Source organism: Vulpes vulpes, chromosome 2 (assembly GCF_048418805.1).
Source record: "Vulpes vulpes isolate BD-2025 chromosome 2, VulVul3, whole genome shotgun sequence".
NCBI classification, from domain to species: domain Eukaryota; kingdom Metazoa; phylum Chordata; class Mammalia; order Carnivora; family Canidae; genus Vulpes; species Vulpes vulpes.
In genome coordinates this window covers 19,545,393-19,687,723 of record NC_132781.1, presented here as the reverse complement: position 1 = coordinate 19,687,723, position 142,331 = coordinate 19,545,393, and the positions used below count along the sequence as shown (strand labels likewise).

Genomic DNA, 142,331 nt, shown 5'->3' with positions numbered 1-142,331 from the left:
GTGGATGCTGCCGAGGCTGAGCGCCTGGAGGAGGCCAAGGTGGAGCTACACCGAATCAGTCGGGCTTCGGACAACCAGGGTGTGCCTGTGCTGGTGCTGGCCAACAAGCAGGATCAGCCTGGGGCACTGAGCGCAGCAGAGGTTGAGAAGAGGCTTGCAGTCCGGGAGCTTGCAGCAGCCACCCTCACCCACGTGCAGGGCTGCAGCGCTGTGGATGGGCTGGGCTTGCAGCCGGGCCTGGAGCGCCTGTATGAGATGATCCTCAAGAGGAAGAAGGCAGCCCGGGTGGGCAAGAAGAGACGGTGACCCGAGGCTGTCCCCTCCTCACCAGTAGGGGTCTGCACACTTGGACAGCCAGGCGGAGCCTGTGGCCCCTCATTCAGCTCTGGGGTGCAGGACCTGCCCACCTCAATGAAGGACCAAGGAGCACTCTGGGAGTCCTGTTCTGGTGCAGCATTGGGGAGGGGTGGGGGAGATGGGGTGTCTTCTCTCTCATCCTCACCTCTGGAGAAATGGGGGCTGCAGGACTGGGGAGGCTTAAATGTAAGCTGTGACTCTACCTCGACCCTGTTTCTTCTTTTTCTTCTCTGGTTTATTGATTAAATGTGTTTGGGGGCAAAAGAAGGTTGTTTGGAGAATGCATTTGGGATGAATGAGGACTATCCCCCACCCTGCGTCCACTCCCCCAACTGGGGTGTCTCCCCAGGCTGCTTTTCTAGGGACGCTAGTCACAATAGTCTTTATTTTTGTGTCTCTGTGAAAGTGCCAAGAACCCCTCCCCACATTTGTAGATCCACAACCGTTTTTATAAACCGTGTGTGTCCTCTGTATTATTAACTATTTTTTAGCATTTGCCTATAAGTTATTAAAGACTGATGATACTGTAGCTCTGACCTTGGTCTGGCATCTTCTTACCTAACCACAGGAGTAGTCCCAGATTTCTATATAGGTGGCAGGAATGGGGAGGGGGGTGCTTATCTTGAAGCCAAGTTTGCAAAGGAAACATTCTTTATGGGATGACTGGTGGAGATTATAGATGGTGTTGAAACTGCCCTCCGCCCCTGCTGTTACCTGATTTCTGCAGGTTTTTTTTTTTTTTTGTGTGTGTGTGTGTGTGTCACTCATTTCTCCTGCTTTCCTCCCTTCCTCTCATCTCCTGGCTCTTGCTTGCCCCTCATACCAGCTGGTCCTTGGGGACACTTCCTAGGTTTGTAGAGGTAAGTCCTCAAGGAACCATTCTGTTCTCATCCTCCCCCACTTCTCAGCACTCGGGCTGATCTGTTTTTTTTTCCACCTTGGGGGATCCTGTGAGAATGGAAAGTAATTTCTTCCTGGCTTTCAGCCATCTCTGTGTGCTCAATCCTGCTGACTGTAGCTCAGTGGCTGCAGCCGCTGGTGCTAGGGAGGCCTGGCTGGATTGAGCCAGCCCGGCCCTGTGACTAAGCTGTGAGTTGCCCAGCTCTGGGAATGGTGGCTGTTCCCATGAGAGAGGCTGTAGTAGAAGTTGAGGTTTGTGCCTGGTGGGAGTGTGGACTGCTAGACATCCACTCCCCCTATCCAGGGGAACAGGGGGAAGGTGTAGACCACCAATAATGTTGAAAAGAATCAAATGCTAGCGGTGCCTGGGTGGCTCAGTCGGTCAGGTTAAGTGGGTTAAGCGTTTGCCTTTGGCTCAGGTCATGACCCCAGGATCCTGGGATGGAGGCCCACAATGCCCCGAATCAGGCTCCCTGCTCATCAGGGAGTCAGCTTCTCCTTCTCCATTTGCCCCTCGGCCTGTTCATGCACCTGCTGTCTCTCTGAGATAAATAAATAAAATCTTAAAAAAAAAAAAAAAAGAATAAAATCTAATGTTGTGAGGTCCAGAGGGCCTCTGCCAGGACTTTCAAGTCTGCCCCCTCCACCAACACCCGGGGCCAGCTGAGTCTGAGATAATAAACAATCAGACCCTCCTAATCTGGGTGGGAGTAGTGGGTAAAAACCAAGCACAATTCTTTCCAGCCCTCTGCCCCCAGTCCCACCCTTACCCTTTGTGCAAACATGGACTCCAGAGCAGGTTTAGAGTCTTTGCTTCAGAATCAAATAAGGGATCTGGGGAGGGAGAGAAGGTGCTTGGCAACCCTATTCTGGAGGATTGCTAAGGAACTTACTTTTTTTGGCCAGGGCCAGCAGAAGCAGAGTTTTGCTGTGGAATCTGGGCCAGTTCAGATTTGTCTCCCTTCATGGCTGGCAGGATGCGGGTGGGTATGCACGGATCCGGAAGGGTGCCCAAGTGTGCGTCAGTGCAGGGCCTGCTCGATAGAGCTGCTGGGCTGGTTCTGCTTGGGACACGTGCTACCTGGCCCCCCTCTACACACGCCTGTGACTCATCTCACTCAGTCTTCAGGGCAGAGTCCTCTTCTGCTAAGGAATAGGCTGGGGAGGACTTGGCTAGAAGGGCCTCTGTCCTGCTGGGAGATGTTTCCTACTCAATCCACCCCAATAATGTTCTTTTGTCTCAGAGTCTCCAAAGACATGTTTTCTCCATTTCCTGTCACCTGGGGGACTGAGATCCATCTCTAGATTTGGAAGAAGAGCCCCCACTCTCCCCCAGTAGAGAGACCTCCATGGGGCCAACTCCTGGTTCTGGCTCTGCAACCACCTAGCCTCCCTCTTTGGTTAAAATTGTCTTCTGCTCCCCCAGACTCCAACCCTGGGCAGGGGCCATGGTCCACAGGAGACTGCCAATGTCCCAGCTCTTACGCCTCTCAGGCCTGACCAGCTGGTGGGGAGTAGGGAAAGAGGTGTTGGTAGCAAGAGAGTGAGATGGAGAAGCCAGCTGCTTTGAAGGGGTTGTGGGAACACGGGAGCACTGGAAGATTCTGATAAGAAAGCTACCTTCTGGCTGGGTGGGGGTCAGGAGCTTTGGAATAATCTTATTGCCTCAGTCCATCCTGCCACAGGGATTTTTTTTTTTTTTTTAAGATTTATTTATTTAGGGACACCTGGGTGGCTCAGCAGTTAAAGCCTCTGCCTTCGGCTCAGGGCGTGATTCTGGAGTCCCGGAATCTAGTTCCACGTTGGGGTCCCCACATGGAGCCTACTTCTCCCTCTACCTATGTCTCTGCCTCTGTGTGTGTGTCTCTCATGAATAAATAAATAAAATCTTAAAAAAAAAAAAAAAAGGGCAGAGGGAAAGAATCTTTTAAGTCAATTTCCTGCTGAGCACGGAGCCCCAGGTGAGGCTTGATCCCACAACCCTGAAATCATGAGCTGAGCCAAAACCTGGACACTTAACCAACTGAGCCACCTGGGCACCCCTGCCCCAGGGATTCTGCATGCTGAGCTCTGGACCACAGGCTTGGAATGGGAGTGGGATCAGGGTTGGAGGTAGGCTGTAGTTTCCTTTGTCCCAGCTTCTTTATCAAGTAGAATTTCTTTGAGGTCCTGAGATGGATGTTGAGATGCTGAGGCAGGGGGTCTCAGGGGGCCCGGAGTGGTGGTTAGGCGCTGGGGTGGCAGTGGGGAGGCTGTGGGTGGAGTAGAAGGAAATCGATGGGCCCAGAGTTTGGGCTCCCTCTGAGCTGCCCTTCCCCCACCAGTCACCTCCTCTCCTTGCACACACTGGTTGGTAAAATCCAGATGGATAGCACTTGCCCTGGGTGCCTTGCCCATCCCCAAGCAAAGATGACAGTGGTCTCTCAACTTCTCTGCCCTCTCCAGGCCTCCTATGCTGCATGTGCTCCAGGAAGAGATAAAACAAAAAGAAAGGAAAGAAGTCTCTAAGGCCCAGAGGAGGCAGCAACTTGCCCAGAAACATATAGCTACTTAGTGGCACATCCAGATCCTTCCTCCCAGGCTGGCTCTTTGTACTCCCAGGGCCAGACAGATAGGAGATGGGGCAGCAAGTCTAGCAATTCAGAGCTCTGACCTCCCCTTCCCTCCCTGTGTTCCCTCCCTGATTAGTTCAAAGGCCAGCTTTCCGCTCCCCTGATCCCCCTTCCTGAGGAGTTGGAGCTTTATCTCTGAAGTCCAGCAGAACTCTGGCTTCATTCTGACCAGAAATCCCCACCCTCCTTTCACACTGACCATGTGTCACCCCAAGTCTTGCTTGAGATGGGGCCCTGGGAAGCACACACTTCCACTGAGGCACCAGAGGTGAATGGGACAGTGTGTTCTCCAAAACAGGCCTTTTTTAAAATGGAGGCCAGTTGCAGTGGATGGAGTGAAGGCAGTAAGGGAGGCCCAGGCCAGCACTGGGCTATAAAGTGTGGGCAGTCTGTAGCCACACATCACTTCCAAGGCCATCAACTGGGGAGTTTGTGGGTGGATGTCATGGGACCTCCTCCCTTGCCTAAACCAGAGGATGGGATTTGTTTTTCCTTCCTTTACAAAAAAAAACTTTTTAAAAAAACTATTCCTCCTCTCCCCTGCCTTGACTACAAAAGTAACAGATATTTCTGTATAGAAGCTTAGAAAATGGAGAACCCCCTAACCTAAATTTCAGAATTAGCTAAACACTGGGGACAGTTTTTTTTAATATTTTTATTTATTCATGAGAGAGAGAGAGAGAGAGAGAGAGAGAGAGGGGCAGAGACACAGGCAGAGGGAGAAGCAGGCTCCATGCAGGGAGCCCGACCTGGGACTCGAACCCGGGTCTCCAGGATCACACCCCGGGGCCGAAGGCGGCGCTAAACCGCTGGGCCACCCGGGCTGCCCGGGGACAGGTTTTATATATAATCTCTCAGATATTTTTTTCTCCACATATACAAAAGAGGCATGTATTAGTATCCAACACACGGAATTATATATGAGGCATATTGTGGTACGGTTTTGCTTTTCTCATTTATATCTTGGGCATTATTCAATGTTGGGACATATGGGTTTTTCTTGTTCTTTTTGATGACCACATGAGATTTCACTGTCTGAATATGCTATCGTTTCTTAATTAAATCCCCTGTTAAATTCACAATGTGTCCACAGCAACAGACCTCCTTGCACATATTTCTTATAAGATATATTCCTAGACATGTAATCATTGTGTCAAAGGGTATATGTATTTCAAGTTTTCCTAGATGTGGCCAAAAATGTGCATCGAAAGGGTTTGGGGAGGGAAGGAACTTTAATTCAGCCTCCTCATCCTCCATCCCCGGATTTCAAGGCCTTTTCAGGCCAAAGGGTGTATATGTGAGGGGTAGATGTTATAGTGCCCTCACTTCTGGGGAGATAAGAAAATCTCCAGCCACTTGCCAGAGGATTCGCAGGCGTGGGAGTGAGCTTGGGCTGACTTCCCTGGTCTGGGAATTCAACCCCCTGGGGGCTGCCTGGCTGATGGTGGAGGTGGGCAGATGGTGAGGACTCCCTAAGCACCCAGCTTCTCACAGACGTCAGGCAGAGTGGGCGAAACATCTCCTGAAATAAATCCCAGCAACTCAGGGAGGGAGCCAGGCTGAGACACGGAGTGCATGCTCTGAAGAACATAGCTCTTCAGACTGAAGAAGGGCAGCTGAGACCCTGGACGCCCCCAGGGTGACCCCCGCCCTCCTAGCGAGAACCCCCTACCAGCTGCTATAGAGCATGGACTCCTGGAACAGGAAGCAGAAGCCTGAAGGATTAGATACCTCTGCCATTCTGGGCTGTGTGGGGTACCCCTTCCCTATTCATCGAGGCCCCATGGCTAATCTTGGGTCTGTGCTCCTGCAGAATGGGGTGGGGAAGGCAGGAGGGCTTATCTCTTGAGCACCTCTCACCTCCTCCTATGAAATCTGGTGAACAGTTTGGTGGGGCTGTGCAGGGATGACAGCTGGGTTTTAAAGATTGCTGAGAGTGAGGTTTTGGGCTTTTGATTGTGTTTGTTTTTGCAAGATTATCCGTTGCCTTCCATTCCAGATGCTGACTCTTATCCTTAGGGACTGAGAAGACAGAACTGCTTACTCACTCTCTGGAACTCTCCCAGGCTGATGGGGGAGGGACAGAGCCACCCATCTGACCAGGCATCACCTCAGAAAGTACCCCTCAATTGGCCTCACTTTACCTATCTGTAAAGTGAGGGAGTTGAATAGACAGTATTGGATCTTTTCCGGTTTGCTTTCTCCGGTTCTCAGTACAAGGTGGGCATGGGGAACTCCTTCGGGATCTTTCTGCCTTCGTTTTATCACCCTCTGAAATTACCTTGTTTGTTTCATTTTTAAGTTTGTTTGCTGTCTGCCTTTGTCTCCAGGCTATCCATTCTAGGAAGATAGCCTTCGTTCATTTTGTTCACCACTGTATCCCTAGGACAGTGGTGGTCACATAGTAGGAGTCATCTCATATCTTTGGAATGTGGGATGTCCATTCAAGGGTTGGAGGGTTGAGGTATCACCTCAGTGAAGAAATGGTTTTAGTCTATAAATACTTACAGCAACCAGGAAAGAATCTATCAATCAAGGTTGGAGAGTTTAGGGCAGCCCAGGTGGCTCAGTGGTTTAGCGCCTGCCTTCGGCCCAGGGCGTGATCCTGGAGAGCCGGGATTGAGTCCCACGTCGGGCTCCCTGCATGGAGCCTGCTTCTCCCTCTGCCTGTGTCTCTGCCTCTCTCTCTCTCTCTCTCTCTCTTTCTCTGTCTCATGAATAAATAAATCTTAAAAAGAAAGAAAAAAAAAGGTTGGAGAGTTTATCTAGGAAGGCCTCCTGGAGGAGGTGAAGCAGATTTAGAACCCACGTTAAACATTCTGGTTAACCAGGGACTTGGAGGACCATGGCCTTCAGAGCACTTTCTTGGCTCTACTTACTACTCAGGAGAAAAGACTTAAGTCTGAGGTTTAGTAGACATAGTTTCGTTCCTCCCTTCCCAGTAATTAATTATCTGACCTAGGACGCTCCCTAGTCTGTTTGCCACTCCTCTATCCCAGCTCCTCCCAAGGTCACCCCAGGATAGTTAAGTTAGATTGCTATTCTTCCCCCCAGAGGAACCAAATGTGGGGCTGGTGCCAAGGAAGGGACCCCTAGGAAACCTTAGACCTGTGCTGTCCAAAATGGCAGCCACCAGCCACACGTGGCAACTGAACATAGGAAATGTGGCTGAACTGAACTCAGATACGCCCTAAGTATGAAATACAACAGACTTTGCAGACTTAGTAAGAGAAAAGAATGTAAAATATCTCATTAATACTTTTATTTTTTTAAGTTTTTAAATTTATTTTAGAGAGATGGTGAGCATGAGGTGGGGGGAGGGGCAGAGGGAGAGGGAGAGAGGCAGACTCCCCACTGGGCACAGATCCCAAGGATGGGGCTCTATCCCAGGACCCTGAGATCATGACCTGAGCTAAAGGCAGATGCTTAACAGACTGGGCCACCTAGGCGCTCCAAGTTTTTGTTTATTTTTTATTTTTAAGTAGGCTCCATGACCAGTGAAGAGCCCAAGGTGAGGCTTGAACTCATGACCCCAAGATCAAGATGGGAGCTGAGATCAAGAGTTGGATGCTCAACCAACTGAGCCACCCAGCCACCCCTCATTAATATTTTTTATGTAGTGTGTGTGTTGAAATGACAATTTTTGGTATATTGAGTTAAATAAAATACTTTATTAAAAATACTTCATTAAGATTAGTTTCACCTAATTTTTTTTACCTTTAAAAAATAGGTCTACCAGAAATTCTATAATTATAAATGTGGTTTACATGCTACTTCTATAGACAAGGCAGGTCCAGATATTTGGGGGAAGGAGCATCATGGCAAAAAGAATGGGAGATCCACAGTTCTTCCTTTCTTCTGAAATCCGAAAAGAAACAGACCAAACTGCCAGTCTGGCAGGAGGGTAGACTATAAGATCTTCTTGACAGGGAGAACTTAAAAGCCTGAAAAATCTGCATACTCTTCTTCCTGAAAAACTTTCAGGATAGGTGAAGACTTTGCATACCTTGAATTATCTTAAAACATCTTATCAAACTGTGATATCCCAACGTGGTTGTTTAGCAGGCAATTTTCCTAGCTTCATTCAGGGTGTTTTCACTTTATAAAACAGCTCTTTAAATGTCTATTTCATGTGGAGCCCAGATACCTGGAATCCACACAAACATCCTAACATGATTTTATCTAGCAGTTTCTGATCTTTCATCGGATGGCTGTGATAGTAGCAGCAGAGTTGACTGAGTTTTCATCATCAGCTTGCCCTCCCCTGCTGCCTTCCTCTGCCCAACACTACCAGCTCCCTCCACCTCCCCTCCCCCCAGAGCAGAGGCCCTGGAACGGAGAGCTCAGGCGGTGATGGGAAGATGCTAGCCAGCTGGGGGTCTGGATAATCCACAAACTGGATTATCTGCCACTGAGTTTGCACAAACATAAGCAGTGGCCTAGATGCAGACAGGATGTACTGGGATGAGCCAAGGGGATCAGATTAACACCTTGTGTGTGACTTTGTGTGTGTGTGTTTATGTGTGTGTGAGTGAGGGATGGGCAGTCCTACAATAAAAACCCCACACACTCATCTCCCATCCTGAGTATTAATCCAATCAATCACTCCTTTCAATCACCCACATATAGTCTGATATTTAGCATTATTGTGGGTGGCCATAGCGTCCCAGACATTGGAGCGAAGGTGTGATTTGTACACAAAGAAGGTGTCCTGGATCTGGTTTCCTGAATGCAGAGCCTGAGACAGCGATTCGGGGGCACATGGTTTATTGAGGGCAGATTTTCAGAAGGGAGGGAGGGAGGGAAGCAGGATGAGGAAGGGGAGGGACTAGATAAGAGGTGCTCTCACAGTTGGAGTCTAATGTTGTCTTGATCCTGTGGGAGACCCTGGTTGGAGAATTGTACCTCAGGAAAGATCTCCCAGAGGTAGAGAGCCTGGTCTTTTGCACCCCTTTGGTCAGCTAATTGGCTGATGTTTGCTCAAGTCTCCAGAGAAGGAGCAGCCAGGAACCCTTAGAGCCAACACTCACAGCCAGTGGAGGGGATCTGGGTGGGGTGTCAGGGGCATCCACTCAGGGTGGAGCCTGAGAGGAGAAGAACAAGCTGCCCTGGGCAAGCCCCAAGTCCTGACTGCTGTCCTTGTTTGGCAATCCAGTCCTCTTTCTACTCTCACTCTCAGCCTCAGCCTCAGTCTTTATCTGTCCTTTTCATGCCTAGTGTCTCCTTCCATCTTTCTCCATCCACCCCCCAACACCTGCCCTTGGTTCCTGCCTGAGGTTGCCCTCTCTTTTCTGGAGAGCTTTTTTTTTTTTTTTTTTTAAGATTTTATTTATTTATTCATGTGAGGCACATAGAGAGGCAGAGACACAGGCGGAGAGGGAAGCAGGCTCCCTGTGGGGAGCCTGATGTGGAACTCTACCCTAGGGCCTTGGGATCATGACCTGAGCCAAAGGCAGATGCTCAACCACTGAGCCAACCAGGCGCCCCTCTTTTCTGGAGATTTATCTGAAACTCAAGATGAAATGCTGAGTTTCTTCGAGGGCCTACAGGAAGCTGGGGCTACTGAGTCATCTCTGTTGGCCTCTTCCCTTACCACTGGGTCAGTTGAACCCCACTGCTCCCCTAGGCAGAAAGCTTTGGTGTGCCAGGGAATATTTGAAACACACCCCTTCTCTTGGGCCCTCCCTTTCCTGGGTGTGTCCATCCTCACCACTCCTGCAGAAAGGACAGTTCAGGAGAATTCATTCTTCAGGCTTGACTCCTACGTATACATCACAGGATACATTCTCTGGAAGGGAAGGGTGGGATCTGGGTTGGCTTCCTCAGAAACTTCAGAGCAGAAAAGAAGCCTTCTTTCTCTCCCCCCTCCCAAAGTCAAACAGGGGCTGACAGAGGAAGAGATGATTGTTTCTGCCCAAATGCTGGGAGGTGGATGGTCTGATCTCTGAAACTTCTTTTTCTTCGGCACAACCTGGTTTGTAGAGGTGCCAGAAATCTGAGGCAAAGAGCAAGAAGGGAAAAAAGAGCATTTTTTGAGGATATTTGGTGGCACTCTTACACCCAAAATGACAAAGAGAGTGTCAGGTCCTCCGCATCTCCGCATCTCCGTGTGGTATGTCACACCACACACACACACACACACACACACACACACACACACACACACCCTCACTGAAACCAGAGCTGGTGGCTCCAGGGAGGGGAGTGAGGAAGCAGCTGTGGACAGGTGTGGGTGGCCACATACTTCTCCTTTTGGGAGGTGACACTTCCACTACACCTCCACAGGTTTCATCTGAACCTCACCCTAGCCTTGGCTCTGTGTGGTCAGGGTGGGCACAAGGGATGGAGGAACAGAGCTGGCCTAAATGCCAAAGAGGAGAGCATCTTTAACAGGCCCTTGAAATGCCAGCAGATCAGTAGTCCCAAGAACCAAATCTGGAGGAAACCCAGCTTAAGGAACAGCAATAGGAACCAGGCCTAGATTGCTGGGTGAACTTGGGTGATGGTTGGGAGAAGCTCCAGGGAACACCCATCCTTTGGTATATTGTGTGAAGGCAGGGTGCGGAGCCAGGATAAAGTTGGGGGTCTGGACTGGAGGAAATGACCCTGGCAGCCCAAAGCATTTAGCATCTCAGAATCAGGCCAAGGGACTGCCTGGCTGGAAGTGTCACCCCCATTAGGCTGGGGCTAGGGCTGTAATTGCTGTAATTCGTTGATGAATGCAATTTGCAGCTGGCTTCTCTCCCTGTGACAGGCCTCAATTAGAGCTGCCAGAAGGATCTGGGGTGGGAGGGGGAATTGGGCTATTTCCAACGGCTTCTCCTGGTCCCCTCTCAGCCCTCTGCTCCACCCTAAAACAAGAGGGGATTCTTTAGGGTGGTGTGTTATCACCCTCCCCTCACTCCTAAATTTGCCCCCAGAGATATAACTCCAGAATGAGTGGCATGGGAGTTGGGAGGGAGAAAGGCATAAATGAAGGACATCTTCCTGCAGGTTGGTCTGGGATGCTACGTGTCTTAAAACTATTTATTTATTTATTTATTTATTTATTTATTTATTTATTTATAAAGATTTTATTTATTTATTCATGAGAGACACACACAGAGAGAGGCAGAGACACAGGCAGAGGGAGAAGCAGGCTCCTCACAGGGAGCCCGATGTGGGACTTGATTCCAGCATCCCAGGATCATGCCTTGGGCCAAAGGCAGGCGCCTAACCTCTGAGCCACCCAGGCGTCCCCAAAACCCTTTTTTAAAAAATTTTATTTATTTGTTCATGAGAGATACAGTGAGAGAGGCAGAGACTCAGGCAGAGGGAGAAGCAGGCTCCATGCAGGGAGCCCAATGAGTCTCAGGACTGTGGGATCACACCCTGAGTCGAAGGCAGGCATTCAACCGCTGAGCCACCTAGGCATCCCGCGTCTTAAGACTTGACCATGTTTAATTAAGTTTAATATTTTCTCATTTATTTAATTATTTATTTTTAAAAAGATTTTATTTATTCATTCATGAGAGACACACAGAGAGAGGCAGAGACATAGGCAGAGAGAGAAGCAGACTCCATGCAAGGAGCCTGATGTAGGACTCGGTCTCAAGACTCCAGGATCACACCCTGGGCCAAAGGCAGGTGCTCAACTGCTGAGCCACCCCGGGGGTCCCTATATTTTGTCATTTATTTTAGAGCTTCTAAAAGTCTTAAAGGAAGAGTTTTGAGCCATAATACTTATTTCTATCTGGTAGTCCTCACTCCATTTCACCAAAGGTAAAAAATCCAAATCAGAATGATAGAAAGAAGAGAGAATTAAAAAAAATCAGATCCACACAAATATATAATTTTAATTTAATTTTTAAAAAAGACTTTATGTATTTATTCAGAGAGACACACAGAAAGAAGCAATGACATAGGCAGAAAGAGGAGCAGGCTCCCTGTGGGGATCCTGATGTAAGACTCAATCCCAGGACCCCAGGATCACAACCTGAGCCAAAGGCAGATGCTCAACCACTGAGCCACCCAGGTGCTCCTATAATTTTAATTTTATTTTTTATTTATTATTATTATTTTTTAAATATTTTATTTATTCATGAGAGACACAGAGAGAGGCAGACATAGAGGGAGAAGCAGGTTTCCTGCGGGGAGCCCAACGCGAGACTCGATCCCGGGACACCCAGGTCATGATCTGAGCCGAAGGCAGATGCTCAACCACTGAGACACCCAGGCGTCCCTATAATTTTAATTTTAAAGGACTGCAGAGACTCTAGTGATCATTTAGTCCAGTTGCTTTCAGACTTAAAAAAAAAAAACCCACAAACAATGAGCAAACAAAATCTAACATAGAAGCTCAGTAGTAGGACAAGTCATGGCTGATCCAGTTAAAGTGTAAATAGGGGCTCTGAGCTCCCTGGACTGAGCCTCCTTCTCCCCAAAACCTGCCCCCCAACTTCCTGCCATCTTGTGATATCTGACTTTTGAAAGTCCTGCATCCCAAGAAATCCCTCAAACATGGGTAAATTGCAGCAGTCGGTTGCCCATATTTGGGAAATGGAGTAGAGTAAAAAAACCACTGATACAATCCTTTTGGTCTACTGAAGACACTGAGGCCAAGAGAGGTGATGTGGCTTGAAGTCTGGGTCATGGGTAGATTTCCCCATACCTTGTGGAATAAATCCTGACCCTCTGCCCTGTGCCCCTGTGAGAGGTAAGATTGACTACCTTCAAATCTCTCTTCTCTTTCAATACCCTTTCTTATGCAGTCTTCCTTGATTCCTCTAAAGAGTTATGTCCTCTCTTCTAAGTCTTCTTTTAGAGCCCCTTCGGGTAGTCTCTTTTACTTTGGGTCCTTCTCTTCATTTAGACTTGAAGATCTTGATTCCATGTTGTATTTATTTCATGTTCCTCAGTGACTAGTACAGTATAGTACAGCAGCAGGCATTCAAAAGATGTTGATAGATAGATAGATAGATAGATAGATAGATAGATAGATACATGTCTTGAGGGATAGATGAATGAATGGGTAGATGAATGGATGAATTGGAAGATGATGGAACAAATGAGTGGATAGAAAGATGGATGGATAGAAGGCTGGGTGTTGTGCTGAAGTCCTAGGGATGGAACAATTGGGCAGCTTCTAGGCAAGTTCCTCTGGCATCAATTCCCCTTAAATGGCCATTTTGCTTGAATTAGATTTTTGGAGTATCTAACGCACCTATATTCAGATGCAAGGACCAAAGTAGCTTCCCCATCAGAAGTCATTTAAATCGATCATTTTTGGATTATTTGTGCCATTGCTTTCCTTTAGAGAGTTATGGTTTAAGTACACAAACACAATATTTGATGAAAATACCTCAAATAGGCAGCTGATGGCAGTGACGAATACTGTCTGAAAATAAAACTGTTTAAAAATATCAGACAAGGGAGAATGTAGGAGGCAAGGAGAGAGGGTGAGCAGTTGGTGAATGCAGCGAGCAAGGCAATCAGGACTCAGGACTACAAAGGCTGGAAGACTAATAGGAGGGATTCGAGGTGGGCGTTCAAAGGACTTCCCAATTATCAGGATCAAGAGACAATAGGATAGAAAGTCTTGAAAGGAAAAGGGGAATGTTGTTGATCATGTTTGGAAGTGAAACATCAGGCTAAATAATTATCCAGGACTTTTTCTAGACCTACTATTCATTCAACTACAATTTTTTGAGCATCCATTCTGACCCATGTGTCAGACTTATGTTATCTCAGCCCACTGTGCCTGTGGGCAGAAAAAGGATGTCTACACATTCTCAGACATGCGTATTCTCCTTGGGCCATTTCATCCATATCCATGGTTTTAACCACAGCAGCTACACTGACTCCCGAGTGTTCATCTCTAGTCCAGACTCCTTGAGTCCCATACCTTACTTCCACTGCATTGCCAAATCTCTCTCCTTGGACGTCTGCAGGTGCCTTAAACTTGAGAGACATCATGCTGAACTCATCTGCTTCCTGTCCAAACCTCCTTCTTTGCCCAGATTCCCCATCCCCATTATTTTGACCCACTCAATACCCAAGTCAGAATCTGGGCATCACCTTCTTCTCCCTGTCCCCTACTCTGTCCCTTCATGCAGGTCACCTCGTCCAGTCATTCTAGTTCCCACATACCTCACAGATCTGTGTCTTCCTCTTCCTCTCATGGGAATGTCCCTAAGTTCAGATCACCATTTGTCACTGGGCTATCACCTTATCTATCCTCCTCAGTGGTCTCCTACTCTCCCAACTTGTGCCCTGGGGATCCATCCCCACTTAGTTGACAGTGGGGAATTTTTTCCCCCCAAAATTCAAATCTGATCAACCACCTCTTCCTAAAGTCTAATGATAAAAGCCCAATTGTCTCTAATTTTTTTTAATTTTATTTAAGTAATCTCTACCCCCCAACATGGGGCTGGGACTCACAACCCTGAGATGAAGAGTTGCGTGCTCTTCCGAACTGAGCTATCGGGCGCAGATGTTCAACCACTGAGCCACCCAGATGCCCCAAGTCCCGCTGTCTTTATTTATTTATTTATTTATTTATTTATTTATTTATTTATTTATTTATTTTTCCTGCTGTCTTTAAAATAACATCCCAACCCCTTCGCAATTGTGACCAAAGCCCCCATACTCTGACCACTCCTCTCCTTCGCCCTTCCCTAGGCTACACCAAATCACGGGTCCTGCTGGCAGTTCTGTTAGCTTCATTCCTTTGCACTGGCTATTCCTGCTGCTTCAGGGTGCCTCTCCTGTCTCCACTGATTTAATTCCTCCTCTTCTTCACGACTCAGTGTGTTGAATGCCACCTTCTAAGGGCAGACTCTCTGCCCGCCCTTTGCTCCTGAGTCTGGGTGAGGTGCTCCTCCTCCGATCTCTTACTATGTCTAAGGCTCCTCTCTCTCTTGCCACTGATTGTGCTACAGTCGCCTTATTGATGGGCCTGTCTCTCCCACTCCAGAGTGAGATTTCCCAGGAGCAGGTATGCTGTCTTTCACATCTGCCTTCCCTGGGCTGAGTGTGTTGCTTGGCACGTAGTGTGCCCAGTAAATGTTTGTGGGCTGAACGTGTGACCTCCTGTAGTTCTCTATCATGGGTAGACTTTTGATCTCGTCCTCTCTCTTGGGGAGGCCCACTGGGTACAGTTTAAGATAAGACTGTGAGATAGGGCTCAGGATGTGCTGTAGCAATCAGTACATTCTCTTTTTCTCCCTCCCATCTCTCTCGGATTTTGCTGGTGGCCACACCCTTGGCACGGACACAGACAGCTCAGTCTGCAGAACGTCAGCTGGCAGCAAACAGCCCTTCCCTTCCTCCCTGGCTCTGTCTTTGCTCAGCACAATCATTTTTTCCTTTTTGGGTGTTCAGAGCTCTGATAGCAGAGGGCTGGGTGGGAGGGTGGCAGCATCGGCTGTCTGCAGGGAGGCAGAAAAGGGGGTGCAGGAGAGCCAAGACGTGGGTGGAAGCATGCTATTGGGCCCTTTCGAGGGAGAAAGAAAATTGAGTTCTTTGGGACTGACCTGGTTGAGCAGCTGGGATGCTCTTGTCCCCTTTTGCTCCCTGGGAGCTGAAATTGCCCTGTTGATATTTAGACTTCTATTGGTGGGCTTTCTAAGGAGGGAGGGAGGGAGGGAGGGAGAAAGAGAGACAGAGAGACAGAGAGGGAGACAGAGAGATTTTCAGAACTGGTCCCATACATTCCCTTGCCACCAAACCACAAGACAGAATCCTGAATCCTTGGTTTCTTTTTTTTTTTTTTTTTTTTTTAAGATTTTATTTATTTATGAGAGAGAGAGAGAGAGAGAGAGAGGCAGAGAGACACAGGCAGAGGGAGAAGCAGGCTCCATGCAGGAAACCCAATGTGGGACTCGATCCTGGGACCCCGGGATCACGCCTTGAGCCAAAGGCAGATGCTCAACCACTGAGCCACCCAGGCATTCCTGTTTCCTTGTTTTGAAGAACACAGGAAAAGAAAATTTGCCACCTACCCCATTCATTTTTTCACTTGTTTCCTGGTTGATGCCAGATGCTGGGGCACAGGGATAAGGTTCAGGGCTCCTGGGGGGTCACAGGTGAAGGGGATGGGCCTATAAGTAAATATGTCATAACCTAGCATCCTAGTATAGCCTGGGATGGCTGTGAGAGCAAGGTCTTGGTGAGACCGGAGAACAGGTCACTGTCCACAGAAAGGCAATGGCCAAGAAGGTGACATCATCAGTCCACCAGGAGACATTTCTTGTTCTCACAACATCTCCAACTTCAACTCCTCAGAGGAGACTGTTGAACTCTGGCTGAGGACAGCAGTATTACATATGATAGAAACAGTGTCGGATTCAGAGAAACAAAAGACATATTTCAGGTTCTGGTTCACCAACTCATCCATCCATCCATCTGTCCAATATCCAAGGGTATTCAGTAAATACCCTTGATCAGCTGTGAGACCTTGAAAAATTGACATTAATTCTCTGAGCTTCAGCTTTCTCATTAATATAATTGGGATACTGCGACACCCAACTCATCATTCTTTCTGGAGGATTATACACACTGCTGTAAGTGACAAAGCTTTGTTAACTGGAATGTGCTTTGCAATTGTGATCTGCTATTTATCCTTCCACTGATGTACTCATTCGGTGAGCCAGGGACTATGGAATGGCCTCTAGTAGGGTCTAACAAGCCCCTCCTTGAGGCAGGAGCCTGTTCTGCACATGTGGGTGTGTATGCGCGTGTGTGAGGGTCTGTAGTGTGCCTTCATCAGCAACAGCCATCTGTTCTGTCTGCAGGGAAGTCCTAGCTTTGCCAGCCCCCAGCCCTCACCCCCGGGGGTGCAGGCGGGAAGGGACAAGTTCTCCTGCCTCTCCCTCTGCCACGGATGCTGGTGAGTGGAGGAGGCCAGCAGGGGCGCCTGACTCACCAGCCTTAGTCACGTTGCCGATGGGGCTTCCCTTCCTACAGGTTGAGGACCCAAAATAAAAGTGTGGCTGGAGAGCAAGGTAATGTTCCAGGCTATGTCTCTGCAGGGCATCTGAGCCACCAGGAGGGGAGTCGAATTCATCATTTTGCTCCTCCCTCAGCCTCTCCACCACTCACATCAGAGGCATCTGGAGGAACCCCAGGGTTGAAGGGTGGTGGAGGAAGAGGCCCTCTGGCTTCGTGGTGGGTGGGAGACTGGAAATTGCTTTCCCACCGCCTGTCATGGTCTCAGCAGATCTAGGTCAGCCACATCATCAGCTCCCATGTTTATAAAGCGATTTCACATACTTTCTCTCTTTGGATTCCCACAAGAGGTTGTTACCGGAGAGACCAGAATAGCATAGAGGTGCAGCGTGTGGCCTCCTGGAGTCAAGCTGCAGCATCTGAGTCTGGTTCTGCTGCTTTCCAGCTGTGAGACTGAGCAACCCCCTTGACCTCTCTATGCCTCAGATTCTTCATTTAAAAAAAATTTTTATTTACTTATTTATTTGAGAGAGAGAGCACAAGAGAGGGAGCATGAGCAAGCAGCATCCTCAAGCAGACTCCTCACTGAGTGCAGAGCCCAATGCAGGGCTCGATTTGAGGACCCTGAGACTGTGATCTCAGCTGAAATCGAGAATCAGATGCTCAACTGTCTGAGTGCCACCCAGATACTCCTCAGGTTCCATTAATTAATTATTTATTAATTAATTAATATTTTAAATTTGTAAAAAAAAGATTTTTAAAAAGATTTAAAATTTTTAAAATAGATTTTATTCATTTATTTGAGAGACAGAGAGAGAGAGAGCATGAGCAGGGTGAGGGGCAGAGGGAGAAGCAGACTCCCTGCTGATCAAGAAGCTGGACACAATGCTCATGGTCTGGGATCATGACCTTAGCTGAAGGCAGATGCTTAACTGACTGAGCCACCCAGGGGATCCCTGGGTGGCGCAGCGATTTGGGGCCTGCCTTTGGCCCAGGGCGCGATCCTGGAGACCCGGGATCGAATCCCACGTCAGGCTCCCGGCGCATGGAGCCTGCTTCTCCCTCTGCCTGTGTCTCTGCCTCTCTCTTTCTCTCTGTATGACTATCATAAATAAATAAAATTAAAAAATAAATAAATAAAAATGGGGATCATTGGGGCACTTGGCTAGCCCTGTCAGTAGAGCATGGGACTCTTGATCTTAAGGTTGTAAATTTGAGGCCAATGTTTGGTATAAAGATTACTTAAAAATAAAATCTTAAAAAAAAAAATTAAAAAAATAAAGAAACATATATTGGGGATCAAAAGGGGCACCTAGCTGGCTTAGTGGGTACACCATGAGACTCTTGCTCTTCGGGTTGTGAGTTTGAGCTGTGAGTTGGGTGTAGAGATTACTTTTACAAAAATTAAAAGTGGGGATCATGACAGTACTTACTCTATACAGTTTTTTGTTTTTGTTTTTTACTCTATACAGTTTTTGTCAAGACTAACAGTTTACTTGTTTATTGTCCCTGTCTCTCCAAATTAGAGCACACATTTTAGAAAGAAGGGATCTTTGTCTTGTTTGCTGAGTGTCTGGAGTGTTTAGGATAGTGCCGGACACAGAGAGGTTCGCAAAAGATACTTATAGAATGAATGAACGAGCCCAGTGCATGGTATGTCCTACATGTCAGCTATTGCAATCAGTTTAGGCTGCCATGACAAAAATGACATAGACTGGGTGGCTTCAATACGAAAATTTATCCTTCACAGTTCCGAAGGTAGGTGAGTCTAAGACCAAGTTGCCCACTGATTTAGTTCCTGGTGAGATCCTTCTTCCAGATAGCAGAGGGGTGCCTTCTTGCTGTCTGCTCAGGAGGCAAAGAAAGAGCTCTTGTGTTTTCCTTTTTAAAGGGGCCTTAATCTCATCGTGGGGGCTCCACCCTCATGACCTCATCCAACCCTAATTAATTCTTGTAGGCCTTCAGATACCCTTACACTGGGGACTGAGTTTGGACATTTGAATTTGGCCTGGAGGACATGAACATTCAGTCCACAGCAGCTACTCTAATAGGATTTTCCCTGTTTGGAGGCTGTCGAAACAGACTTTTTTTTTTTTTTTTTTTTTTTAAGATTCTAATTATTCATGAAAGGCACAAAGAGCAAAGCAGAGACATAGGCAGAGGGAGAAGCAGGCTTCCTGAGGGGAGCCTGATGTGGGACTCAATCCCAGGACTCTGGGATCACAACTTGAGCTGAAGGCAGATGCTCAACCACTGAGCCACCCAGGTGCTCCAAAATGGACCTTTAGAGCATTGAAGTGAGTTGCCCAAAGTCACAAAGCTAAGACACAGGGGAGCTGGAGCTCAAAGTGGGGCTGGCTACTCCAAACTTAGGGTCTTTTCTTTTCCATGGTCACTGCTTCAACTTCTCCTCCTCCTCCTGCAAGAGGTCTCTTACCTCTCCTCTTGCCCTCCCCAGGCAAAAGCTCATCAAAGTTGGGTTGCTTGAGTTAACCCAGTTCCTTTTTTATTTCTGTATTTCTAAGCAATCTCTATGTTCTCACCCTATTTCTTTTCTGCAGAGAGCTGTAGAACTTGCAGCCAGTCACTTAACTTCTGTGAGAACAGTTTATTTCTTCAAAGGACAGCATAATAGGACCTACCGATCGCTTCTCTGTCTTTTGGCTAAGATCAAGCGCATCATAGAACCCACCTAGTCAGTTCCAGTTTTGTGAGGATTAAATGACAATGTACAGACAGTGACAGGCACATAGTAATAGCTTGTACATATCAACTGTTTATAATCGTTTTCATTATCTTTTGGGGGCCACTAGGCAGGATTTAAAATATATCTGAGATTTAGACTCATAGAATGTTGGAGCTGCAAGGGATCTTAAGGAGAATAGTCCAATCTTTTTATTTCATATGTGAGAAAATAAAAACCTAGAATCATTTGACTTGCCCAAGGATATAATACTTCTTTAAAAAAAATCTCCCCAAGGGGCACCTGGGTGGCTTTGTCAGTTGAGCATCCAACTCTTGAATTTGGCTCAGGTCATGATCTCTGGGTCATGAGATCAAGCCCTTAGTTGGGCTCTGTGGTCAGCAGTCTGCTTGTCACTCTCCCTCTGCTCACCTCCTCCCCCTGCGTACTTTCTCTTTCTCTCTCAGATAGATAAATAAACAAAATCTTAAAAAAAGAAATCTCCCCTAGAGGAAACAGGGTAGAGGGACTCTTTTTATTGTTATAATTTTACAATTTTTTTTGTAAATCTAAAAATATTTAAAATAAAAACAACAGCAACAAAAAAACCATTGCAACAACTTCTGAAACATAATCATGGAAATGATAAGGTTGGGAGAGGACGGAGGGTGGGTAGGGGTTGAGAGAGAAGAGATGGGGAGGCATTTAAGAATATTGTTCTCCAATTGCCTTATTTCTCCCCAAAGAGACTGTGATTGTATTTTAGTGCACTTATCCCATCTCTGCTGTAGCCCATCTGTTAAACTCATCCACTGCTTTCTTATTTTCAGGGTCAATTTGAATTTTTCTTATAAAATAACTGTTTGATTTTTTGTTCTTATTCTGTTGAAGTTCTCCATTTTCATCCATTTTGTAATCTTTTCCTCTATTCCCAGAACAGATATATATGTATATGTTCAGAATATATAATATATATATATATATTTTTTGAAAGGAAAGTGGGGAGGGGCGCATGCGGAAGTGGGGGGCGGGGAGAGAGAGAGATTGAGAGAGAAAATCTTAAGCAGTCTTCATTTCCAGTGAGAAGCCGAACTCGGGCTCGGTCTCACCACCCTGAGATCATGACCTGAGCCAAATTCAAGAGTTGGATGCTTAACCGACTGAGCCACCTAGGCGCCCCTATTTTCTGAACATATTAGTAATAATTATTTAAAAGTCTGTTTTAGGAGCACCGTCTGGCTTAGTCAGAAGAGTGTGAGACTCTAGATCTCGGGGTCATGAGTTTGAGCCCCGTGATGGGTAGAGATTACTTAAATAAATAAAACTTAAAACAAAACAAACAAAAAAACCAAAGGAAGACCTTCAGGAAGATCATTCACAAGGAAATGCCAACCAAAATCATTTATGGGGATGACCGGTGTCTTGCTTCCCATGACATTTCCCCTGAAGCTCCAAGACATTTTCTGGTGATACCCAAGAAACATATATCCCAGATTTCTGTAGCAGAAGATGAAGTGAAAGTCTTCTTGGACATTTAATGATTGTTGGCAGAAACATGGTGCTGATCTGGGCCTGAAAAAGGGTTATCAAATGGGGGTAAATGAAGGTTCAGATGGAGGACAGTCTGTCTATCATGTTTGGTTTTTTTTAAAGACTGTTTTTTCATTTATTCATGAGAGATACACACAGAGAGAGAGGCAGAGACACAGGCAGAGGGAGAAGCAGGCTCCATGCAGGGAGCCTGATGTGGGACTCAATTCCGAGTCTCCAGGATCATGCCCTGGGCCGAAGGCAGGCACTAAACTGCTGAGCCACCCAGGGATCCCCTATCATGTTCATTTCCATGTTCTTAGAGGACAACAGATGAATTGACCTCCTGGCTAAGCATATTTTAGGGATAATTTTTCTCTTCTCTAGGCAATGAGCAACATTTGAAGTTCCAATATGTTAAACAATATGCTTATTTTTGCCTGTGTATGGAGAAATTGAGAAAATACTTAAAAAAACCCATGCATAATAAGGGAATGTTGCATGATTAAAAAGTAAGTAAGTAAATAAATAAATAAAATAAAAGTTCTTATTTTATAACTCCAGTGTCTATATCACCTATGGACCTATTTACAGTACATATTTTTATCACTGGATTATTGCTCATACATTCCTGTCTCTCCACATTCTTTTTTTTTTTTTTTTTTTGTCTCTCCACATTCTTAATAATTTTTTTTTTTTAAACTAAGCTTTATGCCCAACATGGGGCTTGAACTCACAACCCTGAGATCAAGAGTCACATGCTCCACTGACAGAGCCATCCAGGGTCCTCATACTTAGTAATTTTTGATTGAATGTTAGAAATTATATATGAAAACATTGTAGAGTCTCCATGAGATGGTTATTTCCCACCAGAAGCAGTTCATGCTGCCTTCCGAAAGATGTGTGGCTGATCCTCTTAATCCAATCAAGATCTCAGCTGGGTCCAGGCTGTATCACAGGTTGGGTGAGCCTTAATATGTAAGAAATTTCTCAGATAGAGTGCTGGAAAGGCTCATGGACTGAATCACATTAAATAGGATTACAGTTTTTCTTGTCTCTTCTTTCTTTTTTTAAATTTTTTTGTTTAAGATTTTATTTTTTAAGTAACCTCTTCCTGCAGTTTGAGGCTCAAACCTACAACCCTGAAACCAAGAGTTGCGTGCTCTACCAACTGAGCCAGTCAGGAGTCCTAGGATGACAGTTTTCAAGGTTTATTTGTTTACAGTTTTATTTTAATTTTTAATTTTTAAAAAATATTTTATTTATTTATTCATGAGACACAGAGAGAGGGAGGCAGAGATATAGACAGAGGGAGAAGCGGGCTCCTCACAGGGAGCCCGATGTGGGACTCGATCCCCAGACCCGGGATCACGCCCTGAGCCAAAGGCAGATGCTCAACCTCTGAGCCACCCAGGTGTTCCTGTTTACAGTTTTAAATGCTAGTTAACCAAACAATTCTACAAAGACTAGATTGATGATAAAATAACTATTCTTTTGCCTTATATTATCATTTAAAGGTTCGTAAATGTTTCATGGCTCAGAAAGGCTATCCTGTTTTCTGTCAACTTTTCTAGCTCAACATTACTCAGTGTGGGTCCCTCAGACCGACAGGATCATTATCAACTTGGAGCTTGTTAGAAAGGCCAATTCTTGGGCCAGTCCAGAGACCTAGCAAATAAGAATGTTCGAAGATAAGCCTCCTGGAATCTGTATTTTAATTAGCTCTCTAGGTAATTCTGATTGTCTCTAAGTTTAAGAAACACTGATCTAGGGGTGCCTGGCTGATTCAGTTGGTAGAGCATGTGACTCTAGATCTTGGGGTTGTGAGTTTGAGCCTCATGTTGGGTGTAGAGATTACTCAAAAATAACATCTTAAAAAAAAAAAAAAGCACTGGGGCGGCCAGGATGGTTTAGTGCTTTAGTGCCGCCTTCCACCCAGGGTGTCATACTGGAGGCCCGGGATCGAGTCCCACCTCAGGCTCCCTGCATGGAGTCTGCTTCTCCCTCTGCCTGTGTCTCTGCCTCTCTCTCTCTCTGTTTCTAATAAATAAATAAAATCTTAAAAAAAAAAAAAAAGCACTGACCTAGCTAATACACTGTCCTTATATTTACATAGTTGTCTATTTCTTTAGACCACCATTTTGAAGTTCTACAGTTTTTGTATATAAAACTGCCAGTTTTCATGTTGTTAAAGAATTGTTAAAGTATTTTTACCTTGAGACAGTAATTTCAACACATAGGGGTACCTGGCTGGCTCCGTTGGAAGAGTGTGCAACTCTTGATCTTAGGGTCTTGAGTTTGAGCTCCAACTGGGGTAGAAATTACTTAAAATCTGGGGGTGGTGGTGCTTGGGTGGCTCAGTTGGTTAAGCCTCTGACTTTGGCTTGGGTCGCGGTTGGGGTTCCTGGGATTGAGGCCCCCCCTACTCAGCAGGGATCGAGTCCCACCTCAGGCTCCCTGCATGGAGCCTGCTTCTCCCTCTGCCTGTGTCTCTGCCTCTTTCTCTCTGTGTCTCTCATGAATAAATAAATAAAATCTTAAAAAAAATCTTTGGGGGAACCTAGGTGGTTTAGTCAAGTGACCGACTCTTTTTTTTTTAATGTTATATTTATTTATTTATTCATAAGAGACACACAGAGAGAGGCAGAGACACAGGCAGAGGGAGAAGCAGGCTCCCTGTGGGGAACCCGACGCGGGACTTGATCCCAGGACCCCAGGATCACAATCTGAGCCAAAGGCAGACGCTCAACCATTGAGCCACTCAGGCGTCCCAAGTGACCGACTCTTGATCTCAGCTCAGGTCTTGATCTCAGGATTGTGAGTTCAACTCCTGTATTGGACTCCACATTGGGTGTGGAGCCTACTGTAAAACAAAACAAAACTTAAAAAAAATAATTCCAATACATAGAACACAGAAAGAGATTTTCACTCCCAGTTACACTGGGAATACTTGACTGCATAGAAATGGAATTTTCACACGTATCAATAAATTGGAATGACATGCCCTGCTTGTACTACTGATGGTGTTGTACTGGGAAGATATGATGGCAAAATATGTGGCCACATGATGTCCAATCACATACAAGTTCAAAAATGCCATTGACGGAGACATTTCACAGTTCAGTCTTCCAAAGGCCAAGAATGTAGCTGAAGCAGAATAGCAATTTTGGTCCTATATTGATATCAAAGCAGAACTTTGAGGCATCCTAGTAGCTATTATTAACTAACAAGGTGACATCATGCTATTCAGGGGACTGGAGGGGGTTCAGTATTTTCAGCACACCCACCCCTGCCCCGCCAACTCCAGCTTCCAGGGAAGTTGGAGCTCTTCATCTCTAAGTGGCACTTCCATCTATTTAGGTGCCCGAGCCAGAAACTTCTAATTTGACACTGAATTCTGTGAACTTCATGTCTTAACTTTCTTTTTGCTGCATCCATTTCTCTCCCTGAGCCCAACCCCGGTTATTTCTTACAGCTTTCACTCTTCCCATCCTATAATCTACTTTTCACACAGCAGCCAAAGCCAAAGTCTATATATAAACCAGATCCTGTTATTGCCCTGCTTAAAACTCTCCATTGGCTTCCCATACTTTGAATATGAACTTCAATCTATGTACTCTAGCTTATCAGGCTCTCCTAGCTCCTGCCTACCTTGTCCATCTCCCTTGGGACCACTCTCCCTCTGAATCAGAGGCTGAACAGGACTCTTTTGTTCTATGAACACTTCCGAGTGCTCTCCTGCTCTGATACTGTGCTCCCCTCTACTTGAAGGCTCCTCTCTGCTACTCTTCTCTTTGCTGAGTCTTCTTGCTGACTCCTTGCTGACAGGATGGGCCAACATAACATCCTTTTCATCCTTCAACTCTTTGTTAAATGTCACTCCCAGGGTGCCTGGGTGGCTCAGTCGGTTAAGGGTCTGCCTTCATCTCAGGCCATCATCCTGAAGTCCCAGGATCGAGGCCCATGTCCTGCTCTATGCTCAGCGGGGAGACTGCTTCTCCCTCTCCCTAGGCCCCTCCCCACTCATGCCCTGTCTCAGATAAATAAATAAAATCTTAAAAAACAGTCATTCCCTTCGGGAGGTCTTTTCCTCTTCTGATAATCCACTGTCTCCCCACTTAGTCAATAAGTGCCACGAGGAAAGAAACCACTTCTCTTTCGAGCTTTACTGTGCCTCCAGTACCCAGCCCATAGCAGATGTTCAATAGATACTTGCTGAATGTTGGAGGAGCCCCTGTCTCCAGCCTGGAGCATTGTGGGTGGTATCAGGCTCTCTGTGGAGACAGTGCCTCCGCCTCTGAGCAGGTCTTCTTTGGGTCTTGGAGCAACATCCCACACTGTTTCAGGTCAAATGCCCTTCCTCTGAGAGGCCTTCTTCATTATTCTCTGTGATAGTACCTGTTTTTTTGAAATCCTTTACCATAATCTGAAATGATCTTGTTCATTGATTTGTTTATCTACTTGCTGTCTTTCTTCCCTGACTGGAAGGAAAAGTTTGGCTCAACTTTGTACGCTAAGCATCTAAAATGTAGTACGTGCACATAGTATCTGATTGTTTCTACATCATCTGACCTTCCTAGATTTTTCTAGGTATATGTAGGTTTAGGGAGAACTACTTTTATTATACTAAAAGTCAACAAAGCCATTCCACTCAGCAAAAGAGGAAGGATACAAAATTGTACATGATAACATACTGTTAACCATGTAACAAACACATAAAAAAAGACTGGAAGGAAATATGCTAAAATGTTAATAGGGATTTTCTCTGGGAGGTAGGTTATGGGTGATTGCTGCCTTTTATTGTTGTTAATTATTTTCTCTGCTTATTCAAATGGTTGAGGTTTATAAGAAAAAAAATCTGAAAAAAATTGAAGTGGATAAATAAAATTAAAAAGAAAGTGGACCCAGCAACAAGTGCGGAGACCTACAGCTATTTCTGCCCTGAGAGGCTTGGGTCTTAAGAATCTATTGCTCCACCATCTCAGTGGTGCTTAGGTTGACTCCACTGCCGCAAGCGGGAGTGTCTCCAGGGAGGATGTGCCAACATGACATCAGGAATCTTGAGGCCAGATATAGGCTCTATTCTGAATGTCTGGTCAATTGGGGCTGGGAATAAAGAAACCTAGGCAAAGCATTTAGTTGGCCCGAGGATAGGTTCAAACTCTATACCCAGCAGCTTTGCTTCTCCTTGGGATGTGTAGTGTTTTTAGAGGTGAAGATGGCTTTGCTAAATGGAAGTAGTGTGTTAAGGGAAGCAGAGGATATTCAGAGAGGCAAGGGAGTAAAGTAGAGGGAGGATTGGGCTTGACTCAGGGTCCAGTCATGGATTTTTATTTACTTGTTGTGCAAACATAAGTAGGCATTTTGTTCCTTTGAGCTAGTTTGTTTGAGTTTTTGTTTTTTAAATCTGTGAAATGGGAAATGCAATCCCTGTTGCAGGATTAATTCATCACAAATGGGAAGGGGATTCTCTGTCTTGATTACATCCCTGACAAAGGGAGGAAGTTCCTTACTGAATCTGTTTAGGATTTCATTTGGTTTATTTCCTCTTGTTTCCTGACCTATCAAGGTGATTCGGAATATTGCATGTGATACCAGGTGTGAAGCGACTTTGTAATCCAAAGGGGATCGGGAGGGGGGCCCAACCAGTTACCTTTCTATCAGAAGGCATGATCCCAGTGGCACACCATCCACACCTCCCCTTGACCCAAGGACACATGGTGGTTCCTGAAGAAATGCCCTTGGTGGAGTGTTTTGTGGTCAGAATATATTCTCTACACCTTCTCATTCTTTTTTTTTTTTTTTTTTTTTTTACACCTTCTCATTCTTTCATTCATTTGTTTGTTTGTTCACATGGCCAACACACCTTGAGTATAACTCTATGTTAGTCCCTATCCTGCGCACTGGGCAGAGTAGTGTGAAAAAAGGCAAATGTGCTCCTTACCCTCAGGCAGCAAACAGTCTATGAGACAGAGAATCTCAGAGGATTCCAATGCTGTGTGATTGGTGCCAGGGTAGAAGGACACATTGGGGCTCTAAGATCACAGAATCTTCATATCAGTCCTTCTCAAATTACGGGTGGGGGTCTGGTCAGCACCGCCTGCCCTAGACAACCCAAGATATCCTTTTGCTCTAGATCATGGGTCCAGAGTGAACAGCAGATGAGGAAGCTCTAGGAAGGCCCCACAGTAGGAACCCAAGCTGGGCACATTCCTGCTATAACCCTCCTGCTCAAGACACCTGTATTTCCCCCAAGATGTCAGAGAGCAGAGCCAGTCACACCTTTGCCTTCTGCAATTAAGCATTGCGGAGGCAGGGAGATTTGGAGTGCAGCCTGGCCAGTGGATTATTTATTCCATCACTTGAATCACAATACATCTCCAAATTTCCCTTGATTTGGCTAATTCAAGAGATTAAGGCCCAGATGTGATGGGGGCAGGGTTGCCACTAAGTGTCACAAACCCTTCATTTTGTACCAGCTGATGGGAGACCATAATTGCCCAGATGGTAGGAGAGCATGATTTAGTCTTTCTTTTATGCCAAGTCCCAAGGGAAATGGAAATTAATCATGGAGCCAGGGTGGAAGGAGCTCTACTATCTCACTCTCTCTCTCAAGCTGGCAAGAAGGTCCCTAATGAATATGCAGGAGAGGAAGCTGGTCAAGTCTTCCTGCTTAGCTCCAGTCAGGTCTGGCTATATCGCTCAGGATTTTAGCGACTCTGTGCTCAATATAGCTTTTCCCTCCAAGGTTTTTCCCTCTGGCTGCATATTCTGTTTCTTCCATTTGCTTGCACACTTCACTTCTTTACCTCCCACTCACCCCTTTCAATATGTTTTTATGTTCTTGGCAACACTCTTACCAAGGTCAAGAGTGACCTCCTACTCACCAAGACTAATGGCCTCCAGGATTGTCCTCAACTATTTGACCTCTCTATAATGTTTGAAGCTGTTGGCCACTTCCTCCTGGGAACTCTCTTTTCTTGGCCCCTGGAACTCCTGCCTCCTGCTTCTCTGATCTTTTCTCTTCCATCTCTACCTTTCCACCCCCATCCTGAAAATGTTGACAAGTTCCCAGTTCTCTGTCTTTGGCCTTTGTCTATTCTCTTGGCTCCTTCAGGGAGAGGCAGATAGTGTTGGAGGCCCATTCCACATTATCTTTTCTTCTTGTTCAGGGAGGAAGACCCCTCCTCTCTGCCAGAGGATGAATCATGATTCATCATGATTGGCCCCCCCAAAAAAATCACAATGAAAAATTTATCTTTGCACGTGATGTGTTTAAGGGTGACACATGACATAGCCTTGGACAATGGCTCATGAGTAGGAGTTTGGATGGGAGGGATTTCAGGAGACCAACGTGCAAGGAGAAGTAGTCCTTCCTGCTTTTAATCAAGAGATGAAGAAAGGGGCACCTGGTTGGCTCATTCGGTAGAGCATGCAGCTCTTGATCTCAAGACTGAGTTTGAGCCCCATGCTGGGTATACTATTACTTTAAAAAAAATCTAAAAAAAGAAAGATATGAGGGTATAGTGCCTGAAGCTGCAGCATCTATCTTTTGAACTGTGGAGAAGACCCACAGGATCAATCACAGCCATGCTGCCCTAGAGCTGTGATCTAGTTAAGGCAATGAATGCCCCAGTCCTGGCCTGGCCCTGCTAGTCTCATTTTTAAGCTGCCAAATTATCCTTGACTTATATACTGAGAAATGCTAACATCTCCCATGATGTCAACTACTGGCTTTCCACTGATACCCTCCAAGTTTGTATGTTTAACTCAGACCTCTTGCCACAGCATCACAGACATCCTCACCTGGATATTCCTTGAAGCTAATGTCTAAAACAAAATGCCATCTATATATCCTTTTATTCTCAGACCAAGACTTTGCCTTCTGTCATCCTGCAGTACTTTATTCTTACTTCTGCTAGAGCACTTCTTCTGTGGGTCTATTTTTTTTTCTGTTTGTTCTGCCTGTCTGTCTTTCCATCTAAAATTTATGCTCCCAGAGGGCTGATAACTCATTCATCTTTAAATCCATGGTATCGGGGATCCCCGGGTGGCTCAGCAGTTTGGTGCCTGCATTTGGTCCAGGGCGTGATCCTGGAGACCCGGGATCAAGTCCCACATCGGGATCCCTGCATGGAGCCTGCTTCTCCCTCTGCCTGTGTCTCTGCCTCTCTCTCTCTCTCTCTCTCTCTCTCTCTTGCTCTGTGTCTCTCATGAATAAATGAATAAAATTAAAAAAAAATCCCTGGTATCAAGTAGGAGCTCATTAAGTTTTTGTTGAACAAATTAATTTGCAAATGTTTAGAATGTTCAGCTATAAGTGATACATTACCTAAAGAACAGTCACTCAAATTGTTTTTTTTAAAGAATTGTATTTATTTATTTATAAGAAAGAAAGAGAGAGCATGTGAGCAGGGTGAGAGGAACAAAGGGAGACAGAGAAGCAGGCTCCCAGCTAAGCAAGGAGCCTGACATGGGGCTTGATCCCAGGATCATGACCTGAGCTGAAGGCACATGCTTAACCAGCTGAGCCACCCAGGTGCCCTCAGTAACTCAAATTTTAAAGGCATTTATTTATTTCACAAAACATGAGGTCTGGAGGTAAGCGGTTCCAGGATTAGTTAAGCCTCTCAGCAAGGTCAGGGCACTGAGTCAGAATCTCTGAGATTCTCTTGGCTCAAGATCTCTGAGGATCTGAAATTCTTCATGGTTTTAAGGTAGCTGTTGCAGCTCATCCTCACACAACAGCCTCCAAACAGGATACAACGATGAGGATGGTCAGGTCTTGGTGGCAGGAAAATGGCTTCTGCCTCACATACTTCTCTCTTATGGGCAAGGCAAATCCATTTATTGTTGATAGCTATGACCATGTATATGCTCTCTTGGACCGATTGCTGGCAAGGGGACAGAAAGTAGCAGGAATGACTGAGACCAGTTCCAAATCATCCTTGGTGCTGGACACACTGCTATGTGGGAAAAGCAGGGTTCTGAATCAAGGCAGAAGAGGGAGTATCTGCTGGAAAAGTGATCAATGATGCTCACCACTGATGTGTTGTGTCCTGGTCCCAGGTCTTCCGGGACCTTCCCTGCTTTCTTGGGTGCTTCCAAAATATACATAGCTCTGCGATGAAACTGTTCCGATGCTGGAACAGTTCCTACATGCTCCATGCTTAGTGACCCATAGCTGAGGTTGATTATGGGTGTTCCTACAACTTTGTGGACTTGCCATATAGTAGGGTGCTGCAGATACTTGTTAAGATTGGTTGTTGGTGTCAGGGAGAGCAAGACAGGGTTGAAAATCCAGCTTCAACTCTGCTTGCCAAGCTATCCTCTCTGGCATGGGGGTCGGTCTACTTGGAGATAGGGCATCTTGCTCCAATTCTCATAAAGGCACCCTAAGGGCTAGGGTTGCTTTGCCTTCTGGAAAGGCTGTGTTTATTTATACACCCACCAGCAGTCTGAGAATGTGTGTCTCTCTGCACCCTCTCCATACTTTAGAAAATGTTTAATAATCTCTTATTTGGTCCCCTGGCTCCTCTATAAGCTTGCCGTCTACTCTCAGATTTATCTTCCTCCAAATCTTAAATCAGTCACCTCCTTGCTCAAGATCTTCTATGACTATCTCTGAGGTTTATGTTAAACCCCTCGTTTGGCATTCTGGGCCCCTCGAGATCTGGCCCCACCCAATGCTCCCAGCCTTATTTCTCATGACGAATCTTTTGCCTAAGCCAAATGTGTCCTTATGGCATTCTCCACCCTCAAATTCCTTTCCTCTTCTCTGCTCATTCTTGAAGCCATGGCTTAGATCCCATCTCCTGCAGAAACATTCTTGGGCCACTCCGGCTTATCCTCTTATCACCTTTGAATTCCATCAGTTCAGTGATTCTCAGCCTTGGCTGCACGTTGGGGTCACCCAGGGAGCTATAGAACCTTCAATGTGGGGCACCTGGGTGGCTCAGTTGGTTAAGCATCTGCCTTCGGCTTGGGTCATGATCCCATAGTCCAGGGATTGAGCCCTGCATCAGGCTCCCTGCTCAGCAGAGAGTCTGTTTCTCCTCTCCCTCTGCCTGCCGCTCCCCCTGCTTGTGCTCTCTCTCTCTAACAAATAAAATCTTTAAAGAAAAAAAAATCAATGCTTGGGTCCACCCACAGACATTCTGATTTAATTCTTCTGGGTGCCAGACTGGAGACTGAGATCTTTACACTCTCCAGGTGATTCTAACATGCAGCCAAGTTCCAGAACCACCTCTTGAAATCACATGGACTATTGCCTTGCATAACGGAGAGCTCTCTGGGGTAACTTTATTTTATTTATTTATTTAAAGATTTTATTTATTTATTCATGACACACACACACACACACACAGAGTCAGCGACACAGGCAGAGGGAGAATCAGGCTACATGCTGGGAGACCGACGTGGGACTCAATCTCGGGTCTCCAGGATCAGGCCCTGGGCTGAAGGCGGCACTAAACCACTGAGCCACCCAGGATGCCCCTGGGGGAACTTTAAAAATCAAATTCCTGGGGTGCCTTGGTGGTTCAATTGGTTACGAGGTTAAGCATCTGCCTTTAGCTTAGGTCATGATCTCAGGGTTCTGGGATCGAATCCTGCATTGGGCTGCCTGCTCTGCGGGAAGCCTGTTTCTCTCTCTCCCTCTGTTGCTGCCCTTGCTTGAGCTCGCTCTCTTTCTGTCAAATAAATAAAATCTTTTTTAAAAGCCACACATTTGTTTGTCAGTAAATATTCTTCTAGAACAGAAGTAAGCAAACATTTTTAAAGATTTTATTTTTTTATTTATTTAGAGAATGTGTGCTTGTGCCTCAGTGTAAGTGAAGGGGCAGAGGGAGAGAGAGAATCTCAAGCAGACTCCCCACTGAATGCAGAGCCTTCTCAGATTCTGTATCCCTGAACCCATGAGATTATGACCTGAGCCAAAATCAAGAGCCAGATGCTTTACTGACTAAACCACTCAGGAGCCGCTGAACTTTTTTTTTTTTTTTTTTAGGATTTTATTTATTTATTCATGAGAGACACAGAGACAGAGACACAGGCAGAGAGAGAAGCAGGCTCCATGCAGGGAGCCTGACGTGGGACTCAAGCCCAGGTCTCCAGGATCAGGCCCCCCGGCCGAAGGCGTCGCTAAACCGCTGAGCCACCCGGGCTGCCCCTCGCTGAATTTTTTTGATAAAGGTCCAGATAGTAAATATTTTAGACTTTGCAGGACATAAAGTCTATTGCAGCTACTACTTACATGCAACGTAGCACTCATAGACAAAACAGTCATAGACACACAAATGAATGAGCATGGCTGTGTTCCTATAAAACTTTATTTACAAAAGCAGGGGCAGGTCCATTTGGCCTGTGGGTGTGGTATGCCAACTCCTGTTCTATGACACTATATTTTAAGAGCTTACTAAGATCTCTTTACATGTCTACTCCACAATTTTTATTCTCTTGTCCTTGGACATTTTAAAATACTACAAATAGGGATGCCTGGGTGGCTCAGCGGTTAAGCATCTGCCTTGGGCTCAGGGTGTGTTCCTAGGGTCCTGGGGTCAAGTCCCACGTCCGGCTCCCTACATGGAGCCTGCTTCTCCCTCTGCCTGTGTCTCTGCCTCTCTCTCTCTCTCTCTTTCTCTTTCTCTCTCTGTATCTCTCATGAAAAAATAAATAAAATCTTTAAAAAATAAAATAAAATTCTGCAAATAGGGATGCCTGGGTGGCTCAGTGGTTGTGCATTTGCTTTCTGTTCATGATCAAGATCCTGGGGTTCTGGGGTCCTGGGAGTCTCACATCGGGCTCCCTGCATGGAGCCTGCTTCTCCCTCTGCCTATGTCTCTGCCTCTCTCTGTGTGTCTCATGAATAAATAAATATAATCTTAAATAAAATAAAATATTACAAATATCACTGCAAGTAGTATCTGTGCGCCTTTGATTCCCCACCCCTGCCTCGGGATAAATTCCTAGATGTGCGATTGCTGTGGCATTGGGATTTGCCTAATTTTTAGGGCTTGTGACACAACCTGTCCAGTTGCCCTCCAGGAAGTACAGCAGAAGAGTGGGCTGCCTACTTCTTGCATTCTTGCCAACGCTGGGTGTTAGAATTCCTTTTAATTTTGGTCAGTTTGATAGATTTTTTTTTAAAGACTTTTTTTTTTTAACTGCAACTGTAATTCCATCGTGTCTCCACTTAATGGTTTGTTTCCACCTCAAAACCAATGTTTGCAGGTCATGGTGTAGAGATACACTGTGGTTTATCAGTCCTTTGTCTCCAAGGCTGTTGCTTCTGACACACTGTAAACCTGCAGTGTGGACAGTTAGATAAACAAATGACTTGATCTGGGTTGAGAGTCCTCAGATTCCTGCTCACAAATTGAGAGTGAGGTATTTGGTGGAGAGTAAGGTAGGAAGATTGCTAGAAGTCTGAAGTTAAATATCCTCTCACTCCTCCTCCAATAAAGGGAGGAAATATTTTGGAACCTACATAAAAACATCTTTGTGATTTTGCCTAAGCAAACAAACCCGATTCCCAATTTTAAGTCCAGGACCTGGTGATCCACCCCCAGGGTAGATGTCCTGTCCTTTCACACAGGAAATGGTGCCTTTGTGTGGCTTCCAGGCTTGGCTGGCGATTTGGGAGTTTGATTTGGCAAAGACGGGAACAAAAGATGACTTAAATTGCTGCCCTCTATCCCCAGGATGAATGGCTACGTGATGATGCTGATGAACAATTTGCATCTAAGAGGCGGTTTGGGAGTTTGATGAATAGCCTATGATTGCAGATAAACACCACCTGCCATGCTGGCCCCCACAGCCCCCCTTCTCCTTGGGAGGGAGAGTTTTCTTCTGGGCAGAAAAGCTCTGCTCCTTTTCCTCCACTTTCCAGTCTTATATGCTAATGATTTGGAGCTCTTGGAGAAAACTAGATTTACAGGAAGTCTAGCCGGTTTGTCTGGGGAGAAGGAAGAGCCGTTTCCAATGGAGGCTTGTCTACATTTTGATTCAGTTGCAAAAGTGGTGGTTGTGAGGCCTTTTCCAGTCCCCAAAGGTCACCTTTGTGTGCTCTGTGGACTGCTTGCCTGTAGCGATGCACATCCCGTGGTCCTACAACAAGCCCCAGGTAGGCAGGGGGAGGGGCAGAGGGAGAAGCACACTCCACTGAGCAGGGAACCTCATGCGGGGCCCAATCCCAGGACTCTGGGATCATGACCTGAGCCAAAGACCGATGCTTAACCGACTGAGCATCCAGGCGCCCTAAAGCAATGGGTTCTAAATTTAGGTGATCCTCATAATTACCTGGAGGGGTTAAAAACCCTAGCTCCTCAGGCCCTAAGCCTTGAAGATTCTGATTTCATAGACCAGGAATCTGTGTATGGAAAGTGGGAAGTTTTCTCCCAAGGGATTTTGGGAAGCAGCCAGTTCTGGGAATCACAATCCTAAGGAATATATCAGAAGTGAAATACTGGAGCAGCTCCATCATTCTATAGTATTTGGAGCCAAAAGGCAGGGCAGGAGCCTGAGGTGCTGGGATCCCCTGTGGTGGCTCTTTGCCTACCCTACTTCTTTGACCTGAGCTGATTACTCGGAGTGAGATAGTTGATAACTCCAGAGCCTCAGAGGCCCTCTGCACCAGGGCCTTATGTATTCTTAGGTGGGAACTACGTTCTACAAGCTGGTTTTAGCACTGAGCATATCTGAGCAGAGGGAGGCTACGGGGTGGGCTGAAAAGAGCACTGAACTAAACAGGTGGAAAACTTTCCTTCTAAGTTTGACCAACGCCATGAACTTGGGCAACTTTAGCTCACCTCTCTAGTGGAGTTTTCACGTTTAAAATGAAGATAATAATTACCATTCTATTTTTAAAAAGATTTTATTTATTGATTCATGAGAGACACATAGAGAGAGGCAGAGACATAGGCAGAGACAGAAGCAGGCTCCCTGTGGGGATCCCAATGGGGGACTTGATCCCAGGACCCTGAGATCACGACCTGAGCCTAAGGCAGACTCACACCACTGGAGGCCACCCAGGCGTCCAATATTTACCATTCTACACACTGTGCACAATTATTAATATAAGGAGGAATGCAATAATAAGCAGCAGCCAGAAAATGCATGAAATTAAAGAAATTTAAGCCAACTTAAGATACCACCACTTCACATATGTGGACAATTTTTTTTTTAAGATTTTACTTATTTGACAGAGAGAGGGCACAGCAGGGCGAGTGGTAGGAGTGGTAAGCAGAAGGAGAGGGAGAAGTAGGCACCCCACTGACCTGGGAGCCTGATGTGGGGCTCCATCCCAGGACCCTGGGATCATGACCTGAGCCAAAAGCAGATGCTTAACCAACTGAGCCACCCATGTGCCCCGACAATTATTTTTTTAAATGAAGAGTCCTTGGGGCATCCCAGGGGCTCAGTTGGTTAAGTGGCTGACTCTTAATATTAGCTCAGGTCATGATCTCAGGGTTGTGGGATCGAGCCCCACAGGGACTCCGCTCTCAGCATGGAGTCTGCTTGAGATTCTCTCTCTCCCCCCTGCTCATAGTCTCTCTCTGTCTCTCAAATAAATAAGTAAATCTTGGGGGACAAAAAGAAGAGTCCTTAATACTGGTGAAGTTGTGAAATTAGTGCACTCATAGACAGTCAGGAAACAATGTAAATTGGTGCTTATTTTTTGGAAAGTGATAGGGAATTTTGTTGCAAAAGCCATAAAGATGTCCACACACACTGCCTCAATAATCCCATTTCTGGAAATTATCTGAGTAATTAAAGCAGAAGCAGAGTTATGCGCATAAAAATGTGTATTGCACATTGCTGATAAAGCAAAACACCAAAACCCAGTAAACCTGGAAAGTAGCTAAACATTTAGCACTTGGAAGTTTGCTTAAAATTAAAGTAGATCCTTTAAAAATGCTGAAAAAAGATGTTGCTAAGGACCAAAATCATCATGATCAAAGTAGATCAGTGTGATGGAACACTATGCAGAAGACCATGTAGCAACATGGAAACCATTTATAAATTTCAGCTGAAAACAACAGAAGCCCAGATGGTTGCTCTTTGACTATAACCTGTACACTGTGAGAGGGAGTGTGGATAGCAAATGGATGTAACATGCAAAACAGAGTATTTTTTTTTAAGATTTTATCTATTTATTCATGAGAGAGAGAGGGAGAGAGAGAGAGGCAGAGATAGGAGAAACAGGCTCCATGCAGGGAGCCTGATGCGGAAGTTGATCCTGGGACCCCGGGATCACGCCCTGAATTGAAGGCAGACACTCAACCTCTGAGCCACCCAGGCGTCCCCAAACTGAGTAGTTATTCAGGGAGTAGGATTACGAATATTTTTCACTTTCCCAAAATTTAAAAAGAAATTTTTTTACTGGTGCATTCTTTTTTCATAATAGAAATGACTAATTTATGAATTGTGAAAGCTGTTGTATGTTTGTGAAGGGCTGTTGGAGGTGAATCTACCATGTATGACTTATATTTTCATCCCTATTACTTTAGGTTGATAAGACTGGACACCTTCATTCATTCAATCCTCAGCCATAACCTGGAGGTGAGGACGGTAGGCACCTTCAGGCTCTAGGCACAATGCATGCTCTACACTGTGGAGTTAGTACATACACAGATCCTTGGGCCAGTTGCTAGGGGAGGAGGAAAGGAAGACACATGGATATTAGGTCTCAAGGGGCTCACAATATAGAGAGGTAGACACTTTTTGGGGTTGTCTATTCCAGTGGTTCTCTACTGAGGCTGGTACTCTCTCCTGGGAGCATTTTGATTGTCACAATGATTGGAATGATTAATACTGGCATTTAGCAAATAGAGTTGAGGAAGTCCAGTACAGTAAATTATCTGACCCTCAATCCCCATAGTGCCCCTGTTGAGAAACATTGGTTTAGTCCTATTCCACAGGCAGGGCTACTATATATGGATATACAGGTTGCCCACTGCACAATTCTTTAAAAGCTTCATTCATGGGCAGCTCTCAGGGCTTAGCGGTTTAGCACCGCCTTCAGCCCAGGGCCTGATCCTGGAGACCCGGGATGGAGTCCCACGTCTGGCTCCCTGCATGGAGCCTGCTTCTCCCTCTGCCTGTGCCTTTGGCTCTCTTTCTCTGTGTGTCTCATGAATAAATAAATAATCTTTAAAGGGGGGGGGAGCATCATTCACATGGTGGTTAAATATGTGGATTCTGAAACCAAACTGCCTGAATTCATTATTTATTATTTTTTATTTTTTTACTGCCTGAGTTTAAATGCAGGAAGTTTCAAAGGTTGGAAGACTTTGGACATCTTCTGTGTATCTTAGTTTTTTCATTTGTGAAATGGCAACAGTAATAGTAATGTACCTCATATTAATAATGATGGTGATGATGAAATAACCTCATTGGATTAACATGCAGGATTTAGAACAGTGGCTGGCACACGGCAAATGTCCAATTAGCATTAGGTGATTATTATTCTCTGAGTTCTAACTTCCCCATCCACTAGGGTGGGGCCCCAGTTTCTACTCCCTGATCTTATATTCCCGAATTCTGCTCTCCTCAAGGTTTACCTTTTCCTAGTCCCATCTGTAATCTTATTGTAAACTCCCTCATTGCTTAATCTTGAGTTGGTTTTTGCAATCTGCAACCAAAAGTCTTAATAACTAAAACAGGGAGAGGAGACTCACCTGCATCAAACAACAGTGGATAATACAAAAGTGCCTTCAATTAAGTGTGGGATTACTTCCCCAATAAAGTCCATAAATACCACAAGCAATAGCTAATCATAACTGAAATTTCAGTTCAAACCAGTCATTAAGCGATTGGAAGGCTGCTAGCTACGATCTCATTCTCTGTTCTGATCCTGGAAAACAGGATCCAAATGATCAGGACCTGTACAGACACATGCCTGAAAAGTCAAGGGAAAGAGACCCTCTTCTCCCAAACCACCCTTACTAGCATCTGAAATTCTATCCTTAGCCATTCATGTTTTTGTTTGACATCTGGTCTTCTTTGAAAATGTGACTGTCCCTTGGAAGGATGATGAACAAAGCTTGCTACATCCTACTGAGAATGGGTTTATTAAGTGGTTCCTCCCCTCCTCCTCCACATTCTCATCTCCAACTACCATTGGGGGCAGTGAGAGAGCCTGAGCAGGATGGAGGAGGCATGGCACTGCAGAACATACTCTCCTTGAATTGTTGATGGTCTTATCAACCACATGTTTGTGGAGAGAGCAGTGGCCCTTAAGGAACTGGAAGGAATGTTCTAATTTGTTTCTGTCCAGCTTGTGAACAGCAGGAATGATTGCATTTGTTCTTTTGGCCAAGGACAAATCCGATCTGACTTCTCTGAAGTGAATTGGGGGAGAGGACTGACTTTTGGCTCCCTGGAATGATTGTTCATCAAGTATTTGCTAAGCCAGTGGTTCTCAAAAATTTTTAAAAGATTTTATTTATTTATTCATGAGAGACACGGAGAGAGAGAGGCAGAGACACAGGCAGAAGGAGAAGCAGGCTCCATGCAGGGAGCCCGAAGCGGGACTCGATACCCAGTCTCCAGGATCACGCCCTGGGCTGAAGGCGGCGCTAAACCGCTGAGCCTTCCTGGTTCTCAAATTTTGCTACATGTTAGATCACCCTGGAATCTTTCAAAACTCTCAGTACCCACCTTGCACCCCAGATCAATTAAATCACAATGTCTGGAGGTGGCTGCCAGACATCAGAAGTTTATAAAGACCTCCAAGTGGTTCCAATGTGTAGCTACTTGGGCAACACTCTCTTAAGCATTTAGTGTGTGAGACACAAAACAGGCGAGAGCTTGGTTCCCTCCCTGCAAACACAAATGCTACTTTTATTAAATTTAATTAAAAATGTTTTCTGTTGGGCACTTGGGTGGCTCAGTGGTTGAGCATTTGCCTTTGGCTCAGGTCGTGATCCTGGGGTCCTGGGATCGGGTCCTGCATCGGGCTCCCCACAAGGAGCCTGCTTCTCCCTCTGCCTGTCTCTGCTTTTCTCTGTGTCTCTCTTTTTAAAATTTTTTTTTAAATTAAAAAAAATTTTTTTTTCTGTGTGTCTCTCTTGAATAAATAAAATCTTAAAACAGTGTTTTCTGTTGGTGTACATACAGTTCTATGAATATTTTTGTCCATATAATTCACATACTATGAAATTTACTCTTTTATGGGGAAGAGGCAGAGAGAGAGAAAGAGAGATAATCTCAAACAGTCTCCATACCCAGCATGTGAGCCTGATGTGGGTCTCGATCTCACAACCCTGAGATCACAACCTGAGCTGAAATCAAGAGTCAGATGCTTAGCTGACTGGGTCACCCAGGTGCCCCTTACCCTTAAAAAAAAGATTATTATTTTTAAGAAATATCTCCACTCAAAGTAGGGCTCAAATTCACAACCTCAAGATTGAGAGTCACGTATGCCACTGACTGAGCCAGCCAGGAAGTCCAATTCACCCTTTTAAAGTACATAATTCAATAACTTTTAATATGTTTGCAAAGTTGTGTAATCATTGCCGCTAATTCCAGAACATTTTCATCATTCCCAAAAGAAACTTTGTACCCTTTAGTATTTACTCCCCATTTATCCCTCCCCACAATCCCTGGCAAATATGAGTCTATTCTCTGTCTCTATGGATTTGCCTGTTCTGGACATTTCATATAAATGGAATTGCACCACATGTGATCTTCTGTGTTGGGTTTATTTCACTTAGCATGTTTTCAAGACTCATCCATGTTATAGCATGTATCAGCACTTCATTCCTTTTTATTGTCAAACAATATTTCATTGTATGGGCATACCACATTTTGTTTATCCATTCGTCGGTTAATGGACACTTGGGTTGTTTCCACTTTTTGACTGTTATAAATAATGCTGCTATGAACATTTGTAAGCAAGTTTTTGTGTGAACATATTTTTATTCTCTTGGGCATATATCGAAGAGTGGAATGATGGGGTCATATGTTAACTCCATATTTAACTTTTTGGGGAACTGCCACATTATTTTCCAAAGTGGCTGCATCATTTTACATTCCCTCCCTCCATGTATCAGGGTTCCAATTTCTGTACATCCTTGTCAACACTTGTAATTCTCTTTCTTTTTGCTTATAGCCATCCTAATGGGTAGTTCTTTCTTTTTTTTATTTGAAGGATTTTATTTATTCATTTGATAGAGTGTGCAAGTAGGGGGAGCGACAGAGAGAGAGGGAGAAGCAGGCTCTCCACTGAGCAGGAAATCAGAGGTGGGGCTGGATCTCAGGACCCTGGGATCATGCCCTGAGAGGAAGGCAGATGCCTAACTAACTGAGCCACCCAGGTGCTCCAGGAAGTTTCTTTCTTTCTTTTCTTCTTCTTCTTCGTCTTTTTTTTTTTAAGTTTTATTTCTTTAAGTAAGCTCCCCAACATGGGGTTCGAACTTACAACCCCAAGATCAAGAGTTGAATGCTCTTCCAACTGAGCCAGCCAGGCACCCCCCTAGTGGGTAGTTCTATAAATTTTGACACATATATAGATTTATATAACCACTACCAAAATCAGGATACAGGATTGTTTCATTGTCCCCCAAAACTCCCTTGTGTTATCCCTTTATTGCTGCCCCTCCCCTACCCCTATCCCTTGGCAGCTCCTGATCTTTTCTCCAGCCCTCTAGTTTCACTATTTGAGAATGACATGCAAATGGCATCATACAGCATGTAACCTTTTGAGGCTTGCCTCTTTTCCTCAGCATAAATGCCTTTGAGATTCATCCAAGTTGTGTGTACCAAAAGTTTGTTCCTTTCTATTGCTGAGTAGGATTCTATCGTTTGGATGTTCTACAGGTATTTAAAATCCATTCAACCACTAAAAGACATTTGAGCTATTGTCAGTTTTTGGCAATTATACATAAAGATGCTATAAATATATGTTTACAGGTTTTTGTGTGGACATAAATATTCATTTCTTCAGTGTAAATGCCCAAGATTGGGAATATTGGGTTGCAGGGTAAATGTACGTATGCTTAACTTTATAAGGAACTGCGAAACTATATTCCATTTTGCATTCTCACCAGCAATGGAGGAGAGAGTTCCATATCATTGCCAGACTTGGTTTTATCTGTAGTTTTTATTTTAGTCATTCTAATAGTTGTCATGGTTTTAATTTGCATTTCCCTAGTGACTAATGATATTGAAAATATTTTCATGTGCTTGTTTCCCGTCTTTATAATATCCTCTTTGGTAAAGGATTCATGTCTTTTGCTCGTTAAAAAACAGATTTATTTATATGTATATATTTTTAAGATTTTATTTATTTATTCATGAGAGACAGAGTGGCAGAGACAGAGGCAGAGGGAGAAGCAGCCTCCACATAGGGATGGGACTCGATCCCGGGTCTCCAGGATCAGACCCTGGACTGAAGGCGGCGCTAAACCGCGGAGCCACCGAGGCTGCCCAATTTATTTATATTTTAGAGAGAGAGAGAGAGAGAGAGAGAGAGCGTGTGAGTGGGGGAGAGGGGCAGAGGGAGAGGGAGAGAGAGAAAGAATCCTCAAGCTGACTCCTTGCTAAGCATGGAGCCCAATGAGGGGCTTGATCCTACCACCCTGAGATCATGACCTGAGTGGAAATCAAGAGTCTGCCACTTAACCAATGGAGCCTTATCTTTTGCTAAATTTTATTTTATTTTATTTTATTTATTTTTTTCTTTTGCTAAATTAAAAAAAAAGATTTTATTTATTTATTTTGAGAAAGAGCATAAGCAGAGAGAGGGAGAAGCAGGTTCCCCACTGAGCAGGGAGCCTGATGAGAGACTCAATCCCAGGACCCTGAGATCATGACCTGAGCCAAAGGCAGACACTTAACCAGGTGAGCCACCCAGGCACTCCTCTTTTACTAATTTTTAAATTGAGTTGCCCTGTTTGTTCAGTTATGAGAATTCTTTATATATTCTGGATACAAATCCTGTGTTGGGTATGTGACTTGTAAATAATTTTCCCCGATCTGTAGCTGAGACACAATCTTCTTTGTACATATGTCTGAGTGAAGAAAGGAATGGCGTTAATATTTATTGAGCACCTACCACCTACTAGACTTTGTACTGGGTTGCTGGAGAAATGGAGGTATGAGTAAGTCCTGGGCTCAAGGGAGCTTTCTCAGGTGTGGGGGTGGAGAGGTGATGCTGGGACACTACCAGCCATACCACAAGTACAAATGTCTGAGCCACCTGAGAGCACAAAGTGAAACAGAAGAAAGAAATGGGAGTGCCTAATGGCTCAAAGCGAGGGCTCCAGATTCAGGCTGGTCCCAACTGCACACTTGTCCCCTGTGTGACCTTGGGCAGGTTACTAAACTTTCTGTACCTCGGTTTCCTCCTTTGCAAAACTAGGGCAAGTAATAACGCCCACCTGGAAGGGCTGGAGGCACTAAACGAGATGATGCAGGTGGCATGTGGGAAATTCTCCACCAATGTTAGCTATTCTTTCTTTTCTTCTTTTTTTTTTTTTTTTTTAGAGAGGGAAAGAAAGAGAGAGGGAAAGAGAGGGAGAGAGAATCCTAAGCAGGCTCCATACCCAGCACAGAGTCCGACTCAGGGCTTGATCTCACCACCCTGAGGTCATGACCTGATCCAAAATTAAGAGATGCTTAACCACTGAGCCACCCAGGCACCCTGCTGTTATTTCTTCTTGTAGCAACACGGTTCTGTGGCAATCAGTGAAGTCTTCCTGGAGGAAATCCTTCTCTCAGCAGCCTCAAGGACAGGAAGGACTTCCAGAAACTGGGATGGGATTGGTGAAATGTGAAAGCTGCATCTTGAAACCACATATTTTGTCCCAAAGCTTCTATTTCTTCTCTTGGTCGATCCTCTCCCCTCCCTCCTTTGCCTACCTCTCCCCTCTTCCCCTTCTTCCCCACTGATAGCCTCTGTGGGCCACTCTGGTGTCCTTGGCCTCATGAGGTCGTGGATCGCTGGACTGCTGCTCTGAGGCTGCAGGGCCGCCTTTGACCCCTTGATGGGGACTCTGCACCCCCACTGCAAAAGGAGGCTGGACACTTTTGCCCCTGTAGCCAGGGGCTGGCACTCAAGGAGACATGGATTTAGCCCTGGGTCCGGTCCAGTACAAATCATTGAGCAGTTTTCCATGTGGACGTCAGGCCGATGTTGGAACAACAGCTGTACCAGCTCAAGCTTGTTCTGTTAATAATTTACTGCTGGGGAAATGGGAGTTAAATGAGCCAGGAGACATATTTTGTGTGAACTTTGAAATACCTCTGACAGCAATTTGTGTAATTTTTCCAGGAAGATACTAAAGCTGTCTGAATCCTAATGTTCGGTCTGCCACACTGACCCTCTGGATCCACTTTATTAACATGGTTGGTTTTGATTTATGTTTATTTTATTGCTTTGGTTTCTCTTCTGAGCTCATGACCATGGCAGCAGTGAGCATGGAAAATGACTCTGTGAGGATGTATATTCCCAGGTGTCCTTGTTTGAGGAAGCCTACTAACAGCCATGGGTTTTGTCTGCTTTGCAGGGCTGGCTGGCTGTCTTGTGGCGAAACCACCCCTTCTTTCATGCTTGATTTAATGTTCCACAGCTACTCCTTTGAAATTCTTAATATTTTATGAATAAGGAGTCAACATTTTATACTGGGTCCTGAGAATCATGTATCTGGTCCTACTTTGTACCATGTTTTTTTTTTTAATATTTTATTTACTTATTCATGGGAGACACAGAAAGAGAGGCAGAGACATAGGCAGAGGGAGAAGTAGGCACCATGCGGGAGTCCAATGCAGGACTCAATCCAAGGACCCCGGGATCATCGCCTGAACTGAAGGCAGCTGCTCAACCTCTGAGCCACTCAGGCTTCCCTGTTTGTTTGTTTGTTTATTTAAAAGATTTTATTTATTTGTTCATGAGAGACAGAGAGAGAGAGAGAGAGAGAGGCAGAGACATAGGCAGAGGGAGAAGCAGGCTCCATGCAGGAAGCCTGATGTGGGACTCCATCCTAGAACTCCAGAATCATGCCCTGAGCCAAAGGCAGACGCTCAGCTGCTGAGCCACCCAGGAGTTCCTGTTTATTTTTTTATTTTTTTATTTTTAAGATTTTAAAATGTATTCATTTGAGAGAAAGAGAAAGACAGTACGAATTGAGGGGGGTGGTGCAGAGGGAGAGGCCCTGCTCCCCGCTGAGCAGGGTGATCATTGCAGGGCTCCATCCCAGGACTCCACCATCATGACCTGACCCGAAGGCAGATGCTTAATTAAGTCACCCAGGTGCCCCTATGCCATGGTTCTTGATGTTGAACTCAAGTGACCCCCATCTCCTGCCTCTGGGAACATCCTGAAATCGTGATTGTGGAAGACGCTCAGGGAGGCTATGGAGACTCTGTCCAAGAATCTTACAGTCCCACGAGACAAGGTTTTTTAAACACACACACACACACACACACACACACACACACACACACACACACACACAAATAATTTGTTTAAAAGGGATCCCTGGGTGGCGCAGCGGTTTGGCGCCTGCCTTTGGCCCAGGGCGCGATCCTGGAGACCCGGGATCGAATCCCATATCAGGCTCCCAGTGCATGGAGCCTGCTTCTCCCTCTGCCTATGTCTCTGCCTCTCTCTCTCTCTGTATGACTATCATAAATAAAAATAAAAAAAAATTAAAAAAAAATAATTTGTTTAAAAATAAGTAATGTATGGGGGCACCTGGGTCATGCAGTGGTTGAGCATTTGCCTTTGGCTCAGGGTGTAATTCCAGGGTCCTGGAATTGAATCCCGCACTGGGCTCCCCGCGGGGAGCCTGCTTCTCCTTCTGCCTATGTCTCTGCCTCTTTCTCTGTGTCTCTCATGAATAAATAAATAAAATCTTAAGAAAAGAGTAAGTAACGTATGGGTAGATTTCAAAATGCAGAAGGTGCAGAAGGGTATACATTGTGGCACCCTTGTAATCCCCCAGTTTTCTTGTACCCCTTCTGTAGAAACAAGCACCTTCCATGGACATATATGTACATATCTCTATATCTCTTTCTTTACCAGAAGGTGGGATCATTTGTACACCATTTCAAGCCTTCCTCTTTTCACCTAACTACGCATCTTGGAAGTAATTCCAAATCATAATATAGACCTACCTTATTATTTTTTTGGTAATAATTTCCTATGGCTTGGGTTTACCATAATTTATTTAAGTCCCCTGTTGATGGGCACTTAGGTTGTTTCTGAACTTTTTCTCTTACAATGTTCTTTGAATTTTGTCAGAGAGCAAATTAAAATACAGCCTTCCCAGTTAAATTTGAACTTTAGATAAACAATGAATATATATTATTAAAAATTTATTTGTTTTATTTTAGAGAGAGAGCGAGAGAGCGAGAGAGAGAGCACGTGCATAAGAGCAGGCATGGGCCAAGGGAGGGCACAAACGAAGAGGGAGAGAAGCAGACTCCCAGATAAGTGAGGAGCCCAACCGGCCTTGATCCCATGACCCTGAGATCATGACCTGAGGCAAAATCAAAAGTTTTAACACTCAACTGACTGAGCCACCCAGACACCCAACAATGATTTTTTAAAAAATGTAAGTATCTCCTATATTTATGCCCTAAGAAGATAGGACACTGGGACATAGTTATACTAAAAAAATATTGTGTTTATCTGACGTTCAAATTTAACTGGGCAGGGGCACCTGATTGGCTCAGGAGGACAAGCATACAATTCTACATCTTGGGGTCATGAGTTTGAGCCCCTCCTTAGGTGTAGAGATTGCTTAAATGAATAAACAAATTAAAACTTAAAAAAATAATCAACTGGGCAGCCTGTAGTTTATCTGGCAATTCTCTCCTAGAACAATGCCTGGCACAGAGGAGGGGTCAGTAAAGATTCATTGGCGGGATGAATTAATGTTTTCCTCTCTAGGATGAAAGCTCATGAGGGCAGCTATTTTGGCCTGGTTCCTACCATATCCTCAGTGCTTAACAGGTATTTGTTCATTAATAGATATTTGTAGCAATACAAATGCGACGATGACTGTCTTTGTGAATGTTTCCTTTGGCCCGGGAGAGAATATATTTGCAGGACAAATTCAATTCCTTTAAAAGTCTGGTAGATTCTGCCAAATTGCCCTCCACAGACCTCTGAGACTTCTCGGCTGAGTTGTCTCATTGTACTCCTGCTCATCACCTAAAGCCATTTAACCTTAGGAGAACTTCCCCCTTGAGGTTGCCCTAAATGGAGGTCAGAAAGGAGCTGAAAGTACCAACCTCGTTACATCACCCCTTTATGCTTCCTCCATCAATCCATGCCAAGAAATGAGGAATTTTAAATGTAAATGGCGGTAGATAACATCTGGCTCATCAGGGTCCCCGGGCTGTCGGGTCCCCAGAGACATTGGAGGAGTCCATAGGGCCCTGCCAGCAACTAGTGATGGATGACTCTCATTGGTTGGTCTGTCCCTGAGGCACTCTTGGGTTCACAGTCCACCTGCCTCCCAATCTTCCAATCTGTCACCAACACAGGACGATTTAATCATTGTAACAAGGCTGTCACTGAGGATGCATTGCCATTTCTCAAAGCCGGGTCCATATCTTCTGTGGCCAACCCAAGCACATGTGGTCTCTGTCTACCATCCTCCAAGATCTGGGTGAATCTGAAGTTAATTGGAGCAGAGAGGACAAGGTGTTAAGATTTTGGAACTAGGAATCTGGATGCTTGGATCTGTGGCTCTATTTCACCACTTCCTGTATTAGCTGGGTGACCTTGGCCAAGTTACTAAACCTCTCTGAGAATCAGTTTCCTCTGAAGTAAAAAAGGAGCCAATAATCCCTACCTATTACCTGATGGGTTTGTCATGAAATTCAAATCAGTAATTTATGGGGGACGGGGAGTGAAAATTATGATGCACTTTGTAAATATAAAATATTTTGAGGTTGGCAGTGTGGATGGCAAAGGGTCAGAGTGGTTTTTGAGTTATTATTATTATTATTATTATTATTATTACTGTTATTATTATTTTAACCAGCATGGCTTCAAAATTTCTCTCCAAGAGGGATTAAAGGGCAACCACATGGACAGTGGGAGTAGGGGCTTGCCCTTTAGAAAAGACTAGAAAAACAGTCAATGTCAACATCCCCATCAAGACCAGGGAGCAGAGCAAATCGCTAACAGGGAATGGGTGAAGCCTCCCTAAGCTGCCCTTTGGGGTCCCCATTGTCTCCTCCTAGGACTGGGATCTGGGGTGCCTGTTCCTCTGGGTTCCCCGTTTCTCTACATAGAAGACCATCTCAAGTTTGTTCATCAGGATAGACGACACTGACTCTGCCATACTCTAGCAACTTGCCATTTCCAGAAAGGCAACTGTCCAACCTCATCTCAGACGGAGCTTCTTCGAAGTTCCTACCTTGACACCTCTCAGGTCCTGGCGGCAGCTCTTGTAGGGCCCAAAAGAAGCCAGTTTGTCAGCACTTTGAGGTTAGGAGAGTCTTCCCAGAAGTGGCTGAGGAAGTGCTGAGCCCTGGGGCAAGGGAGGGTAGTTCGTTCTTACACCTGGAGGAGTGAAGTCCTGACCCTCCCCTCTCTGCCTGCCAGCTCTTGGTTTGTGTCTCTGAACTCGTTTTTTTCCCTCTGAAGTAAAAGGTGGCAAATCACAGTGCGTGTGTGTGTGTGTGTGTGTGTGTGTGTGTGTGAGAGAGAGAGAGAGAGAGAGAGAGAGAGAGAGAGAGAGAGAGAAAGAGATGCAAAAGGCATTACTGCTCTGGCCCCTTACCATGAGAATCAGCGACTTTTGTTACCGTGTGAAGCGCCAGTGAACTGCAAATTAAGACCGATTTCCCACATCTACTTCCAGTGCAAATTACCCCCCAGAGCACCATGTTACACCTCTGAGGCTGTCCTTGTAGGGATGTTTTTCTTTGCCAGTTGTTGGGCCTGACAGCCTCACACCCTGAGGTGGGAAATCCACGAGAATGAAAGTGGGTTTGTCCAGGCCGCTTGGGGTGGGGGCGGGGGGATTTCCCCAGAGATAGCAAACCCCGGAGCCGACCAACGCTTCATCTCACGTTCAGCACCTGGGGGCAGAAAATAGATTCTGAACTCTAACAAAACAGAGAAGTAAGAGGTGACTGGCACTTGGATGCTGGAAAAATCTAGTCTAACCATTATAGCACTTGTCCTGGTGCCTCCATTCCCTCCAGCAAGGGAGGTGTGCATCTGGCAGAGGGAGTCTCCCAAGTTTGGAGAGGGTGATTGGGTCCTGCCTGGTGGGTGGTGGCCCAGCAGTGTTTCCTCACCGGAACTCTTACTTCCTTGGGGGTTCAGATTAGAAGGCTGGATGAGTCCCTTTCAGGGTTGTGTTCCAGGCAGAGGGAAATGGGCAAACGGAAGAAAGAAGTGAAACCTTCCCATCCTCCAAACCCATTCCCATACCCAGTGTCTCAGGACTCTCCAGCCTACCTATAGTTCTGAAGTTTGGAAACCTGTGGACTTTTCCAGAAAGTGTCAGTTCCCTCCTGCTTTGCTTCAGCTTCACTGACCTCCTTTCTCTTTCTAAAGCTGCCTATCTGCCTCAGGGCCTTTACATCTGCGATTCTCCTGCAAGGTTCTTGGAGAGACTTCTTTTTCAAATCAAAAGTCCCTTAAAAGAGTCTTTCCCCTGACCATTGCTTCTAACAAAGGATCTCTCCTTTTATTCCCGCACTCTTTATCCTCAGGAGCTGGAACTTAATGTCCGTTGGGTAGGGATCTCTGTCAGGTTTTGCTCATTGCCATATCTCCAGCACCTAGCAGTGCCTGACCCATCCCACGTGTTCCTATGTCTTGTCTGAATTGAACACTAGATGAATTGATCCCCCTGCTTTATATTTCCCATAGCCCTTATTTCTATCAAACATCTTCCAGTTTACTTATTTATCTGTTTGCTTGTGTGTTGTCCACAGGCACTATTATTATCTCACTTCGCAGATGACAAAGTTGAGGCTCAAAGGTGTTAGGAGAACACTTGCAGCAGCAAAGGAAGTAGCCGGCCTTTGGACGGGAATGGGGATGTAGATCTATACCTTTTCTTGGCTCAAAAGATTTTTCTTTTTTCTTTTTTAATATTTTATTTATTTATTCATGAGAGAGAGAGAGAGAGAGAGAGAGAGAGGCAGAGACACATGCAGAGGGAGAAGCAGGCTCCATGCAGGTTGCCCAATTTGGGACTCGATCCTGGGACTCCAGAATCAGGCCCTGGGCTGAAGGCAGGCGTTAAACTGCTGAGCCACCCGGGCTACCCTCAAAAGATTTTTCAAAATGTTTTCTCTTTATAATTTTTCTAGAATCTCTGAGGACAAAAGCATTTTTTCCAGACCTGTAGTATACCCATATTTGAACTGGAAATCAGGACAAGGACTGAGAGCCAGCCTTCCCCTTTCACTCACCCAGCATCTTACTAGCCTGCAGTTAGTAAACCTGTCTTATATGCAGAACCTGCCACATGTCCCTGGTTTTCCTGAGTTAGCCAGAGTCAGGCATCTCTATGTGACAAGGTGAGGCAATTGGATGCTACCGAGTGACTGAGGAGCATAGGGATTACCTGCAGGAGTTGCTGCTGGGATGTTTCTGCTTACATCCTTCTGGGAGGGCTACTGTCTCATTTTAGGCATCTTGGTCCATTGTTCATCTGTTACCCTCAAGGGCTCCCGATTAATTTTCAACTGTCCTGATGCTTTACAAGAGGGTTACAAATGCCTCCCTTCCTAGTGTCCTGCAAAAATCTTTCCTTTTTAAAATAGTACCCTGTCATGGAGAAAACAGCTCTTTATTTATTTATTTATTTATTTATTTAATTTTTATTTATTTATTTATTTAATTTTTATTTATTTATGATAGTCACACACACACAGAGAGAGAGAGAGGGGCAGAGACACAGGCAGAGGGAGAAGCAGGCTCCATGCACCAGGAGCCCGACGTGGGATTTGATCCCAGGTCTCCAGGATGGCGCCCTGGGCCAAAGGCAGGGGCCAAACTGCTGCGCCACCCAGGGATCCCAGAAAACAGCTCTTTAGAGCTGAGTAATAGATGAAGGACTTTTTGTTTTGTTTTGAGGAGGGAGAGGGTCTAATTTACCAAAATTCCAATGGCTGTTATTGATTCTGCTTTCAGATTGAATGCCTTCCAAAGTGGGTATTTGTTTTTGTTTTATTTTATTGTTACCATTTAAAAAATAAACTGTGGGAAGCCTGGGTGGCTCAGCAGTTGAGCACCTGCCTTCAGCCCAGGTCATGATCCTGGAGTACCGGGATCGAGTCCCACTGCTTCTCCCTCTGCCTACGTCTCTGCCTCTCTCTCTGTGTGTCTCTCATGAATAAATAAATAAAATCTTTTTAATAAATAAATAAAATAAAAAATAAACCGTGATCTGATGGCTGCGTGAAGCATAATTTAGTAACTTGTGGTTAAATGCACCTAGAATCAACCATCTTAACCATTTTGAAGTGTAAGGATCAGCGGCAGTAAATATGTTCATTGTTGTGCAACCAGCACCACCATCCACAGAACTCTTTTCACCTTGCAAAACTGAAACACTCTACCCGTTAAACAATAACTCCCCATCCTACCCCCACCCTTTCTTTTGACAGTATGTTTTAAGATGGTCAGAAGGAGTATTAACAATGTGGATTTGTCCCCCTTAATTGGTTCAGGTCTCTTGTTTATCACTGTTTCTAGGAAGAAATGATTGTACAACCACATGAATCACCCACCTATAATGGGGTCAAATGATTGAACATTTTCCCCTTATAGATGTGGCCAGGGAAGGGACCTTGGAGTCACAATTCACAGAAGCCTATCAAGTTCAATGGCAAGCTCACTGGGAAATTAATGGTCCAGACAATGGTCAGGTGGGACAGATGCTGGGCTGACATCATTCTGAAAAAAGACAGAGGAATAGAATATATTTTAAAAAAAAACAGTTAAAAAATTGAAAGATAATGGGAGGATGGGGTAACTGGGTGATGGGCATTAAGGAGGGCACGAGATAGAGCACCTGAGTGGCCCAGTGGTTGGGTATCTGCCTTTGGCTCAGGTCGTGATCCTGGGGTCCTGGGATCAAGTCCTGCATAACGCACCCCATGGGGAGCCTGCTTCTCCCTTTGCCTGTGTCTCTGCTTCTCCCTTTGCCTGTGTCTCTGCCTCTCTCTCTGTCTCTCAATGAATAAATAAATCAAATCTTTAAAAAAAAAAAAGAAAGGAGGACATGTGATGTGATGAGCACTGGGTATTATATGCAATGGAGTAACTGAACTCTATATCTGAAAATAATGATGTACTACATGTTGGCAAATTGAATTTATTTTTTTTTGAATTTATTTTTTTTTTAAGATTTTATTTAGGGCAGCCGGGGTGGCTCAGCAGTTTAGCACTGCCTTCAGTCCAGGGCGTGATCCTGGAGACCCAGGATCAAGTCCCATGTCAGGCTCCCTGCATGGAGCCTGCTTCTCCCTCTGCCTTTCTCTCTGTGTGTCTCTCATGAGTAAATAAATAAAAGATTTTACTTATATATTCATGAGAATCACACAGAGAGAGGCAGAGACACAGGAAGGAGGAGAAACAGGCTCCCTGTAGGGAGCCCGATGTGGGACTTGATCCCACGACCCTGACATTATGCCCTGAGCCAAAGGCAGACGCTCAACCACTAAGCCCCTCAGGTATCCCAGCAAATTGGATTCAAATTAAAAAATTTGTGGGTGCCTGGGTGGCTCAGTCAGTTAAACATCTACTTTCAGGTCATGATCTCAGGATCCTGGGATCAAGTTCCACATCGGGTTCCCTGCTCTACGGGGAGCCTGCTTCTCCCTCTCCTTCTCCCTGCTGCTCCCCCTGCTTGTGCTCTCTCCCTCCCTCTCTGTCAGATAAATAAATAAAATCTTTTAAAAAAATTAAAAATAATGCTCTAGTTTAAACTGAATACAAGGATATCGAAAAAATTAGTTGTCCTTTCTTAATTCTCTCTCCTGTTTCCTGTGCTTCTTTCTAGATTAGATATGTATAAAAACATATGTTTCTAAGTGTGTTTATATCCATCTGTATCATCTATTCTTTAAGAAAGAAAAAAAAATGATGGTATCATACCCCTCTGCCAATTCATGGCTACTCACCATATGGTTGTACTGCAACTCATTTAACCATTTCCCTGGTGATGGGCATTAGGGTTATTGGTAGCCTTTCACTATTCTAAGCAGTGGGGCCATGAATATCTTTTGCTTTTGGAAATGTAGCCTTGCATGCTTCTGTGCACATGTCTATAGGATATATTTGTAGAAACACGATTTGAAAATTATTTGGATATTGCCAAATACTGAAACAATAAAGTTTTTAAGAGAACCGCTGGCCTTTTGAGAAGCATTCCTCAGGACCTCAGGACTCTATAAACCTAAGAGATCCTCACCCAGTAGGTCAGGACCATCCAACTGATAGAGGTGCCATGTGGTCCAGGCACCTGCATAATTTCAGACTGGAGTACTCCTAGCACTGGGAAGGTTCGTGCTCATTGTAGAGGGTCAACTCTGGCCTCATTCGGTCAGTCTCTTGGTGACTTCGGTGAGTATTTTTTTTTTTAAGATTTTATTCATTTATTTGAGAGAGAGAGAGAGAGAGAGAGTAGGAGTGGGTAAGAGGAGGAGCAGAGGGAGAAGGAGAAGGGGCAGGCTCCTTGCTGAGCAGGGAGCCTGATGTGGGGCTCCATCCCAGGACACTGGGATCATGACTTGAGCTGAAGGTAGATGCTTAAGCGACAGGGACACCCAGGCATCCTGATTTTGGTGAGTATTAATAAATTCTCTGGATGCTGTTCACCAATGTAGGTGGACCAATGCCATTTACAATCTCCTTCCTTCACTTGAGGTTTGAGGGGGTCAACCACAGGGTAGCTGCACTGCTAAAGCGTTTATCCTGCACCACTCAGTTGCTTTGCTGCATTGCTGGCTTGAATTATGCAGTGCCTGGAACTACCCTGGGACCTGTGATAAGTCTGAGTGCTCATTTTCTCCAGAGCCCAAGAGAATACCAAGTTGATTGTGGCTGACTGACCTCCAAAGAGGCTGCCTTAAGAAACAAATCATCTTCCTCTGGGATTTATTCTATTTATTTCCTCGGGATCGGGTCAAGTTGGAATCTAGCCAGGTACTCTGATTGTCCAAGACAGATTTGAGTTGGAGACTCACACCCAGCTGATCCTGCCTGCCCAGGGAACAGAAGCATCTGTCGGCGCAGGGGGAGTCAGTGACAGATGGCTCCCAGGGGGTGCAGGAAGAGATTCTGCAACTTCAGCTGGGGGAGACTCCCCAAGTGACAGCAACGCCTTCATCTGCATTTAGATTTTGATCTAATTTTTGCATGTGATTTCTGAACTGATATTCTTCTGGTGACAGGGGAATAAAGCAATGACAGGCCTCAATCATCTTCACGTGCTCAGCAGGAGAAATCACGTTTTCTGCTTCTGGGATTGCCTACCATAGAAGGGCAAGGTTTTCGCCTCCCTTTTAACACAACTTGGGCAATGGAATGTCCTTCTGCCTCCTCGAATTAGCTTCGCATGCCATCGAGAGTAGCAGAAAGGGAATTGGGACTGCACGCTGATCCATAAATCACTCACTAGCTCCTACAGTAACCGCTCTTTTTTTCTTGAGCATTTTTGTGCTGCAGTCTGAGGTTTCTGAAACAGTTTGCTTGGGAAGCAAGACCTTTCAATGCTAGGAGGTCTAATAATGTCTACTTTCTGTAGGGCTGGCCAGCCTGAGAAGTAACAAAAGGCACTGCCTCTCTCATGCTGTGGAGAATTAAAGTCTCTGAACTCGCACTACATGAATTCATGAAGGGTGTAGAAATGCTCACAGCATCTTGTAGGCAGATGCAGAGCAAGACAACCCAGGTTTCAGTGTCTCCTCTGCCCTTTATTAGCTGTGGCACATTGGACAAATCACTTCACGCCTTTGTGCTACATCTTTCATTCATCAAATGGTCACTGAACATCTGAACATCAGCAGCACATAAAGTGAAGGAATGAGTTTAATGAACACCTACTATGCTCCTGGCACAGGAGTACATATCTTTTCATAGTCTTCTTCTCTGTCAAGTGTAGGTTAATATGCGCCTGCTCTCTATCCCTCTTGGGTTGCCATGGGACCCAACACAAGATGATGCGTGGGAAGGGACTTTGGGAGCAGTAAAGCATATAACCATGGAGAGGCCTGTTATCTTTGCCTTTAGCTCACATTTTCTGCTTTAAAAATATATTTTATTTATTTATTTGAGAGAGAGAATGAGAGAATATGAGCAAGGGGGAGAGGTAGAGGGAAGAGGGAGGAGGAGACTCCTCCTGGAGCAGGGAATCCCATGCGGTACTCGATCTCAAGACTCTGGGATCATGACTTGAGCTACCCAGGTGCCCACCTTTTCTGCTTCCTTTATTTTCCCTTCCCATTCTTTCAAGCCTACATGAGTTTGTCTGGGTGTGGCTCCAGAGGGCTGATTATTCACCAAGCCACCCAAGTCCAGTGTAGACACATAGCTAGGAGTATAATATTTCCTTGTGAGCCATGCCCTTAGGTGAACCTGTCATTTTTAAAGGTACAACATCAGCGGGAATCAGTGTGGGCTTCCCCCACACTGTGGGAAACTGAAGTTGAATATGTGTACGAATCATGCAAAGCTGAAGGTCTGGGTTTGGTGCCTTTGTGCTGTTGATTCTCACATTGTTTAGGGACAAGATATGAGCAATCGAATGTACTTGATTTACTATAGCAAACAGAGCATGGGCTCAGGAGTCAATCTCTTTGTTACTTACTAGTTACCAGTTGCATAAAGATGACTTGACTCAGCTTAGGCAAAAAGGAGGAATTTAGTGGAAAGATCCCGAAGCATCTAGAAGGGGATAACTGGAACCAAGGACTTATTTTTTTTAAAGATTTATTTATTTATTCATTTATGATAGACATAGACAGAGAGAGGCAGAGACACAGGCAGAGGGAGAAGCAGGCTCCATGCCGGGAGCCCGATGCGGGACTTGATCCCGGGTCTCCAGGATCACACCCAGGCAGGCGCCAAACCGCTAAGCCACCCAGGGATCCCCCGGAACCAAGGACTTCAATGGCTCTAGGACACTCTCTCCCATGGATTTCTTTCTTTCTTTCTTTCTTTCTTTCTTTCTTTCTTTCTTTCATTTTCTTCTTCTTCTTCTTCTTCTTCTTCTTCTTCTTCTTCTTCTTCTTCTTCTTCTTCTTTTCACCCTCTCTAATGTGTTTGGCTTTATTCTAGTAGCTCTTGTGTCTCATGGATCATAACTTTACCATTAGAGCAGGCCTGGTCTCTTTTCTCTATTCCAATACCAAATATCCTAGAAAAGAAGTCTGATTGGCCTGGCATGGGTTAGGTGTCTGGTGCTAGACCAATCAAATGTGGCAAGGTTGGGGAGGGAGGGTGTCAAGCAGCAGAGACAAAACCATTTCCAGAGATCTGGGAGATTCACCATAAGCCTGGCTGATAACCCAATGATGCAGTTACTTCACCTCTGAGGCTCAGTTTGCTCATGATGTAAAATGAGACCTGTCATACCATCCAACACCACGTTGACATTTTGATGCTTCCATCCTGCCCTTAGATCTAGCTAGGACTGGGAGCAGTAAAATAATGAGACAAACCAGAAAATGTATTAATATAAAGAAATCTGATGACATGCAATATTTACTTTCACAATCCAAAAGTATGCAGTTACTTAAAAAAAAAAGATTTTATTTATTAATGCGAGAGAGCATAGAGGGAGAGGGAGAAGCAGACTCTCCACTGAGCAGAGAGCCCAAGGAGGGGCCAAATCCCAAGACGCTGGGATTCCTGGGATCATGACTTGAGCTGAAGGCAGATGCTTAACTGACTGAGCCACCCAGGTGCCCCTCAAAGCAGTTACTTTTAAACAAATTATTTCCTGGGCAAGACCTAAATTCTAGAATCCAGTGATTCAGTGTCTAATTAAACAATACCTTTTAAAAATAGGGGATCCCTGGGTGGCTCAGTGGTTTGGCGCCTGCCTTTGGCCCAGGGCGCGATCCTGGAGTCCCGGGGTCGAGTCCCGCATCGGGCTCCCGGCATGGAGCCTGCTTCTCTCTCTGCCTGTGTCTCTGCCTCTCTCTCCCTGTGTGTCTATCATGAGTGGATGAATAAAATCTTTAAAAAAAACCCCAAAACACAATACCTTTAAAAATGGTGGATGGAATTCTGTGACTATTAATAAATGCAAACTAATCTGAAGTGTATTATTACAGAATGGACAAAAAGACAAAAAGCACTGGTGTACGTGTAAAAGAACATAACTGACTGAAAGTGAAATCTTTCTGTTTTATGTAAACCAGATTTAAAACGAGTAAAGGTGGGCGGGTGGCTCAGTGGTTTAGGGCCGCCTTCAGCTCAGGGTGTGATCCTGGACACCTGGGATCGAGTCCCTGCATGGAGCCTGCTTCTCCCTCTGCCTGTGCCTCTGCCTCTGTGTGTGTGTGTGTGTGTGTGTGTGTGTCTCATGAATAAATAAATAAAATCTTTAAAAACAAACAAACAAACACGAGGAAATGTTAAGGTAAAATGTAGAAAATTATAGGGAAGGGACGCCTGGGTAGCTCAGTGGTTGAGTGTCTGCTTTTGTCCCCAGAGTTCCAGGATTGAGTCCCGCGTGGGCTCCTGTACAGAGAGGCCTGCTTCTCCTCCATCTGCCTGTGTTTCTGCCTCTCTCTGGGTCTCTCATGAATAAATAAATAAAATCTTAAAAAAAAAAGAGAAAATTATAGGGAATAGTTTTTTAGTGAATCAGAAATTTAATTTTATATATGCAATTTGTAATCTATAAGAATATGTGCCATTAATCAGTCTTTCTTTCATATTCATATAAATAGCTAGTGATACCCAAAGAGCATCTTCCCTTGTTCTCTGGAGGAAGAAAGGTCTCCTTGTAAGCTGGAGTGATAATAACATGAGCACCGTCTCCTAAGTGGCCAAAGGGATAGTTTCTTGATCGCAAACTCAGCTGGAATTTACGTGTAGCTCTGAATGACTAGTACAGGCCAAGGCAATTGGGGCAAATAGCTTTTAGAAAGAGTTGGAAAATATAGTTCAAGGCTTAAACCAGCCATGCTTAAATCTACTTCCAAAAAACAGTGAAAATTGGAGGCTCCATCATTTGAAGCCTGGCCAAATGGCCCTGCTGCCTGCCTCCCCACTTTCTCATATCTTGCAGTCCCTACTTATCTCCCAGGGCTCTGATGATAACCACTGGAGCATTTAACCACATGCCTAAGTAGATACTCAATGAATACCAATTCTCTTTCTTTTTCTATAGCTCAAAAATCTTAAAAAAAAAAATCTTGGATACATAAACAAGGTTGGCTACAGCATTCAATTGTAAAAGCAGCCATAGGGGGGATCCCTGGGTGGCGCAGCGGTTTGGCGCCTGACTTTGGCCCAGGGCACGATCCTGGAGACCCCGGATCGAATCCCACATCAGGCTCCCGGTGCATGGAGCCTGCTTCTTCCTCCGCCTGTGTCTCTGCCTCTCTCTCTCTCTCTCTGTGACTATCATAAATAAATTAAAAAAAAAAAAAAAGCAGCCATAGGGCTCAAATATTGATTATGGTATCTTCTGATTTGCTTAAAATTGCCCTAGAGGATCCCACAATGATTCTTTTTTAAAAAAGATTTTATTTATTTATTCATGAGAGATACACACACAGAGAGGCAGAGACATAGGCAGAGGGAGAAGCAGGATACCTACAGGGAGCCTGATTTGAGACTTGACCCCAGGACCCTAGGATCGTGATCTGAGCCAAAGGCAGACACTTAACCACTGAGCCACCCATGTGCCCCCCATAATGATTCTTAATTTCAAAAATATCTCAGGATTCTAAATACTTCCTGGCCTACAAAGAATTAGGCAGGCTTGAGCATGTTTGGGTGAAGAGTCACATCTACTCCATGAAAATACATGAAATGCTTATATTGTATCTTGTATTACACAGACACACGAATATAATTATAGTGCATGGTATGCCAAAGGCTGAAATTGGCAGAACACTTATTTAAATTGTAGTTTAGAATTTCTCAAATCACTATCTTTTCCTAAGAAAGCCTGTGTCCTCATGACATTTTCAGCCCCATAAAAATCCAGGAAGTTGTCTATCATCTGAATGTGCAGTTTCTATCATACAGCAAAACATTTCTAACTAAATGTGTGGCTTTGGGCAAGCCACTTGATCCCTTCAACTTGAGAAACTTTTTTGTGCCTACCACATGCATGTCTTTGGGTTGGACTTCTGTGGGATGACTCAGATGTGCCTTTAAGATTTGGAGCCCAAGGGATGCCTGAGTGGCTCAGCGGTTGAGCCTCTGCCTTCAGCTCCAGGGGTGATCCCGGGGTCCGGGATCCAGTCATGCGTCGGGCTCCTTGTATGGAGCCCTCTTCATCCTCTGCCTATGTCTCTGCCTCTGTCTCTGTGTCTCTCATGAATAAATAAGTAAAATCTTAAAAAAAAAAAAGATTTGGAGCCTCAGTAACTTGAAGAATGGGATGCCTTTTAAGCAGCACTGGCGAAAATAGCAGGACAAGTTAGTGAGAGGTTTAGATATATAAAGTTAAAGATCCTAGTTGGGTATCCAGTTGCCACTCCCTATAGATAACTGAAATGTGGACTCAGACCTTGGCAGAGTTGCAGCGGCTGGAGACAGATCTGAGAGTTGCTGGAAGTGATAGTTGAACTTGATTGAATCTGTTTTGATTAGGTTGCAGGTTCAGCTGATGTAATAGTGACACCCAAATAATGGTAGCTTAAGTCAGACAGAAGCGTATTTCATTTTTTTAAGATTTTATTTTCCAGTAATTTCTATGCTCAAAGTGGGACTCAAACTTACAACCTCAAGATCAAGAGTTGCATGCTTGATAGTAGCCAGCTAGTCTCTTTAGAAGTGTATTTCTCTGTCACATAACAATTTAGGAGTAAGCAGTCTAGAGCTGGTATGATGGCTCTGGGAGGTCAGAGGTCTTCTTCCATCTTTTTGCATCAGCAACCCTGGAGTCATGACCTTGTTCATATGATCCAAGAGGACTCAACACTGCCACATCTGCATATCCAGCCAGTGGAAAGGGGAGAAAGTGGAAAAAGACATGATCCAGTATTATAGTACTATAGGACCAGTCTTTAGCTAGACATGGCTGCCACAATGAAGGTCACATTTCTTATCTCCCTTGCAGATAATTGGTTAAGAGAGGTGAGCAAAAGACATGTGAGCAACTTCTATGTCCACTCTGTAAACATGTTTTGAATACCAATATGTCCTTATACTGAGTCAGAGGGCAACATTGAGAAAGCCAAATTAAGGAGAGTCTTCTTAGGGAGGGTTTTTACAATGCTACCCACCGGTCAAGGAGGGTAGGAGCCGAAGACATTAGGGGGGTGGCTCTTAACCAGACTGATTTTGCTCCCTAGATATTTGGCAATCTCTGGAGACATTTTTGATTTTTGTGAACGAGGGGCAGGGGATGCTATTGGCATCTACTAGGTAGAGGCCAGGGATTCTGCTAACCATCCTACAATGCGTTGAAACACCCCCAACAACAAAGAATGGTCCTGGCCCCAAATATCAATAGTGCTGAAGTGGAAAAACCTTGCATTAGGAGATTAGGGCAGTGGTTCCCAAACTTTGCTATTTAGTAGATGCATCTGGGAACTTTTCACACTCAGACCAATTATCTCTGTATCTCAGAGTGAGTTTGATTACATTATTTCTTAAATCCCTTCCAACTCTAAAATTTCATGAGTAATACAAATGATTGAATACTGCATTTAAATCCAAATTTCTGACTAGCTGACAGGGTGACTCCAACTGCTCTATGTCCAAATACATGGGGATAAAACAGAATGGGGATTTCTGCATGTGCTCAGTGGTGAGGATGACCAATCAATATCAGATCTCTATGTCTTTCAAAAAGCTTCATATAGGGTAGCCCTGGTGGCGCAGCGGTTTAGCACCGCCTGCAGCCCAGGGTGTGATCCTGGAGACCTGGGATCGAGTCCCACGTCGGGCTCCCTGCATGGAGCCTGCTTCTCCCTCTGCCTCTCTCTGTCTCTCATGAATAAATAAATAAAATCTTTAAAAAAAAAGCTTCATATAAATTCTACTCACACCAATATTTGACTTATTTCTTTTTTTTCAACTAGGCTTCACACCCGGCATGGAGCCCAACTCGGGGTTTGAAATCACAACCCTGAGATCAAGACCTGAACTATGATCACAAGTCAGACGCACAACCCACTGAGCCACCCAGGTGTCCCACTCATACCAATATTTGAGTGTGGGCTGTGGAAGTTAAGGAAGATCAGTCTTTCTGGGTCATGTAAAGGCAAATATATGACTAAGAGAAAAAATATCTTTGCCCCACACATACCCATGTGAGAGAGGTTTATCCTTACTTCCCCCTTCCTCTCAGCGATTTGCAAGAAAAGAGGGTAAAACAGCTGTCCTGGAACAAATGACTTTGAAAGGTGGAACCACAGGCTTGTGTTTACAACAGGACTAGGGGCGCTATAGAGGGGCAGAGGGGATGCCTGTTAGGACTTGTGATCATTATTGAACCAGGCAGGGGAACCTGGACCCCTGAACTCTGTCCCGTTCTGCTGAGCTCTGAGAGCAGGAGCTCGGCTCTTTAATTGCCCCATATGCTCATTTTATTTGGTGGCTCAGCTGGGTGGAGTGAACTCTAGGAAGAGATGCATTCATTTTTAGTTACCTCACCAGATTGCTAATTTTCACTCCAGAGGCATAAATCACCATAATTGCTATAAACCCCAAATGGAGAGGCAGCTCTTCTGACACCAGGGCAGCAGCTACTGCTCTCATCAAAGCTCTTTTACCAGAGGCTCAGCTTCTGGGGAGTCAGGGAAGGAGTCTTGTACGGCTTGCTCTGCCAAGCACTCCAGGTTTTGGATGGAAGCCATGCTAGAAACTCATCCTCCTTCATTTGGGGGAAGAAGTGGAGTTTCCAGAGGAGCAGTTCCTTTGAGTTAGTGGCAAGAACATGCAGATTAACCCAGAGTTTTGGTTCTGGACTAACTGGACAGCTGTTTACATGCTTGGCTTGCAAACGGAATGTCAACCCTTTTATTCTGGTCTCTTCTCATCAATACACTTCTTGGCTGTGCTTGTTTTTTCCATCACTTCTGAGGAAAGCCTTTAAAGTTCCTAAAGAATTACCTCAAACAGAAACCAGAGGCTATAAAAATCACTAGAGAAAAAAGAAGTCTTTTTTTAAAAAGATTATTTATTTATTCAGAGAGAGAGAGAGAGAGAGAGAGAGAGAGGCAGAGACACAGGCAGAGGGAGAAGCAGGCTCCATGTACCGGGAGCCCGACGTGGGACTCGGTCCCGGGTCTCCAGGATCCGCCCTGAGCTGAATGTGGCACTAAACCGCTGCGCCACCGGGGCTGCCCGAGAAAAAAGAAGTCTTAATGTAACTTGTCACTTTTTGCCCATATTTGTAATATTCACTTATAAAAATTTCTTTTGGGGTGCCTGACTGGCTCAGTGGTTGAGCGTCTGCCTTTGACTCGGGTCATGATGCCGGGGTCGGTCCTTGGGTCAAGTCCCACGTCGGGCTCCCTGCATGGAGCCTGCTTCTTCCTCTGCCTGTGTCTCTGCCTCTTTCTCTGTTTCTCTCATGAATAAATAAATAACATCTTAAAAAATAAAAAATAAAAAAAATTCTTTTTAGGGGCGCCTGGGTGGCTCAGATGATTAAGCATTTGCCTCTGGCTCAGGTCATGGTTCTGGGGTCCTGGAATCGAGCCCTGCGTTGGGCTCCCTGCTTGGCAGGAAGTCTTCTTCCTCTCCTTCTGCATGCCGCTCCACTTGCTTGTGTTCTCTCTTTCTCTGTCAAATAAATAAAATCTTAAAAGAAAAGAAAAGAAAACTGACCTAGGAGTGCCTGGCTGGCTCAGTCTGAAAAGCATGTGACTGTTAATCTTGGGGTCATGAGTTGGAACCCCAAATTGGGTGTAGAGATTGCTGAAAAATAAACAAACTTAAAAAAAAAATAAAGAAAACCAACCTAAATTAATTTTAAGAAGCAGGGTCACTTAAAGGATGATTAACTCATAAATAAATATGTGAAAATTCCTTACCATTCTCACAGAAGATAAGGATGTGGAGATGGGAGAAATTTTTTTTTTTTTTTTTAACTAAGCTCACATTATAAGGGTGTTTGGGTGTCTGATTTTTTTTCCTTTTTTCCTGATATTTAAAGATAGCCCTGAAAGTGAGGAAGGAGGAAACTTGATTTTTTTTGGGGGGGGGGGGCAGGAAGCCTGTTGAGAAGAAATATTTTTTGCCTAATACTATAAAGCTTTGGAGAATTTGTAGCCAAACATCCATTATTACTGATGGTAGGTTGATGGCCTAACAAGAGGTGGAATTTCAGGTCAGGGACATTTAGGGCAAAATTAAGGCTTTGCCTGGGCATAAAAAGATAAGGCTGACAAATAATAGATTGCAGCAGGAGAAACTGCCCTGTGAGATGGCTCTGGCCCTGGTCAGCCACCTCCCCTCCCCCAGCTGCCCCCAGATGACAGGGAGCAGACCTGCTTTGTTTTTGTCTTCCAATCACCTGCCCTCATGTTTAGGCAGCAGAGACCAGAGTTATAAACACAGCTCTGCCACCAGCCACGAGTGCAGCATTTTGAGTATTCTAGTTCTTTCCTGATAGGTTTCTACCACCTTCCAGATCCCTGAGGGTCCTTTCCAGAAACTACTAAAGTGTTGAGACCCAAAGTTGATGTTCCATATGTATTTGATGAATTGATTCAAATTTGGAGAAGAATTTGTGGGCAAAATCAAAGAGGTGTTTCACTACCTTGCTTTTTCTGGGGTCCTGTCCCTATCTGAGAGGACCTCAGATGAAAGGGTTTATTAGGCCATTTTCGTCAATGTCTTTAGACTAGGTCAGGGCTCCAGTGGAGCAGTGAAGAAGGTGCTATTTTTTTCCCCTAAAGTCCCCCTGCATTAATAACAATAATAGCAGGATCCCTGGGTGGCGCAGCAGTTTAGTGCCTGCCTTTGGCCCAGGGCGCGATCCTGGAGACCCGGGATCGAATCCCACTTCGGGCTCCCGGTGCATGGAGCCTGCTTCTCTTCTCCCTCTGCCTGTGTCTCTGCCTCTCTCTCTCTCTCTCTCTGTGTGACTATCATAAATAAATAAATGAAAAATAACAATAATAGCTGAGTGGCAGTTAATATGCTTAGAAGCAGGGACACCTGGGTGGCTCAGCGGTTGAGAGTCTGCCTTTGGTTCAGGCCATGATCCCAGGGTCCTGGGATGAAGTCCTGTATCAGGCTTCCCACAAGGAAGCCTGTTTCTACCTCTGCCTATGTCTATGCCTCTGTGTGTCTCTCATGAACAAACAAATAAAATTAAAAAAAATATATATTTTTTGCCTTCCAGAGCAGAGGTGCTTCCCCTAAGATCGGAGTTTTACCCCAGTAGAAACAGCTAGGACTGTCTTGATTGCAGCAATACCTTTTTTTTTTTTTTTTTTGTGACAGGAAGTCCTGTGATTTTCTCTTCCCAACTTCCCAGAGGATGCCACCTTTCTGCTTCACACACTAAGTGATTTCTGCCCTCTTCCATCCAATCTGGGGTTGCTAAGGGTTCAGTACCTTCTTCTCTGCTTCCTACCTTCCCCCACTTCTTATCCAAATGCCAGCAGCTGTGACCAGTTTGGGGACAGAGCAAAAATAATGTGGGGACTGCGGTTAGGGCCGGACACATACATCAGTCTAGGAATAGGCATCAAAGCAAAGTCCTTGTTACAACAAAGAAGGTGGTGGAAAATCATTTCTTACCACAATGGGTGGTGTGGGTGGTCACTAAGCATAGACTATTTGTTTTAATATATTTTCTGGTGAAGGTAAATTATTTACTGGGAACTGTCAATGGCTGTGTTACAGGGGCCACATGGAAGCTATCGAAGGAAAGCAATATAATAATAACAGGCAATTAATTGTATCTCATATATTAAAAAATATATATTATAACCAAAAGACAATTAGAATGCATTCACTCTTGGTTCACTCTTGGTTAGTCACTCTTGCATTCACCAGAGCCTGCATTTAATTCAGTGTCTCTTAAGGGGAGAAGAGGATTCCATGTGCATCCATGTTTGGGCTGTCAAGTTATCCATTATCTATGCTTTTATTTCTTTTCCCTTGGCTTCAAAAAATTCCTTGGTGTTATAGGAAATATGTGTATTATGTAACAAACTTGGACTCCTGAAAACATTTATGTGTAAATAAAATTTAATAAGTTTTGCTGTTAGTATTTACTATTAAGTTGTATGTTCAATATTTCCCCGAATAATCCTAAGAGTGCTAAAAGTTAAACTTTATTTTTAATTTAATTTTTTTGAGAGAGAAAGCGTGCTTGGGGGTGGAGATACAGAAAGAGAGGAAGAATTTTTTTTAAAAAAGATTTTATTAATTTTTTTAGAGAGAGAGAGCACAAGTGGGGTGGGGACAAAGGGAGAGGGAGAAACACAGCCCATACCCAATAGAAAGCCTGATATCCCAGGACCCCAGGATCAAGACCCGAGTCAAAGGCAGGCATTCAACAGACTGAGCAACCCAGCCACCCCGATCCTAAGAGTTCTTACAGTATTTACTGCTACTACTACTACCACCACCAGTTGTAGTTCTAGAGCCTTTTCCCCGATAGCTTTTTCTTTTCATAGCACTTTTAAAACAAAACAAACTCCATGTTTCCCTTCCCTTCCAGTTAAATACTGGAGAAAAGCAGAATATAAATGCAAAAATTTTAAAGGCAAAAAAGCACAGAGAAAGGAAGTGAAATAGAATACATCCCTAATATCCTAACTCCACACTCACCAGTTGAGCACATTTAGTCAAGAGCAGGATTTTCTTTTCCATTCAGGAGGAAGAAGAATCAGTGCAGTACTGATTCCTTAGGAACCTGGAAACATGGAGCTCTTGGAGTCAGTGGGAACGACTGCTCAAGGGGTTTCTCTGTCATTTTTGCAGTCCATGGGGAGATGAGGGAGGGACAGAGTCCAAAGGTGCAGCAGCGTAGCCTGAAGGTAAAAGCTAAAGGGTCTGATTTCCTCTCTCTTGCTAGATTGGAGGGCCACTCACTCTGGGGCCTTCCATTACTTATTCATCACACAGCAGTGCAGCGTGGGAAAATTCCTCACCTCACCTTAGGGTTGTCGCAAAGGAGAAAGGAGATCAGAAGCAGAAGTTGGGAGACCCGAGCCTAGGACCCTAGGTTCACAGCACAGGGGCTACTTGGTGGGCACAAGTTCTGAGGGTACTGGCACGGGAAAATCCGGAGTTGAGAAGCCGTCTTCACAAGCGATGAGCCACGTAGCTCCCTGGGATCTCAGACTGAGGGGATCTGTACCCGACAGACGAATTTTACAGTGATCATTGTCTCACCTTAGGATGATAGTAACTGGCATTTATAGCATGTTTACTATCCCAAGGTTTCTTGCACAATTTAAAAAAAAAGATTTTATTTACTTATTCATGAGAGGCACACAGAGAGGCAGAGACGCAGGCAGAGGGAGAAGCAGGCTCCCTGCAGGGGAGCCCCATGTGGGACTCGATCCCAGGACCCCAGAACCACGACCTGAGCTGAAGGCAGATGCTCACCACTGAGCCACCCAGGTGCCCCAGATTCCTTGCACAGTTATCTTATTTAGTCATCACCTAAAACCAGTTACATTATCAAAAAAACTAAGTCCCCCCCAAATTAATTTGGCCAATGTCACTTAGCTAGATAGTCGAAATGTCAGTTTCCTCACCTATACAATGAACTACTAACAGAACTAGACTATCGCCTGATGGTTTGTCACAGAATCGCTCGAGATGGTCGCGAGCCACGAAGAAGCAAAAAACCCGGGGAACAGAGAGAGCCGCTGTAAAGCCAGTTCTGCGTTTCCCAAGATTGAATGGAGATTCCTTCTTCAAAGCGTAGGCGCAGGCGCGCCAGGGGTGGGGGGCGTGGCCTCCCCGGCGCCCCTTGCGCAGGCCACGGTCGCCCTCTGCCGTCGGGCGGGAGAGCGCGAAGACGGAACGTTCCCGGGTCTGAGAGTCGACGGAGAAGCTTGCCGGCCAATAGAGGACGCTGCCGGCCTGCAGCGTAAACCCCCTGGGCCGTCCCTTCCTTAAGCACTTCCTGTGTGATCTCTATGGCTCTTCGGTTGCGTCATGGGAAGTTCCTTTAGTTTATACTGTACTGTAAACAAAAGGCGGCCTGCGCCGACCCGGAAGTGGAAACCGGAGCAGGCCCGGAATAGCTCCGGAGGCCGGCAGTCAAGTGGGGTGGCGGCGGCTGTAGCCATGGCGGTGGCGGTGGCCGTGGCGGGAGCCGTAACCGGCACAGAGCTGGGTCCCGCGGAAGAACTCGCCAAACTTGAGTATCTGTCTTTAGTGTCGAAAGTTTGCACCGAGCTGGACAATCACCTGGGGATCAACGACAAGGATCTGGGTAAGCCCGGAGAGGCCCCTGCGAGTGGAGGAAAGCGGAAGCAGAAATGGGGTTGATGGGCTGAGTACGTGTGTCCCTGTGAGTCTCTTTCTCTCTCTGTCGCAGACACACGGGCCCAGGGAACCCGCGGCCGTGGCCACACATGAGGACTCTCCGGGCTGAACTGTTAGAAACTATTGCCCAGAGCCCTCGGTGAAACCGAGCGGCTATCGCTCTTGCGCTTTCCCCTGTCCCCGTCCCAACCTAGTTAAACAGCGCTAACAGCAGCCGCCGCCGCCTCCGCATCGTAATGCTGACAATAATGGCCGACATTTGTTGACAGGGCAGATATTATGCACAATGCTTTACTTATATTATCTTACTTGGTCATCACGCGACCCTATGAGATGGTTATTTATTTTTTTTTTTCGGTGAAGAAAACAAGACTCTGAGTGATTAATCCCTCTCAAAATTACATCTCAAATGTGAGCCTGGTCTGGAATCCAAGTCTTTTGAAGTCAGCCTTTAACTGTTCTCAACCACTTTTTAGGGGTCTGGGGACAGAAAGTTCATGTGGAGAACCCAAAACGAGGAACTGAGAAAGGCTAGGGGCCCAGAGCTAAGGCCACAGGCAGGTGGAGTCCTTGTGAAAGCAAACGGATAGATAGAATCAAGGGTATGAGTGGAGGGATTGACCTTTGATAGGTAAAGGGATGCTTGATCCATTTTAATAGGAAGGAGGACAGAGAATGTGGTTGTAGATGCAGATAGGTTTAGGGATTGGTGGTAGGAAAGGTGAGGGAGAGACTTCCATTTAATTGTTCTATTTTTCTAAATGAAGATGAAATCATCATCTGGAGGGATGGAAGGAAAGGGCTTGTGATGAAAGGGGTCAGGGAGGTTAGATGTGTGACCTTGAGTAATTTCTCTGAAGCTGTTTTTCTCATCTGTGGAATGGAAATGATGATTTTTTTTCTTGAGGTTACCATGTAGCACACAGAAAGATGCCCTGCTGCCAGTATGTTTTAGTTCATTCTTTTCTTGCTTCCCAGTCAAGATACGTTTGTCTTGTATTATTTTTTCTTATTCTCCTTCTCTTTTTATTTTAAAGATTTTTAAAATTTATTTATTCATGAGAGACATACAGAGAGAAGCAGAGACACAGGCAGAGGCCGAAGCAGGTTCCATGCAGGGAGCCTGACGCGGGACTCGATCCCAGGTCTTCAGGATCAGGTTCTAGGCCCAAGGCAGTGCTAAACCGCTGAGCCACCTGGGCTGCCCTTCTCCTTCTCTTTTAAATGGTGATAAGTGGCACTCTTGTCGTTTGCTACCTAGGTTGTCTGTTCCTTCATTCAGCAAACATTTACCAAGCCAGTGTTAAATTGTTTTGATGTTAATCTCATTATATACAAAAATAAAGTGAGGTATAAACTCCAAAATTTTCTAGCTTGTGTATAAAGACTCCATTTAATTTGGAAATAAACCACAAATAATGCTTTTTTTCTGTTTGTAGTTCTGACACTATTTATTTATTTATTTATTAAAAATATGTATTTAAGTAATCTCTATGCCCAATGTGGAGTTTGAACTCACGAACCTGAGATCAGGAGTCTCATGCTCTTCCGACTGAGCCAGCCAGGCACCCCTGACACCAGTTATGATGTGTTTTCTCCAGTATTGCTTAGCAGTGCTATGACACTGACTGGTACTACATTGAACTGTGTTTTGATACTGTCTTCCTGAAAATAGCATCAGATGCCCCAGGTTAAAGACTCAGACCTGTAATACTGCCCCACCCCAAACTTCAGTTGCTATTTGCAAGATCGGGTTGTCAACTTGTGCTGACTCAAGTCACTGTAGATCAGAGGTTCCAATGACCCCCTCCTTGGGTTTGATTAATTTGCTAGAGCAGCTAACATTTTACTTCCTAGATTACCGGCTTATTATAAAAGGATATAACTCAGGGACAACCAAATGGAAGAGAGACGTAGGGCAAAGTATGTGGGAAAGATTGAGGAGCTTCCATGCTCTCTGAATGCCCCACTATCCTCAAATTTCCGTACGTTCACCTACCCAGAAGCTCACCAAACCCAGTCCTTTTGGGTGTTTGTGGAGGCTTTGTTATAATAGGGATAATTGAAAAAAACTGGCATAGTTGATTAAATCATTGGCCATTGGTCATCGAACTCAATCTCCAGCCCCTTCCCCCTCTCCAGAGGTCAGGGGTAGGGCTGAAAGTTCCAGTCTGTAATCTGCTAGTTGGTTTCCCTGGCAGCCAGGCTCCAGCCTCACCCTTATATAGGGGTTTTCCTAAAGTCATCTCCTTAATGTAACAAAAGACCTTTTTCACTCTCTGCACTGCAGAAATTCCAAGTTTTAGGAGTGCTGTGCCTGGAAAGGGGATGAAGACCAAACACATATTTCTTCTTATAATAAATCACAATATCACAGTGTTGAACATAGAATTATAAAATCAGTAATGTTAAAATTACTAAAGTTGGAAAAATGTGATAGTATTGTTCTGTTGAAACTAAATTGCCAAAGTGGATTTAATAACAAAAAGGTATATATTTGCTACTTTTTTTTTTTTAAGATTTTATTTATTTATTCATGAGAGATACAGAGAGACAGGCAGAGACATAGGCAGAGGGAGAAGCAGGCTCCATGCAGGGAGCCTGATGTGGGACTTGATCCTAGTACTCCAGGATCACGCCCTGGGCTGAAGGGAGGTGCTCAACCACTGAGCCACCCAGGCGTCCCTATATTTGCTACTTTTATATTTTATTTATTGACTTCATTCTTTTGATTTTGGTCTTAATATGTTATCTTTTTAAAATTAAAATTTTTTTAAGGGAAATAAGGGGCAGAGGGGAGGGAGAAAGAGACTAAAGCAGGCTCCACACCCCCCACGTGGAGCCTGACAGGACTTGATCTCACCACCCTGAGATCATATCCTGAGCCAAAATCAAGAGTCAGATGGTTAACCCGAATGAGTCACCGAGGCACCCTGATGTATTGTCATTTATATCGGTGTCATTATTTCATTATTGTTCCTGCTTTTCAGCATTGAACTTGTTTTTAATCACTGATTGATCTTTGGGGCACCTGGCTAGCTCAGTTGGTAGAGCTGTGTGACTCTTGATGTCCAGGTCATGATTTCTAGCCCCATGTTGGGTGTAGAGTTCATTTAAAAAAAAAATCTGACTCACTAATTCATCTTTGATAGTTTAGTTAATTTAAATTTTTTTTTTTTTAATTTTTATTTATTTATGATAGTCACAGAGAGACAGAGAGAAAGGCAGAGACATAGGCAGAGGGAGAAGCAGGCTCCATGCACCGGGAGCCTGATGTGGGATTCGATCCCGGGTCTCCAGGATCGCGCCCTGGGCCAAAGGCAAGCGCCAAACCACTGCGCCACCCAGGGATCCCAATAGTTTAGTTAATTTAATGATATCCCCTTAGAATTCTGAAAATTTAAAAACCCTGATTAAAGACAGCTGCAATATGAATGTGCTGCTGATTGCTTTGGAATAGTCTCTTGAGGGGCACCTGGGTGGCTCAGTGGTTGAGTGTCTGCTTTTGGCACAGGGTGTGATCCCGGGGTCCTGGGATCAAGTCCTACATCAGGCTCTCCGCAAGGAGCCTGTTTCTCCCTCTGCCTATATCTCTGCCTGTCTCTCTGTATCTCTCATGAATAAATAAATAAAATCTTAAAAAAAAAAAATCCAGATGAAATCAGTAACCATTTTCTTGTGGGGTTCACCGTGTGAGGCTTATCTCAGCCCTCATAAAATGCACTTCTCTCCCAAAAGTCTCTTAATAAATAGCTCAAATATTAGAAATTTCAGACACTGGGCAGGTTTGTAGAGAAAAATCTGGGGGGCAAGTGAGTCTTTGATCCACTTGGAGATTGTACCATCTAGCAGCTGCCTGGCTCTCGTAGATGGATTGGGTCAGACCTACCTGAAAGCATCCTACCGTGTGCATCCATAGCAGTGGGAGGGAGAGGGCTCTTGCTTTTGGGCATTGATACCTCTGGAGTCTGTATGGCAATGCACACAGCTAGTAGTCTCATAAGAAGAGTACGATGATCTGGGACAGGGAGATATTTCTCCCTTAGATGCACTGAAGGGCCCACTGAGCCTTTCTGTATTAATATCTTTGCATTTTGAAAAATTAACTGGAACATACGTAGATAATCTTGGTACTCTAAATTCTCTTATTTGACTCTCACTTGATGGGACTCTTTGGTTTTTATGACTGGTAGATAGGCTAATTGGTTTTGCTTTTAATGTACTTGAAAGTAATTTTTTGCTTGTCTCCACTCCAGTTTTAATTCCTTTTCTCCTCTGCAGCTGAATTCGTGATCAGTCTGGCTGAGAAAAATACCACCTTTGATACTTTTAAGGCTTCTCTGGTCAAAAATGGTGCTGAATTCACGGTATGTGTTCTTGGAGACCCCGGTTTCGTTTTAATGTCACTATTGAATTTAACTTTTGATAGGATTTCACATAGGATTTTAATGGAAAAGGGAGATAATTTGTACATACCAATCAAAGAAACCATTAAGTGTGTAATGTTTCATGCCACTGAGCAGTGGTAATATAACCGGATTTCCTGTGACACTTTTCTAGGAAAATGGGGCAGGATTTCCATCGTTAAGCCTTTTATGAGTGTTTATATTCTTGTTCTATGAAGTCAAAAACAAAAGAGTCTAGGTTTTGGAGGTAGTTCTAAATGGTGGAAAATAAAAACGGTTGACTGGAACTAAATTACTTTCCCCTCCCCCAAAGAGTCCTAAATATTAGCTTTCTCTGAAGCTACTTCGCTAGGTTCATGCCTATCAAGTTGAAACTCTGTGTTTCATTGTTTCAGTTGCTTCCATTCAGGTAACAATCACCTTTTCTTAGTTTTTTTTTTTTTTTAAAGATGTATTTATTTTAGAGAGCACTTGAGCTGTGTGTGTTGGGGGGGTGGGTGAGCAGGAGAGGGCCCCCAGGGTTAGAGAGAGAGAGAGTCTTAACCCTGTGTTGAGCATGGAGCCCAGCATGGGGCTCAGTCTCCCAACCTTGAGATCATGACCTGAGCGGAATCAAGAGTCAGGTACCACCCAGGTGCCCCCTTTTTAAGTGTTTTTAAGCACTGATTTAAGGGTTGATAATTTTTGTTTTGTTTCTTTTCAAAGGATTCTCTTATTAGTAACTTGCTGCGCCTCATACAAACCATGCGGCCTCCAGCAAAGCCTTCTACTAGCAAAGGTGAGTAGAACATCTGGCTGTGCTTAGCCTCCAGAATGGTTTAGAATGTGAGCATCCTGTAGACTGTGTTCCTTTTTTTTTTTTTTTTTTTTAAGATTATTTATTTATTCATGAGAGCCACAGAGAGAGGGCAGAGACAGAAGCAGAGGGAGAAGCAGGCTCCCCACAAGGAGCCTGATGCAGGACTTGATCGACCCAAGGATCACACCCTGAGCTGAAGGCAGATACTCCACTGCTGAGCCACCTAGGCGTCCCTGTAGATTGTGTTCTTTCCCTAGCAGCTGCTGGGCCAAGTATACAATCTAGTAAAATTTTCCAAATGATTTAAAATTAAACTCATAAGACATAATAAACCAAATGAATTCTGATGTATCCCCTCCATACCCCCACCACATGTGCAGATAGTTTGTTGAGGGTTTTGTCATCAGTGTTATTTTTAGGAAATTAAATTATGTTTATAGTAATGTGTATGAATAATATGTAGAAAAATGTCATGTTCAGTTTTTAGTTGGATGCAAATCTGATATTGAGGTTCTTTGTTTAAAATATTAAATCTTTTTTTTTTTTAACTTCTTTATCTTTGATGAAAACAAGATCCAGTTGTTAAACCCAAAACCGGAAAAGAAAAGCTAAAGGAACTCTTCCCGGTCCTTTGCCAACCAGACAACCCTTCTGTCCGGGTACTGATCCCATTTTGAGAATCTCTGCTATCACTGGGTATTTCTCCTCCGTGTCCCTTTGCTTTGTCTTATTAGTTCCTAGTTTTAAGTTTATGTTCATTATATTTTTCAAACTAAAAGTGTTGGGCTGTTCTCTGAGCATGTACTATGTTCAGAGAATGATGTTTCAGGGAAGTGGTGTTGAGAATTGTGGGAAGCCATAATTAGGGATATGGAATAAGTATGAAACAGCTTAAGGTACTAGAACAGATACCTGATATGTGAAATAAGATTTTTTTTTCTCTATTACATGTTAAAGGGTCTAATTTTTTAAGTGTTTTGATTTTTATTTAGCAAAATTATTTGTTTATTTATTTATTTGGCTAGTGCTCTTCTTTCATACCTGTGATGAGCAGAATTTCTTTTATCACTGGGGATTTTCACATATTATTTTTTAAGATTTTATTAATTTGAGAGAGAGCTAGTGTACTAGCCAGGGGAAGAGCAGAGGAAGAGGGAGAAACAGACTCCCTGCTGAGCAGGGAGCCCAATGTTGGGCTTGCTCCCGGGACCCTGAGTTCTGACCTGAGCTGAAGGCAGATGCTTTAACTGACTGAACCACCCAGGCACCCCTTAACATTTGTTTTCAATTTATAATCATCACACAATGCTTTAACAGGAGAGATGATAGCTAATTGCCCTCTGTGAGCTTGTAGGAAGGGCAAAGGGAATTTGCTAAATGTAGCAGTGACTTCTAAGAGCCTTTGCGCATTCCTTTTGCCTCTCTCTCAAATTGTGTTGGAAATCTCCACCTGCTTCTGCTTCCTTCCCATAAGTGGGTTGTCAGGTTTATAGATGGACCTAGAGTGCAGATTCTCACATGATCATCTTCTCTCCTTCTAACTTTGCTGGCCTCTGCTGTTGTAGACCATGCTGGATGAAGATGATGTGAAAGTTGCTGTGGATGTCCTGAAAGAACTGGAGGCCTTAATGCCCAGTGCAGCGGGCCAGGAGAAGCAAAGAGATGCTGAGCACCGGTTTGTCCTTAGTGTCTTATCCTTTGGAGGTTTAGGGTACTGTAATAGTTGAATTTTGTGGACCAGCTAAGCAAAATTTTGGGCAAGTTTACAGAATCTAGGCTGGCCATGTACCACATAGTTAGATGTATTTCATTGCTCCCTGCAAAGAGTACTTAGGCAGGAGATGCCAAGTCATTCATAAGATAGAAATCTGGCTTGAAAGAGGCTGAATATGTTTGTGACCTCATCTTTTACTGGACTGTAGGGGTTGTTGTAGTTAGGGAAACTCTCATTCAGTTCCACACTTACTAGGCACCTGATGTGTGTGGCACTGTGCTAGGTGCTTGGGGATGCAGAAATGAAACTGCACTGGTTTCTTTTTCAAATAGTTGTTTGTTGATTTGTTAGGGACAAGGCAAAGAAGAAGAAGCGGAGCCGAAGCCGTGACCGTGACCGAGAGCGGGAGCGAGACCGTGATAGAGAACACAAGAGGAGACACCGGTCCCGCTCTCGGTCGCGTTCCAGGACCCGGGAAAGGAATAAAGGGAAGTCGAGGTATCGGTCCAGGAGCAGAAGTCAGAGTCCCCCCAAAGACAGGAAGGACCGGGACAAGTATGGGGAGAGGAACCTGGACAGATGGCGGGATAAGCATGTGGACCGTCCTCCCCCAGAAGAGCCTGCCATCGGGGACATTTACAATGGCAAAGTTACCAGCATAATGCAGTTTGGATGCTTTGTGCAGCTGGAGGGATTAAGGTAATGGCTGGTGCTCTTTCACACCTGTGATGGGCAGAATTGCTCTGATCACTGTGGATTTTCACATTATTATTATTATTTTTTAAGATTTTATTTATTTGAGAGAGTGAGAGAGAGAGTGCACATGCACAAGCAAAGGGAGGCAGAGAGAAAGGGAGAAGCAGACTCCCTGCTGAACAGGGAGCCCAACATGGGGCTCAATCCAAGGACCCTGCCATCATGACCTGAGCTGAAGGCAGATGCTTAACCGACTGAGCCACCCAGATGCCTCTGGATTTTCGCATTCTAAAATGTTATGATTAATATTGCTTTAATCACATCAACCATATCAGGTTGTTAGAATTTGACCTTTTTTTTAAAATAAGATTTAATTTATTTTTATTTATTTTAGAGAGAAAGAGTATGTGTATGGGGGGGGAGGAGGATGAGGATGAGGGGATGAGGAGAGGGAGAGGGATAAGCAGACTCCATGCTCAGTGTGGAGCCCAACACAGGGCTTGATCTCACAACCCTGAGTTAAGAACCTAAGCCAAAACGAGTCAGACGCTTAACTGACTAAGCCACCCAGGTCACCCTACTGTTTTATTTTTTGACCAGCTTTGGGTACTTTCCTCTCAAATTTTTGAGTTTAACACTATTTCCTTTTGTTGAGTTCCAACAAGGGTGGAAATCCATTGGGGAAAAGGTATTTTAGGCATGCTCTAGATGTGTGTGACTCTCCCTTAGGAAGCGGTGGGAAGGCCTGGTGCACATCTCTGAGCTCCGACGAGAAGGTCGTGTGGCCAATGTCGCTGATGTGGTAAGCAAAGGCCAGAGGGTGAAGGTCAAAGTACTGTCTTTCACTGGGACCAAGACCAGTCTGAGCATGAAGGTAGGTGAGATATGCAGTCTGTTTCTACATCTGTTGGCCAAAGAAACAAAAGAGGGCAGCAAGTTAGTTCCCTTGTTTATATATGTGCCTTAGGATGTGGATCAAGAGACTGGAGAAGATCTAAATCCCAACCGACGACGAAATCTTGTTGGGGAGACCAATGAGGAGACTTCAATGAGGAATCCAGATAGACCCACTCACCTCTCCCTCGTCAGTGCCCCTGAAGTAGAAGATGATTCACTGGAGCGCAAGCGCCTTACCCGCATTTCTGACCCAGAGAAGTGGGAGATCAAACAGGTTGGGGCCATTTGCCATGGTGTGCTAGGCACTGAGTAGATGCTAGGCTACTGAGGCAAATATATCAGGGTGCCTTACTCCTGAGGGACTGAGAGTCCAGTGAAGGAGAGGGATGGATACCTAATTGTCAAAGTTGGATATTATGTAATCTGGAATATGCACCATGCTGGGAAATTCCCTGGTGTCCTGGTAGCACTTCCTGGGGTGAAACCCTTTCCCTGAGTCCTGTTTGTAGGCACCATGTTGTGCCCCCTAAGAATGAGATGTGTGATGTTTGAGGCCCTGAAGTCCCAGGTCAGAAGACGACAAAACCTTGGTTTCCTATGTGGAACCTCTGTATTAACTCCTGTAAAACAAGGGTTTCTATCCTAGCAGGTTACAAATGATGCCTTCTCTCCTTTTACTAGATGATTGCTGCCAATGTCCTTTCCAAAGAAGAGTTTCCAGACTTTGATGAAGAGACTGGCATTCTCCCTAAAGTGGATGATGAAGAAGGTAACTGACCACTTGGATCAGGCAGGATCATGGATTAGGACAGTGGACAAGTTGAGCAGTTGGATAGGATGGTTTATTTTTTAATTTTTTAAACATTTTATTTATTTATTCACGAGAGACCCAGAGAGAGGCAGAGACACACAGGCAGAGGGAGAAGCAGGCTCCATGCAGGGAACCTGATGTGGGATGGGACTCGATTCCTGAACCCTGGGATCATACCCTGAGCCAAAGGCAGATGCTCAACCACTGAGCCACCCAGGCATCCCGGATAGGATGGTTTAGATGTACTTTAACCTACGTCTAAATCTGAGTGGTTAGATTTAGCTCATTTGTTCCTTAGGGCTTACCACTCATTATCTCTGAGAACCAGGGTTCCTTCTGGGATGGAAGCAGAAAATGCATTTTCGTTTCATAGAAATTTGTATATTGTAATGCTTTTTGGTTGTGATACTTTATTTTTTTTTTATTTATTTTTTATTTTTATTTTTTTTAATTTATTTATGATAGCCACAGAGAGAGAGAGAGAGGCAGAGACACAGGCGGAGGGAGAAGCAGGCTCCATGCACCGGGAGCCTGATGTGGGATTCGATCCCAGGTCTCCAGGATCGCGCCCTGGGCCAAAGGCAGGCGCCAAACCGCTGCGCCACCCAGGGATCCCCATGGTTGTGATACTTTAAAAAAAAAAAGATTTTATTTATTTGGGAGAGAGAGAAAGCATGCACACACAAGTACGGGGAGGGGGAGATGGGGAGAGAGAATCTCAAGCAGATTCCCCCTGAGCATGGAGCCTGATGCAGGGCTCAATCCCAGAAGCCTTAGATCATGACCAGAGCTGAAACCAAGAGTTGGATACTTAACAAACTGAGCTACCCAGGCACCCCTGTGATACGTTTTCAGGTTATAAGAAGCTGTAATTGTATTTTGGGTAGTAAATTTCATCTCACGTTCTTAGTAATTGTTCTGAAAACCTGGGATCCAATTAGATTGCCTCTGAGTTGCCAAGGAAACCATTTTTAACTCGACCTATTAACAATTTCTAAAATAAATTCAACAATGAGACTTAATTATGTAGCAGTAATAAATGAACGCTCATGTACCTACTACCCGGGTTACATAGAATTTTATCTGTACATTGTTTTTTGTTTGTTTGTTTTTCTTTTTTTTTAAGATTTATTTTTATTTATTTATGGTAGACAGAGAGAGAGAGAGAGGCAGAGACACAGGCAGAGGGAGAAGTAGGCTCCATGCAGGGAGCCCGACACAGGACTCGATCCCAGGACTCCGGGATTGCACCCTGGGCCAAAGGCAGGCGTGAAACCACTGAGCCACCCAGGGATCCCCTTTGTTTGTTTTTTTAAAGTTTTATTTATTTATTCATGAGAGACAGAGAGAGAGAGGCAGGGACATAGAGGGAGAAGCAGGCTCCTCACAGGGAGCCCGATATGGGACTTCATCCTGGGACCCCAGGATCATGCTCTGAGCTGAGCACTCAACTGCTGAGCCATCCAGGTGTCCCTTAATTCCTTTTTGTAAATCATTGTTTTGATATTTGTCTATGATGATTTTTATTGATTTTTGTTTTCACTGCTGTAGTGTTTTCTGTGTATAAACTTCCTGTTATTTATCCATTTCACTTTTGATAGGCATATAAGATATTTCTATTTTACAGATGTCTTTTTCTTTATTTTAAAAATTTGTTTATTTTTTTAAAGATTATATTTATTTATTCATTCATGAGAAGCACACACACACAGAGAGAGAGAGAGAGAGAGAGAGGCAGAGACACAGGCAGAGGGAGAAGCAGGCTCCATGCAGGGAGCCTGATGTGGGACTCGATCCTGGGTCTCCAGGATCATGCCCTGGACTGAAGGCGGCGCTAAACCGCTGAGCTACCCGGGCTGCCCTATTTATTTTTTATTTTTAAAGATTTTATTTATTCATGAGAGACACAGAGAGGCAGAGACATAGGCAGAGGGAGAAGCAGGTTCCTTGCTGGGAACCTGATGTGGGACTTAATCCCTGGACCTGGGATCACATTCCGAGCCAAAGGCAGATGCTCAACTGCTGACCCACCCAGCTGTCCCTTTTTTCTTTATTTTTTATTTTTAAGATTTTTATTTATTTGAGAGAGAGAGCGCATGAGCAGGGGCAGGGACAGAGGGAGCCCAGACTCCTTGCTGAGCAAGGGCTTAATCCCAGGACCCTGAGATCATGACCTAAGCCTAAGGCAGACGCTTAACTAACTGAGCCACCCAGGCACCCCCCTTTTATTTTAAGATTTTATTTACTTAGAACATGAGTGCGGGGAGGGACAGAGGGAGGAGGAGAATATTAAGCAGACGCCATACTGAGCACAGAGCCTGACAACAGGACTCAATCTCACAACCCTGAGATCATGATCTGAGACTAAATCAAGAGTCAGCTGCTTAACTGACTGAGCCACATAGGTGCCCCTGTTTCTTGCTTTTTGTTTACCTTTATGGACAATATTATTAGGAAATTCCTATACCTGTTTCCTAATGCACACATGCAAGACCTTCTCTTTTCCCTGTATGTATAAGAAAAGAATGGATAGTAGGAAATGTGTATTTTCAAACTTAGCAGGCAGTCCAAATTGCCTTATAACATTTTTATACCAATTTACACTTTAAGATTTTATTTTTAAGTAATCTTTATACCCAGCATGGGGATTAAACTCACAGCCCCCAGATTAAGAGTCTCATGCTTTACCAACTGAGCCAACCAGGCGCCCCTAATTTATATTTCTATCATGAGTGTGAGCTCCTGTTGATCCACATCCTTGCTGATATTTGGTATTATCCAGTTGTCCAATTTAATTTTTTTGCCAGTCTGTTGTGGGTTAAGTTACACTATAATGAAGCTGATGGCAAATACCTTAGTACCATTTAGAATGTTAGACTACATTTTTCCACAGGCTTAACTTCTTTTGAAAGTAGCTCCCCCAGGGTGCCTGGGTGACTCAGTTGGTTAAGCGTCTGCCTTTGGCTCAAGTCATGATCCCAGGGTCCTGGGATCGAGCCCCATATCAGGCTCCTAGCTCAGTGGGGAGCCTGCTTCTCCCTCTCTGCCCGCTGCTCCCCCTGCTTGTGCTCTCTCTCTGTCAAATAAATAAAATGTTTAAAAAAAAAAAAAAAGGAAAGAGGAAATAGCTCCTCTGATCCGTTCTTGAGCTGGACCATAAATGCCCAGAAGCATCTAGAGGACAGGGGAAACAGTCCTCTTCATTGGAGTTTCATTTGAATTGCTGTCTTTTTTGACTTTGGAAGGTGTCTTTGTGTGTGTGTGTGTGTGTTTTTTTTTTTAATACTGTTTATTCATGAGAGACACCGAGAGAGAGAGAGAGGTAGAGACACAGGCAGAGGGAGAAGCAGGCTCCATGCAGGGTGCCTGATGTGGGACTTGATCCCGGGTTTCCAGGATCATGCCCTGGACTGAAGGCGGTGCTAAACCACTGAGCCACCCAGCTGCCCTGGAAGCTGTCTTTGATAAGGATTGCTGGTGCCCATGGAAATCAGTTGTTTTGGTGAAAATGATTGCTTATTTCTCTCCTGTATTTTTCCTAATTCTTCTTTTGGGGGGACTTTTAGATGAAGATCTTGAGATCGAACTGGTTGAAGAAGAGCCTCCATTCCTAAGAGGGCACACCAAGCAAAGCATGGACATGAGCCCTATTAAAATTGTTAAGGTGAGAAATGCTGGGGCTCTAACCTGGATGTGTCAAGTGAATTTTTTTCCTTAAAGTAACTAGTTCAGCTAGTTTCTCAGAGTAGGTTATTACATCTGTGGAAGCAGAACTCAGGCTAGAAGGTGTATTGACTATTGGTCAGGGTCTAGAATATTTTTGTTTTATTTTTATTTTTTTTTTATTTTTATTTTTTTTAATATTTTTGTTTTAAAGGGTGATTGACTTGGCTTTGTTACTCTTGCCTTTTTAATTCTTTTGTTCTCATTCTGCTGTTATTTCGGGATGAAAGAGGGAAATGGAGTGCTTGATATATTACCACTGCCTTTGCTCTTGTCTTAGGCTTGAATCATTCATTACCTTGCAGATTCAAAGGCAGTTTTGAAGGGTTCACTTCATCAGTTGGGACTGGCCTTCACTAGAAAGCTGTAGCACTGGGTGCTCTGGAGGAGGCCAGAGCTGTGAAGAGAAGAATTCATGGAAAATTAGGATAAATTATTAGGTTTGGAAAAGGGTATTTTAAAGATCTCCCAGCCCAGTCACCCATCATTGCTTATAATTCACTCATGTGTCCTTCTGCAGCACTCTTTCCCTGTGGTTTTCTGTTTGCTTGACCTTGTTGGTAACAGTAATTCACCAGCCGTTAAGGAGACCCATTCCATCTTCACGGGGATCTGATCATAAGCTTTTCTGTAGTTGGAGCTAAAATCTCTCTTACTGAGGCAGCCATGTTAGTCTTAATTTTAGTTCTTGGGATCATCTAGAGGAAGTCTTACCCTTTTCTTGTGTGTCCCATCTCTCTTGGGGTTCTCATCTGCAAGCCAAACCCCTCCAATTCTTTTATAGTCTGGTACATGGAGATGAACATCCTTTTAGGTGGGTCTCATTTCTTAGATTCAAGAAGTTTAACCTCTGCATTTTATTTTCTGGACATTTAACGCATGGTGAGATCTCATTCTGATGTTGCATGTCTTCTGTTGCACTAGAACCCGGATGGTTCCCTCTCCCAAGCAGCAATGATGCAGAGTGCCTTAGCCAAAGAAAGGCGGGAACTCAAGCAGGCCCAGCGGGAAGCTGAGATGGATTCTATTCCCATGGGGCTCAACAAACACTGGGTTGATCCTCTGCCTGATGGTAAGACCTTGGGTGGGGTGTGTGGACTTTTCAAAAACAATCTGAGCTTTCAGTGGTGGGTTAAGTGTCCGACTCTTGATCTCAGCCCCACATTGGGCATAGGGCTTACATAAAAGAAAAAAATAATTATTATTTTTGTATTTTTAAATATTTTATTTTTAAGCAAGCTCCACACCCAACATGGGACTTGAACTCACAACCCTGAGATCGAATCGCACACTCTTCTGTCTGAGCCAGCCAGTTGCCCCAAGAATTTTCTATGCTAAAGATAATACAACTTTGAAGCTTCTTTTTTCACATAATTCTTTGTGCAGTAAATGCTAAGTCAGTGCTAGATACAGTCATAACGAGTACTTAGTAATTTGGGTGAGGCAGTTGGGGAGCTTGAGGCATGCTGTGAATTAAGTAGATGTGATCCCTTCTCTTATGAGGCTTATAATTTAGTAGGGAAAATGAAGATTAATGAAATAGTTACCAGCTAACTAACCACATCACGACCAGTGCAGTGTGAAGAAGTACGGGTAATGTGTGTCACTTCTCTGAGAAGTTGAAACCTGAAGCATAAATAGGACTTTGTCAGAGGGGATGAGGAGTCTGACAGGTTGTCCCAGGCTAAGGAGTAGCCTGGAGTAGGGATGTGAGGTGGAAAGCAAGTCTGTATGGCTGGAATGGAGTGGTGGGCCGAGTGGTGGGCATGAGGTGTGGGGCACTCAGGTCTTAGGAATTGGGACTCACTTCTAGAGTTCACTCAGAGGTGTTGCCAGGTGCTAAATGGGAGGGGCACGATCAGAGTTGCATTTCCAAAGGATTGTTGAGCATGCCCTGCAGAATGGATTAGATGGGGTGAGTGTAGACACCTGAGCTGACCTTGGAGGCTTTTCTGATATAGGAGAGAGGATGGTGACTTGAACACAGAGATAGCAGACAGGAGGGATCAATTGGGGAGATGGGGTTTGTTGAATGTTGCGGGTGGGGCACCGAGGTAACTGGAGGGTAATACCGTCCCCTGTTTCCCTTTGCAGCGGAAGGCAGGCAGATTGCTGCCAATATGAGAGGTATTGGGATGATGCCCAATGACATTCCCGAGTGGAAGAAGCATGCCTTTGGGGGCAACAAAGCTTCTTATGGGAAAAAGACCCAGATGTCAATCATTGAGCAGAGAGAGAGCCTGCCCATTTACAAACTGAAGGAGCAGCTGGTCCAGGTGAGAAGCCTCTTTATGATGTACTGGTATGGCAGTAGTGGTGTTTTCTAAAAGAAAGATTATGGGCAGCCTAGGTGGCCCAGTGGTTTAGCACTGCCTTCAGCCCAGGGCGTGATCCTGGAGATCCAGGATCGAGTCCCACGTCAGGCTCCCTGCATGGAGCCTGCTTCTCCCTCTGCCTGTGTCTCTGCCTCTCTCACTCTCTGTCTCTCATGAATAAATAAATAAAATCTCTTTAAAAAAATAAAGATGATATGTTTGAATTAAAATTAGCTGGACGGGTATGTGTACATTTGAAGTGCCTTTTCCAAAGAGGATAGGAAAAAACAACATGTGCAAGTACTTTAAATAAATATATATATGTACTCATATACATATGCACATATATATATGTTAGTATATACATTTTAAAAATTTATCTAAGTAATCTCTATACCAGTGTGGGGCTTGAACTCATGGCCTTGAGATCAAGAGTCCCATGCTCCACTGAGTGACTGAGGCAGCCAGGCACCTCTACATTTTTTTTTTTCCAGTGAGGAAATAAATCTGAATGAGGAGCTCCTGGAGTGGTTCTGAGTGGGCAGGGGTGTTATGTTGCACAGAGCAGCATCTCCTGCCAGTAAGAGAAATGGGGATGCTTGGCCAGGGATCCCATATGGGCAAGATTTTGCTCTGGGTACTTATTTCCATTTTTTAGAGATCGGATTTGAAGACCAGCAAACTTTCCCTAGGCAACCGAGTTTACTAGTACCTAGTGAATCCTTTCTGTGCGATCTCAAACATACATAAGCAAGTACAAATACATATGTACACGCATACATAAATGTCATGTCTTAGATATACTGTATGTTTCTAGATGGCAGCATATGATGCATATGTTCTGCATCTTGCTTTTCCCCTTAATGATATAGCTCAGAAAATCTTCTTTTTTTTTTTTGATGGTGCTTCATTATGTGGATGTTTTCTGGCTTACTTAACTAGTCCCGTACTAATAGACATATAGATTATGTCAATCTTTTGCTATTATAAATGCTGTAGAAATAAGATGACTTTTGGGGTAAAGTACTAGAGATTTGGCAGTGGAAGGGAATGCTTTATTTTATTTTTAAAGATTTTATTTATTCATGAGAGACACAGAAAGAGAGGCAAAGACATAGGCAGAGGGAGGAGAAGCCGGCTCCATGCAAGGAGCCTGATGTGGGACTCAGTCCCAGGAATCCGGGATCATGTCCTGAGCCAAAGGCAGGTGCTCAACTGCTGAGCCACCCAGGTGTCCCAAGGGAACACTTTATGTACCCTTTCTGTTTACTGTTGAATTCTTTAACCACATGCATATAGTACTTAAAATATATATATACATAAAATCAGTGATAGCTAGGTGGTAGTTTATTTATTTTTAAAGATTTATTTATTTGAGAGAACGCACGCACACAAACGGGGAGGGGCAGAGAGATAGGGAGAAGCAGACTCCCCACTGAGCAGGGAACCTGATGCCGATCTTGATCCCAGGACCCTGGGATCATGACCTGAGTCGAAGGCATCTGCTTAACTGACTGAGCCACCGAGGTGCCCTTGGGTGGTGGTTTATGCTTGTAGCATCACCTTTATGTTTTTATGAATGTGAGAAAACCAATAACATTTTAAAAAATTAAGTTGAGTCAGTTAAAAAAAGAATACCTGTAAAATTTCAAGTTTTTGTTTTTTGTTTCTTTTTTTTTTTTTTTTTAAAGATTTTATTTATTCATGAGAGAGAGAGGCAGGGACATAGGCAGAAGGAGAAGCAGACTCCCTGTGGGGAGCCTGTTGCAGGACTCGATTCCAGGACCCTGGGATCACAACCTGAGCCAAAGGCAGATGCTCAACCATTGAGCCACCCAGCCACCCCTCAAGTTTTTAAGTTATACTTGCAGTTCAAATAAGGAAGAGCATTGCGCATAGAAAATCACCAGTAGGGACACCTGGGTGGCTCAGTGGTTGAGCATCTGCCTTCGGCTCAGGGTGTGATACCGGGGTCTCGGGATCGAGTTCTATGTTGGGTTCCCTGCAGGGAGCCTGCTTCTGCCTCTGCCTATGTCTCTGCCTCTATTATGAATAAATAGATAAAAATCTTAAAAAAAAAAAGAAAAAGAAAAAGTTGCACAAATTAAAAAAAAATCACCATTAATATTTTTTCTTTGCATGATTAAAAATAACCTGGTTGTAATTTAGCATGTGTACATTATTATATCTCTTCTTTCTTCTTTATTTTTTTAAGTTTTTATTTTATTTATTCATGAGAGAGAGGCAGAGACACAGGCAGAGGGAGAAGCATGCTCCATGCAGGGAGCCCGATGTGGGACTCGATCCTGGAACTGGGATCACACCCTAAGCTGAAGGCAGATGCTCAACCGCTGAGCTGCCAAGGTGTCCCAGCCCTCTTTCTTCTTTAGTATTAGAACGTAAACATTAATTATTTTCCTTTTGAGTAATGTGTGGGAAGTTTTAATGACTGTATTTACATTCTGTTGCTTTCAGGCTGTCCATGACAATCAAATCCTGATTGTTATTGGAGAGACAGGATCTGGGAAGACAACGCAGATCACCCAGTACCTGGCAGAGGCAGGCTATACTTCCCGGGGCAAGATTGGATGTACCCAGCCCAGAAGAGTAGCAGCCATGTCAGTGGCCAAAAGAGTGTCGGAGGAGTTTGGTTGTTGCCTGGGCCAAGAGGTACGTGGGTAGTGAAGCTGTTCTCGAAATACCTAAAGAGAGTGTAAAGGCTCAGATCTCTGTACAGTGGGAATAGTCTTGTCTTTCTTCAGGTTTCTCTTGAGGGGCAGAGGGTTCTCATCATCAGTGATCCACTCAGGATCAAGCCCAAGGCAGATTCACTGTGAGGAAATCACTACGAATCTTGGTCAAATTCTTACCTCTTAAGATTACAGGTAACAGTCTGACCAGGCTGAAGTCTTGCCTGGTGATTGCAGAAGGAGAGGTTTGTGTCTAAGGTTTTCAGCTTCACCTCTGCTTTAGGTGGGCTACACCATTCGATTTGAGGACTGTACCAGCCCAGAGACCGTGATCAAATACATGACAGACGGGATGTTGCTCCGCGAGTGCCTGATTGACCCCGACCTCACACAGTATGCGATCATCATGTTAGATGAGGCTCATGAGAGAACCATTCACACTGATGTGCTGTTTGGATTGTTGAAGAAGGTAACTATGTTCTCTTTGGTTGCCCTTCCACCTGTTGGGGACTGAATCCTGGGAATCAGATTTGAGGTTCCTGTGCCTTTTTGCTTAGTCCTTAGTGAACCACATTGCATTTCCCTTTAGACGGTTCAGAAACGGCAAGACATGAAGCTAATTGTCACCTCAGCCACGTTGGATGCAGTGAAGTTTTCTCAGTACTTCTATGAAGCCCCCATCTTCACCATTCCAGGTCGAACATACCCAGTGGAAATACTATACACGAAGGAACCTGAGACAGATTATCTGGATGCCAGCTTGATCACTGTCATGCAGATCCACCTAACAGAACCACCAGGTAGGAAGAAGGAGCATTTTCCCCTCTTAGGCCAAAAGTCCTGATGGGGCAGGGGGGGTAGCTTTTCTCTCATCTTTTAAAAAATGCCTATTAAGGATCAGTCTCTCTGTAAGCCTAAGTCTTGCATGTTTGAAGCAGCAGTAGAGATATAAATAATGGTTTACAGGGTTTAATTGTACTCTATTTAAGCATGGAGACACACATGCAAATGAGAATGGACACAAACTTTTAAAAAATAAAAAAATATTAAAAATAACACTAAAAATGAAAAACCAGAATAAACATGGACAGATGAAAACCTCTTGATTTATTAAGGATTGGAATAGAGGGGATCCCTGGGTGGTGCAGCGGTTTGGCGCCTGCCTTTGGCCCGGGGCGCGATCCTGGAGACCCGGGATCGAATCCCATGTCGGGCTCCCGGTGCATGGAGCCTGCTTCTCCCTCTGCCTGTGTCTCTGCTTCTCTCTCTCTCACTGTGTGCCTATCATAAATAAATAAAATTAAAAAAAAAAAATTAAAAAAAAAAAAGGATTGGAATAGAGTATGTTTTCCATTATCTGGCATTCTTTTCAGGTCTCTGTGGCAAGAGTGCGCACACAGGAAGTAAATGTTCTTTTCTTAGGTGATATCCTGGTCTTCCTCACTGGTCAGGAGGAGATTGATACTGCTTGTGAGATCCTATATGAAAGAATGAAATCCCTGGGACCGGATGTTCCAGAGCTGATCATCCTGCCAGTGTACTCTGCTCTTCCCAGTGAGATGCAGACCCGAATCTTTGACCCAGCTCCACCTGGCAGCAGAAAGGTAACAGTGGGCAGGGATGAAGCTCCCGTGTGCTCTGGAACCACACAATGTATGTACCTGGCCCTAACAGGGATTGCCTAAGGTGCACACACACACTGTGTTTTCTTATGTCTTAAAAAATAGTCCAACCAGTTTGTTAAGGAATAAGGATCTTGTATATAGCCCCTGCTCCTCTTCCTCTCCTGTATTCGACAGATATTTTTTCAGCATCTCCCAGGCTTTGGGGTACACAAAGCTGCAGTGTAAGACCAGGCCTCTCTCTGCTGTGGGGCATCCACCAGTAAATAGGCCGTGAACATATGGTATGAAAGAGCTGCTGGGGCTGTGGATACCCAGGAGGGGAGCCCCATGCTCAGAATTCTCAGAGGAAGTAAGGATCTAAGCTTGTCCTAAAGAGCATGTGGCTGTTCCTCTGGTTAAGAAGGGCTGGAGGACAAGCATTCTGAGAGGACAGCATGTGATAACCTAGGGACAAGAGAGTGTGGCCATTTCAGGGAGCTGCCTACTTCTGCAGCTGGAGCTAACTGCATGGGTATGCATGTAAGACAGTGGGAGAGGAGACAGATGGATTTTTTTTTTAAATAACGGCCTTACCAGGATACAATTTACATATCATACAATTCATCCCTTTAAAACATACAATTCAGGGGGCAGCCTGAGTGGCTCAGCGATTTAGTGCCACCTTCAACCCAGGGCATGATCCTGGAGTTGCGGGATCGAGTCCTATGTCAGGCTCCCTGCATGGAGCCTCTTTCTCCCTCTGCCTGTGTCTCTGCCTCTCTCTCTCTCTGTGTGTCTCATGAATAAATAAATAAAATCTTTAAAAAGTAAAATAAAATACACAATTCAGTGGCTTTTAGTATATTTACTGGATTTTTTGACCATTAATTGCCATTTTTCATGGGAATTAATCATTAACCATTAATCACTATGGTTAATTTTAGAATAATTTCATGACCTCTAAATGAAACCCTGTACCCTTTAACAGTGAACCCCCCCCTCCCCCCCATTCAGCCCTGTGCTCAGTCCCTGGAAGCCGCTAAGCTACTTCCTGTATTTCTGTATTTGCTTATTCCTGACAGTTCATATAAATGGAATCCTTTTTTTTTTAATGGTTTTTTTTTTTTAAATTTTTATTTATTTATGATAGTCACAGAGAGAGAGAGAGAGAGGCAGAGACATAGGCAGAGGGAGAAGCAGGCTCCATGCACCGGGAGCCCGACGTGGGACTCGATCCTGGGTCTCCAGGATCGTGCCCTGGGCCAAAGGCAGGCGCCAAACCGCTGTGCCACCCAGGGATCCCTATAAATGGAATCCTAACGCTATCCTAGGTGACTGGTTTCTTTCACTTAGCACATTCTCAGGTTTCATCATGTTGTAGCATTTTTAGTGCTACTTTTTTTTTTAATTGCTGCATAATATTCTATCATAGAATGATATTCTGTATCCAGAATGTGGATGTACCACATTTTGTTTATCTTTTCCCCAGTTGTTGGATATTCAGGTTGTTTTCATGTTTTAGCTATTATGAACAATGCTGCTGTGGGCATTTGTTTACAAGTTTCTATGCGGACATGTCTTCATTTCTCTTGAGTACATATACCTAGGAATGGAAGACTTGGATTTGAATAACACTGAAGAGTTAGAATGGACAAGACATAGTGGGTGGTTGGAGGGGTAGGAAAGAAGGGCAGGGAGAAATCAGAGTGACTCCCTGCTTTCTGTCATGGACAGCTGGATGGAAGATAGTGCTGAGAACAGAAACATGGAGGAGGAGCAGGTTTTCGGGGGGCTGGAGGGAGAGATGGCAATTCCTCCTCTGTTTTGTTCCTGATGATTGGACTTCTTTTTAAGAGGGCTCTGCAGCTCTGTGGCAGGTGGAAGCCTTTCAGGGCCAGTGAGATGCTGGCATGATGCGAGATGTTCTGGTGCTTCCTCGCAATGATTTTTCTAAGCAATTGTGTTTTATTAGCTGAACCTCTGGGTAGAAGAACAGTGGTAGTGCCAAGCCGAGACCAATAATCTTCTAGACCACACATACTGCTACATACACACAAACTGTGAAATTCCTCTGCCGCCTCGTTCATTTTATGATCAGAGAAAAAAAAAAAACAACAACAAAAACATCTCTCTCTTGTTCCACATACACTAACAGCCCATTTTGTAGTCCAGATGTCCCCATGGGGGAAGAAAAATCTCATTTTGCACTGGCACATGTGATGCCAGGAAATCTCTGCTTTCCCAGGGTGCAAGAAAATTAAAATTGTAGTAATCAACGTTGGATCTAGAAAATGAGATATGTGGCCATTAGCACCAAATGAAATTGGCTTTGATTGGCCTTTGCTTTTTCCTGTTCTCCTTCTCCTCTCAGGTACCGCTACCTTGTCCCCAATTTGACCTTTAAGATGAAGGCACTTCCCCTTCCACCCATTTGAGGCCAGATTAAGTGCTATCTAATCTAGAGAGGGAGAGAATGGCACACTCCTTCGAGAAGATGTCTGAAGTCAGATGTCCTAATTCACACCTCAGGGCTGAGCCTGGGCAGCTTAATCCAACAGTGTCCCTTTTGTCTGTAGGTCGTGATTGCCACCAACATCGCAGAGACCTCGCTGACTATTGACGGCATCTACTATGTGGTGGACCCTGGGTTTGTGAAACAGAAAGTTTACAATTCCAAGACTGGCATTGACCAGCTTGTGGTCACTCCGATTTCTCAGGTATGGTGGCTTCTGAAAATCCTTGTTAGGGTGTCAAAATTTTTTATGGTTTTGTATTTTGAACTTCATTGTTTCTTTTATTTTTTTTAAGAGATATTCTTTTTAAATATTATTTATTTGAGAGAGAGTGAGTATACAGGCAGGGGGAAGGGCAGAGGTAGAAGCAGAAGCACACTCCTTGCTGAGCAGAGAACCTGATATGGGGCTCGATCTCAGGACCCCAAGATCATAACCTAAGCCAAAGACAGACGCTTAACCAACTGAGCCACCAAGGCGCCCCTGAACTTCATTGTTTTCAAAGAGGATCCTTTAAGATAACTGCTTTTGTGAGATAAAGGACATTTTGTGTGTAGTTTATGTTCAATCTTTTGGATAGTGTTTCAGCATTAAAAAGCTTGCTAAAACTGGAACTTAAAAAAGTTTCAATTCTAGCACCCTAGATTATAAAACTGTATAAGGACATATTTTTAAAAATATTGTACTTATCCACAGACATCTGAGATAGTAATAATTCATGAGATGTTAATGGATTTCTTTTGTAATTGTGTAATAATTTCCTGCCCAAATTATATTTAAAAATGAATAACTTGATCAGCCTTTTTGAGGGCATTTTGGCTACAAGGCATCCAACATTTAAAAGTTCATTTTTTGAAGATAACAGTTCCACTTCCAGGAATACATTTGAAAGTTTAGCAAGCATACATCTGAAGGTAAGGGAAAAGGATGTTCACCAAAGTATTATTTATATGAAAGGAAACCTGGGAAAATTCTAAATGAACTCCAAAAATGAAGTCGTTTAATAAAATATGGTATATGCACGCCGTAGAATGTTGTGTGGCATTAACATGGTGGTGGGCATCTATATTTAATGACATAAGCATATAATTGTGATATATTATTTGAAAAAAGTAAACCGAAGCATAGTATGAATAGTAGAGTCCAACTTTTGTTTAAAAATAAATGGTGCATGCTGTGTACAGCATATGTGTGCATGCCTGAGACAGAAAGTGTGTAGTCGGTATGGTAGTTGGAGTTACTTGTCGGTGGAGCTGCTGGTTACTATGCTAAGGGGCGAAGTGCATTATTTTCTTTGGCTTTTACATATTATCTTAATATTTTATAAGAGGGATGTGTGATTTTCATAATCCATAAAAATCATAAGGCTGTTGTCATTTTGGGCCTTAAGAGATACCAGCTACCATTTGCAGAGTGCTTACTAAATGCCAGTCACTAGGTACTTGCACATACATGAACTCATTTGCATTCTCTCATTCATTCTTAGTGGTAGATGTTGCTGTTTTCACAGATGAGAATGAGGCACAGAGAGGTTAAGAGACCTGCCTAAGGCTACACAGCTGGTGGAGCCAGGATTTGAAGCTGGGCAGTCTGGCCCCTGCCTGTGTGCTCTGTACCATTTCTTGGGGTGGTGCTTGCCACTTGCAGTGATTGAGAAATAAGCTACATTTGTTCTCCCTGATTTGGAGAGAGATGTCTGTAGAATGCTATTTGTGATTGCTGCCTGCCTTAATGTGGTTAGTGACCTTTGATACTCTCTCCTTTGGTTTGGGACTGGAAGAGGAATTTGTAAAATCCTGATTTGTAAGACAGATGGTTTTGTCAGCAAATGGCCGTCTTCAGATTGCCGTTCATGGTTTCCTAGCAATCTATGGCTAAACTACATGTATTTTTTTTTTTTTAAGATTTTATTTATTTATTCTTGAGAGATAGAAGGAGAGACAGAGCCAGAAACATAGGCAGAGACAGAGCCAGAGACACAGGCAGAGGGAGAAGCAGGCTCCATGCACCGGGAGCCCGACGTGGGATTCGATCCCGGGTCTCCAGGATCGCGCCCTGGGCCAAAGGCAGGCGCCAAACCGCTGTGCCACCCAGGGATCCCCTTTTTTTTTAATTTAAAAGTTAGTTGCATTTAATTCAGAGCGCTGGCTGGTTTGTTGGAAGAGGGTACAACTCATGATCTCAGGGTCATGAGTTTGAGCTCCACCTTGGGTGTAGAGATTACTTAAATAATTTAAGAAAGAAACACTTGGGGATCCCTGGGTGGCTCAGCAGTTTAGCGCTGCCTTCAGCCCAGGGCGTGATCCTGGAGACCTGGGATCAAGTCCCACATCGGGCTCTTTGCGGGGAGCCTGCTTCTCCCTCTGCCTCTCTTCTCTCTGTGTCTCTCATGAATAAATAAATAAAATCTTTAAAAAAAAAAAAGAAAGAAACACTTGAAAAATTAGCATCCCTCTCCCCTACGTAGTGTAGAGAAGTATTATATTATTTTGGGGATAAAGAAGAAAAAAATTTAAATTGCTCATAATTCTATTGCATCTAATAGAATGCATAATTCTATTGCACCACTTTCTCATTTTGATGCTTTTCTTGCCCATCTTTTGTTTCTTGTTAGCAAGTCAAGTAGTCTTGCTAAGTGTGCAGTTTTGTGCATTTTTTTGTTTAAATATTTAATTTTTTTGATTATTAAGGTATAATACATGTTCAATACCAGATATTTGATAAAAGTAAATAGAACTGATCCGCAAGCCTACCATGAGAGTTAGTCACAGTTTTAGCGCTTTTTGTTCCCAGTTTTTCCTTCTGGTAGTTTGTTTGTTTTGTTTACAAAATTAGTATTGTTCTGTATCTTGCTTTTTCACCTATGTACATGAACATTTTCTTCTGTTATTGAGAGTTCCGAAGCTGATTTGGGAGGGGCACCTGGATGGCTCTGGCCTCGGATTAGGTCTTGATCTCAGGGTCTTGAGTTCATGTTCCACTTTAGTCTCCATGCTGGGCCCTGGAGTAAGTGGAGCCTCCTTAAAAACACACAAAAGAGCTGCAGAGTCATCACTGGTAGGATCAACACTACCTTTCTTTACATTTTTGATCCCAACTGTGGGGATGGTGTTTCTCATATTTTCTTTTTTTTAAGATTTTATTTATTTATTCATGAGAGAGAGAGAGAGGCAGAGACACACAGGCAGAGGAGAGAAGCAGGCTCCATGCAGGGAGCCCGACATGGGACTCGATCCCAGGTCTTTAGGATCAGGCCCTGGCTGAAGGCGGCGCTAAACCACTGAGCCACCTGGGCTGCCCATTTCTCATATTGTGTTACGCTTTTTCTCATATATTGTGCCACGCTATTTTTAAATGTGTATTTCTGCGATCTTTCAGTGTTTCTTCCATTCACATTGCTTGTATCTGCCTCACTTGAACAAACTTTCCTGAAATGCCGAGTTTTAGAAAGGGGATGATAAGAGCCTCAATAGTCTTGGAAATGGTCCTAAAGGAAGTGAAATAAACCCCATTTCGGGTTCTGCCAGCTGCTAAGCGTCCCCCTTTTAGCAGATTTCCTGGGTAAAGCTGTTAAGCAATGTTCAACAGATTCGTTACTTTTATATGCCCTCCCCTCCAGGCTCAGGCAAAGCAACGAGCTGGCAGAGCTGGGCGGACGGGCCCAGGGAAGTGTTACAGGCTGTACACTGAACGTGCCTACCGAGATGAAATGCTGACCACCAATGTGCCGGAAATCCAGAGGACCAACCTGGCGAGCACGGTGCTCTCGCTCAAGGTAGAGATCACTGTCTTGTTAGGATGGGCTGGTGGAACAGTTTAATCGTATGTCCATAGTAAAGGAGTGTCGGTTTTATGAACCTTGTTAAATACTTTAGTAACCTCATGGAACCAGTCCCTTTGAATGGAATGCAAATGGCTGTGATAACAGCTTCTCTGCTGTGGGGCTAGGGCTAAGTTGGCATGTCTACTGTGAGCACACGTTTTTTTTCTGACCATAATAACCAGCAGGATATTTGGTTATAAAAGATTTGGTTAGGGGCATTTTCTAAAAGGATATTAGAAAAATCTAATTCATGCCAAACCGTGGTCAGGCAGTCACACTTCCTTCAACCCTGATCAAATTCTCTTTTATAATGGAAGCGAAACCCCCAATCCAAAAAACGTTGCAAGGGAACTATCAGTACAGGTTTCAGACTGACCCTCAGGGGGGCTGGGTTTTCATTCTGAATCATTGCTCTTCCTCTCTAGGTCCCCAGTGAGGACCCTCATTCTCTTTTGGCAGGGGGAGCTGCATGAATAATTTCCCAGCTGATGGCATCCCCACCCCCTGACACTGATGCTGCCCTGGGGCCCTGGCACTCTCACTCTGCTGGTGCAGAGTGCTCTGTTATAATTTATTATTCATTCTCTGTAAGAGAGGCTAACACAGAGCTTCAGAAAAAAAATTCTGCTTTAGTCTCTGGAGTGAGAACAGAGAGGCATCTGTGGCTCAAACTTTTGCTCTGAGCTCTATGTCCTTGGCAAATTTATCTGCTCAACCGACTTTTCTATATTCTCCTTTCTAGAAGTGGGCTATTAATAGTATCTGTTTTGAAAATAAATGAGATAATACAGGTAAAGGCCCTTGGCACAGTGCTCGCTGATTGCTAACATAATTCCTTGTAGTTATTATTCACACAATAAGCATTTATTGGACACCTGCTGTGTTTATAGTCACAATCACTTTAGGGAAAAGAAACAGAAGGCTTAAGTCCTACCACATCCCCCTTAAACATGCTTGGATAGTGCATCACTCATTTGTTTTTTCAATTCATCAAATTAGCCAACACACATATTCAATGCCGACTCTTTGCCCGGCATACAGCCTGCACGGTGTTACTGGTGTTTTGTGTCTGTGTATCTCACCATTGTGAACTCTCTGGGAGCCAGGCTATGTCTTAGTCATCTTCCTATCCCTGCCACCTGATGCAATATGAGGCACTTCCTCAATGCAAGGTAGAAATTATGTGTGCAAGAGATAGGACAAGCTGGTATGTTGTCCTTTTTAAAAAATATGGTAAAAGACACAACCTATTACTCTTGTAACCTTTTTAAGATGTACAGTTCAGCAGCAATAAGTACTTTCCCAATATTGTGCAGCCATCACCACCATCTATTTGTGGAACTTTGTCATCATTCCATAGAGAAATTCATTACATGGCGCCATCCTTTCTCTCCACCACCACCACCCCAGCCCCCATGACCATTATTCCACTTTCTGGTCTCTCTGAGCTTGATTTCCATACCAATGGAATCATGCAGTGTTTGTCCTTTTGTGTCTGGCCTATTTTGCCCTGCATCGTGTTTTCATAGTTCATTGTGTTATATAGCATGTGTTAGAATTTCATTCCTTTTTAAGGGTGAATAATACTCCTGGTGTGCATATACTGCATTTTGTCTATCCCTTCATCTGTTGATGGATATTTGGGTGGTTTCTGTCTTTTGGCTTTTGTGAATAATACTGCTATGAAAATTAGCGTACAAGTATCTGTGTCCCTCTTTTCAGTTCTCTTGGGCATATCTAGAAGTTGGAATTGTTGGGTCATATGGTGATGTATGTTTAACTTAACAAGAAGTCACCATTTAACATTGCCACTGGCATTGCATAAAGGTCCCTGTTTCTCCACATCCTGGCCAACCCTTGTTCTGTTCCTTTCCCTACTATAGCCATCCTAGTGGGTAGGCTATTATCTTGTGCTTTTGACTTGCATTTCCCTGATTTCCGTTGAGCATATTTTCATGTGCTTTTTGGCCATTTTTATCACTTATTGGGAGAAATGCCTCTTCACATCCTTTGCCCATTTTTGTTTACTTGTATTTATATTTTTTTTTTTAAAGATTTATTTGTTTACTCATGATAGAGAGAGAGAGAGAGAGGCAGAGACACAGGCAGAGGAAGAAGCAGACTCCATGCCAGGAGCCCTACGTGGGACTCGATCCCGGGACTCCAGGATCGCGCAATGGGCCAAAGGCAGGCGCCAAACCACTGAGCCACCCAGGGATCCCCGTTGTGTATTTTTTTAATGATTTATTTATTTAAGTAATCTCTACACCCAACGTGGGACTAGAACTCAACCTTGAGGTCAGAAATTGCGAGGTCTTCCAACTAAGCCAGCCAGGTGTCCATTTGCCCATTTTTAAATTGTCATTTTTTCGTTGTTGAATTGTATCTGCATTTACTTTGAAGGCGCCATTTTTAAAGTTTCCTGAGAGAGTATATACTTTCTACCAGTCTGAGTTTTGTGTGACTCAGCCCTGGAGATGACTGCTAATCTTGTTGATGACTTCCTCCTTGTAATAGAAGAAATAGGAAAGAAATGGACAAGTACTCTCTCTCCATGTTAACACTAGCAGGGCTGACTGTCCAATCACATGCTTTCTTTCCTTCTGTTCTAGGCCATGGGCATCAATGACTTGCTGTCCTTTGACTTCATGGATGCCCCACCAATGGAAACCTTGATCACAGCCATGGAGCAGCTCTATACGCTGGGGGCCTTGGACGATGAGGGCCTGCTCACTCGTCTGGGCCGCAGGGTAGGAGCCAGACTGAATTTCATGTTTTTTTAGTCCCTGGCCAGCCTTCCATTCTCTTCTTCTGTGCACAATTAAACTCTGAGGCCCTCAGTAGGGGCCTACTCTACTTTGAGTAGAATTCTAGATGCCTGTTTTTATTTATTTATTTATTTATTTATTTATTTATTTATTTATTTATTTTTTTAATTTTTTTATTTTTTTATTTTTAGATGCCTGTTTTTAAACTGGGTTTTCCACTGTCGCTTAAAACTATTACAACTCTATAGGAAAACAGATTTTATCCATAGTTTTATTTCAGGATATATTATTGAGTCTAGCCTTAATTTTAAAAGATGTCTGCAAAATTCTCATCCACTCCTGGAGTAGTTAACGTTCTTGGTCACATACATTTTGTTGACGTTGATTTGGGAAAATAAAAGACAACATTCTTGTGATAGAGACCAGCACTCACGTTGTTGTGCTCAGGTGAACCGTCCTGTGGTGTGTTACCCACTCTGCTCGGTGTCTGTCACTGACATACAGATGGGTCTTCTGAGGGCAGCAGCTGTAGTCTCCTCTTCTCCCTCTAGATGGCAGAATTTCCCTTGGAGCCAATGCTGTGCAAGATGCTGATCATGTCCGTGCACCTGGGCTGCAGTGAGGAGATGCTGACCATCGTGTCCATGTTGTCAGTGCAGAATGTCTTCTATAGGCCCAAGGTAAGGAGTTCAGACTTGTTCAGGTACAGGCGTGGCAAAGTTGGTAGAATCAGCCTCTTGCCACCGCAGTACTTCACATAACCACTCGACAGGGCCAGTTGGCAGTTCCCCGGAACTGCTAGGCTGTCACTTAGGAGCCACTGGACAGAGAGTGATCCTGTCCCACCTCTTGGCAGGATAAACAAGCCCTCGCAGATCAGAAGAAAGCCAAATTCCACCAGACCGAAGGGGACCACCTCACCCTGCTGGCCGTGTACAACTCCTGGAAGAACAACAAGTTCTCCAACCCATGGTGCTATGAGAACTTCATCCAGGCGCGCTCCCTGCGCCGGGCCCAGGATATTCGCAAGCAGATGTTAGGCATAATGGACAGGTAACGTCTGGTGACTGGCCCCATGTTTGAGTTGAGTCTGCCTGACTATCCTGTCTGTTCCTCTTTTGGTGTACCTGAGAGGTTATAGGCTTCTCTCATAAGCCTTTTCCGTCTTTGTTATAGCTCTCCCCAGGCAAGGGTGGAGCTGAGAGTCACTTCAGAAAGTTTCTAAGAAGTTTACTTATTAATAATAGAAAACTGCTTTGTTTATAAGCATCTGGAACATTACAGGTTGAATTGAATAAAATCTCTGGCTCTTCCTGCATCCATCCTGCCCGCGATGGAGCTGCCCCTGTGGTACATTTAGGGCTGGGAGAGGGGAACCCCAGTCAGTCTCTGGGGACCTGAAGTGGGGGTGTGGGGTACCATCATTCTGGAAGATAGAACCTCTGAATGCAGAGGTGTCTCATATATTTATCCTCTCTCAATCTGTTCTGTTAGACACAAGCTGGATGTGGTCTCCTGTGGCAAGTCCACAGTGCGAGTGCAGAAGGCCATCTGCAGTGGATTCTTCCGAAACGCTGCCAAGAAAGACCCACAGGAGGGCTACCGGACACTGATCGACCAGCAGGTGGTCTACATTCACCCTTCCAGTGCTCTTTTCAACAGACAGCCCGAATGGTAGGTGGGCCGATTGAGGTCTGGGGGCAGTCGTGTACAGAAAGAACCTGTAACTCTCCTGGGCCTTAGCATTTGGGTCTTTGCCCAGCCCAGCACTTTCTCCTCCAACATTGCTTCCGTTTCTAGAGCAACAGAAGCCTGAAGTAGGCACAGTATCAGGCCCATTTGATAGAAATAAAGTCCTAGGGTTGGGAGCCAAGGAAGATCTTAGAGATCGTCTAGTGAGATGGTTTAAATGAGTTTTTTTTAAGTAGCATTTAAAAAAAATTGCAATCTTACCCACTGTAACACTAAACTGATCTAAAACCACACAGTGTTGTCATACTAGGAGGGGTTGGAGATGCAGAGCCTTGCTGGTTGGCCTTCCCCAGTGCCTGTGGCAGGCCCCAAAGCTCTTCTTTCAGAGCCCCAGAATTCTGTGGAGACAGCCTTAAAAACCACCCTCCCGGTCCACATAGGAAACCCAGATCCAGAGAAGGGGTGTTACTGGCTTCATGTCACTTAACTAGTTAGAACCAGGACTAGTTAGAACAAGGACTAGAATACATCCTGACAGCTTTCTTATAGTTAGAGGTGTGCAGACTCCTTAGTATGGGAGTGTGGCTCATGAACAGAGACTGCAGCCTCCTGAATGGTCACACAGGGGAGGTAAAGGGGTAAAGTGCAAGCTCCTGCGGCCCGCCAGGGACCATGGGGACTGTGAAGTGAGGCCTGCACAGGTGGCTTGAGCCTTATCTCTGTCCCCCACCTAGGGTAGTGTACCATGAGCTGGTGCTGACGACGAAGGAGTACATGCGTGAGGTCACCACTATTGACCCCAGGTGGCTTGTGGAGTTTGCTCCAGCCTTCTTCAAGGTCTCCGACCCGACCAAGCTAAGCAAGCAGAAGAAGCAGCAGCGTCTAGAACCCTTGTACAACCGGTACGAGGAGCCCAACGCTTGGAGAATATCCCGGGCCTTCCGACGGCGCTGAGAGGCGAGACTTATCTGCCTGCCTCTCTCCTGCAGTGGTGGCCTAGGGCCTGGACTCAACTCTTAGCAAGGAAAAGCTGGTCCTGGGGATACAGCTGTCCAGTGACTAAATATCTTCACTGGCCAATTTCTAAACTTGCTTCTTAACTTCTTCCCTGGTGGTAAAATAGAAACAGGGATTTACGCCTGGTTTGACCAGAACCCGCTGCTCTGACCCCATCAAGACACTGTGGCCAGCTGGGGCTCACAGCCAGTGTGGGAGTACAGGGCATTGTCTCCACGAGACGGACAACTCATGTAGCCCTAGGATGGGAAGAGTCGTGAGCATCTGAACCCAGATGTAGCGAGGGCCTGATGCCCTAGCTAGGACTCTGGAGGAGGGAGCCATGAAGCTCATTGACAGTTGGCCCCACCTCCTGCCTCTGTCCAGCCCCTGTGCTTTTGTTTAACCTCCTAGAAATATTTATTTTCCTATGGAAACATAAATGGTTTTCTGTGGCTGTTTCTTCTAACTGAAAGGTTAGGATATTGGCCTGGGCTCAGGGTGGGTGGGGAAATTGGTGGCTTTGGTGCACATGGTAGAGAGTCCCCTGTAATCAGAGCTCTGGGGCTCTTTGGTTTCGGGGGTGACGCATAGGCCAGGCCTGCAGTCCTATCTGTTGACACCCGCGTGAGCCCAGCTCTGCCGCATGGCCCCATGATTAACCACATCCACTGCCCCTGTCTGGGCACTTGAGTGGTAACAGATGCAGCATATTGAATACAGAACGCTTTCCCTAGCTCCCTCCTCTGCATGCCACACAGTGCGTAGCATGCCCCTTTTTCCTTTTGAAATATGCAAGCAACGTCACAGCTTTTGTTTTTATTCCCCCCACCCCTGTCCCCAGGTCTTCAATGGGCATTCACAGAGGGGTTTTTTTTTTTTTTTTTTTTTTTAAGATTTTACTTATTTATTCATGACAGACACACAGAGAGAGTGGCACAAACACAGGCAGAGGGAGAAGCAGGCTCCCTGCATGGAACCTGACGTGGGACTGGATCCTGGGTCTCCAGGATCATGCCCTCGGCTTAAGGTGGCGCTAAACTGCTGGGCCACCAGAGGGTTTTTATGGTCACAGCCTCTTGTCCCCCACCACAAACGGAAAACCTATGGAACCCCTCTCAGCCAGTTGGTGCTGCTATTGCCAAGTGAGTTTCTCATAGCATTCGGTTGGAGAATAGCCACCTCCCAGGGGCCCTCTCACAGTTCCTCAGGAAGTGCTCAACTCAAAAGAACACCAGACACATGCTGCCCGGCCAGGTTGTGAAGCCTCTGGAAAGTGGGTCTGGGTGTGGAGCTTGTGGAGAAGCCCCTGGGGGATTGGGCACATCAGATATAATGGTCTCCACTGCCTTTTTCGTCCCGACTCTAGTAAGTTCTGGAATGATATAAATACTAGAGCTATGGAATGGTACACCAGATGCTAAAAGATTCTAGGACATTCTAGGATGTAATAGAATGTAGGCTGTCTTTGGGCAGCAAACTGACCACCCTAAAGACAGTTCAGAGGATCCAGCCCAGAGGAATAAAGGCCAGGACATCTGCTGACTGAGGTCCCTGCCTCTTCCTTTTTTTTTTTTTTTTTTAAATTTTTATTTATTTATTTATGATAGTCACAGAGAGAGAGAGAGAGAGAGAGAGGCAAAGACACAGGCAGAGGGAGAAGCAGGCTCCATGCACCGGGAGCCCGATGTGGGATTCGATCCCGGGTCTCCAGGATTGCGCCCCGGGCCAAATGCAGGCGCCAAACCGCTGCGCCACCCAGGGATCCCCGGTCCCTGCCTCTTCCATGGGCTGATTTGTTCAAGTGTTCCTCAGGAAGCCAGGCCAGTAATTATGGGCAGGGGATCTTTGTGTGTTTACCTTTAAGGCCTTATCAGGAGAGAGAGGCAGGGGCCTACAGAGGAAACCCAAAGTAAAGCAGAGGCTGGGCACACAGCTCCCCAGTCTCCACTTCAGGGACAAACTCAAGGCTTGGCAGCCACCTGCCCCAGTTGAGTGACCAGCCCTGGAGGCATCGCCCTGTAGGAGGTTGTTAAGGCAGTGGGGTGGAGAGGTTTGGGATTTGAGCTGAGGTTGAGAAGAGTGAGAGACCGCAGGCCTAGTCATCTTTGGTGGATTAGTTGAGCAGAAAAAAGGACACCAGCTCTATGGGTGTTCCTTGAACATCTACCCCATGAGCTGGGGTCACTTCTCTGCGCTGTCTGTATGGCTAGGGTCTGACCTTGAGACTGTCCATCAGGAAACAGCATGTGGGCAGCATTATTGAGCCTGCTCAGAGGGAGAAAAGGCCCAGATTGGGAAGGAGGACTTGCCTGCTGCTCCCACACAATGGGGCCCTTGTTTCTCTTCCTTGAAACAATATTTCCCCGAGATTGAGTGACAGCCTAGGAAAGGATGTGGGTCTCCTGCAGAGAGCTGGAATCTTCTAGGCCACTCACCACAGCCCTGCAGGAGCCTCGCTCAGAAGTTTCCTGCCCCTGTACATGTGCTGAGTGTGCTTGTGTATGTGGGGGAACCATCCCAGCAGGGCTCGTGTAAACTCTCCAGCTGCATCAGGCTTCTCAGTCCAGGGTTCACCTTCATCCAGCCTGGAGCTTGACTGCCTCCTCCCAGTAGTGGCCCTCCAAGGTTAAGGATTTGAACAAAGAGCTGTGAGGAGTGGCGTGTTAAACACTTGAGAGGGTAGAGGTCACATGTCTCAAGCTGTGGATACTGCATCTCATCCAAATCTCTGTCACCCCTTTATGCAAGACTCAAGACCTCAGGGTTTCCACTGACTTCTCCAGCTTCCCACTGAGATAACCTGGCTTTAATGTGGAATTAAATTACGTATTTAAAACATTTATGTATTTTTAAAAAACATGTATATTTTCGAAAACTTGCATTTTAAAATGTTCTGTTCCTTGCTCTGAATTTTAAAAGTAGGTTGATGTTTTCAGTTTCTAAGAAAACAATGTTGCTTTTTATTTGTGGGTAGTGGTTGACAGGCATCCCTTCCTTTGAAGGCTCGGACGGACGCTAGGGATCCAAGCTGGTTGTCTTCATGAGGGCTGGGCCAGCGCAGCCTCTGCAGGGCTGCGGTTCTGTTAAGTGGAGTGCATTTTCACCAGAGCCTTCCATCCTGCCCCTCACACCTGAATCCCTTGTCAGGTCTATTGTCTCCCTAGGTGTTAACTGCTTTCTCAACCTTGCCTTTCCCACTCATCCACAGAGAAGGGCCCCAGCATTTAAATCTGGGGAAGTAGCACATGTTTTTCTACTCCCCTTTCCCTGAAGATCCAGTGTCCTCTTCCTTCATTGGCCAGAACACAGGACTTGCTCCAGCCTCTCCCTGCACCCCCTTGCCCGGGTGCCTTCTCCCCCCCATTCTCCAGACCATCTCCATTATAAACACTTGTTCCCAGCTTCAGCAAAAACAGAATCCTGGAGTCCCAGCAGAAGGGGGGCAGGAGGGCAGCCCAGGTGGCTCAGCGGTTTAGGGGCCGCCTTCAGCCCAGGGTGTGATCCTGGAGTCCCACGTGGGCTCCCTGCATGGATCCTGCTTCTCCCTCTGCCTGTGTCTGTACCTCTCTGTCTCTCATGAATGAATAAATAAAGCCTTAAAAGGGGGGGGGGCAGGACACACAGTTGGGGTGTACACGTAGGTAGCTCAGTCGTGGGAACAGCAGCACAGAAACCACAGGCCAAACTCTGCCTGAGGGAGACTCAGAGGGCCTCAAAGCTCAGTAGCCAGTGGCCTGGGAGCACCAGAGGGGGAAAGAACAGGTATCACTGAACCCATTTTTTCACAGGAAAAGTCAGAGGTTAACTGGCTTCCCAGATCCATCTGGGAAGTGTCAGGGCCAGACCCCAACCCTGGTCATCTGTCCCAAGGCCAAAGCTCTTTCTGAACCTCCGGGTCCTTCTCCCATGGTAGTAAAAAGGACACAGGACAACTAAGAGGAGAAGCAGGGGCCTTTATTGGGGTCTGGCAGATGAGGTGGAGGTGGAATCCTAGGCAGAGAAAAGGCAAAGGGCCCTAGAAGCAGGAACCCAGCCCACCTGGCCTCCACCCTGCAGCCCCTCCCCTGCCCCTGGCCCCTGACTCCAGCCTCCTGCCTCTCAGAACACGGAGCACCAAGAATGGACAAGCAGGACCCTCCAGGGCCACAGCTTGGAGCAGAGTGCAGGATGCAGGCTTCTGTCTGCCCACCATGGAGACTCTGGAAAGCTTAGTGCACCCCTTTCCACCATGATAAAGTGGAATCCTCCTTCTCTGTCACCCAGAACAGAGTGAACTCTTGTCCTCTGTGTTGGGGGAGAGGAGTGCGGCTTGGGCTTCTAAGCAGGGCCTGGGAAGAGGCTGGAGGCGACACCCCCAGAGGAGCTCCTGGACCCCACCTTTGCACTTGCAGTGTCTCCATTTTTCCTTCCCAACGACTCTGGTGAGCAGCTCAGAGTCTGGGCAGGGGCGACAGGTGGGCCAGTGGGGATCTGCTCCAAACACATCTGTGGGTTTCAGAGTGAGGGTTTCCCCAACACCAAATGCATCTATATGTACACAAGATAGCACCCACCCGTGGCAGGGGAGCAGCGGCCAGGCCTAGTAAGAGTAGCCACCCTTGGGGCCAAAGGGCTGGGTGGGGCCAGCTAGCTCTGGGAGGTAGGCAGGGCTCTCGTCCAAATGGGACAAAGGAACTGTGTCCTCCTCACTGACTGGCCGGTCAAACTCGGCCTTCAGGGCTGGACGCTGATTGTCCGGGAAAGCCAGAGAGAAGAGGGCCTCGGGCTCACACACAAACTTGTACACGTAGCGCTCGCCGGCCACCTGTGGGGAGAGAGGGGGTGGGTGGGCCTAGCTCGCCCTCCGGGTCAGCATGGGGTGGGGGCAGCGGCGCAGTTCTCGTGCTCCCATCTCACTGCCTCCACGCTCAGGCCTTTCTGGTTACCGTGTGGCACTTTTTTGGGAGCAGGAAATCTTGTCCACTACTTCTCGTTCCCTCTGACAAGTTCATTACCTGCTCCCACAGACTTGCTGGAAAATGCTCCCCTGCCCCCCTGAGGCCCCCATCCCTGGGCCCGCAGCCCCCCACCTTCTGCATGATGCCCTTCTCATAGTAGTATCGGAGCGAGCGGCTCAGCTTGTCGTAATTCATGGCCGGCCGGTTCTTCTGGATGCCCCAGAGCCTGGCGACCTGGAGATAGGACAGAGTTTTGGGACAGTGGTGCTAGCTTAGCAGGAAAAAAAATAGGGGCAGGGGAAGACAGGTCAGAAAGAGCACCTGAGATACTTGGAACAAATGGTGAGCTGGCCCTGCAGAGTAAGCAGTGGCCCAGAGACCCAGGTCTGAGAGGAATCACGTCCTGGGAAAGAACTCCGATGGGAAGGCATCTGCCACGACCCCAGGTGCTAGTGTCTCCAGGCCCCGGAGATGCGGGGAAGAGAGGTCGGACATCTGAGAGGCCTACCTCCTCAGGCTCGATTAGTTTGAACTCCATCCCCCGGCCAGTCCAGGCAATGAAGTGGGCGTTGGTTGGGTCATCCAGCAGGGCCACCAGGAACTGCCACAGCTGCAAAGCCCCCCGGCGCTGGTAGGGCGGTCCCTCTCTGAACGCCCCAACCCCTTCCTGCTTGATATCTCCTGGGGAATGCAGAAAACAGGACGTGTCAGTTTTGTGCCTTCTGGTCCCCTAAGCAAGCCCTTCTCTCCCCAGGGGTAACGGGATCCCAGGGCTGGGGGCAGGTGGAGGGACCTGACCACACAGAGGGCATGGCTACGACCCCGATCCTCTGATGAATAGTTCTTCTATTCTCTGACCTTCGAATTTCTCCGGGACGACGCAGACATCATCTGGGAATGGTCTCAGAGGTTTCTCGTAGCCATAACCTTGAGGAGGAGGTTGGGGGCCACTTAGACCTGGGGCAGGAAGCTCACTGCTATGAGCCCCCAGAGTCCAAAGGGATTTGTGGCCAGGAGACCCTCCCTGGCAGCAGGACTCCCCCTCCAACCTGGAGGGCTCGGTAGAGAGGAGGGGGTGGCCTTACCCACGGTCCTGTCCCCTGGAGAGTGCCCAGAGAAACCCTCTGTGTGAAGGTACATTGACGCACACCCGGGGACATCTGGGACGGGAGGGAAGAAGAAAAGATGGGGTTGCAGGTGGCTGCTGTGGGGGTGGCAGTCCTGCCCACACTTAAGAACGTCTTCCTGCCAGCCTGCATTCCGGTTCTTTCCCCAGCTGCCTGCCAACCACCAAATCCCAAGGCAAGTTCACCCAGAGGGAGCGCGAGGCTGGAACCGCTCAGCTTGTTGGGCCAGAGGGCACACGGGCCCGCAGCAGCTGGCTGGGCAAAGCTGTTGCACAAGGCCCAGGATTCCAGGCAACAGCTGTTTCCTGTGAGTTTAGGGAGGGGTTGGGGGAAGGATGAACCTCCGGGGAAAGAGTTCAGTGTCCCCGCCTAAGACTCCCTTGGAATGGGCTAACCTCCGGTCGGCAGGTCAGGTTCCTAGCCTCCTAGCTGCGGGTGCACACACGTGTGTGTGCGTGTGTGCATGTGTGTAGGGAGGGAGAAACCGGAGGTTGGGGGCTGGAGGAAGAGCACACCAGAATGTATCTGTATTTGGGGAAGAGGCAGTGGGCACTGGGCCGTGAGTTTTCAGATCTGACACCAGGGCGCCTTCGCTCCCTTTTCATTCGGTTCCAAGGGACTAAAATAGCCGCACTCCACCTGGAGGGGCCCGGTCGGCGACGCGGCGCGTTCCAGTTCCAGCCCCTTCCCGCCCTACCCCCTCCACTCCCACCTATGAATGAGATGGTGAAACCCGACACCTCCGGGAGGAGGCGGGAGGGTGGGCTCATTCATGCCTCCATTTTGTGAATGGAATTCCTGACTCCATTGAGAGGAAGCCGAGGGGGGAGGGGGGAGTTCAAGGGCATGTAACCAGATCTCCTCCGGTCTACAGCCTTTGAAGGTCAGCAGCAAGAGCGTTTCCCTCCTCTTTCCTCCACCTCGCTGCCAGGCTTGGCTCAGTTTAGGGCCCGGGTTGGAGAGGCGCACCCCTGTGGTTCTCACTTGGAGGTGGGGATGGGGGGTGGGGAGGGGGGGTTGTTGTTCACCGCTGCTGCCCCCAAAAGACTGGACATCAGGAATGGGAAATCTGAAAGCTCTAGCCAGCTCTGCGCCTAGTCTTATCTAAGTATTTTTTCTCACACAAGCCTGCAGATAAACTCAAATTTCAGGATGGTAACAATGTAACCGAAGCCAAGGTTTTCTGGGTCCCTCTACCCTCTGCACTTTAGGCTTTGAATTATAGCTGTTCTAGAATATGGCTGAGCACACCTCACTCCTGTCAACAGGAAGGTGGAACTAGAATTTAAAAAGCAGTCTTACTTCCAAACCCAGTTCCAAATCAGCCTGGAGGCTGGAACAGAATGTGGAACCGTGCATTCCAGTTGGAAACCATGAGCCTGGCTTGTTTCAAGTTTGTGTTTCTCTTCATTCAAATCTGATATTTTTTAAAGCTTCTGTGGGGACTGGGATCAATGACATATCCTATTCATCTTTGTGTCCTCCAACTCCACAGGACTCATGCTCTTAGGCCAGCACTTGGGTCTCAGTAGGTAACACTAACCTCAAACACTTGCTAAAGAGAAAAAGGAAGAGATACCTCAACTTTCCTATTAAATCGCAAGATGCCTGAGGACACACCCCCCCCCCCCCTTATCTGCTGAGTTTGCTAACGGAAAACGACAATTCTGGGGCACTTGGGTGGCTCACTTGGTTAAGTGTCTGCCTTTGGTTCAGGTCATGATCTCAGGGTCCTGGGACGGAGCCCACATTGGGCTCCCTGCTCAGTGAGGAGCCTGTTTCTCCTTCTCCCTCTGCCCCCTACTTGTGCTTGCTCTATCTAGTGCTCAGTCTCTCTCTCTAATAAATAATTTTTTTTTTTTAAAGAAAGATGACAATTCTTTTGAATCTATGAAAAAAAGCCAAGTAGTTGGGTGGGTTGGATGTATGAACTGGTAAATGGGTAGGAACGTAAAAACCTTGTAGGGATTCATTCTCGATTTAATGGAATGGTTCATGTGATCACATGCCAGCCTCCCCAGCAATCCCACCAAAGATCCTCCAACCCCTTCTCCAGGAGCATTTCTTACCTGAGTCGTAGGCGAAGTCCGTCTGTTCCTGTTTGATCACCACCCCCGCCCCTGGGTACCTGTGCCCATTGGCTCCACCCTGGCCCACTGCTGGCTGGCCGGCCTGTTCGTACAGGGGATCAAGGTACTCCTGCTTGAAGCTCTGCTGAGGGTAGGGTGGGCAGGGCTCCGACAGCTGGTGTGGGTAAGGAGCTGTGAGGGGTTCCCGGCCCCCTCCCTGGGAGGATGTGAACGAGTGACAAATATCCAAGGGTTGCTGGAAGACGGAGCTGGATGTGGTTGGACAGAGAAAGAAGAGAAGATTAACTTAAGCCGTCCCTGTGCCCACCACTCCCAGGCTTGCAGAGTGGGCTCTGGTGTGTGCGTGTGCATGTGTGTGTGGGGGGGTGTCAAAGTCCCTTCTTCCCTACCTCCCCTCACGCCAGGTCTCTTCAGGGACAGCTGGAGAACACTCAGGGATTGGGGAAGCACTGGGGAGACCTGGGCCCACAGGTTCTGTGGATGTCCTTACCTCTGCTCCCCAAGGTACCCATGGCCAGGGTGGGGCTGGGAGGTGCCAGAGGATCTCAGGAAACTCCGTTGTTCTGCCCGGGGGAAGGGCTGCAGGGGCGACTGTCCGGGGGCACCGGGGGCGGGGGACTTGATGGCGATTTGTCTAGGGGGGTCATAGGCACTGGAGTTGAGGGGGAGACGGGGGTGAGGGGGCAGAGAAGCTGGGCGAGCATCTTTGAACCTTTTATCCTCAGAGAAGGAAGAACAGAGCGTGCAGGGAAGGGAACAGTAGGAGAGACAGGGCCCCAAAGGAACTTCTCCTTTCTGGTCAATCTGGAGAATGGTGGTGTAATCCTGAGAATGCCTCTCCCCAGCCCAGGGCAACTGGGCTGTGCTCTGTGGCCAGTAGGCCAGTGGCTTCCTCCCAGTGGAAGGCTCTACCCAGGCCTTCAACACACACCCCTTGAACCCACTGCTGTGGTCTCCCTCCCAAGCACTCAGAAGGAAACCTGAGCTGTGCGGCAACCTTACAGGGGCTCAGAAACCCTTTTCTTCGCTAACTTGCGTCAAACTGCTGCTTTTACCCGTCCTTCCTCCTCCACTCTCCCCTCCCCCAGGGCGGGGCTGGGGCTCACCTGGCATAAAGGCACTGCTCTCCATGGTGGTAGGGGAGTGGCAGCTTCCTGCTGCAGGACAGGGCCGGGTCTGTGCGGGGGCTCTGGGGCTCCTTCTTGATCCTGGTGGTGGGGCTGTGGAAAGCTACTGCAGGGTGGGAGGAGGCAGAGCAAGGCCAGAGGGGGTCATGGAAGAGGCAAGGAGAGCTCCCTGCCACCTTCTGCTCTTTGAGGACCAGCTGGGTGATTCCCTGGGTCTCAGTTCTCAGAGACGCAGGTGCAGACGCTTTTAAGGACAGTTTGGCTATTTACACGACGTCTAGTTTTATGTCGGGCTAATGTCAATGTCCAATATTAACCAAAGAAACTGTCTAAAATTCCACATTTACTACAACCCCAACACCCCCCCCCCCCAACACCTTTGTAGGAGAGTGAGCACCTCCAGCCTAGGGTCTGTGGTTTTCCTGAATTTCCTGGAAAGTTCCAAGGGACAGACATGTTTTCTTCTTGGGTACTCTAAAGAATCTTTCTTTTTCTGGTTCAGGTTGGATATTAGCCCACTTGCAAGTCAGCGGACTAACATTAAGCACATGCTCCTAATTATCTGTGAAGAACATGGGTCTTTCCTGTGGCCCCTGCTGGGTCCACAAACCCCAGTCACCAGACCAGATGGAGCAGCAGAGCTGGTTCCCAGAGAGTGTGAGCTTCCTTCTTACTACATTGAGTCCAACACCAACGACTAACTGTTCAGTTATCTGCTGTTTTCCATTATTTGTGCCCTATTTCACTTCAATGGTGAAGACAGTTGAGAACTGAGGATCTAACATTTAAAGCAGGGTTTCTCAACAGTGCACTGAGGATCTTTGGGCCAGATCATTTTTGTTGTTGTTGGCGGGGGTGACTGTCCTGAGCATTATAGGGGGTTTATAGCATCTCTGGCCTCTACCCACTAAATGCCTATAGCATCCTCTCAGTCCACTAAATGCCTATAGCATCCTCTCAGTGTGACAACCAAAAAGGTCTACAGACATTGTCACATGTCTCCTGGGAGGCAAAATTGTCCCCTGCCCTTTAGTTTCATGAAAGTAACTTAGAAGGATAGAACTGGACCTTGCTGAACTGGTCCAAACCCCTCATTTCAGAAATCAGGAAATGAATTAAGTTTAAATAAATAAATAAAATAAAATAAAATAAAATAAAATAAAATAAAATAAAATAAAATAAAAATCAGGAAATGGAGGGCCAGGGAGAAGAAGCGTCCACTCGCAGGTGTGTCCACACAGAGAGGACGAGGCAGGCTCTGATTTGAACCAAGGTCTCCAGCTCCCCGGTACTGGCTTGGCCTTGGGAGTCCAAACCCAAGAACCGGGAGCCCCGGTTCTTTCCCCCTTTTCTTTGGGAGAGAACAAGTTGATCTTTTGTGATTCTCTATCCTTATGACTCATTTCCTGCCCTCCCCCACTCCCCATTCCCTCTACCCAGGGCCCTCCACTCACAGTTTTCTGAATGGAAATCAGGAACAAAAGGCTCATCACTGTCCGGTACCTGGGCTGTGGAGAGAGGTCAGAGGTGAGTCTGGGTGGGGACCCTGGACAGCAGCCCCCGGGAGACACCGGTATTACAGCCCTGCAGATTAGCACCAGCCCAAAGGGAAAACTAGTTTTCCAAGGACCGAAAGCAACCCCACCCAGGTCCTAGCGCCCTCCATCTCAGGGCTCTGAAGACCCTCGAGGGAACACTTCCAAGTTCCCAGAGCCTGTCTGAGCAGATTCCAGCATCTTTTCCTAGATGCTTTGTCTTTACTCTCTGTTTTCGGAAGTGAAGGCAGCCCTGCCCCTCAGAATTCACAAAGCTCCCTCTCAGAGCTCCCAGCAGTCACATCTGGGATTGGCAGGAATGACAGTGACATCCTATGGACCTAGAATAACATAGGGAGGAGATTTTGAATGTAGGCTGGGCCTAGGAATCCGTGTTTTATACAACTTCCTGGGTGAAATCTAGAACACGGGAAAGAAGATGGAATGGAGAAAAGAGGGTGGCTCAAGGGAGGTGAATAGGATGACAGCAGGAGAGGAAGTGGCTAGGGACAGGGACAGGTCACCCTGCCTCATGTCTTCAGCATGTAGCTAGGAGAGAGGGGAGAGAGATTCCCAAACTTGGAGGTCTGAGAAACACTCCCAGGGCGCCAGAGGGGGCGGGGCTGGGTTTGGGGGTTAGGCTGGATTATCAGTTCATCCATGGCCTCCAACCTGGACATTCAGGCTTTATTTCTAGTGTTTTTCATGAAGAGGGGCATGTGCAGAGGGTGAGGGAGAAGCAGACACCCCACTGAGCAGGGAGCCCAACACAATGTAGGGCTCCGGCTGGATCCCAGGACCCTGAGATCACGACCTGAGACAAAGGCAGATGCTTAACCAACTGAGTCACCCAGGAGCCCCTTATTTCTAGTTCCTACCCTGCCCTCTCTAACTCCTTCAGGTGGGCATATAGCTAAGTATCTCCCCTGACTCCAGGAACTTTGGCCACTATTGCCCCTCTCTCAAGAATAGATCAAAGCAGGAATGGGAAGGGTAGACAGCAAGAACTTCGGGATAGTCCAGGAAGAGAGTGGCTTGAAGCCAAGGAGACTGATCTCGGAGTGGACAATGGGGAAACTGATGGATAAAACAACCAGAGTTGAGAAAGGCTGGTAAGCATGAAGGACACAAGGAGATGGCTGGGGAACACCTCCACTCCTAGCTCTGCACACACACACCCTAGCCTTGACAGGTTCCCCAGAGTCTCCAAAGTTTCTTCCTGCGATTTCAGCCAGAGCCTCTGTTGGAACTCCCTCCTTCCAGGCTCACCTCCTACAGCAGGTGCTGCACACAGCTGTCAGAGTGGTCTTTCTGTAAGAGAAGTCCACTCCCTTCTCTCCTTGCTTAAAGCAGGAACCCCTAATTCTTCCTCTTGGCCGGCCTCTGAGGCCCCACATGGTCTGGCCTGCCTCTCCATGCCTTTCCTCTCCAGAGCTCTTGCTTCCTCTTCCCCACACTTTTGCCTGCCTGTTTTTCTGGCCACTTTGTCACTTCCACAGATGTCTTCTCTGACCACCCACACCAAAGTGGTCCCTCCTGGCTCCTATCTCAACCCATGTTTATTTTTGCCCTAGTATGTGTATTTTACCTGGATGCATCTTTTTTTTTTAAGATTTTATTTATTTATTCATAGAGACACACACAAAGAGAGAGAGAGAGAGAGAGAGAGAGAGAGAGAGGTAGAGACACAGACAGAGGGAGAAGCAGGCTCCATGCAGGGAGCCCAACGTGGGACTTGATCCTGGGTCTCCAGGATCACACCTCAGGCTGCAGGCGACGCTAAACCACTGCGCCACGGGGGCTGCCCTGGATGCATCTTTTTAAAAAATATTTTATTTATTTATTTGAGAGAGAGTGAGAGTGAGAGAATGAGGAAGGTGGAGAGGCGGAGGGAGAAGCAGAGTCCTCACTGAGCAGAGAGCCTTATGTGGGGCTCAGTCCCAGGACTCTGGGATCACAACGTGAGCCAAAGGCAGATGCTTAACTGACTGAACCACCCAGGCACCCTTGGATGCATCTTATTTATTTAAGCATCTTATTATTTTTTTTTATTTAAGCATCTTATTAATATGTTTTCATTTATGTGTTTGCTGTCTACCTTCTTTACATGAAAGTTAAGCTCCCTGAGGGCAGGGGCTTTATCTGTCTTGATTCCCTAGCACAAGGAAGCAGGGTCTACCTCCTGGGAGTCCTCTCTGGTGGACTTGGGAGCAAGAGTGAAAGAGATCCTAACCAATCAGCTCTTCCCTCTCCCTGGGGGCTTTCCCCCTCCCCACACACAGGGTCACCATAGAGCAGTTACTCCCTCCAGAGAAAGCACATCTCATGAGAGATACTTTAGGCTGTGATCAATTGCTTGGCAGGATTCTTCATCAACTTGCTTTGAATAACAGAGGTATCAAGTGCTTTAAATACACATTCATAGGTAGCTGACTTCTTGACAGAGGGATTGGACTTAGGGGTTTAAGAATCAGAAGCCACCAGCAGCTAAAGAACTCACGAAAAGTCAGCAGAAAACTATTCTAAAGTGATTGAAAAATGAGTAGGACACGAAGTTCCTTGGCAAATACACACAGGCAGCTCTGTTCAGGAGCACAACCAAAGCACAAAGGCAACCATTCCCAAACTGACCCAAATCAAGAATCCCTAGGATGTTGTTAAAAAGACACATTCCTGGGGCATCTGGCTGGATCAGACAGTAGGTGGAACATATGACTCTTGATCTTGGGGTCATGAATTCGGGCCCCACACTGGGCATAGAATTTACTCAAATAGAACACACACGTTCCCAGTCCCCTGGGAAGACTCTCCTGGAAGAGTCTTATTCCATAAGCCTGGGTTGGGGCCCAGGTATCTGTACTTTTAACAAGCACCCTGTGTGGCTCTTAAGAAGAGGCAGGTTTGGGAGACACTGGATAAAGCAAAGGAGCAAAATCTGCTCAGGGGCACAAAGGCCAAACTCATCCCTGATGTGCCCTCTGACCCAGCCACAGGCGATACCCCCTAAGTTAGCAGGATGGGGGTGATGGGAGCAGGATGAGCAACATTTCCATTGCTGCTACCTAGGCAAGGAGGGTCCCGAGGGCAGGGGAGGTGTAGAACATGGGGGAGGCTGACGCATTCTATGCCCCCTTTGGGGCTTCATTAACCGCCAGTTTCCATTGAGGTAATGGGCTGGGGGCATCTCCTGCTGGCGTCACAGGCCAGTCATAGGCCAGTTCACATGATGCTACAGAGCCCTAGGGGTCAGCTTCCCTTTCTTCCCACCTAAGGCCTGAAGGTCTGACCAGAACCCGCACACCCCAGCAGTCCCAGAGGAGGCTATCCCCAGCACACAGATCATACCCTGTAAGAGGGTCCATCCTCTTCCCAGGGCCAGGAGAAGTCAGCCAAGACAAAAATGGGCTGTGGTGTGAACTCCAGTCACTGCTTGGCTCCTCCCCAGAACACACTGGCTTCTCAAACCAAAGGGACAGCATAGGGCCTCACTCAGAGACTGCCAACAAGAATAGAGATGGGAACAGTAACACCAAGCCCCAAGTTCCTGGAGAGCAGGAGAGTTTCTAATTACCATGTTCGGTCTTGAGAATATGCCACTCTATTTATTTGTTGACTTGGCTAAGTTCTGGCTGCCAAGCTAGTGTGCCAGGGTCTGCACCCCCCCCACCCCGACTCCATCCTGGCACTGAGGTGGAGCTTATCTGCCTGGGGACATGGCAGATGATTTAGGAGATGGGGAAAGGGCCACACCAGCATAATGCTCAGAGAGAGCATTTTAGGGAGCCTCCCAAGCTGGGCTCCAAAAAAAAAAACCGAGAGGTTAAAACAGCCAAGCAGCTAAGCCCACCCCAGGCTGGCCATCTATCTACACCATATATGCCCCATCACCTTCTCCTCTGCCTGGGGTCCAATCACACGGTGAAGGGGCCTCTTTAGGAGTCCACTGGAAGCGGCGGGGGAGGTATTCTCCAGAGCTTCTGCTCCATTGTGTCACCACTGGCCTTGTCTCTCACCCTTACCCTGCCCCCACCCTGGCAGCCTCTGTACTGGAAGGAACCAGTTCTCTATCTATGGAGGGACATTTGTCCCCAAGAGCCTTCTGGAAGGGGAGGAGACAGAAAGATGTAGAAGGAGGCATTGTAGCTAGGAAAAACTGGGGGAGGGGATTAACCCCATCTCGTCCCACAGACATGCTGAGGCACCAGCGTGCATACACACGGATCCACACACACCCTACTTGCTTTTTACTCTATGGCAGCACACGGGTAAAACATATCTTCCGTGAACACCCTTCACACACCAGCTCTCTCTTTGGACTTGTAGATGTGATGGGGGTGGGGTGGGGGAGACCAAAGGGCAAAGGGACTGGAGACCTTGGAGGAAGATTTGGGAGCAGTAAACCTTCTGAAAGGGGGAACACAGACCCACTCCTTTAAGAATCTCATAAAACCTATGGATCTTCTCTTCCTCAAAAAAAAACACATTCCTTTGTGTATGGTGCACCCCTAACAATTTCCACACAATATCGGAGGGCGGGCACAAGGACCCCTGCAACCTACCCACAGAGCTTCTGTGAATCCAGACTCTACCTTATAGACCCCAGACTCATACAAAGGACATACATGGCCCAGACTCAATGTTCCTTACTACCAAATAGATCAAAGTCATTGTCCCTGAGGGTTCCCAAGGGCTCCCAACAAGCCAGGAAAGGAACCTTAGACCAGAAGAAGCAGCACATTTTTGACTCTAACCAGACACAGCTTGAGCTCAGCCGGCCTGAGCCCCGGTCTCCCTACAGCAGATTGATCCTTTCTGTAGCAACTCAACAGATCCCAGGCACCCGAGACAGACACACCCTCTTAGCCTTATTTATACCCACCCCCCAACTATTTAGAAAAACCTCAAACCCAAAGATGTCTAAGCTGTCTACAACGCCCCACCGACACTCACCCCTAAATAAGTCTAGGCACCAGACTGAACCCACAACCCCATCCTTGTGGATCCAAACTGGCACCTCCCAAATTCTTCACAGCCCCACCCACACTACAAGAATCCACTGCTTCTCTCCAAACTGGGGCTTTTAAAAAGATAAAAATCAAACCTGCGGTGGGGAGGTTGGGTTCCGGCCCCCATTCCTCCTGATGCACCCCACCACTGGCAAGTTTCCAAAAGAACTAGTCCCCTCCCCACCACCCCAAAGCTCCCTCTGGGCCGTGGGGATCACTGACCTGGTGGGAAGAGGCAGGAGAGGAGGCTGGGGTGGTGCTGGGATGGTGCAGGGGGACAGGGCCCCGGCAGCTGCATCTGTCTCCGCAGAGAGAGTGAGAAGGAGCGAGTGGCCTCAGCATCCCCCTCTCAGGCCTGGCCATCCATCGCCAGCTGGGAACCTGAGCTGCTCCCTCAGAAGGAAGGAGAGGGAACCAAGGAGATCCCCACCCCCACCTCCCCACCCACTGGATTTAAATGTACAGGGACTCCCAGGGCAGCAGCATGAAACACACACACACAGACACACACACTTGCCCTCACACCCCTCACACTGACACATGCGGATAGACACACGTACAATCTCCAGACCCCCACCGCCAAGGGGTGGGGCTTCCAAGGTGGAGAGAACGTTTTCCCCCCCCTTCCCATTCCAGACCCAGGCAAAAATGGACCAGCTGCTGCCAACATGCCAACCTCAGCCCACCCCTACATCACAGTCCTGGGAGCTGCCCACTGCGGGGAGCACAGGGACCCTCCGCTGACAGACAAGAAGCCTGGCAAGCCGGAGAGAAATCAGGCATTGGGAAAGGAAGTCTTTGAGAGACCGTGGAAATTGACACCTCTGCGTTCTTCAGCTCCAGCCCGGGTCCGGAGCCTCGGGAGGAGGATGGGCAGACTGGGCATATACTCTGTACCTAACTCAGAGCTGGACACCCAGGGCTTGCAGAGTCGGGGAAGGTGTGTGTAATACCCGCCGGATCCCCAGATCCCTCCGGCACCCATATAGCCAGCCATTTGGTCATGAATTTCACAACATGTCTTGAGCTTTTGCTCTATGCTAAATAGTCATTCTGCTTATATACATATTTTGGGGTTACCACGGTAGTCAAGACAGATGGTCTTACTCTAAGGATCTAGTCAGGGGTCTTTGCCTTCTACCTCCTGCTTTTAAATTTTAAAGATGGTTCCAGAGGAGCTGGGTTTGAGCTTAAAAAAATGACCAATGATACCCAGGTGGAGGGATATCCTTTAGGGAAATCCTAAAGAAAAGCCCTTAGAAGGGGGTTCCTAGTATAGTGGTTTCTAGGTTTTCATAGTGTTTAAATAAAGGGATCCTAAGATGGGGGTATTAACCCTTCCCTCGCAGACTGTCTAAACATAAGCCTTCTACCTGCCACCCCACCAGCGACACCCTGAGGCCCCACCAAAACGCACCAAGGGATCCAACCAGAAGACCCTCAGAACACAGCTCCCTATCCAGAGGAGGCCCCGCTCCAGACTCCACCTCAGCCAGCTCAGGGCTAACCCCCCAGCAGATACCCTAAGCCAAAGTAGGGGGAATTTGCCTGGGGCAGAGGTATTCAGGAGAGGAGGGAGGATCACTTGCCATCAGAATTACAATCAAGGCTATGTGGGGGGGGCGAGGGGTGAGCCCAGGGCCCTCTCTGCCAAAGCGCTGCAAAAAAGAATTATTTAAACTTTTGTTGTGCTTTTGGCTCAGACAGTAAATTGTTTAGCCCTGGGGGTTGAGAAGAAGAGAAACCAAGGGGGTGAAAATCAATGTTTTGGCAGCTCCTGAAGATAGGTTACAAATTAATTGCTCTTTCTCCTCATCCTCCTGTCCCTTATCCGCCCCCCTCCCCACCCCAACACACCAACACACACCTCGGCCTGGCGGCTGCAGCCAAACAAACTTTGCAAATGAAAATTTCAACCAGGAAAACGGGCCTGGGGCCAAGTTCCATTCAAATAAGCAAATACCCCACACAATGGTCTGATTCATCCCCAGGCCTAGTTACACAAGCCTGGCTCAGGGCAGAGAAAATAAATATCAATATAAGTGTCCACATTGGGCGCTGGGGAGAGAGGGGAGTAAGGGGGCTGGGGGGGGGGGTCCTTGGAGAGCTCCTTTGGGCAGACTGAGAAGTGGGTTAGGTTGGAACATCAGGGGTAGAGAGCATCCCCCACCCCAATAACAGAAAAGGTCACAAAACTACTCACCTTCAGCGAGCCACGTCTCCTGGAAGTGACTGAGATCCTGGAAGAGATCTGAGGAGTGAATAATGGAACTGGAGGTGAGATGAAGGAGATGGTGAGAGGGAGGGAGCCCTAGAGAGCCGGGTGACCCTCCCACACACACTCCTTGAGGGTAGGGGCCCAAGAATAATCAAGAGTCCCTTGGAGGGGAGTCTTTTGGGGAACAGGGCGGTGGCTCCAGGATCGGCCCTCGGGGTGTGTGAAGTGAGGAGGGTCACGGTTTGTCTCTCCGGCTCTTTAGCTCTTTACCTTCGGAGTCGGGGGGCGGCAGGGAGCCCGGGTCCATGAGCTTCCCCTGCGGGACCATCAGCGCTTCGCGCAAGCTCCCATTTCCGGGCGATTTCTGCGGGGAAGGGGAAGAATGCCCCCGAGTCACCCTGAGGCCCCCGGCCTGGGGGGCGGGGCTGGGGTCCCGGGGTGACACAGGGGCCGGGCAGCGCTGGGCCCCGTTGGGGCCGCAGGGCAGGGCTGGGGGGGGCGGGGTGCAGGGCTGGGGCGGGCGTGGAGGCCGGCGCGGAGCTCACGCTGCAGAAGGTGTAGGGCACTTGCTGGTCCAAGTATCCGCCTTTCATCCTCCGCTCCATCCGGCCGCTCCCTCCGGCCGCACCGCCCGGGCCCCGCGCGGGGGCAGAGACCTGGGGAGGGGGGGCTGCGTTCGCACACCGTCCAGGGAAGGCAGCGGGGTGGGGGCGGGTAAGGGCAGCGGGGAGGGGCAGTCCCGGGGCTCCGGGTCCGACAGCAAAACTTCTCCGACTCACTCAGGCGCTGGGGAGGTTTCCGCCTGCCGAGCTGAGCGCCGTCACCACTCCCCTCCCGCCAAAGGAGGTCCCACCTGCTCCTGGGCGCCGGGCTCGCCGATTCGGCTGCTTTCTGCAGCCCTGCTCTGCCCAGGCTCGGTTACATAAGACGTGTGTGTGTGTGTGTGTGTGTGCGTGTGTGTGTGCGTGTGTGTGTGCGCTCGCGCGCGGAGGAGCGGGTAAGGCGCGCACCATTCGCACGCCCACAACTCCCGCGCCCCCTCCAACCCCGAATCCCAGCGCCTCCCACACCCGCCCCGCCCGCCCTAGAATCTGCGGAGGCGGCGGTTGGAGAGCGCAGCGTGTGTCGGCGGCGAGGCGAGGAGTCACGGACGCTCTCCCTCCCTCCCCCTCCCGCAGCCTCACCTGAGGCCGGGGCGTCTGAGCTGGAGCGGCGGGGGGTCGCGAGCTGGCCCCGGGGCCTCACCGAGGGCCGCGGGGCTAGGCCGGAGCGAGGCGGCCCCGGCCCCGGGTCCCCCGCGCACCGGCTTGTTTTCCGGGCGCCGCCGACAGTTGTGAGCCCGGGGGAGCCGCTGATTGGTGCATTTCCTTGCCTCCCTCGGCTCCCTTACCTCCCCCCCACCACCCCGTTCCCTTTGTTTCATTGACTTTTGTGAATGAAACCCTAGGGCCGGGCACGCCCGCCAATCCGGAGACTCGCCCGACCGGGCCGTGGGGGGGCGGAGTTTCCCAGAGGCGGGGGCCAATCAGAACGCAGGGGCTGGCTCCGGGCTTCATTCACGGCTCGGGCTCCCATTCATAAAAAAATAAACTCCTCCGCGGCCGGAGTTCATTCATAAAGAGCTGAGAGAAAAGGAGCGAAGCCGAGGGCCCGACGGCTTCCTCGCGGGGCTCCGCCGTGTCCCTGTGTGAAGCTCGGCGAGCTCCTCGGGCTGGCCCGGCTGCGTCTGCACACGTCTCTGCATCTGCGTGTACGTGGGAGTGTGAACATGTCTGTGTGTGCGCCCTGCGGGGAGGCGAGCGGACTTGTGCCCAGAGGAACAATAATAACTAGCATTTATGAAGCGCTCCGCTTCCACGTGCTCATTTCATTCCCATAACCTGGCGAAGTGATTCTATTGTTTCCATTTTACAGAGATTGAGAAGGAAAACTCAGGGAAGGGTGGTGACTTGGCTGCGGTAACTCAGCGCAGCTGGGGTTTACAGCCCCCAATCTCCCACATTCCCCCGTCCAGCCCTTTGAGGCCACAGCTAAATGAATTAAGGCTTTGTGACAACAACTGATACACAGTAGGCCCTCAATAAATGTAAGTTAGCACGGAATCCAGGCTTTTCCTCAAGGGTCTGCTCTGCGGAGCTGTTCTGTGACCCACTTTCTGTTGATTGCCGCAGAAACCGGAGGGCCCCGCGTGGACCTCTGAAAGTGCAATTCCCGCTCAGCCATCTTTCCTCTTAATCTTCAGAGCAAACATAGGATCTTAGGGAGAAAAGCCCCAAGGCATCTGATGACCTGGGGGTGGGACTCAGTTAAAGAGCTGGTCATAGGGACTCCTGGGTGGCTCAGCGGTTGAGCGTCTGCCTTCAGCTCAGGGCACGTGGATCAAGTCCCACATCGGGCTCCCTGCGAGGAGCCTGTTTCTCTCTCTGCCTGTGTCTCTGCCTCTCTTCTTGTGGGTCTCTCATGAATAAATAAAACCTTAAAAAAAAAAAAAAAAAAGAGCCGGTCATAGGCTCTGGTCCCTCAGTCATTCACCAGTTTGGTCAATAAACATTTATTGTGCCAGACACAGTGCTGGGTACCCCCAGGAGGCAGCTATGACCAAGGCAGACACCTGATAAGAGCTGGGCTGTTTAGGCTGTAGTCATGCGGGCACACAGGACATGAAGTACCCCCCAGGTCTTCTTTCTGAGATGCTCTCTGGATCTGCAGTGCATACACTTCTTTGAGGAGAGCCTGAATTTGTCCCCTGCTTACTTGTGGTGCACACTAGACACTAGCTGAACCCCAGGCCAATTGGGGTTGCTTTAAAAAATCATCTAATCTGGGGCGCCTGGCTAGCTCAGTCTGGTAGAGTGGGGCTCTTGATCTTGAGGTTGTGACTTTGGACCCTATGTTAGCTGGAGAGTTTATATAAAACAAGCCACAAAATTTGTCCAATCTAACACCTCCTCTTTACAGATGAGGCAGCAGGGTTTCAGAGAAGGAAATTATACTGGTAAGCTCTTTTGGGTGCTGAAGATTAGAAGTGAGACTAGAATACCAAACCTCTAGCACCTAGGGCTATTTATTTTATTTAGTGCTCATTCCAGGAGATCATCGTGGGCTGATGAAAATAAACTTCTCTCTCTTCTCTGAGGAATTATTCTTTGAGGCTCATGTCTATTATCCCTCTGCTCCAGGAAGCCTTCCAGATAACCTGAGTCAGTTCCTTAAGGACCACATAACATTCTTGCCTGTATCTCTGTTGTAGGTGTCTTTCATGCTGCCTCAAGGTATAGTCATCCCTAAGCATGGAGAACTCTCCAGGTCCTGAGGGGGGTCTCATTTGTCTCTTAAAATCTTACCCAGCTGTTTCAAGTTTAGGAGGGTCCTGTGAAATACTAGTTCAGTGAATAGGTGCAAGCTAATCAAGCTTAGCAGGAACCCTGCCCAGAAAAGGAGAGACAAGCCCCAGCAAATCCCAGCTTTGGGCTGGATGGCACCAGTTTAGGGAGGAGCTTGTGTCTCAGGGCCCAAAGAAGTGGGGGAGGAGGACAGAAGATTCTTCAGGAAGGCCGCTCCTTTGCAGTCTCCATGACAATGAAGAAGATTCCTGTGGGTCCCAGAGCGGGCACTCCAGGTGGGGGCTCTCTTAGGGGTGTCCTCGGGTTCTGAGCTTTAGCATTTCTCTGGAAGGCCCCTGGCTCTCTGAGGAGTAAGTGTTCCGTTTCTATTCCCCATCCGGGGTCCCAGCTGAAAGCTCCGCCCCTCGTCTTCCTCTGGCTCTGGCTCTGGCTCTGGCTCAGCAAGCTGACTGAGAGAAAATGCCACTCGCTGCCGTGGACTCTGCTATCACTTGGCCTCTGATTCAACACCCAGGCTGGACCCAGGAGCAGCGACATCTCCAGCGGGAACGTTCCAGCCTCTTCCAGGCCTTGAGATTGTTAGAGAAAGGAATAGAGGGGCCAGAGGTTTCTGTTGGAAATCACATCATGATAAGCAACATTTCCTGAGCATGTCCAGTGCTTGACTTGGAATTAACTTTCACAGTGGTCCTGTGAGGTGTCTTCTCCACTTTACAAATGAGGAAATTGAAGCCTTGCAAGCACACATCTTTTAAAAATAATTTTTAAAGTTTTTTTTCTTATGACTTTATTTATTTATTCATGAGAGCCACAGAGAGAGAGAGAGAGAGAGGCAGAGACACAGGCAGAGGAAGAAGCAGGCTCGATGCAGGGAACCCGATGTGGGACTCGATCCTGGGACCCCAGGATCACAACCTGGGCCGAAGGCAGGTGCTAAACCGCTGAGGCACCCAGGCGTCCCTTTTTCAATTTTTTTTCCTTTTTAAATTTTTTAAATTTAAATTCAATTTGCCAACATATAACACCCAGTGCTCATCCCATCAAGTGCCCTCCTTAATGCCCATCACCCAGTTACCCCATCCCCCCACCTACCTCCCCTTCTGCAACACTTTGTTTGTTTCCCAGAATTAGGAGTCTCATGGGCAAACACACATCTACCCCAGGGGTCCACTCAACAGACTGAGGACATCCCCAACAGACTGTCACAGAGACTATACATTGAGGGGACACAAAACAGGTTGGTTTGAGGACTCTCCTAAACCAGGACAAGGACACGTGGACACACCCAGATTAAGGATATTTACAGTCATCTCTTGGACACATAGGTTGGTTGACAAAGCACAACATAGTTCCTGGTGCTCCCCCAACACACCTTGGGAAGGGGTTGCCCAGGTAAATGCTTCTTTCTAGTATATTGGGGCTGGACTCTGACCTGTTTCCCAGGAGTCTAAGTTATAAAATGTCAATGTGGGTTTTAGATATGCAAATATTCATATAAAAGCACCCTGGGGCTTGGTCAGAGAGCTACACTAAGCGCTGCAAAGTGAAGGGAGAGGATCAGATAAGGAGGCCTAGGAACAATCAGAGTATAGTGGTGGGGCACTGGGTGACCTGTCCAACCTGTGAGGGGAGGAAAGAAATGTCTTCAAAAGTCTGACTTCCTCAGTGTCTGGAAGAGCTTAGAGTCCCAATGGCATAAAGGGTGGAACCTAGAAGGTAACCCAGGGAGACAGCTCCATAAGGCCAGATGGATGAGATAAACAAGGTCAAGTGGTGTCCTCTGTCCACTGTCTTAGTGTCTCTTAGACTAGATCTGTCACCAGGGTTACTGAATCAGATCAGGGTCAGGCAGTAGGGGTGGGAAGTCATGGAGTCATCCTCATGGGCTTGGTGGGTCAAGATCACCACCAACAAAGTGCCACTCGTGGGCTTCCTTTTGTCCTTTACCCCCAGGCCCACTTTCACATTGCTGCCTCAAAGCATAGGAGTTCTGAAGCCAGGGTTTATGACTGTGTTCGCCTCTGAAGCCAGCTGCCTGAATCTCTGTGTGCATGCATGTATGTGCTTTGCTGAGGAGAGGGGCCATGGCTTTTTGGGGGTCATCCCAGAGCAGGTCTGTGATCTCCCCACTTCCTCCACCTTTAAGTCAAGAACCACTGTGCTGGAATGCCTGGGTGGCTCAGTGGTTAAGCGTTTGCCTTTGGCTCAGGGCATGATCCAAGAGTCCTGGGATCGAGTCCCGCATCAGGCTCTCTGCATGGAGCCTGATTCTCCCTCTGCCTCTCTCTCTCTGTGTCTCTCATGAATAAATAAATGAAATCGGGATCCCTGGGTGGCGCAGCGGTTTAGCGCCTGCCTTTGGCCCAGGGCGCGATTCTGGAGACCCGGGATCGAATCCCACGTCGGGCTCCTGGTGCATGGAGCCTGCTTCTCCCTCTGCCTATGTCTCTGCCTCTTTCTCTCTCTCTGTGTGACTATCATAAATAAATTTAAAAAATTAAAAAAAAATAAATAAATGAAATCTTTAAAAAAAAAAAAAAAGAACCATTGTGCTAATTGCCTTCATCATAGATGGTGTCTACAAATATCTTGCCAGGGCACCTGGGTGGCTCAGTGGGTTGAGTGTCTGCCTTTGGCTCAGGTCATGATCCTGGGATCCTGGGATCAAGTCCTGCATCAGGCTCCTACTGGGGAGCCTGCTTCTCCCTCTGCCTATGTCTCTGCCTCTCTCTGTGTCTCTCATGAATAAATAAATAAGGTCTTAAAAAAAAAAGAGGTACAAACATCTTGTCACTATATATTACCTTAAAAATGGTTGGAAGGATTTTTGGAGGATATATTTGGGGGGTGGTGTGTGTGCAATTGCTTCCCTTGTTCATATCTACCTTCCACTTAGCCTGAGACCTTTCTTGAGACTCCACAGAAAAGGGAGCCCTACTTCTAATCATCTGGCTGGGAGCATGTCGGGCTAAAGAGGAAAGGTACAGGTAAAGCTGATGTCTTAATTCCAGAGGGCACCCTGGTAGAGGAGAGCTGTCTCAGGAGAAATTCCAAAAGATGAAGTCTTAGAAGGGTCTTTTGGGTGGTATAGTTGGCTAAGCATCCAGCTCTTAGTTTCAGCTCAGGTCCTGATCTCAGGGTTGTGAGATCAAGCTCCACATCCAGCACTGTGCTCAGTAAGGAGTCTGCTTGGGATTCTTGTTCCCTCTGTCTCTCCCACTGCTCATACTTTCTCTCTAAAATAAATAAAATAAAATAAAATAAATAAATAAATATATATATATATATATATATTTTTTTTTTTTTTTTTTAATGAGAACTTGGAGACCAGGCCTCTCTTTCTCTTGGGTATTGTAGAGTGGGTTATACTCAAGAACCTTGGGAAAAATAGAAGGTGATCACACCAGCCTGACTGCCAGTGTTGGGGCATGGGAGTTGGGGGGGAGATGGAGCTGGCAGTCAGGAATTTGAGGTGGGAGATTCCAGTTTCCAGGAGAGAATTTTATCTCAGTGTAGCAGCTGTGATATTCTCAGGAGTAGAGAGATGGACACAGTGACCTCCATGAGGCCAAGCCAATTCCTGGGAAGGGCTGATTTTAGGATTCCTCCTGGGGAGCCATCTTTTGGGGAGCTGTATAAAAAGTTGTCAGAAATCCAGTGAAGAGCATTTCAATTTTATTTTTAAGTATTTTTAAGTAATCTCTACACCCACTTTGGGGCTCAAACTCATGACTCTGAGATCAAGAGCCGCATGCTGTACCAACTGAACCATCCTGGTGCCCCACCCTGGCTTGGTTTGGTTTTTTTGTTGGTTAGATATATATAATATATAATTATAGGGATCACCACCAACAAAGTGCCACTCGTGGGCTTCCTTTTGTCCTTTACTCCCAGGCCCACTTTCACATTGCTGCCTCAAAGCATAGGAGTTCTGAAGCCAGGGTTTATGACTGTGTTCGCCTCTGAATCCAGCTGCCTGAATCTCTGTGTGCATGCATGTATGTGCTTTGCTGAGGAGAGGGGCCATGGCTTGATATTTTATTAATATATTTTATTTTATTAATATATGATATAGAATTAATATTATATAATATATATTTTGTATATATAATATATATTTTTAAAGTAAGCTCTCTATATTTTTTATTTTTTTAGCTCTCTATATTTTTAAGTAAGTTCTCTCTCTATATATATATATTTTTTTTTAATTTTTAAATTAAAATTAAGAGTAAGCTCTACACCCACCATGGGGCTCAAACTCATGACCTTGAGAGCAAGAGTCACATGCTCTACTGACTGAGCCAGGCAAGTGCCTCTAACATCTTTTTTTTTTTTTTAAGATTTTATTTATTAGAGACACAGAAAGAGAGACACAGGCAGAGGGAGAAGCAGGCTCCATGCAGGGAGCCTGACGTGGGACTCGATCCAGGGTCTCCAGGATCACGCCCTGAGCTGAAGGTGGCGCTAAACCGCTCAGCCACCAGGGCTGCCCTCATCTTACTATTTTTAAACAAGGCTGAATACATGTGTCTTCCTTTCATCTAGAATACTGTCCCAGGAAGAAAGGTTGAGCCTGATGCTGGGAAGAATCTGGAAGGCCAAAGAAAGACCCACCGGGCTCTGAGGAGAATAGTTTTTATTTTTAGAAGGTGCTGGTGCCTTCAGCTTTTCATACTTGCTGCCTGCAGCCACTTGGGGCTTCCCCAAAATGCAAAACCTTCCCTGACCTATTTTGTCTCTTCCCCTATTAATTTAGCTTTCAACCCTCTAGTTACAGACCAAGTGCCCCAGCTCAAGTTCAGACCCTGTCTGAAAGCAGCAGGGTAGAAGACTGTTTTTCTCTTTTGATTCCCCCCTGCCTTTCTGTCAAAGAGAGACAAACAGACAAATGTCAGCAGCCTAAAGGATTAGAATGGAACTGGTGCCAGTTGAGCAGAGTCCAGGATGCTCCCCTTTTTAATTAAGTGCAGACTTGAATTATGAGGGGCCGCAGCTCCTACTGGGCAGGGCTCTACCCAGGAAAGGCAATTTCTCTCTTTAAAGACTAAACCCCCTTATTTCCCTTAGTCTCTCCTCAGTTCGATGCAAGTGTCTCTATTTGCTCTTGTCATCACGAATAATGGGCACCTGGGGGGGATGCCCCGACTGGCTGAGGCTGCAGCAGGGAATGCCCCAGCTGGCAGAGGCCTGGGCACTTGACTCACTCTGGACTGTTTGGTGGGGGGAAGAGTGGTGGCGGTGGGGATTCCTGATTTTATTTCTGAGTGTTTTTGGTTTTCAAAACAAATTCCTCTGTCACCCCCAGCCCCTGACTGCCCTCCCACACCCCCCGCAGGCATCCAAGGGCTCCCTGTGACTCAGGGAGCCCTTGCTGAAGATTTAATTCTGTTGATGCTCATCTATCCTGCTGGTGACCCCAGCCCAGAGTTATCTGGTAATTTACAACCATATTTGTTAATTTACGGTCCCCCAGACTGTGGAGCCCAGAGCCCAGGAAATGACACTCCCCCCACTGGGTGAAGCTCTGCTTTCTTCTCTCTCTCTGTGGGGATCAAGAGCCTGGGTGGAGAAAGTGTGTGGCGGGTAGGAAGGCCGGTAGAGCATGCTGAGAGGATGTGGTATCTAACCAGAGGGCACCAGGCATTCTGGATCCCAATTTGAGTTTCCAAAGTACAGTTTTTGCACACACGCTTTACACTTTATCACTTTCCTAAGTGTTTTAGGATGTATTCTCCTACATTTGCCCAGCACTCCCTGAAGTTGATTTTTTTTTAAGATTTTATTTATTCATGAGACACACACACACACACACACACACACAGACAGAGAGAGAGAGAGAGAGAGAGGCAGAGACACAGGCAGAGGGAGAAGCAGGCTCCACGCAGGGAGCCTGACGAGGGACTCTATCCCAGGTCTCCAGGATCAGGCCCTAGGCTGAAGGCGGCGCTAAACTGCTGAGCCACCCGGGCTGGCCCTGAAGTTGATGTTTTTAGGTCCCTGTAATAGTTGAGCACTCTAAAATTCAGAGAGCGATTGGCCAAATGTCACTGGGGCTGAGGACCAAACACTCCCGGCTCTGGAGTCCCCATGCAAGCTCCACTCAGTTCCCAGGGCTAGCTACTACTTCTGAGGGGAGAGAGGAGACAAAACCAAGTTGTCCCTAGCCGCTGATTTCTAGTCCTTCGTACCCTGACCCACTTGAGCCTCCCTCCCTGACATTTCCTTTTTATGTTCTTTTTTTCCTCCCTACAAGTCCCACTTTCCTGATAAGAAATACCTGTTAGGGGCTTGTTAATCGTGGATCTTCTTAGGGGGTGTTTCAGCATTTTCTTAAATTGTGCATCAGACATGAATGTCTCCCACGAAGGGAAAACTGATAGGGGGGTTGCATTTTGCTCCCTAGAAATTGAGAATGTAAAGTATATTTAATTAAAATGATAAATCTGATTTTCAGTTTTGTTTTTACTACTGCTTAAAACTAATCTATTTTATGCACGTTTGCAGAAGGCTGCAGCCATCAAATCAGAGAATATTAGAGCTGTGAGGCACCTGGAGATCTTTCTGGGCCAAACCTTTCATTTTATAGACAAAGAAACCGAGTCTCAGATTGGTGAAGGGTCCCCTGAAGTTCCAGTGATGTGCGAGGGGCTGGTTCTCCATGGCTCCACCTTCCTCCCCTGTTTCGACTTCCTGGTGTATCTCAAGGGCAGGAATCCCCGGCTGGGCTCCTCTCTCTTTAAATGTCTCCCCCCCCTTCCCTCCCCCACCCCCACTGCCAACTCACACTGGGAGGGGCTTGGCCTCCAGAGCCCCCTCCCCCGCCTCCCAACTTGGTACCAGATCTCTTCTCTGCCCAGTTCCCTCCCTCTCGCTTTCCTGGCTTCCCCCGCTGGATCCTCATTCTGCACAAATCTCATTTGCTGAGCCTTAAACTGTATTGGGTGCTCTGTATTTTTCTCTCTGCATTGCTCTGAGACAGTTACCAGATTTTTGTTTTTGTTTTTGTTTTGTCCCAGGTATGTTGGGAGAGTTGAACACAGAAGCTACTGGATTCACATTTTATGTTGTTTTTGCTTAAAACGAGGTTGTAAACATTGCAAAGCACTTATTTATTTATTTATTTGAATAGGTAAGACATCTCCATGGTACAAAATTCCAAAGTCATATAATATTATCTGGTGAGATTTTATAATCGCTTCCCTGGCAACCCATTTGGCCTTCCTAGAGGCAGCCAAGATGTTTAGTTTCTTGGGGGCTCTGGGTGGCATGGACCATGCGTATCTATATACAACAAACACAGACCTCACACACGTGCATTCATCTCCTCTCCTTTGTTTACACAAATGGTGTGGGACTGTGAGCACGGGAGGCCTGAATGTATCACGAGCCAAATAAACTTCATCCCTGACAGAGCCTGGCACAACCAGGGAACAGGTAGTTCAAGAAGCAATTTGTGCAGCTGGACTAGAATTTCTGGAGATTGTTCTGTGTATCGTTAAGATGGTTGTGCCCGGTGTCCCACCTGCCATACAATTAAAAATACAAACAATAGAAACCATAAAATAACTTAGAGGAAGTCCAGAGTTGATTTTTTTTATCCTACCACTACCAAAGTATTTCTTTATTATTTTTTAAAGGTTTCTTTATTTATGAGAGAGCATGCATGCACGTGCACATACGCAGGTGCACGAGTGGGAGGAGCGGCAAAGGGAGAGAGAGAGAAAGAACTTCAAGCTGACTCCCAGCTGAACCAGGAGCCTGATATGGAGCTCCATCCCAGGATCCTGGGATCACGACCCCAGCTGAAACCAAGAGTCTGCAGCCCAACTGACTGAGCCACCCTGGCACCCCAATACCTAAGTATTTAAAAGAAAAAATTTTGGTGTCTCTGCTTAGGCCCATGGGTTTTCAGATAGGCCCAGATCCAACTCCTGGTTGTGTGTCTGATTGGCTTTGTGATCTGGGTGAGTCAAACAATCTCTTTGAACATCAATTTCTTCATCTGTACAATGGGGATAATAAGATCTCCCTTGGCTCTTGAGGTCAATGACCTTATGTAGGAGCAAGAGCATTAGAGATAATGTGTTGTAATGCCAAGTTAACAGGAACAAGCCAGTCTTTTCCTTGTACACCCTCACTTCACTGCCTCCTCCACTTCAGGCTCCCAGTGTATGTATGGGCTGATTTTTGGAGAGGCAGCATGACCTGTGGGCAGTGGTGGGCTAGCTTTGGGGTCAAGGCACCCAGGGTGGGAGGGGCTGAGTTCCAGTCACCTGAGAACTCCTCTCAAGGAGGCCCGTTGGCCTTGGCGGGTCTCTTTTCAGCCCATCCTGACTATTCCTCCCAGTTCTGCATGCTGCTTGGGCACACACCAGTAGCTGCTCAGCCATGGTTCTGGTTTGCCAGCTTTGAGGGAGTGACCTGTCTCATTCACTGGGTGTTGGTGGCCAGGCTTATTTGGATTCTAGGAAAGTTGGCTTTGAGGCCCCCAGAACCCAGTGTGCTATGGCTATTGGGATGTCTAAGGGACTCTACCTTTTTTGACAGAGAAGTGGAGGGCCCAGTTAAGAGGTGAGAGGTGACTGTCAGAGAAGGAAGGATTATGGGTCCTCATGTATGTGCATGTGTGTACACACAGAGAGATTATAATAGTTGCTGCTTCCCTTCTCATTTTCAAGACATTGGAAGGCTGCGGGCAGCCCGGGTGGCTCAGCATTTTAGCGCTGCCTTCAGCCTAGGGTGTGATCCTGAAGACCTGGGATGGAGTCCCACGTCGGGCTCCCTGCATGGAGCCTGCTTCTCTTTCTGCCTGTGTCTCTGCCTCTCTCTCTCTCTCTCTCTGTGTGTGTATGTCTCTCATTAATAAATAAATAAAATCTTAAAAAAAAAGAAGAAGACATTGGATGGAAGGCTGCAATAATTCTTCCAGAATGAGGAGACTCCTTTGAGACTTTTCGGTTGTGCCCAAGACAGCTGGCCTGTTCCCTAGGAAATGCCTTCCTGGGGTCTGGGGCGCTGGAGGAAATAGAGGAAAAAACACAACCTAGTTGGCTCAATTTCCATCCAATCTGTCAGCCTCAGGGTGCCTGGGTGGCTCAGTTGGTTAAGTATTGGACTCTTGATTTCTGTTCAGGTCATGATTTCAGGGTCTCCATGCAGTGGGGAGTCCGCTTGAGGATTCTCTCCCTCTCTCTCTGATCCTCCCCCGACTCACACACTTGCGTGCTCTCTCTCTCAAATAGATAGATAAATAAATCTTAGGGATGCCTGGGGGGCTCAGCGGTTGAGCGGGTGCCCCGGGAGTCCTGGGATCGAGTCCCAAATCGGGCTTCCTTCATGGAGCCTGCTTCTCCCTCTGCCTGTGTCTCTGCCTCTCTCTCTTTCTCTGTGTGTGTCTTTCATGAATAAATAAATAAATATATTAAAAAAAGATAAATCTTAGAAAAAAAATCTAGGGCACCTGAGTGGCACAGTCAGTTAAGCATCCGACTCTTGGTTTTGGCTCAGGTCACGATCTCAGGGTTGTGAGACTGAGCCCTGCTTATTGGTTTACATATTGACCAATTGCTTTCATGCTACAACAGAAGGGTGGAATAATTGTAGGGAAGATGGCATGTATGACACTCAAAGCCTACCATATCTGCTCTCTGTTCCTTGACAGGATAAAGTCACCAAGCCTTGCTCTAAAGTGTAGATGGGAAAAAAAATAAAAATAAAAATAAAAAAATAAATAAATAAAGTGTAGATGGAGTACTAATTCAGAGAGCAGGAGTCCATATTGACAGTTGGGCAGCCCAAGGGAGGGGGCCAAGCATCTCTGCGCAAGTCAGGGGCAAAAATACCCCATGATCCATCTTCCCAGCAGGAACCCTGCCCAGGGGATTGAGAAGGACCCTTGCAGGTGTATCTTCTCTAGGTCAGGAGAGCTGAGCTGAGCAAGGGGTGGGGGCTGGGGAGAGTTAGGTGACAGAGGCGCAGGAGCTTTGGCCAGTTCTCAGCTTCTCCCCAGAACCCCTCACCCTCTCCCGTGGGTATGGAGGAATGGGGAACCTGCACAAGGTGAAGAAAGGGTTCCAAATAACACCATGTTCTTACTTTCCTGAAATCTGACATGCAGATGAGATGAAGAAGCAAATTTGAGAATCCTCAGGGAAGAGCCCTGCCCATCACCAGAAGCTGGATCCTGAGGCCACAGGATGAGAAATGACAACTTCCCTCAGGGTAGGACTCAGCCACCATGTCACTGGAGTCAGGGCTGGCCTGCCCTCCGCCACCTACAAAGAAGGGGTTCAAGCAGGGTGCTTTGTGCTCCCCTCCTCATTCCTGCACCCTCATGGGGGGGCCAGGCATCCGGAGACACTTGAAAAACTGGCCTTCAAGAACTGCCAATGGGCACAGTTGGTTAAGCATCTGCCTTCAGCTCAGGTTCTGATCCCAGGGTCCTGGGATCCAGTCCTGCCTAGAGCTTCCTGCTCAGCAGGGAGCCTGCTTCTCCCTCTCCCTCTCCTGCTCCTCCTGCTTGTGCAACTGTGCTCTCTGTCAAATAAATAAATAAAATCTTAAAAAAAAAAAATAAAAGAACAGGCCAAGAGTCAGAGAGATGAGCAGAAGACCCTGTGCCTGAGTGACACTTCCTCGGGACCCACGGTGGTCACTGTTTGGCTCAGCCCCTGGGAGATCACCTTGAGCAGTGCTGGCAGCAACTCTCTGGAACCCTCTCACCTGTATTGTCAGCCTGTCCTTCCCCATTTGTTCATATGTTCATTCAACACACATTCATGCAGTTCCTTCGTGGGTTGAGTTTACCCTCTGGCAGGGAAGATCGACAATCTCCACTAAGGGGAGGGATGTTATAAGTAAAATAGAAACAGCTCACATTTAGTGAGAGCTTACTAGGTGCCAGACATTACTCTATGCCTGTATAGAATAATTTAATCCTCGGGAAAGCTCTGTAGGGGAAGAGGAGGGTCTGTCATTATCCGCTTATTACAGATGGGAACACATAGGCTCTGTGAGGAGAGGGAACTTGCCTGAGGTCGCCCAGCTGGGAAGGGGCAGAGCCGGCCTATTAACCCAGGCTTGTCTGATTTCAGAAGCTAATAAATATTTGTGAGCGAAGGAAGGAAGAAGTGAGTGGGTGCTGGGGGAAGGGGTTTGTCCGTGGAGATGTAGAACAGGCCTCTACCTGCCAGAGGCTTCCTGTCTGGTCGGGGAGGTGGGTGGGGAGTGGCAGTATAATGTTATAATAATAACATTTTTCATAACTCAAGTTTGAGGCATGAAAGGCAATCCAGGCAACTATATGTCAACATGAGGGTGGGGAGCCACTCTCAGAGGGGGCATCTCCAATTCTAGCCCGAAGAGGATCTGAGCCCCCTGCTCCGCTCAATAGTGGTTTTTCCTGGAGGTCCTTCAGGGGCCACACTGGGACCCTCCACCCGTATTTTGGGGTGTCAGGCCCCATTTGGTCTTTGCTGCACTCAGCTGAGGAGGGAGTAACTTTAGAGCCACACTGATCTGTGTGTCTGTCCTCCCTGGGGAGAAAGGAGGGGGCCTTGAGATGTTGGGTCCCCCATGTTCCTTCTCTAGGAGTTGTTCAGACAGTACTGGAGAAGGAAGTTGTGCCTTTTGTTCAAACCCAATTCCGGCAAATGCATTGGACAGGGAAGTGTGGCAGCCCAGAGCCACACTTACGGTGCCTTGTCACATAGGTCCCCCTGGTAGGACAGTGTCTGTCCATGCCCTCCAGGTCACCCACCTTTCCAAGGCCAGGGTAATGGTGGTGGCTCTGTATCCCACCCCTCTTCCCTGGTCCCCTCAGTATCTCAAACCCCAGAGACCCCAAGGTATTTAGCTCTGGCCCCGCCCTACCCAGTCTCCCAGGGCAGGCAGCTGTCACAGGGAAGGGGAACCATCAGAATAATCTCTGTGTGGCTTTACATTGCTGAGTCTCACCCATCAGTATCATACCACAACCTGGGGATTCAGAGAGGGTGAGTGACTTACCCAATGTCACACAGCCAGGAATGGTAATTGGAGCCAGAACCTCTCTGATTTTATCTAGCCCTTTTTCCCTTATGTGAATGGACTCAACAGACGGAGAACAGGAAATATGCAGCCTGAACCAGACACCTCCATCCTGAGGAGCAGGGCAAGGAAGCAGAGTGCTGATCATAACCAGAGCCAGAGAAAGGAAAGTGAACCGGAGAGGGATGGCCGGTGGCAAAGCGGCAAAACTCTGGGTTCTCCAAATCTGGAGGCAGGACATCCTGGACAGTGGCCCATGCCTGTGGCTCCTGGCTCAGGATGCCCTCTGCTGCCTGCTTTATGGAGTAGAGGAGGAGTGGGGACTTGATGTTAATTTATGTGGAACCCCGAAGGCCCTGCCCCCTCCCAGAGGAAATACCAGGCTAATGGAAACTGTGAAGAGATCCACCGTTGGGGTCCCAAACTTGGATGCACAGCAGCATTTCTGGGGCTGGATGGAGGGGAGAGAGTAAGGGGGTAATTAATTAATTAGATATTTTACCCATTTTATTTATTTATTAAGCAACTACTGCAGGACAGGTAGTGTGCCAGGAGATGGGAATCCATGGATCATGACAGCCAAAAATACAGCCAATCTTTCTTTTGGTGCTCACCCTGTGACAGGCTAGACATTTCATGTGTGCTGCTCACTTGTTGCACATCACACATGTGGGGTTCAGAGAAATCAGGTTTCTGAGGTCACAGAGCTAGTAAGTAGCAAGGGGAGACAAAGGAGGAAGCTCATGCCAAGAATACAGCAGCAGGGTCAGGCGTTCTTCCCAGAGAAGTGTGTCCCCAGTGTCCTAGGAGGTCTGGGGGAGTGGAGAGGCAGCCCTTGAGCTGGGCCTTGTGAAATTGCATCCAGAAAGGAGGGAGAATGGTTCAAGGTCGAAGAAACAGCATTGACAAAGCAGTAGAAGCCCGAAAAGAAGTTTGTGTCCCAGGGTAATGGAGTTTGGGGCATTAAAGATGGGGCTGGGGAGTGTGAACATTCCAGAAACTTTGTTAAGGACCTTGTATCCTTTTTTTTTTTAAGATTTTATTTATTTATTTGACACAGAGAGCACAAGCAGGGGGAGTGGCGGGCAGGAGAGGGAGAGGGAGAAGCAAGTTCCCTGAAGACCAAGGATCCTGACTTGGGGCTCGATCCCAGGATCCAGGGATCATGACCTGAGCTGAAGGCAGACGCCTAACCCACTGAGCCACCCCAGCGCCCCAAGGACCTCATATCCTATAGATAACATGGCATCACGGGGCAGTGGGGGTGTGGAAATGTGGGGGATATTAAAGCGATTCTGAGGATCAGACCTTGGGCAAGAGGGGCGGAGGGAGAGCACTGCGTTGGAACCTTCCAGAGTAGCTCATCCCTCATCCTGTCCTCAGAGGCCTCTACCTCCCCCATCTTGCCACATAAGCCATGATGTCATCATTCCACTCAGCCGGTGGAGGCATTACCACGGGGCAGATGAAAGCGTAGACTTTGGAGGCTGACTCTTCTTGCTCTGCCACCAACAGGCTATGAGGACCTGAGCAAGTGAATGCCTCTTTGCCTCAGTTTCCTCATCTGTTAAAGACTGGTTAGTAATAGTACTAACTTCAGAGAGTTGGGTGTGAAGACAAAATTTGATGACCTAGGGGAACCCAGTGTCAGGCTGTCAGTAAGCGTTCAATAAATGCTGGTTCTTTTTAGCAGATGTCGCCTCCCCACCCTGCCCTGGTCCAGTCAGCTCCTTGGGGTCCTGACTGTCAGGAATGTGTCGGGTCTGATCTAAATCCCTCTCGCTGGAGATGGATTCCAGCTTCCCTGACAGCCCTCAGAACCAGGAACATTCTGTGTTCAGTGCTCCTTTACCTCATCCCGCCCCTCTAATCTCGGCTCTTCCCCTCTCCCCTCCCCTGTGATTATCACAAACCCCCTGGAGCTAGCTAGCAGGCAGGCTTGGCTGGGCCCCATGCCCCTTTGAAGTCCGAAGCCAGGTTCCCAGTCCCACACACTGACTTCTGAGAAAGCTGCTTCCCATCAAATCGTACCGCCAAAAAGACTCCCCCCTTAGGTATTCCTGCCAACTCCGTTTTATAATCTCAGTGCTGGGGAGGGAGGACAGACAGTACAGGCACTTTGTGCGCAGGAAGGAAGCAATTAAATTATTAGCACTTTGAGAAATTAAACGACATAACTTATGGCGGAATAAGTTTAGCAAAAAAAAAAAAAACCCCTTGTAATGTGAGAAAACAATTAAAAAGAATTATATAAGGTTGGGCTCGCTCCTTTATTGCAATAGAGTTAGCAGTTCATTGATTATCGTCTTGTTATAATGCAGGAGGATGGTGCGGGCTGCCACGCAGGCAGCGACATTCAGGAAGCAAGGCGCTTAACTGGGTCCTGCAAGAGGACACAGAGGAGGAGCTGAAAGGTTTTCTACAAGGGAAGGGGGAGGGAGGCTGGGGTCAGGGGAAGACCAGGACAGCCACTCTTCCTTCTCGTAGCTTCTGCTTCGGTAGAACCTGTCCGTTTCAGCCTGCCCAGATCCTGGGCCTGGGTAATTCTGCTCCTGGGTATTCCTCTGGGGGAAGCGTACACACAGCTCCATAAGGGGAGGTGGATGAGGAGGGTCGTGGGGGCATCCCGTGTTGTCCCTTGCTGGCAGAATGGGAAGGTAAAGTGGATATGCCATGGAGCAGCAGTGAGAAGCAACAGACAGGACGCACACAGAGCTGCGTGGCTAGATCTTAAAAACTAAGTGCCACATGGCAGTTGAAAAGAGCAAACCACTGCTACCCACACCACACGTAGATATCTCCCAAACAAGTGGAGCGAAAGAAGCAGGACAGGAAAGAAGACCCACCAAAGGATTCCATGTAGATAAAGTTCAAGAACAACCTGAACTACTGGGTGGGGACAGAGGTTGGAAGAGTGGTTATCTCTGGCAGCAGATGGGGGAAGGGTAACCAGGGAAACTTCTAGCTGGAAAAATGTCTTATTTTGATGTAGATGGTGATTATACAGGTATATTCATGGATAAAAAAATAGAGTTTTATACTTAAGACCAGTGCACATTATACATTTTACCTTATGCATGTTATACCTGGGCAGGAGAGTAGAGAGCAAAGTGTGTTGCCAAGGGAAAAAGAAGACACAAGAAGAAATGACACAATATCATTTAAATAAATAAAAAAAAACACACACATATAAAAAAACACGACTCATTCTGTAAGAATGCAGTAAGCAGAACGATAGACACTATCATATGGACTTGAGCTATGGGGATAAAAGAGAATGAATGAATGAATGAATGAATGAATGGGGCCAAGAGCATGGCCCTGCAAAAACTTATTATGATAATGGGCCAAGAACAGAGAATGGTTAATGCAAATCAGAAGGTCTTTAGGCTGGATGTGGTATGTGTAGCGTGTTGGGGCGTTTTCATCTGAGAGATGTGTGTAGAATCAGACACTGATGACTGCCAGGAGGCTAGAGAGGCAGCCATCTCACGTTCCCCTCCTCTGCTGTTGGCCAAGCAATGCCATCATGCCCACTGCCTTCAAGGGTCTGGCATATGGCAGGTAACTCCCTGGAGTGGGTAGATTGGAGCCAGGTGCCTACACTTAGCTTGGACCTCCTGCTCTCAGCTGGGCCCTTGGTAGTTTTCTTAACTGTTCTGTATCTCAGGTTCCTTTTTTTTTTTTTTTTTTTGTATCTCAGGTTCCTTATCAGTTACGTGGGGACGATCAAAAAGAGTGCCCAAGGTGAGGGTGGTTTGGAGTAGGGGTCAGCAAGCTTTGCGTATAGAGAGACAGATAGTAAATATTTTCAGCTTCGTGGGTCATGAGGTCTTTGTTACAGCTGCTCTGGAAACAGTCACAGATGTAAGTGAATGTGCATGGCTGTGTGTCAGTAACACTTTATTTATGGACATTAAAATTTGAATATCATAGTTTTCATGTGTCACGAAATATCATCCTTTTGATTTTTTTTCAAGCCATTTAAAAATGTGAGAATAGTTCTTAGCTTGTTGGGTGTATACCAATAGCCGAGGGGCCAGATTTGGCCCACGGGCCACAGTTTGCTGACCCCTTGTCTAGAAGATTAAGTAGGTTGGGGCAGTGCTTGGCACCCAGCAAGTGCTCATGAAAGTGTAATTATTATTATTCTTACCCCTTCCTGCACAGGGGAGAAAACAGACGTGCAGAGAGACAAACCGGCTTGCCTAGGGTCACCAGAGGCTTAGGGGCAGAGCTGGGACTCTGGCCCAGATCTCCTGAGTCTGCATTCTGTGCGGTGGTTTCAACCCATTTTGAAAAATGTCCAAGGAGGGATAGATCTGGTTGTACCTCGTGTCCTTTTTTCTAGGGCCCGTGTCTTACAGCAGATCTGACTTTACTCTGAGCAGCTAGTTTTGCCTGATGGGTCAAAGAACCCCTTGCATCAGTGGATTGCATTTTTACTTTTCAAAGCCTTTCCTAATTCCTTTTTTAAGTGGTTTGACAAATGCTACTCTGTATACCTGTTTCCTAATCTTCTTTTGTCCTATTGTATCAATGTTATGAATTTTTTTTAATTTTTAAATTTTTTAAAAACAGATTTTATTTATTTATTCATGAGAGACACAGAGAGAGAGAGAGAGAGAGAGAGAGAGAGGCAGAGACACAGGCAGAGGGAGAAGCAGGCTCCAGGCAGGGAGCCTGAAGTGGGGCTCGATTCCGGGTCTCCAGGATCATGCCCTGGGAGAAGGCAGGCACTAAACTGCTGAGCCACCAGGCATCCCTAATTTTTAAATTTTTATTTAAACTTTACTTATACATTTTTATGTATGTGCGTATGTATGTATGTATGTATGTATGTATGTTGAGTAGGCTCAACACCCAACATGAGACTTGAACTCACAACCCTGAGATTAAGACTCAGATGCTCTACCAACTGGGCCAGCCACGGGCCCCCTGAATCTCTTGATGTGGTTGTCATGATGGAGTGTCAAAGTGAACTTCTGATTTCATTTATATAAAATTCAAAACCAGGAAAAAAAAAGTTCAAAACCAGGCAAAGCTAATCTAGGCTGTTAGGAGTCAAGAGAGTGGTTATCCTAGTGGAAGAAGGAATATGGGGACCTCTGGGATCAGGAAATGTTCTGCCTCTCTCTCTCTCTTTTTTTTTTTTTTTTAATGTTCTGCCTCTTGATCCAAGATTGGTCTTAGGGCAAAGGCATCAAACCGACATTTGTGATCTGCGCATATTTCTGTGTAGCTGTTCTACTCCAATAAACTGCACATAAAATAGCTCCAGTGGCATCTTGGGACAAAGAATGAGCTTTGGTGAGTCTAGCTGTGGGAGCAGGAAGGCAATGCTCCCATTACCCAAGTCCTATCCAGAGGACAGATACTACTGAGCAGACTGGAAGTTTACCGGCTCGTACACACTTTTCCCTCTGACGTGTGAGGTGCTAGTGTTGTTTCCCTGGAATACAGACAATGCGTGAGCATATGTGCGCACGTGTATATGTGTGGGCATGTGTGGCTGTGTATATGTGTGAGTGGGTGTGATTGTGCTTATCAGCGTGTGTATGAGGATCTGTGTGGTGTGAGATGTGTGTGTATGTGCACGGGGTCACGTGGTTTGTGAATGCATGAGCAGAAGGTGTGTGTGAGTGTGTGAGATGCATGTGTATGTGGGAGTGCATGCATGTGTGGTGTGAGATGTGTGTATGTACAAGTGTTTGTGATTGTGTATGAGCAAGTGTGTATGTTGAGTATGTGTCGTTACATGTGAGATGTGTGTGAATGTGTGTACCTGGATGTGATTGTGCGTAAGAGATGTGGTGTGAGTGTGTACCTGTGCATGGCTGTGATTGCCGGTATATGCGAATGGTAGACATATGAGAGGTGTGTATGTGTGAGTGAGCATGATTTTTGAGCGTCAGTGTGTGAGAAGTGTGTGTGTGAGTGTGTGAGCACCACCTTAAAACAAGGCCCAGAAGCCGTCCTCTCTTCGGAGTGTGGCTCTGGGACTTAGCAGGCGCCTGTGTGAACCCACGCGTGTGGCATGTGCCGTACGTGGAGGGGCTAGAACTCATCTCTGCGGCGGGAGTGCCTGGCAGGCGCCCACTGCTGCCCCTCTGGGGAACAGCCTTTATGTGTTTTTGTAAGGCACGTCCCTTGATTGCTGCAGATTTATGCAGACCAAAATGGGTTCTGGTAACCGGCCGACCCTTTTAGCTGTCGCTCATTTGGGTGGATCTCAAGCTCTCTATTTGTTTCTGGAGGGTTTGCTGGAATTCTTTCTGAAGTGTGCCAAGCTTCCTGCCTAGGAGCAGAAATTTGTTTAATTTATTAAATTCAGATGACTTAATTTTTTCATCACAGAGAGTAAAACACAGATTCTGGGGCACCTGGGTGGCTCAGTGTTGGAGTGTCTGCCTTTGGCTCAGGGCAGGATCCCGGGGTCCTAGGATTGAGTCCCGCGTCGGTCACCCCACAGGGAGCCTGCTTCTCCCTCTGCCTGGGTCTCTGCCCCTCTCTCTGTGTCTCTCATGAATAGGTATATAAAATATTTGAAAATATTTAAAAAATAAAACCCAGATTCTGCAAGACAGGGGTCTGAAGGAGAGAGAGGGATGAAGAGGGTTGAACACAGTGATTCTAAAGCTGAGGAGAACTTCTCTCCATCGGAAGGAGCTTCACAGACATAATGGCCTGTCTTTGGGATCTTTCTGTAAAAAGAGCTGATCTTGTTGGCCAGATTTGAGGAATAACATTCTTGTCCTTCCACCCAATGTGCCCCTTCTGTTCCCCCTGCTGGCAGAGCTCCCCTGGTCCCCACCTGCCATCCGTAGCAGTCCCTGCCCTCTGCCATCCATCCCTGCCCACCTCTCTCCTTCCCTTGAACCTGACGTTCTGGTTCCAAGAGCACACCATGCCCCTGCATGTTTCTCTCTACCACCTGGAACATCCTCCTTCACCCTTGGCCCACTCAGTGAATGCTTATTTGTCCAGAACTCCGCTCAGAGGCTGTGTTTTACCAGACGCTTTCCTGTCTCCTCTCCCTTGCAAACATCTTGACCGTGAGGCTCACCACCGCGGCTCTAATTCTTAGCACATGTGTTTTTCTCCCGCGTTCCACCATGGATGTCTCCTGGGTAGAGACAGTGCCTGTTCATCTCTGAATCACCGGATCCCAGGACAATGTTTGCCACAGAGAAGATGCTGGGGGAATAGAAACTTCCCGAATGACAGAATGAGCACACAAGTAGGGGAATGGACAGGAATAACTCCATGGGCCTCAAACACAGACACACAAACACGTTCACGGTCCCTTGTGTGCTGAGGCTGTCACTCAAATGGTTACCCATGCAAATACGTGCTCCCCGCCACCTGACTCGTGGCTTTGCAGTTGGATCTAATTGATCAATTCTTGTTCTGCTCATCCTGGCCTTTTACTTTCAGAAAGACTCTGGGTAGCAGCCGCTGTCCTTCCAGACAAGGTCTGTCTGATTCCAGGACAGGACAAGCTAAGAGTGAGAGATGGCACTGGAGGGGCATTTTGATTGGGACCAAGATCAAACTGGGGGATTTTGTGCTTTGGGGTTCTGGCCGGAGAGGGGCTGCTCCAAATGTGGTCACAGGCTGGGGTGCGAAGGCCTATGCGGGGGGGCGGGGAGGGGGAAAGGTTAGGCCAGTGACCCAGAAGAGAGAAGGCATCTCTTATCATCTGCCTGGACAGATGCCATCCCCACATGAATGAGGATTCCCACAGGTGAGTGACTCTTCCTTTGCACTCAGGTACTTGCTCACCACATAAGCTCTCATGAGAACACACACTAGTGCCTGACATGGAAAATGAATGAATGAAAGACTTTATTGTGTGGATTGGGCATGATCCTATATCCCTGGGACTTGTTCTTCTTTACCTGTCAGTTGCGGGGTTTGAACCAGATGCCTGCTGGAGCTTTTTCAGTCCTGTTCCTTTGTGCTCCACCCCCTACTTTGTCTGTTAGTGACACATGCACTGCACATACATAAATAATCTTATACTTACATTAAATATTAACTTCGCCTTATACCTCTGGGTATCCTCTTGGGCTCTTTGCATAGAAGGATGGAGACTCTGGAGTCAGACAACCAAAGGCTTAGTTCTGAGTTTGCCACTAGCCAATTGTGTGATTTAGGGCAGGTTTCTTTGGCCTCTGGTGCTTTATCCCTGAAGTAGGGGTAATAATCATCTTACTTATGGCTCAGATTGGTGAGCATCAAGTGAGATAATAAATCCAAAAAAGTTTTGCAACCTGTAAATGTTATGAAGGCATTATTTATGATTAGCACACATAGCAGGTACTCAGTAAATGCTCAGTAAATGAACTGATGACTTTCTGGATTTAGTTCTATCTTTATTCAAGACCTTGCTAACACTAATTCCTGTGTGTGTGTGTGTGTGTGTGTGTGTGTGTGTGTGTGTGATCCTTATCTTAATGCCTCAGAGATCTTGAGGCAGTACAGCCAGAAATTCCCTGTCACTGCATAAAGCTCACTACCCTAGTGCTCCAACTTTGTCCCTCTGTCCCTCTCCTAAGTCAACAGAACAAGTGGGGGCTGGGAGGGGAAACAAAGGAGCTGTTAGCAGGTAGGAGCAAGCTGGCTCATCTCTGTGCAAGTCACCACCAATAAAACCTAATCAATGCAGCCCCTTTTAAGTTGGTTGGATCAGTGACCCAGAAGATAGCTCCCCTGCAGAAAAGGAAGTGATAGTCAATAAAGTGAGCCGTCAATGGGAAAAATCTATTAAAGTGAGTGAGATTATCAGGAGACCTCTGGTGTTAACGGAGACCTTTTGGAACAGAGCCATGGAGGAGAGTGGGTTTTTTAACCCTCTGGAGGCTGGAGTCGCCTCTGCCCCAATTCAGGCAGCAGCAGAGCCTGGGGCTTCTGCAGGTTGGCCTGGCCCTGGGTCTCCCCAAAGGGCGGGTTTTGAGGAGTCCATGCTATGCTGAGCTCTTTGTGCTGCTGGCTCTTTGGGGGCCTGTGTGTCAGTTGGTGGGGGGGATGCTGCTCTGAGGCTCTGTCTGGCATGCTGCGCTTAGAGATGACACCTCTCTGGCCTTACAGGGGAAAGAGCTGGAGGGGTGTGTCTCTGCTCCCTGAATCATAAAAGCTGCTCTGACCTGGACATGGGGAGCCAGGGGGCAGCACTTCACCCCGACACCATCACCACTTCACCAGTTAATCAGAGCTTGCTGGGCTGGCTGACACCACCCCGCCAATTAGCAGGGCTTCGCGCCTCTCCAGTTTACAAGCAAAAGAAAGCTATCCCCAAGAAAGTGTTTAGTGATGAGGTAAAGCCTTCTCCTGGCTGGCGCACGGTTTTCCATGGCTCTCCAAGCTTCCTGTGATCAAGTAGGGCAGGGGAGGAGGGACATTGTGGTGTGCTGGCAGGGTTTCAGCGTGAAACTGAAACCCTGTGTTGAACCCAGAAAAAAGTAGGAACTCACAGGCAGGAGAGGAATCTCTCAGAACGGGGTGTCCTGGTTCCGGAGATGCTGCACAGCCTACCCGTGACCCATAATGGTCCACACTGCTAGCACCAAACTGCATACACTGGGTTGTATGTGGGCTCCTGGGCTCGTCTCATGGAGTGATAGCTGCTGTTAAGGAGCTTCACCATTGTATCATACTTTTTTTTTAAGATTTATTTATTCATTTATTCATGAAAGACGCAGAGAGAGAGACAGAGAGAGAGGCAGAGACACAGGCAGAGGGAGAAGCAGGCTCCATGCAGGGAGACCCATGTGGGACTTGATCCCTGGTCTCCAGGATCACACCCTGCGCATGAAGGCAGGCTCTAAACCGCTGAGCCACCCAGCGATTCCCCTGTATCACACTCAATAGACAGTGACAACGTCTCAGATAAAGGACATTTGGGTGTGCTGATGTAGTACACATAAATGTGAAAGTGATAGAGTAAGTTTAAAGGGGGGGGCATGTGGAACTGGGGTGAGCTAGCCAGGGACAGGCTTAGGGGCAGAGGGTTGCATGGAGTGAGACCTTGGCTGTACTCTTCCCTTTCCATTTATTTTCAGACAGAGCCTTTTCCTGGTTAGCTCTGCATCCAGTGAACTACACGCATCCTTTATGTTATTATTCTTATTGTTACTGTTTAATCTTTGAGTCCTACAGGCTTATTTTGGAAGGGGTAGAGTCCTGGAGCCATTGTGTTTATGGCATCCTGGTGTCGGTGGGCTCCAGAGGAGATACTGGCAGCGTCTTGGTCCGTTTGGGACATTTCCAGGGCCTTTGGGTGAAAGCCCAGAAGAATAAGATAAGATTATGGGATGAGACAATTACAAACAAATATCTCCAGCCTGGGGGGAAAGGTCATCACTGCAGCTCTCCATCCATCTCTCCTCATGACACCCATGTTGTTTGTGGGGTGTTGGCTGTTATGGGGGTGGGGGTGGTTACATGGTGGTGATTGTACAAGATGTTCTGATGGGTTCGAGGAGGTAACTGATAAGGAATTGTGAAAATACAAACTTTGGAATTGGGCTTGTCTTATTTTCAGGAAATGCGTCAGGAAGAGAATCACTTTCAGAATGTTCCCTGAGATGCCACGAAGAAACCTCCACATCCTAAAGAAGGCATGAACCTATGACTCGGAGGAACCAGAAACTCAATTAATGTGTCTGTGGCATGTTTGTGAATTTATTCTGTCACCACTGGTGGCAACCTTCCTACCACCTCCCAGAGGCTGTGATCAACCTATGGGGGAGAATGAAGACAGAAAGTCATATGGTTCTCGTATTCTTAGGAAAAGTGCCCCAAGTCAGCCTAGTGAGCTGAGAGCCTTCGGTGAGATTCCATTGATTCCCATCCCAGGTGCAG

At 46.5% G+C, this 142,331-nt stretch overlaps 3 protein-coding genes and 1 non-coding gene across 12 annotated transcripts in view; 2 read left to right on the top strand and 2 right to left on the bottom strand.

Moving 5' to 3' along the window:
• ARL4D (ARF like GTPase 4D) overlaps positions 1-886 on the top strand; it is a 1,977-nt gene extending 1,091 nt beyond the window's left edge. The window contains exon 2 of the mRNA XM_025986901.2: positions 1-886. This exon is cut by the window's left edge and continues 394 nt beyond it. Within this exon, the coding sequence (XP_025842686.1) occupies positions 1-306 (306 nt within the window). The 3' untranslated portion in view covers positions 307-886.
• Positions 887-66,334: 65,448 nt separating this feature from the next.
• Positions 66,335-98,494, top strand: DHX8 (DEAH-box helicase 8). Its single transcript, XM_025986845.2, has 23 exons — positions 66,335-66,551; positions 70,886-70,971; positions 71,716-71,788; positions 72,383-72,468; positions 73,375-73,484; positions 73,875-74,222; positions 74,949-75,093; positions 75,187-75,390; positions 75,798-75,885; positions 79,494-79,591; positions 80,575-80,722; positions 81,745-81,926; positions 84,441-84,635; positions 84,939-85,124; positions 85,245-85,455; positions 86,078-86,259; positions 88,836-88,976; positions 92,392-92,547; positions 95,208-95,345; positions 95,915-96,043; positions 96,220-96,416; positions 96,858-97,037; positions 97,790-98,494. Exons 1-23 carry the CDS (start codon positions 66,404-66,406, stop codon positions 98,007-98,009), a joined length of 3,651 nt encoding a protein of 1,216 aa, XP_025842630.1. The 5' UTR covers positions 66,335-66,403; the 3' UTR covers positions 98,010-98,494.
• On the bottom strand, positions 68,099-68,171 carry TRNAR-CCU (transfer RNA arginine (anticodon CCU)). Its single transcript has one exon. It is a non-coding gene; the product is annotated as a tRNA-Arg (tRNA).
• A 3,493-nt stretch (positions 98,495-101,987) lies between the features above and the next one.
• ETV4 (ETS variant transcription factor 4) lies at positions 101,988-117,410 on the bottom strand. Of its 9 annotated transcripts, XM_072747098.1 has the most exons (15): positions 116,874-117,010; positions 116,640-116,750; positions 116,365-116,458; positions 116,080-116,127; positions 114,099-114,174; positions 112,216-112,366; positions 108,790-108,843; positions 107,315-107,441; positions 106,699-106,842; positions 106,188-106,456; positions 104,077-104,151; positions 103,850-103,918; positions 103,500-103,672; positions 103,124-103,225; positions 101,988-102,858 (listed from the first exon to the last, which is right to left on the bottom strand). In XM_072747098.1, the coding sequence occupies exons 11-15, from the start codon at positions 104,129-104,131 to the stop codon at positions 102,634-102,636; spliced, it is 624 nt and encodes a 207-aa protein (XP_072603199.1). In that variant the 5' UTR covers positions 104,132-104,151; positions 106,188-106,456; positions 106,699-106,842; positions 107,315-107,441; positions 108,790-108,843; positions 112,216-112,366; positions 114,099-114,174; positions 116,080-116,127; positions 116,365-116,458; positions 116,640-116,750; positions 116,874-117,010; the 3' UTR covers positions 101,988-102,633. The 9 variants fall into 9 exon arrangements, with proteins under 9 accessions (XP_072603199.1, XP_072603197.1, XP_072603196.1 ...); XM_072747096.1 differs by lacking the exon at positions 112,216-112,366 and having other exon boundaries at positions 114,099-114,269; positions 116,874-117,055; XM_072747095.1 differs by lacking the exon at positions 112,216-112,366 and having other exon boundaries at positions 106,699-106,860; positions 116,874-117,053.
• Between the last annotated feature and the right edge of the window lie 24,921 nt (positions 117,411-142,331).

Excerpts from the sequence above, each read along its gene's own strand:
- ETV4 (XM_025986852.2), bottom strand. The coding sequence starts at position 116,699 with ATGGAGCGGAGGATGAAAGGCGGATACTTGGACCAGCAAGTGCCCTAC. Across the intron at positions 107,442-108,789 it reads TGATTTCCATTCAGAAAACT|TAGCTTTCCACAGCCCCACC; the intron begins GTGAGTGGAGGG and ends CCCACCCTGCAG. Across the intron at positions 106,457-106,698 it reads GGGTACCTTGGGGAGCAGAG|CTCCGTCTTCCAGCAACCCT; the intron begins GTAAGGACATCC and ends AACCACATCCAG.
- DHX8 (XM_025986845.2), top strand. The coding sequence starts at position 66,404 with ATGGCGGTGGCGGTGGCCGTGGCGGGAGCCGTAACCGGCACAGAGCTG. Across the intron at positions 86,260-88,835 it reads CTCCACCTGGCAGCAGAAAG|GTCGTGATTGCCACCAACAT; the intron begins GTAACAGTGGGC and ends TTTTGTCTGTAG. Across the intron at positions 96,044-96,219 it reads ATGTCTTCTATAGGCCCAAG|GATAAACAAGCCCTCGCAGA; the intron begins GTAAGGAGTTCA and ends ACCTCTTGGCAG.